The 138,925-nt window shown below is 40.6% G+C and overlaps 2 protein-coding genes across 5 annotated transcripts; both read right to left on the minus strand.

Moving 5' to 3' along the window:
* Positions 1-15,699: 15,699 nt before the first annotated feature.
* On the minus strand, positions 15,700-25,680 carry NEK2 (NIMA related kinase 2). The gene is made up of 9 exons (XM_083827786.1): positions 25,512-25,680; positions 25,171-25,388; positions 24,213-24,450; positions 23,423-23,505; positions 23,064-23,190; positions 22,196-22,415; positions 21,157-21,211; positions 21,004-21,074; positions 15,700-18,495 (listed from the first exon to the last, which is right to left on the minus strand). The coding sequence occupies exons 1-9, from the start codon at positions 25,605-25,607 to the stop codon at positions 18,269-18,271; spliced, it is 1,335 nt and encodes a 444-aa protein (XP_083683912.1). The 5' UTR covers positions 25,608-25,680; the 3' UTR covers positions 15,700-18,268.
* A 25,064-nt stretch (positions 25,681-50,744) lies between these two features.
* Positions 50,745-118,602, minus strand: LPGAT1 (lysophosphatidylglycerol acyltransferase 1). Of its 4 annotated transcripts, none has more exons than XM_083827790.1 (9): positions 117,731-117,870; positions 116,571-116,791; positions 113,662-113,799; positions 91,760-91,878; positions 85,506-85,601; positions 81,889-82,162; positions 74,102-74,228; positions 60,715-60,821; positions 50,745-56,529 (listed from the first exon to the last, which is right to left on the minus strand). In XM_083827790.1, exons 2-9 carry the CDS (start codon positions 116,611-116,613, stop codon positions 56,378-56,380), a joined length of 1,056 nt encoding a protein of 351 aa, XP_083683916.1. In that variant the 5' UTR covers positions 116,614-116,791; positions 117,731-117,870; the 3' UTR covers positions 50,745-56,377. The 4 variants fall into 4 exon arrangements, with proteins under 4 accessions (XP_083683916.1, XP_083683917.1, XP_083683919.1 ...); XM_083827793.1 differs by lacking the exons at positions 113,662-113,799; positions 116,571-116,791 and adding exons at positions 118,292-118,438; positions 118,536-118,602 and having other exon boundaries at positions 51,770-56,529; positions 117,731-117,989; XM_083827791.1 differs by lacking the exons at positions 116,571-116,791; positions 117,731-117,870 and adding an exon at positions 115,881-115,899.
* Positions 118,603-138,925: the final 20,323 nt, after the last annotated feature.

Here is a 138,925-nt window from a genome sequence, read left to right on the forward strand (position 1 = left end):
GGTTGGGGTTTTTTTTTAGGCTTCCAGGCATTGTGACTAACCCAATTCTTCTCTCGGCTCTGCTTCCGGTCCACACATGTGGAATGAACAGTTTCCAAATCTGCTTGCTTACTGAAAATGCCCCGTGTCGTGAGGGGAGAAGTAACTCTGAATCTCCGGCGTGCAGCTACACACCACCCCAGATCTGGGTGACAAGATAGGAGAAAGCTAGAAAGACAGCTGCTGCTTGTTGCCTGGTCTTGGGCAAAATTTTGTGCACTGGGTGCTGGCGAACTCTCAAAGTCTGCTCTAAGCGCTGTGGGAAGATTTAGGACTTTGGTTGGGAGATTCACTATTACTCACATGTTTGCTGAGTAAATAAAGTCACTGCTTTTTCCTTTGAATCTCTGTGCGAGTTTGCATGCGGAGAGAGGTCAGCCACAGAAGGCTCTTCGTCGCTACATGTCTTTCCACTTGGAAATGACTGTCTGTAGGCCTCCAGTGCGGTCACATATTACAGAGCACACGGCCTCCTTTTAACACCTAACTTGTTCCCTTTCTGTGCAGTCATCAGACCTGTCTGCTTTTAATAAGGGCTTGTGGGACTCTGACAAACATGACTCCATCTGTCTGTTCCACTTCAAGGCTGTCAGTGTTCATTGTAGGCTGCGTTTCTTGCAGGCAGTGTGTCTCTGTTAACTGTCCTTACAAGGTTTCTTCAAATTAGATCCGGTCAGCAGCACCAAAGAGAACAAAAGCGTTCACTGCCCAGTTACCTGTACTGCCAAGCTGATCTTCTGTAATGAAAAACGATACAAATGAAAAGCAAGTATTACTGTTCACGCAGCTCTGTGTCAAAATCACTATTGCATCCTGATGCAGGAAATCAGCTTTATCATGGAGTGGACTTAAACATGTGTTTGCAGTTAATTAAAAGGCCTTCTTTGAATAGAAGCAAGTTCAGCATGTGCTTAAATGCTTTCACTTGTGGTCTGTGAAGAAAGTCTATAAGCTGTAATTGGCCTAAAGATAGGAGATGAAGAGCATCTTACTCTGTAAAGAGATTTCCTCTTCCAGTTGGTTCCTGTGGCTGCAAAATCTGGGCCCTTTATAAGTCAGCAGCAGAATTCCAGACAAGTTGAGGGGTCAGGATAACATTCTTTATACTTCTTCTGAACCTTGTAGAGCAGATGAAAAAAAAAATAATTTCCCTTTTGATTTTTTTTCTCTCTAATAAAGAAAATGGTTTTAAAATGTGCCTCTTATGTTCAGTTTTGACCTTTCCTTTGTATGTTGGTTGTTTTGCTTTCTTGCTGTCAGTCCATTTATTTGATCCAATAGCATTTGGCAGCCTGCAGCTGCATCATAATTTCTGCCACGATTAACTGCACAGCCGATCTATAACTGGTTTTAATCAACATGCATTTTTCAATGGACTTGAGAGCATTTCCTGACTGGTTTGGTTATCACTCGCTCTGCTTATGGTACAATTAGTATTTTCTTAAAATTCACAGGTAAGCAGATAAAATTCTTGCTCTAATCAGCTGTGAACAGACATTGTGGTTTTAGAGCTAATAACTTATTCAACCAATGTTCAAGTGTACCCTACTAGAAAAATCATCACTATATTAATCATTAAAGGAAAAAAAAAAAAAGCCAGGAAAAAATGTGGCGTTATTCACTTTTCCACACAATGCAGCTTCCCACTGGAAAGATAAGTAATAATGATTCAACAGGGATGGGAAAATTCTGTAAATATAGAATTCATCAAATGAAAAAAAAAAAGTCTTTACACCTTTCAGTAACATTTTTTATTATTATTGAAATAAATTATCCTTCATATGACGTTTGAAATCATATTTGTTAAGCTCTGCCTTTTATTATTTTTAGAAAGAACATAAGTTCTCTAGCTGTAATCTAAGCATTATCTGAATCTAAATATTCTTAATTAATCTAATCAAAGTATTTGTTATTGATACAAATATTCTTGTTTCTAACATTTACACACGTCATAGTCTCACAAGTGGCTGGAGGCCCGGCACACTCATCTCAGCTCTTTGTTGTTTGGAACAACTGTGGGACAGAGTATCTATTATATGCTCTGAAGCTCACTTTCAGAAGAGATCCTCTTGGACCTCCAGCCAATGCACTCAGACTGTGGTGGTTAAACTTTGGAGCCGCCTGTCACATTCAGGTTTAGGACCCCAAGGTGCTGGGCACCCAGCATTCCCCCACGACAGCTGGCAGAGGCGCAAGCTGCATATACAAGAAATGCAACCGCACTCCTAGGCGGCTGACTGTGGAATGTGTCTAACCTAAAAAACAGGTTTGGGAAATTTTGCTCTTTAGGCTCCTGTCGTGGGCATCACATTGGTGGTGGTTTTATTTATTTGTTTGTTTGTTTGTTTATTGGATAAGTGCAGTTTTCTCTCCCTTTCTGCAGTTGCTATGTGAGGACCAAGTGACAGGTGGGGGGTGGAGGCTGATCGCTCACGTCAGGTGGTAACTCCAGCATTCCTACACTGGTGTCATTAACAGCCTACTTCTGGGACACCCCTCTTGTCAGCAATGCTAGTGAAGCCAGGTGGTTTTGAACTCCAACGCTCATTTTCCTCCGTACTGGGACTTGCACCCTTCAGGCAGAGAATCAATGGGTATTTACTGAGCACAGACGCTGAGAGAGATGTGCACTTATCACTGTTGTGCTGCTTCCAGCAGCTGCCTGTCCCACCTACCTACAAAGTCTGTCAGTGACTACACAAAGTTTTCTGGCATTAAAATTGGTCATTTGGGGGCAGGAGTTTCCACTGTTGCTATAGGATGCTGGATTTCATTGATGTAGGACTTTTAAAAGTTGCTTGCAGGAAGAAAGACACTCAGGTCCCTCCAGATAAGTCCTGAGAAGTCCCTACAAGACGAGTGAATATTGTAGGGAAATCATAAATGTGCATGTTCTGGCACCTGAAAAGTCATTTCAAAACTAGTTCAACAAGTGCAATTTTGAATCATGTGAGACTGCAAAACACCTCCGTGTAGTGCTACGAAAGAAGAAATGCCCTATGGTGGCACGTTTTGCCCTAACAAATGGAGTCATGTTGGTACACCTCCACATCTCCTGGGAGCCCGGTGACATCAAGGGCACACCATGCAAATATTTTATTTCAGTCCCAGGGACTGAACTAGCCAATGTCAGAACTTCGTACAGGAACAGTATTGGCTCAGAAGAGGAAAATCCCCAGGCAAATTGGAATGAAAGCCATCACGCTGGCTTTGTGTACAGAGTTTAAAGGATGGTTCCTGGAAGGGCCATGAGCACAGGATGTGGCACATCGTATCGTTTCTGCTCTGCGAGACCAGCCTGCCAAGCAGCCTGGTGGCACAGGAGTTGCAGGGCGTGCTCGGGCACGGGGACCCCTGTGAAACACTCACAGGCTCCCGCTCTGACCCAGCACCAACAGGTCTGATCTTGAGGGCGGCCTCAGGCTCATCCTCGGCAGGCAACCCAGGTTCACCTGGTGTTTCCAGTCAGCTCGTCTACCCACCCAGCTCTGCTGCACTTGGTGCCACAACACACATCAGGTCAGAACTGCATCCAGCCGTCTTGATGACACAGGTTTTTTCATGTAAAGTCTTTTAAGCAGCTGGGATCTTCATTTTACCATTTATATTTTAGATATTAATCGTATCAGCTTGAGAAGGACAAATTTCCCTTTATTACACAATGGATATATCCATGGAAAATCATCATTTATTTTGCCACTCAAAGTGATTTTGTAATAATTCCTTTCCCTTCCCCATTTAGGTCTGTAGTTGCTGTGGATAGCTGTTCCTCAGCCACTAAACAAGCTCATGACAAAGACTGTCCTTTCTAAGCTGCAGATATTTAGAAAGGTGCCATTTTAGCAAATGGTGTCAAATGATCAATGCCTTCTGCTAAAAGCAAGCCTGCGAACACTATAAACGTTCTGTGCAGGTAACCATTTCAGGACCTGTTTGAAAAGCAGCTTTGTCCAGAGCAAAAGTGACATTTTGTCAGTCCTGATCATTTTAAATTTCTCCTCTCCAGAGCCAATGTGATTTGGAACATGCTGCGAACCTGACTCTGAGACCTTCTGGACACTGCTCCTCTCTTCAGGCATGAAAAGTGGCCTTCACTTAAGGAGGGAGACATGAAGGTTTGTGCTTGTAGGTCTCATCACCTCTTTTCTTTCCAAGGACCAGTTGTATTTGATGTTTGTCAAATCATATCCCAAGACAGTGAGCATAAGCATGTTGACTTCATATTCTGTAACTCAATCTATTAATACTTGTAACTGCCTTTCATGGAGGCCATTTTGTGGTCAGCTTAAGCCAGTCTAATTAAAAGCTGGTGCCAAAAAGGGCAGTCATATTTCCACACCGGAAATTTCATTCCTGTCCCCAACTAGGCCTCAGATCTAGCAGTTGCTAGATGCCCCACGAGGGGCACCAGCTCTGCCTGGTAGTGCAACCAACACCCAGTTCTTTTTCTTCAGTATGAGTTTTCAGCCAGTTCAGCAAGTTAATCCTATTTACCAAGGGCTGCAGGATTGCTAGAGCTGACACATAGGACAATGTGATTAGGGCAGGGAAAAGTGTGTGACCATAAACTAGCAACAGCCTGTAGCTGTTTATGCTGATCGTGAAACCACAGTTCCAAATGGACAGTAAGGGAGGGATTCATGCCTGGGAATCGGTAGCTGACACACAAACATCTTCAGATCACGAGTCTCCCTGTAGACTCAGTGGAGATCTAATCAGCTTTGTCAGCGGAGCCTACAGTGTGATTTATCTCCTCCTAGAGTTGTATGTACTTGATGAGATGAATCCCACCCTCAGAGCACCCATTTCTGTCCATGACTATAAAGAAAGCCTGGTATGAAGAGCTCAGAGATGAAGTCAACAGCTAATGAGGTGACTCCTGCCCCCAAGTGTTAGTTCTGCCTATTGTAAGGGAATCTGTTTATTTATTTATTTATTTATTATTTGTACACTAAAATGTGAGTTAGGTGAATTCTTTAATGACCCAAACTGAATAATGTCAGAACGAAGAGTAGTACCTGGTGGCACTTCCTGCTAATATTGATGCTCATACCAACATACTAGAAATGTGATGTTCAAAGCTGTGTCTCCGAGCCAAAATTCACACGCATAGAGGAAGTATTTAGATATGGTCAGTCCTGGGTAGCCAACAGTTCCCTCAGAAGCAAACAAGAGTGGTGGCAACTTTTGGAAAGCACGACATTTATGTAGGTGATTAAGCATGGAAGATCCTCACTTCAGGCACTTTTCTAAAATGTTCTTCTAAATTTCTTACAAGCTAATTCTGTACAGTTCATTACAAATGGCTATTCACATAAAGCAACTGTGAATATTGCTTCTTGAAAGCCTTATTTGTGTTGACCTGCTTAGTACCTACCCAGATGTTTCTGTCATAATGTTTGGGAAAACCAAGTTCACATCAGCATGGGTAGATGAAATGATGTGCCACAGTATTCACAGAGCCAATGGAAGGAACCCATTTCTATCGCTGCTGAGGTGGCAAAACAAATATTAAATACAGCAGTTACTGAAGCTGTCCTAGGAAGGGCTCGTCCATCAAGTTTCCAAGTAATCTTTTCACAAAGTATCTGCTCCATCTCCCTTATTGACTAACAGTGTATATCATCTAGTTAGTTAACAGTGGGGTAAAGGTCTTTTTCCTGCTGTATGTCAAGCTCTTGTGCAAAAAAAACTACTGTTAAACTCCATATAACCTTAGAATTGTCCACTGTTCCAACTGAACTGGAGTTCTAGGAATATGCTTATTCATTTTGTTATTAGTCACATATGATGGACATACTTTGTGCCTTTGATAATTAGATAAGCCAAAGCCTATCTCTTTCTTGGAAATTTCCCCGTAGGAAGATATTCTCCATGTAAAAAAGGGAATAATAAAAAAAGCAAAATATATACTTATTTGATGAGCACCATCACAACATCCCACTGTTGTTAATGCACTGGTATTTGCCGTTTATACCACTATACTGATATAAAATCACTATAAGTACTATCAATATGCACATATATCAACACCAGTGTTAAAAATCAATGAATGAGTAGGTCTTTGTCTATCTGGTATTCAGAGCTTCTATGCTTGTTAATAATGAGAGCCAACAACTTTATGTCTAATCCTAAATGGGAAGAACGTTTCCCACTTGATCTTTTGGATTTCTGTAGGCTTGACAGTAGCCTACAAGCACACAGAAAGGCAACTGATAGCGTTCGCATGTTCATGTTTCCCCAAGGAGTTGCAACAGGCTGACCTGACACGGTCCTCCGTGGGAGGTGAGCACAGCTGTGAATTGCCCTCCGGGACACTCCATGTAGGTGAACATGGAATCAGGTGTGTACATGCATGGCCCCTCCCGAAATGTTCAGTACGGCAGCACGCGGGCAGCACGTAGGTTAGGAAATGTTAGAGGAGGGAGAGGAGGAGCTGCTTGATCGCTGTCATTACAGTTCACCCCGGTCGTATGTAATGGTTTCCTGGCATTGACTCTGGCCTGATCTAGCGATTGCAGCAACTGGGTCACTTTTGCAGCACTACATGGCCCAGCAGCTCCTGCTGGGACATATAGCTTGGCGAAGTCTTCTTGTTGAGGTGACTCATCCTAGACCCACATACCGTACTGTCCTCCTGACCTTCGTAGTCTCTCTCTCACCTGCTGTAGCTGTGTCACACAGCCTGCTTGTGCTGCTTGGTTTGGTAACACGGGTCCGTGCAGGCAGGCCATACAGGCAGCCAAAACTCAACAGTTTGCATGCTACCAAATACAGTCTCTGTGGATCCCACATCATGTTCAGACTATCTAAAACCTCCTCGGGGCTGTCCAAAAGGCAGGACAGACCACAGCCAGCGAAGGGGGCTGAATGACTGTGCCATTCTCAGCTCCAGCCAGGTGCTGCAGCCTTCAGTACCCCTTGCCCCAGGCAGAGCACAGCCACTGGCCACAGAGCTTAAAGCTCGGCTCAGTCATCCTGTGACTGACGTGCTGCAGCATAACGCCAGACTTGGAGGCAGCTCAGCTTCATGTTTCTGTATTATCTGCTCCACCCAGCACGGGAACCTTGCATGGGTCCGTCCCTCTGGGCCAGCAGGATAGCACAGACGCATGGAGACCCTCCTGCCTGCAGCAAGCTGACTAGCAGGAGCAGCAGCACTCAGACCAGCTCCTTGACCTCAGGCTCACTCCTGTGCAGCTGTTTGTCTGGGATAGATGGAGCCTGTAGGGGGGAATGGTCACCTCCAGCTTTTTCTTTCAAGACTCTGCCTGTGCAGCCTTTGGGTGTGCCTGAGTGCCATTATCTGCAAAGACTGCATGCAGCCTGCTGAAGCCACCAAGATGGCAAAGCAGCTAATAATTAAACCTGCTTTTTCGGTTTTACTGCTGGAGAAATGCTTCTACAGCAAAGCGCTAAGGAGAATACAATACTCCTTTACATCAAGAGATTATTCAGATGCCCAAGGTAAATACTGGCCTGCATTTAGCATGCTAATGTCTGTGCTGCTATCTATTTCTCCTGACGGTTTCAGCAAGACCAGTGAGTTCCTCAGCCTTCTTAAAAATTCTCGGGACTGCTGCTTTTGAAGTGAAATGGGAAAATAGTTGCGTTTCCAAGATGGTTTAGAACCTTAGAACAAATCTTAGTTTGTGAAATTTCAGATGATCACAATTGTAACATAAAGTGTACACAGGCGTCTGTTTGCACACAGTCTTACAAATATGGTCATCTTCCTGCTGAGTGTTGGTTAGAGGTAAAGAGCAAGGATTCCTGGTGTCCAAAGACTTGGGAAAACACTGTTGGCTGCCTGGTGCTGGAGACTAGAATAGTGGTCAAAGTGTGCCATCTGGGGCTTCACTTGTCCCAGTTAAAAAAAAAAAAAAAAAAGGCGTCTGAAAAATATAAAGAAAATGGCACAAGCAGACAAGGCGGAGCAAAGGCAGCAAGAGGAAAAAAAAATCAAAAGCAAGTAACAGGCAGAGTTGCCTCCTTCTGCCAGCCTCACCTGATTTTTGGATGGTGGGGCAGTTTCTGCAGGTTTCTCTTTAGCTAAATTGGCTTATTAATAAGACATTATTATTTGTATTAGACATAAGGGTGTCACTTAATGAAAACATTCTTCTTCAGCAAGTAATAAAACACTTTCTCAGTTTAAAGTCTGTCCTCAAGTGTTTTTGCTGGATGGGCGTTAAACTCATGTGGCTTTATTCCACTGAATCATCCCCAGGGAGAGCAGCAGTGAGGGTTGGTGGGGGAAAAGGATTGGAAACAAATAAACATTCTAAATCAAAAAGGCAGGCCTTTATATGCAACCCAGGCCAGAACTGAATCAATGATTCCCCTGGGGCCAGGATTCCTCCTGCATTTACAATCGAAGGACAAGCCTTATAATCTTCCCCTAGGCTTTGTAAACTTCAGCAACTTTCCTTGGTTTGCAAACCTCTTGGTTCATCAGTGTCCGATATGGGGCAGATGTCTGCCAGAGCTGTGAGCACCCACACTTTCACACATCTGGTATCACCCAGACCTTAAAACTTAAAAGAGTTGCCAGCCAGGGAAAGAGGGAAATACTCAGCATTTATCTGGATAGTGGGATAGTTTTTAGTTGGATATATTTTGCCAAAAAGAAAGGACAGGTTTCTTTGGGAAAGAAAGACATGCCTTTCACAGATGCTCTAAAGAGTGAGGAAGAAAAACATGTAATCTCAAAGAAAAGTTCTGAAGTTACTGCTCAAAGGCTCATCCTTAGGAGCTGTAGCATTGAAGTAACCTTAAAGCCTGACTCAGAGAATCTCACATCAAAGACTACTGCCTGAACTGTGTAGTACCTTTCTGAAATCCAGCCAGCAGTGGTAAGAAGGTTTCAGGTCATGGGGAAGCCGTCTCATTCCCCAGTACATCCAGCCCTGCAGTCTGGCTGTCCCCTGGCTGCCAGTGTGTTCTGGCAAGAGCAGCAACAATCACTCACATCCAGATGGTGGGAATGTTTCAGGAGTGGATAAATAAAACATTAACAATCACAGAATCATAGAATATCCTGAGTTGGAAGGGACCCACAAGGATCATCAAGTTCAACTCGTGGCTCCGCACAGGACCACCCAAAAATCAGACCCTGTGTCTGAGAGCGTTGTCCAAATGCTTCCCATGCTATGGCAGCTCGGTGCCGTGACCACTTTCCCGGGGGGCTTGTCCCAGTGCCCGAGCACCCTCTGGGTGCAGACCCTTCCCCTAACCCCCAGCCTGACCCTCCCCTGTCCCAGCTCCATGCCGTTCCCTCGGGTCCTGTCGCTGTCCCCAGAGAGCAGAGCTCAGCGCCTGCCCCTCCGCTCCCCTCGTGAGGGAGCTGCAGGCCGCCATGAGGCCTCCCCTCAGCCTGCTCTGCTCTGGGCTGAACAAACCAACAGACCTCAGCCTCTCCTCATGCATCTTCCCCTCCTGACCCTTCACCATCTTCATGGCCATCCCTCCTTTGGATGCTCTCTAACAGTTTCATGTCCTTTTTATACTGTAGTGCCCAAACCTGCACACAGTACTTCAGGTAAGGCCGCAGCAGCGCAGAGCAGAGCAGGACAATCCCTTCCCCAGCCAGCTAGCAATGCCAGGCTTGGTGTACCCCAGGATACGGTTGGCCCTTTTGGCTGCCAGGGCACACCGCTGGCTCATATTCAACTTGCCATTGACCAAAACCCCCAGATCCCTTTCTGTGGTGCAGCTCTCCAGCCTCTCATCCCCCAGTCTGTATGTGCAGCCAGGTAACAGGATTCAGTGCTAGAGAACACCTCTGAAGTAACACGCTGCAAAGAGATGGCCTTAAAACAACTAAAGGGATCAGTGGACTTTTTGGCCCCAATGATTCTTGGTCAATTTTGTGAAAAATTCTCCCCAAAACCCATAGAAGAAGAAGAGATTGTGAAATGGTCATGAGAATTCTCCTTTAGAACATGCACCTTGCAAAAGCAGTTACATGGAAATCCTTTGCTTCCTACAACGCTTATGTAGGGTTAATGTTTCTACCACCCCAGACATAAGACAATGAAACCCCAAGGAGCTGTAAATAAACTACTGTTGTTTAAACAGCCACTCCTGCTCCCATGCCAAAGGAGGATTAGCTCAGACAAAATAAAAAGAGGGGAAAGGATACCAAATATTATTATCATTTGATACCTTCTCAGTAATCAGTGTAAAATTACCTAAGACTATCCTCCCTCTTTTTTGAAGTAACCACTTTCTAAAACAAATAAGCAAAAGTGACACAAATCTGAGGAACCTTGATGAGAAGACAGAGCACTGAGTGCATGTGGTGACGGTCTCACCCTGTTAATTCAGAGTGAATTCCCCTCCTGTGAAGGTAGGAAGTCAGGCTACTGGGCTGTCAACCCAAAGACTGGTATTAAATTAATTAAGAAAATTAGAAGGGTGGATGTTGCTATAGAGGGATTTCCAGTTTACCTAGTAGCCCACATTGGTAAGTTATGAATGACCCAGTAGCTGCGTAAAGACAACATATTAGCATGTTTTTTTTTTCCTACTAGCAACATGCTTAAAACAGAACAAAAACCTTACTGACAGGTGACGGAAGTCCCAAATATAAGATTCCCTAGAATAACTGACAGGTTGAGAATTGTCTGTTGTTCTTTTCATACTTTTTTTTTTTTATTTATCAAGTGCAGGAAAGTACCTCAGCAGTAGCCAGGGGTCTTAAAGGTGTTACATGCAGTTAGGGGCAGGTGGTGATAACACTGCATACATGTCATGTTTCTCAGCACTGCTGAGGGTGAAACATGACAGGATGATTTAGAGCATGATAAGGAGTTGCCCTGGCATTAAAAAAGTGAGCAGCTACCATTCTTCCAGGGCTGAGTCACCAGGAAGAATGAGGCTGTAAACTGGGGAAGAGGCTAATTGTTTTGTGTTTGGCTAGTCAAAAGAAGAGTAGAAGACAGGTCTGTGTTTGCATATGATGAAAGCTGTCCTTACCACTGCAAAGATTTGGTTTTATTCAGTTTTTCTTGTTGATGCTTCTGATTTTCTATAAGGGAACAATTGGTGATTTCACTGTAGGATCACTAAAAATATTTGTTCACAGCCTGGTACTGTGGGATACTGGATTAGGACTAAAGCTGGCAGTGTCTTTGGCAGTATACGTTTATATGATAATAACAATAATAAACCCATGCAGAACATACACGGTTTTTCCCCAACTTTGTACCAATGCCAATTGGTTACATATGAGATAACTTTACATGTCCAGTAACTCCAAAGTTCTGAACAGTTAAATAGCATTATTCAGTATGTACTATTCTCAAAATACTTCACCATGGCCTAGGAATTGCTTCAGTCCCCACCAAATTAAGGTGAAATTTTTTTAAGAAAGTTGTCTGTTTGCCCAAGCTGAAGATGTGGAGAAACATCTTGGTAAGCAGGACTTTAGAAACAGTTCCCATTTCAGACAGGGAGTTTTGCATGCAACTGAGGCACTGCAGATATGGCAGGCCACTTGCAAATGCTGCAAAACATTGTGATAACGCTTAGAATCGACCCTTGTAGCAAGTGCTACTTCACTTCCAGAAAATGGCCTTGCAGCTGGAATCCAAACCGTCAAAAATGGAATTTAAAAAAAGCAAGTGACCATTAGAACATCTGGTCAACTTAAGCCAAGCTTCTAGGGTTTTATATAAGAAGTTCCCGCAGAGCCAGATTTGAAAACAAAACTCATGGTTATTGCCTGGCACGAACCCAAGGCTGAGTTCCTTGGCTGGGCTCTGCTGTTCAGTTGAGCTCATTCCCTGGAGCACAAGCAGAGGACCAGGCTTCCAAGACCATGATTAACCCACCGCTTCTTGCCAACACTTAACTGTTTTGTTTGCACCCGCAGCCATGCCAGCAGCATGTGCAAATTAGCAGCAGCTACAAGACTAGTCTGCTGTGGATTCCTTTAGTCTGAACGTGAGACAGCAAAATGAACAGGGAAAGAGGTTAAAAACATGCACAAGTGAAGGCTGTGGTTGTTCATACACAAATTCCCTTCCAAGCTTCTGAAGTAAGGTTTTCAGGGCTCTGCCCGGACAAATTCCCTGAACTTAGGCAATGCAGGGTCTCGTTTTCAGTACCTTAGTTAAGATCAGTAACTAGAAAAAAATTTTCCATGCCCTTTTGCTTTTTGATAATGGAGGTCCATTGAACATGGTTTTGCACAGAGGTGAAGTTCCCCTGTTTCCGGTTTCATTTTTGAGGCATCAAGCCCTGAGTCAGGAATTTAGCTTTGAAGAAGAGTGGGAAATTTAAAGTAGGGAGCTTTACTTGTTGCATCTTCTGCAGAGACTGAGCGACACATTCTTGGCTGCTCGCCTGTATTCACCACGCTGTTGATCTGTGCCCAACACATGGCTGAGGGTGACTGAAGGAAAATAGGTGAAAAGTGACCTTATGTATGAGGGTGAGGCCCCAGCCTGCCTTACAGGCAGACAGATCCCTTTGAGCACATCACACAACTGTTTTCTGAACACACTGGTCTCTCTGGAAACTAACCTAATGGTGAGAAGGTTTTCCTAGCTTTCAGTTCACCTGGGGAGAGAAATTCAAAATGTGCCCTAAAGGTAAGTCTGTAATAATTCTTACAGAACTAGGTTATTTTTTCCAATCAACCAAATACTTCCTTGATTATATCATTTTCTTTAATGCTAATGCTTCCTCCTGCTTTTAGTTGCAACCACAAAGTACTTACAATCCAGTTCACGCTAATTACGTGGATCATTGCCATAGGAGGTATTTGCTTCACCTCCCAGGAAATCATTATCTGTCATGATCTGCCATTTGCCCTGATGGCTTTGTTTATGTTATCATCCAAGTCTCAGAAAGTCTATATTATCTTTCCCTAGTGGCAACTAAAGATTGATTAGCAGTAGTCAGGAAAGACTTTAAATGGCAATTAGTGCTCAAGTTGGTCCGTGACTTTAACACTGGTGTTTGTCAGGCAGGATTTTCTAAACTTCCTGGATGACCTAAATAGGCACCTAGCTCTGGGGTCACTGGAATATTCCCCGATGGTCTGCGAAGAGCTGAGAGGTCAGGTATATAATATTGCTTCTATTTGCAATTGGATGATAAAATGCATTATGAGCAGGAAAAAAATATGCATTCACTGTTCCCTAAATACTACATACAACTCCAGAGAGGTCTGTAGTGCCCCAGCTTGCCAGAGGGCTATTGATGTGACTTCTTGTCAAGGAAAGTCCGATTTGGTGGAAGCCAAGATTAAGAGCTCTACCTAAAGTGGCTTGTCTTCACTGCTGTTGAATAAGATGGATGCATCGTTCCTGCTGTGCCCGTGGCAATGCACGTTGTCCACGTATCGCAGACAAGAGTAAGTATTTACAGACATCTAATGCTAATGAAGTTGAAGTCCAGCCAAGGTTTCACTGAATTTGAAGGGAAGTTTGTCATCTGCTTTACTGGGCTTCTGTTGTGTCCTTGGGACTTAGACTGATACATACGTGCAAAAAATTGTCTTATGCATAAGCTTGCTTCTGTTGACCTTACAAGAGCAGGACCTGCTGAAAGAGCTGATTAATCAGTAAAAAAGTTTTTAGCAGCTATCTTTGCAAATGAAAAGTTTTTCAGATTAGTATGAATAATTGAAAAAATTACTAGCTCTAGCCAAATATTCAAGCACCTGTTAAGTTCCTGCCATATTCCTCAGAAATCTGCATGTTGCATGTTTTATGACAAAAAAATGCATGTGGAGGTTGGTAGTAGAAACTGCATTGTTTAGTAATTATCAGTCGCTGCATGTCACAGCCTAGCCACAGTTTCAGCTGCCAAGTGAAATAGACATCATGCATTGAGACCAATAACATAGATATTTATAATTCTCGGTAGAAAACAATGCAGTAATAACTGGGCCCATGAATTACCTCTGCTCAAACCAGGTGAAGCAGCAAGAAGTCATACATCAGTCACGATAGGAACCAGTCAAAAAATGAAAGTTAATTAGTGAGATTTTTTCATAAATACCTTATGTTTCTTACCCAGAAAGAGCTTACATTAAAAAATAAGACAATTTGTAGCTAGATAATGCTAGGTACCTCTGTGACCTTTCTTCTCCTTTTGTATCATAAAACTGACTCATATCATTGGCAGCAACTTGAGTTATGTACTTTCATTTTGACAGAGTAAAAATGCATGTTGTATAAGTCACTAAATGACCGCAGATTTCTGTATCTCGGACCTAATAATTGAGCGTGGGTGCAGCCTGAAAGTGAGATCCAAATGGCAGGAGTCCATTTTGCAGAATATAGAGGATTTTTCTTCCGATAAAACTTCATCCTTTCATGGCAGCTAAGCCTCAGAAGTGCACTTTGCCTTCAAAGGAAGATGTCAGATAAAGGCGTCGCTGCCTCAAGTATAGTCACTTCCCAGTATTGCTGATCTAGCTGAAAGCAAGATTAAATGACAAAGCACTATAACATGTGGCACAACACTATCAGTCTGTGGAGCCTTTTAAAGTTGTAAAGACTAATATTTAACTTTCAGCTAACTTCTAAAGTAAATATACAAATAAAACTCACTTCTTATATCTGAGGTGGATTATATTATATGTAGCCTTAATTATGCCAAAGTCTTCCCCGGCTTTATGGTTATCAGGATTCTTCTGGCTTCACGAGTTACACAAGGGAAGAACAGGACACAGACATAGCCCGAAGGCTGTCGCTGTACCATCACTAGGTCCGACTGTATTTTGGATTATGATTGCTATGCTTACTGGGAAATAGACATTGTCCTTATCAGCACAGCAAGTGCACACAGACACTAAGATGATGAACAGCATAAGTGAGAGCAACCTCTCTTTTTTGGACAAAGAGAACTTGCAGCAGGGAGCTTCTGCTCTGCACGTTTTTGTGCTTGTGGGAAACTGCAGATGGACTCTTGCAGTGAGCACCTGTGAACCAGTTTGTGTCATTATTAGGATCAGATTGCCTCCTCCTGGCTTATTTGCTGAGTAAAGGTAAAAATGTGAATTTTCCTGGTGAAAAGTATTTTGTAATTAGTTGTTACAGAGGATTTATCCTTCCTTCTATTCAATGATACAGAACAGATTAAAGGACTTTGTGATATTTATGTTTAGGAATAGGATTGATGGTCTTCTACTTTTAAACCTGATTTCCTTTAAAAATCTGCCAGAAGTGCAGACCTGTACGAGATCCCAGCGCTGTCTCTGAGCTCCCCCCTGTGACAAGCCTGTTACAGATGGAACCTAAGGCACAGGGCAGGGTCTTGAGCAAGGTCTCACACAAAGGCTGAAGACGAGGGATCTGGTCCACATTTTTCCAAAAGTGATGCAACTTTCCTTCTAATCTATCTGAGCCAAAGTGTGTTCCATGCACAGAAACCTTCTGTAACTTCAGAGGTGACGCTTGTATATCCTTCGAGTGCCCACAACTCTAGACATTTCTAACATTCCTGGTACTAATATTAAACAGTAGCGAGTATCTCACAACATCCAACAGTGAACACTGTTATCATCAATCTGTATGCCATGCAAGAGGAAGGTTTAGCTGTACTGTCTATATATGTACAAATTCACCCTTACTCTTAGGAGATGAGTATACCCCTCAGCATGATGGCAATGTTTGGCAAGCAGTATATAAGCAATCTCTATTCCCATACACATTCTATTTATTTCCTTGTACGTATTTGGAAACCTGAATGTGACTCCCATGCATGCTATGGGAAAAACAATTATGCGTTTGTAGAAAAATGTAAATTTCAGTATTCCAAAGGAAAAATCCCAAGACATAATGAAGACAATCCGCAGGATGTCTTCCCCTACGTTCGACATACGCTGGTAAGAAGCTCTTATTCCAAAAAAGAAACTCCAGAAAGACTACATTTGTCATACTAGAACAATAATACTTCAAGAGGACATTGTTGGTAAGGCATCTCAAGTAGCTCAATGCTACAGATGTATCTTAAGCTAAGTTCTCATTTATTTCTGCCAACATGATTGATAGTTTGCACACACTGTAGCATTTTCTATACATAATAGTGTAATTGTTAACTAGGATTTTGATTCAACTATTTTTATAAAACACGCATAAAGATGCAAAATGGCAAATTACAGATAATTACAATTAAATGCACCAGCAAGTACAAAAGCAACTGTAACCTAAAAAACCCATCCTGCAGCAACGCACTTATGATTTTCTGAAACAAAACAGGCAGAAACATATTTCAACCAGATTTTGTGTTAATGAATGTATCAATAGGCTACAGGAGAGTCCCGTCGATTAAAGGGCAACAGTGCCATCTTGAGGTCAGTAGAGAACCAAGTAAGAAGGGAAGGTGCAGGTATTAATTACTCTGAAGGTATTTGACTTTTAAATGCAGAAATTATTTACATATGGTCCACGAGAAAAAAATAATAATATCAAGACTTTTTATTAGTTTGATCTTGTTAAAATCAAAGCATTTTATCAGCCATTTCACAATACAGTCTTTCCTGAATCACAAATTATTCATTTACTTTCTTGGTTGCTTGGTTTCCTCCTTTGGCTAATTGGTACCTGTATTCTGCAGATGACAAAGCTTACATCAACAATGCTCGCATCCCACATTTTTTCAGGTTAGAAGAATATTACCACATATTCTACCCTCTGCTGTTGTATGGGCTACACAATAAAGATCCACATGAAGGCCAGAAGAACTGCATTGCAGATTTTCTGGTTGAGGCACAGGACAGAAAAATCTGAGTATACAGACATGTTAAGGAAGTAGGGATTCAGCCTCCAAATATGTGTAAGATTCTTAAAGCAATATTTAAGAATGCAAAAGGAAAGTTGCGCTGGGCCACATGGCACAGCTACTTTGGCTATACACACCTGACAGATACTTCCCACCACACCTAGTGCTAGGTTGTGACCACCAGAGTACTGGTAGTTTTAGACTAGGAAACAAAATGATTATCTTTTAATTCTTTTAAGCAAAGGTAGCAAAAACAGTAAACACTTTGCAACTAGATACCATAAGCTCTGCTGGGTTCTTGAGGCCTTGCTGGAGCAGAACTATTGTTTGGTGATACTAATATCAGCAAATATGCCAAAATATTTTTTTTCCAAATTAGATTCTTTTCCATATAGAAGACATTTAGAATAATACCTCTTTATATAAGATTCATGGCCCAAGAAGAAAACAAGTGTTTTAAAGATCAGCTGTTTTCTGTGAATGCTTTATAGCACTTCTACCTAGAAATAATAAATCTTTGTATGCAATATATTACAGACATTGCAGTTCCAAAGGATTTATTTTGAATCTTGACGCAGAGTTCATTCATGAAACTTACAGCACCCTATGCAACACCCACTCTAGAAAAGAACAGTGAGAGCTAAGAGGGAAGCTTCTAGAAGAAAGCTTCTAGAAAATACAGACTTGCTATTCCAAGTAGAATTGCCCCTCCCCGAAACACAGGTGCTAATACCCTGGATGGAGTCCTGTCCAGGACAGCAGAGCCAGGGGATCAGTCTACGTCTCAGTTTCAAGACAAACTGGTGATACTATACCCCAAAGCGAGTCTTTTAGGAGCTGACAAAAAGCCCTGCAGCTGTCCAGGCAGCAAGGACGATAAACTCATCACTTATGCTAAGCTGACAATCATTTGTCAAAGACATTAAACTAGAAGTAGCCTGCTTTGATAGGTCACCTAGTTAGTAAGAGGAAATACAAAAATCTTTTTGCTCTTTTGAGAGTTAAAAAAATATTTACAAGCAGATAAAAAGCCACTACTTTTCCACATATACAAAATACCAATACTTTTATCAAGTATTGTACATTATGTACAGCATCATTTTAACCTAGAGACTGTGAATCTCTGTATTTTTTTCAGCTGAATGTTTTTTACACCAGATCTGTAAAAATCTGTTTTATTATATTCATTATTTACTTTTTTTCAGAGATGTATGGTAAACAAAGAAAAACAAAAGTTTGTTTTTTTTTAAGTAATACAATTCAGCTGGGTATCAAACTACTTATTTTTGTAACATAATCTCTTATGTCCTTATTATGTCTACTATGTCTAGACTTACTATGTCTACCCATAGTAGACTAAAAGAATTCGTATAAGGACCGTTAAACTCTATTTTCAGTAGGTTCCAGCTTAAAAGAAGGCATAAATATCTTCCTAAATGTTTAATCAACTCCAAAAAGATAAATACCATATACCTATGTTACAGTTTCAGCGCATGCCCAAGATTTGCCTGCTCTTCAGTTGATAGTTTTTTTCCAGTTCACACAGTGCTTGAGCACGCAGATTTGCAGCATACAGGCGTCTTTTGAGATCCGCGCATTTCCCTTTGGGAAGGGGGTAGTTTTCCACATTAGCAGGAGGCATAGCATTCTCTTCGCTTCCACCGAAGTGGACTTTCTTCTTGGTTGTAGAAAGGGGGAACAGAAGCTCATTGTCTTAAGAAACAAACAAACAAAAACTGAATTAGTGCATCTCAGCATTTATTGCTTAACTGATGTCCTTTAAACCTGTCACCCATTTTGCTGCCTACCTATGGATTTCAATGATCTAACTGAATACGCTTCAGTTCATAGCAAGAGTTCTTTCCCATTTTTGGAGAAACATTTGAAAGCAAAGTTTTAAAATCATTGTGGTAAAAGGATATATACCACTGCAGCTTCTAGAGAGTATCTAAGGAAATATTACTACTTGAGACAAGAAGAAAAACACTGAGTTTCTCCTGCAGGAGAAAAAATAGGCAGTAACAATCCAGTTCAAAAGGGAAATGTAGAATTAAACTCTCAGCTACTTAAAAACCTTCTCTCTCCTTCATAGCAGGGGCAACCCCAAGTTGCCTGTGGTGGTCCTTCTGTCCTACCCACAATGTTCCAACCCTTATCCTATTAAGTCAGTGGTGTACAAACTAGGCTCCAACTCAATGAACGTGTTCAGGTGCATCAATAATTAACAAGCTGCTTTCACTGCAGCCTTCAAAACAGGAATTTTCATAGTATAGCTGTGCCTCACCCACACAATAGCCGCGATCAAGAGGCAGTTTGGTATTTTCAGTGACTTACTGTACAAAAACTACCATCAAACAATATCGTAACAGCTGAGCTGTCTCTCAAAAGAGCCAACTTTATACGACTTATCTTGAATAAGAAATACAGAAGAAGACCTTATTAGCAGTCCAACTGTCCTCATCATAACTCTGCTGAAACCCTAATTCTCAGTTTGTTAGGCTAGAGCAAGGAGGCAATAAGCACAGAAAGGTGAAAAGGATCAAACTGAAAAGGCCAGTGAATGTTTCAAAGCAGTGTAATTTCATACCAGTAAGTGATACATTTTTTAAACATTAAAACATCTCCCGGGAAGCTGAAAAATCTCTGCAGAAATCGGGGAGTGTCTAGGACATGGTCATAGAAACTTGGATTTTTGGTATTCCTTTTTACTGTGAAGTGAACCACACAACTGACTGAGGAAGAAATTAGGCATATGGGTGAGAAAGATGGTAACATTAGAGCAACTAAAGATAAAAGTAGCAAGTGATCTTGATAACATATTTCAAGAACACTTAACACCATCTGTGTCAGGACTAGAGGCATTTTAGAAATAGTATTACAAGAATATTGTGGAACGAACTAGAAGATTAGCAAATATTGATACAGAAGTGTTTAATCAAATGATCTACAGCTTAGAACATAGCAAGAGCTGGTCACTCTTTTATGTTCACTTTTCTGCATTATCTATCTAGACACATTAGTTACTCAAAGTGGCTTTGCTCCTCTTAAAAAATTCATGTACTTTGTGAAGATCAAAATATAGTATGAAGGAGTTAGGGATCAGAAGAGAACAGAAGCATGTGCTGCAGCTTGTTTAGCTTCAGTCATCCACTACTAGAGGCAGCAACAGAAAGCCCAAGACAAATTTATTTAATGTTGTGTTCTTTAACATATCAAATAGAGAGGGGCGGAATTGTCAAAGTAGACAGGTGTGTTAGAGATGCTCAGGTACCACTAACTTCCAGGGATATTTTACTTGTGTTCTTTCCTGCCATGTATAAACACTCCATGGGGGGGACAAAAAAAAAGTTTTTGTTTGTAGTGGTGACAGTAACATATGTTTATTTCACTTTATTTCTGACCAAAACTAAATGAATAGATGTTTTGCTACATGTTAAGTGTGTTCACCTTTCACTGTTCTAGAATTACTACCAAAACACAGCCATTTAATACCCCCTCTGTCTTACTTTTCCTTTCTCCTAGGGAAAGCAAGAGTATTTAGTCATCTATACTGTTAAAGATATCTAAGTTGCAACGAACAGTAGATACTACCTCTCTTATTATAGAGAGGACTTCAATGTTACCAAGGCCAAAGTGAGCATCAAATACTCATGAGCTAGTAAAACAGACTGGACTCGAGGTAGTCAAGTACTGTAGCACCTTTTCAAAGCTATTCTTGGTTCTTGTGAATTAAACTGAAGTAAGTGAATAGCATTTTGTATTCTTCAGAGCTTACATGATGCTTTGATCACAGTTGGGGGGCTGGTAACAAATATTAGTCCCCCCTTTGAGGACTTCAGAAGTTGAACTAAAGCTGAAGTGATTAAGAACGTAAAAATTTATTAACTAAATCAATGTCTGTGAGAAATCAGCTAAAATAAGTACAGCTCTGAGGAAGTTTAGATTACAAGTCAATACTTTGGTATTTCATCATAAAAAAATAGTTTTAAAAGAAAAAAATTGCAGTGCTGACAGTGGTAACTCATACTCATGAGCAAACATCGTTCATCAAGTCCTTCTGTACAGTAGGAAGTCAGAAGTCTCTTCCCAGCCATGCAGAGATAACCGGGGTTTGTACTGCTACACTGGGACTAGGTACAGGACGCTGGGCACCACAGGCATTCTTCTGGTCATACCAGCCTATGTTTATCAGTGCAACTGGCTTCTCGTATACTTGCATACCTGGACCATCTGCAGAAGCTAATGTCCTCTGCTGTTTGTAGAGATTGTAGTTCCTCATCAAGTTCTCAGCTCTGTTTTGAAAAAAATAAGTTTAAGCTTTTTGTTGTAAGATTAGAAACTCTACGATCTAGGCAATTATAGGTTAGTAGATACCTAGCAAGTTTGTCCTCTGCCAGTCTCTCTCGAACACAGAGTTCTCGTTCTCTCTCTGGAAGTAGAAATATGGCAGCATGTAGTGTTAGAATGTAAGTGTTAAAGGGATTATGCATGATGGATTTTCTTGCAGAAAAATACAGTGGTAACAGCCTGCCAAATGCACCAATGTTTCTACTCCTGTGGTTCTAAACAAAGCAGCGTAGCTGCTGTGTGGACACAAGCTTTAACGGAACATTAATAAAGCACTGGACAAGAGCTCCAAAATGCTAGTCTTTTAAAAAAAGTCTGCCACACCTACAACAATGAAGCTGTAGAAGCTTTCTACTCTGCACATTATATCATGGCACACATGACACCAGGTCTGAATAATCACTTAGATGCCAGCTAACAAGTCAGCTATGACTGAACACCATGTTTTACAGCAGCAGCTGTTATTCAGGCTCAGAAAGCTGAACATACATAGTTAAAAGCCTGTTTTCAAAGCCTACTGCATACGCAAAGTAGTATTTTATCTAGTCAAGATAAGTGACTAGATGAAACAGCCATCTGTGTTGTTTCACAGGTAAGCTACCTGTAGGGTACAGCTGCTATAGAAGCAGCTAACCATTCATTCAGGTATATTTTATATTGCTCCAACATTATGCTCACCTTAGGCTATACATTAAGGTAGCTAATGTTAATGTACACAGAGTAGGTGAAAAGCAACCTACACTGCACAGTGCAGGGCAGTATATTCAGACTTTTTCTGCATACTTTGCAGATTATTGCTCATTTTTAATAATCTTCACAGACCAGACTTCCATTTCTGAACTGTCACCTACATCCTAGTAACTGAAACCCAGAACAAACTAGTATTGGTGATCAAGTCCAAGCATTTTTGTTTTAGCCTTTAGAGTTCTACTAGCAACAACAGGAATATGACAGCCTAGGGCACTAAGATGAGGGGTTTGAAAATAGTCAACCTTCTCTTCCTCAGCACTTAATCTTTTCAATCAGAATCCTATTGCCACCCCCTTCCCAAAGGGAAATATCATACGCTCCAAACGTTGCTCTCTGTCTTTAATGGCTTGCTCTCTTTCTTTTAATTGTTGCTCCTTCAGTTTCAGCTCATTCACTGGAGCATCTAGATGCTGCAGCCTCTCTGGCTCCCCGGATCTCCGGCCTCTTTTATCAGAGTTTTTTTTAAGCTCTTCTGTCACCAAGTCTGCTATCAAGGGGTGCTGCAGAATATCTTCAACAGAAGGTCGGCAATAATCCTAGAGGAAAGAAATTACCAACACGTCACTTCTACAGCCAACAAACATTATGGCCAGGGATTCCCTAGCAAGAGCCACCTCAGGTGGGAACCAGCTATGTGCCATACAGTGAAAGAAAAACTCAGAGCATGGTGGGAGCAGCCTGCAGAGGCCAGAAGATTCTGGCGCCAACACTCTGCATCTCCCACTGTAACTTAAGTCCTAAAGGATACACGCCTGTTAGAGACTCAGGTTGTTGTCACAGCTTTGTTGTCCCATGCAAAGGTCTTTTCAACACCCCCATCCCACTTGTGTGGGGCAAGCTATACATTAGCCATATAAAACACAAATGAAGACAAAACCTCTTCAAAGTTCCAAACACACTGGGAACCATTTTAACCCCAAAGTTAGACTACAAAATTCCACATTGGCCAGTACTGAGACACCATTTCATATCTTATTATGATGGCGTAATGCTTGAGTTGCTTCTTTTATTTATTTAAGTGGCCTGAAAGCACCATTTCCCCCACTTCCCCATGCAAATGATATTGCTGGTGAAAAGACGATGGCATCACTACTTCAGATCAGTTTGTTCCGTAATTTAAAAGGAAAACTAGTACTTCAGTACTAGTTCATATCATGGGTGGAAAAATAATAGTTGGTTCTTACCTTTAAATTCAGCATCTCTTTGAGAAGTTCATTCAACTGCTCTGAGTAACGATATGGTATTCGTCTAAATTTTCCTTCCCTTATCTTCTCTGCCAACTCCTTTTGGTTGTAAGCTCTAAATGGAGGCCTAAAGAAGAGTATTTTTCTTGAAGTCTCCCACTAGTTTTACAGGATTTATTTTCATTAAAATGTCAGACTAAGAAAAAAGCAGCAAGATTAGTTACCTCATGTCAAGACCAATAGAAATAAAAATCTTAGGACGGGTCTTTGAAACCTTTAAGCTTTCATTTATACAAAATGTAATCGCTTACACATTAAAAGTTACTCTTCTACATTTATTACCATGCTACTATACTTACGAGAGAGCACATAACTCATACAGGAGACATCCTAGAGACCAGATGTCAGATTTTTCATTGTATGACATGTGGTTCATTTGTTCCTAGAGAGAGAGAACAATCTTTAATATTAGAGACATTGTTCTCATATTGCAAGATCAGCTGCTGTTTGAACCTGAATTAAACCATTGGTTGCTGGGGGTACTTTTAAGGTTCTTTCTTAATTAACCTCCACAGGTATCTTACTAGTAAGGTCTTAACACATGATAGCAATGCCACGCTACAGAAGCCTGAAGTGTTGCACCAGTTTTCAACTGATAAAACCCCACATTTCAGGCAACATTAATCTTCCCCCTGCCAAAAGGCACTATCAGTGGAAACACATTCTTGTTCATTTCTAATACAAATTAGAATCTTACTCTCAGTGTGTAATTTAATAACTTCTTTACCTTGACATTGTGAAACAGAACTCTCTAGCTTCTCTGTTCCTTTTACAGAAAGATACTCCAACATAATTACTTTACATCTATAATATTCCAAGCACGTAAAACTTATACAGTGAAAAGTAACCTTGATTAGAAGGTAGTAATGGTGTGAGGAAGAAAAGGAGATGAAGGTATCTGCAGGCTAACCATCTGCAAAATAACCTTGTCTCCAGAACATACACACACTTTATCAAAGAGTCACCTGCATTTAAGACTAGCAACCCTTAATTAAATCCTCCTAGGTATTAATGGACTGAGACCAACGCTGCAGAAAACAGTTCTTAGAGGGACAAAAGGGAAGATAAGGCACAGAAGAGAGGTCTTACCGGAGACATATAATACGGAGTTCCAACAAATGTTTTGGCAAAGCTGGTGTCATGGTGCAATATTCTAGCCAGTCCAAAATCTCCAAGTTTAACATTCTGCTTGCTATCTAGGAAGACATTTGCTGGTTTTAGGTCACGATGCACAGTGACTGCACCGTCACTCCGTCTATGACATTCCTTCAAGGCCAACGTCAATTGAGTCAACACTCGGAGAACAAAGCTTTCTTCCAAGTAATGCCTGAAAGACAAAAACATTTAACGAATGCTAATAGATGCTTTATAGCATGCACCAACTTCAGTAGTTGCTGCCAGTCTTAGTCCTATATTTTAAAAAGTTACTAATTTTATAACTCACTGAATCAAGCTCATCATCTTTAAAGATAAGCTATCAGAAGACATCTACATGTGTTATTTTAAGAGCAGAAATTGAAAAAAACATGTTGTAAGGTGTAGATTTTTGTTGTCCACATAATATTCCCTTCCTCCCTCAAAGGGTCTAACAGGTATGCAGCATTTCCATTACTAATAACACAAATATCAAATTGTAATTGACAAGTTGAGAGCTAAGACACCTGATTTTCAATATAGCCCTCCTTAAATGAAAGCACCAATTCGGTTCATACAGCTCCAACGCCACCTTGGACTGCTCTCACAGAGCAACACATGCAGCACCATGTACTTATTCGATCTAAGACTGTGAAGATTAACATTATACTTCAGAAGCAGAGTTTTTATCCTTTGGACAGAGAAGCATCCGATCAGCTGGTGCATCCTTTAGCAGATCTCTCAGCAGCGTTTCACACAACGCTTTGCACATTTCAGAGCAGTTGCTGGGTCCAGAGGGCTGGACTCAGAGGCACAAGTTCAGAGACACATTTCACTTTAACCTCGCTCTTTTGACTGCCCAAGATGCCTCACGCTACGCAGCCCCAAATTGCCCCAGAGATACTTCACATGCCTTTCCTTCGTGCAGCGGGCGATGAGGCTGGCCAGGTCCCCGCCGTCGCAGTACTCCATGACGATGTACAGCGTCGTGCTGCTCCTGTCGATGATGCGGTCGTGGTAGCGGACGATGTTGGGGTGCCTCAGCTCACGGAGCAGGTTCACCTCCGAAACGAGCATCTGCTTCTCCGCCTCCGTCATGGAGCCGTAGTCCAGCTCCTTCCACACCAGGATCTACAAGGGGACGGACACCAGCGCTGAGCTCACCCAGCCCCAACCCGACCTCGCTGAGGAGGAGCCCCCAAAACCCTCCGCCGCCCCCACCACGACGATAACGACGCCCGCCGCCCGCCTCACCTTGCCGTCGGCCTTGCGCCGCACCTTGCGGCACTTGCCGTAGGAGCCGGCGCCGATGGTGAGCAGCACCTCATAGTCCTCGGGCCGCCCGGGCATGGCGCTAATGGCGGCCGCGCCCAAAATGGCGGCCTCGCCGCCACCACCAGCTGCCCGCAGCCCCCCGCCCCGACGCCGTTTGAACGCGCCGCCCCGCCCTCCCATTGGCCGAGCGGCCCCGCCCTGCCGGGGATCCCCGCTTTCCATTGGCTGTCGCGGTAAACAGCGCCCGCCCACTAACGGCCGTTGCAACCGCCGGGAGGCGGCGCGCGGCAGCCATGGCGAGAGCCGCAGCGGGGCCGGCCTGAGGGGGGCGGCCTGAGGTGGGGCGTTACAGACACCACGCTCTTTAAAACGATAGGAAAGCGTTCTGGAAAATAATCCTCCGAGACCAGCGGGGAAAAATGATTCTTCAAGAAATCTTTGTTAAAAACTCCACAAAAGTGACAGTTAAACCATATGAGAACAGCTGTCCTACCACAGACAAACAGCTTCTGAAAATAAACCGAAGGGTGCAAAGGCTCAAATGTAAATTTGACAGCAGGAATGTGTAGGTCCATATCCCAATGTTGAACCAGTAATTATTATGAGTATTATTCTTAAATTACATTGTATAACACTACAGTACACTGAATAGCATTACAGAGATTTTAAGTATGTGATGTATGATTTAGCATCATTTAGGATAATTTTGGAGTGATACTGGAGTCCGGTTCTGGATTCAGTTTAATTTAATCTCTCTTAATTGTGTGGAAATGGCTATGACTGAAGCAGGAACTCCTTCAGCAAGGAATGGTAACACACTTGTATAGTTCCTGAATCAAGTACAAAAATGAACAGTTTTAAGACTTTAAAAATGGTTTGGGGGGCATAGATGTCATGCTCTCACTGAACATTTATGAAATATTCTTATATTCTGAAGGGTTAGAAAAAATTAAGCCTTTATGTTAATCATCAGAAAGCACAAAAGCTCCTGTTTTTTCATTATAAGAATTCTATAACTTTCGATCTGTAGATGCCTACTCATTACAGGAAAAAATGAACAATTGAGTATAAAGACATATATAGTATATAATTATGTTGTTAATGAGTAACAGGGTACTCTAAATAGTTCATTTTTATCACTACTTTTAATTATTACCTTAAAAGAAAATTCCCATATACAGTATTAGCTTCGTAAATAAATTATGGCATTATGCAATAAAAATGACACAAATTGCAGTATGCATTATGCAGGCTGTAAGCTTCATTTCTGGTTTCAAGTCTCTCTCTGTTTCAAACTTCTGTACTTTTAAATTAGCAAAAGGTCATCATGCATCCCCACTGGTATCAATGGGAGCCTTTCTATTTATATTCCAAAAGAAACAGAGTAGATTTTGAATACTGCATTTCGTCTAGGCTCTGTCTTAAAAGTTTCTTTAGAAACGTTGGTTTGAATAATAGAAATGTCAAAAGGTCATGCTCCAAAAACCAGTAGCACAGTCATTTTTGTTCTGATTATACTTATTTTTAAGAGCTTGATAAAGTGAGAAAAACGCATTTCTAAAAATTAGTATTAAAATTTCCAGTAGGTGCCCAATTTTCTTTTTCTTTCTCATTCTTACCATATAAGAGAACCCAGAGTCCAAAGATTCCAAAAATATATTTCAAGTTTGAAGTGGAGACCACTTTTGTCGGGTGTTGTATTTTCAACTCTGATCTCTAATTCAGAAGCAACTCTTAGATTTCTAGTCCTGAAAATACATGTCCTGACTTCAGGTCTTTGAAAGCTACAAAACATTTTTTATAATCTATTTTATCTATTTTTAATATTGCTTGTAATATTTTATTCTATTTTTTTTAACATCAATTTTCACCAATTGTTTCCTAAAACTTGGTAAAAAAATAAAATTCTTCTATAGTTCATTGCCAAATTTTGGTAATTTTTGTGGTATCTGCCATTTTTGCTATAAGGGGTACCATTTTCCTTATTCCAGGGCCTAGTTACCTGACAAAGTATTAAACACCGAAGATAGATAATATGGTAGACAAAGTTCTATTTCTCTTAGATGTTTTCTCTTTTGTGCATGGAAATAAGTAACATAAATGGCTAACACTTGCTGTGGGAGTCCAACTGAGTATATTTATACAGACTGATAGCAAAAATAAAGTATTCTAAAATACAGTAGGAAGTTAAATTATTTTTGTGGCAAATTTTTGTTAGCCACTCAGAGAAAACTGCATGGAAGTAGAGGTTCAGAAACAGAAAACATGTCCAACTGGAAAAGTACTCAAAATAAACACAGACAGAGTTTTCTAATGAAAAATAAATGCACTTTGTAAAAAATAATTACAAAAATATCTGAAGAAAATGTTGTCTTTTCTCTTCAAGACTCATGAAATCATATTCCAGGATCTCAGAAATACATCGAAGCCTACCAGCAAAAAGGAGGAATTGAGTACATGGCATTAGCAAGGTAAGCGATTTTAAAGAATTCCTTTAAATGACAAAAAGAGAAATTATAAAAATTGGAGTGACTGAGACATTGGTGTGTTATTTTAGTTCATTTTCACCACATAAGTAGATTGTTTTTTATTTGATTAGCAAACGTGTGTTTGTTTGGTTGTTTTTTCTTCCAAATTTTCTCATTCGGTCTCATGAACACAAATTTTACATCTACCAAGGCTTATAATACACAGATTTTATCATCAAAATTCACATCTACAACTAAAACAAAACCAAATCATAAAAATGCTGGGATATTACATCATAGCACTTTTCTCCTTTTAGAAACACCCCAGTGTGGAAAACCTTCTGTATCTAAACAGATGACTGGGTAAGCAAAGATTAATGAAGCATCCAGAACTGTTTATTTGATTTCAAACAAACAAAAAAAAAAACGACACACATTCAGAAACAGTTTTCTAGAATAATTTAATGTAGTGAAACAAAGTTCAGTATAATCACTATCAACTTTGAGATGTAATAATGCTTTCCATGGAAATATTCCAGTTTCCTGGAAATTCCAGTTTAATGCTTTCTGGAATATTCCAGTTTACAGTACTTAGAATTGGAGAATTTTAGATGGTTACACCTTTGTCAGACATCCACATTCAACAAACTTACATATGAAAGATGAGGATAATAGCTCCATAATAATAGAAAAATTCCAATATATTTATTCATGGCATGTGATTAAATGTCAGAAAAAAAAGTACCACAGTAAAATTTCCTAGTATTTTTCCTCTACTGGTTTGAAGGGGGAAACAAAGAACATGTTCATTGATGAAATTCTGCACAACACAGCTGTGGATAGGGCTGAAAGGAACAAAATTTAGAAGCATCAATTATAGAGCTTAAGTACAGTCTACATTTCATTTTTTGTAATGTTAGGATTCAATGCCAGCTTAGACTCCAAAAGAAATACATGCAGCAAGCAAGCTTCAATAGAGGAGTTTGTTGCAGCACACCTTTACAGTTTTGTAAAACAAACTTTTAAAATCAGGAAAAACATAAAAACACATGAAATAAATACAAATTCAGCAGCAAGTTAAGTTTCTGCATGTAGCACAAAAAAAAAGAAAAAGCTAACTGTGGGAATTAATGAGGAAGAGACTGAAGAAAATAAAAATACATTTTTGCATTCAGAGAGGGCAGCATGTAAATTCTACTAACTCCAGATTTGCTTTATGTGTTTCTTAAATTCTGTAAGGGAATATTTAAATACATGGCTGGACATTTTGAAAGTATATAATTACCTAGCTCTGAGTCTTGAAGTGAAACTAACAGCCCTATCTGCTATATGTGTCTCCATGTATATGCTGATAGCATTCATTTACTTCATCAACAGAAGGTGCTTGAATTGATCTTTAAGAGTACTATTTAAATTGAGTAAGACACCAATTTTTTGAGGTGTTTTGAGATGTTTTTTTGAACTTTAAATGTGAAATTCCTGAGTAACATCAAACCCTGAACTCATCAAAATCTGAAGAACTGGAATTGTCTCCAAGCAAAAAAAATATTATGGCAATTTCTGATGTCTTTTCTGGTCTCTCTTGCTAACTCATCTCTACAGAAATAGACAGGTTTATAATTTATGCCTCAATTTCTTCTCTTTTGAAAGAGAAGTAGTATAGTAACCTTCCAGATTGACATTTATAGGTAGTATACATTAAAATGTTTGACAAAAATGCTTTAAATAAAAGAATAAGTGAGTATTTTGCTGATCAGAGCTGCACATTTTTATTTTTAAATAAAATAAACTATTTTAGGGCTTATTATGTGTAACAGTCTGTCTCAAATATTTTTTCCATTTATTTATTGTAGTCCCTTCAGACATACTGGGAGAAATGTTTTCAAGTAAAGCCATCACCAGGTTTGCATGCACTGCACCATTGTTGTCACAGATGGTTTTGTTGCCAGGCCACTCATTATTTCTCTAATCTCCATGATTATGGACCCATGCTATCCACAAAAACAATATTATTTCCTCTACCTTCTGTCTCCTGTAGGAGAAAAAGGCTCAGGAATCACATTAGATGTTAAAGCAAAATCACAAATAGTGACAGCAAAATTTCTTCCACATTTTCTCTGAGGTCTTTGCACCTGGGCAATGTCATGCAGTTCAGACCTGTTCTGTATGGATCCAGCACCTTTCTGTACACTCAGGAGGTAGTAAGGCAGTAAGGTAGTGTGGAGCTGCCAAATATCTCCTGCCTCACGAGTCACCATGCCTGGAAAGACAGGCAGCAAAGCCTTCAAATGGAAGGCTTTATGTAATTTGGAACTCTTGTTAATGACACAACGGCTTCTGCAAAGTCTTGATATCTCAGCTTTTAGGCTTGGAGGACAGCCAAACCCTGTCCAGCTTCATTCACACCTCACATTTCTTTGGCTGAAGCATGCACCGACTGACCAAACTTTTAAAACTGACTGAGAGCAGAGACTGAGCGTACTACCCCTATTCTATTCTACTTAGGTAAAGGCAGAGTTTAATCCTCAGCAGCCCTACATTTGCTTATTTAGTAGCAAAAGGAGAAGGAGAAAAGTTTAGTTATCTATTACAAGTAAATACCTGTTTCGGAGATATTTTGTAGCATATACCAAAGGAATCAATTTCTCTAACATAATGATCTCAAATTAGAATGCCTAGTCTTATTCAGGCACTGCCCATAACATGCATTCAGATGTTGTAATGTTACAGGTTACGTTAGATAGATGGGCTAGAGACTGCATTTGCCATTATGCAAGATCCACAAACAGTTGTAGCAGTGGCACAGGTAACAGCTGCCCCTTTTGGGACTCTTGGCAGTACATGTACATGTACATGACATACTGTAGGCACATGTAGAAGCAAGCAGAAACCCCGAAACAATCATTTGCTTTCAGGAGACAAATAAACTGTTGTGCCAAGAATACCAGTTATGCCTGATTTAATTGACTTAAGGAAAATAGGCCATGTGGTTGGAGCAGAGGATGAGGAGACAGAAATTTTTGGTAGAAGACATATTCTGGTACCCTATGGTACAGAACTCCCTGGAGTCACTAAGTTCAAATTACTAGAAACAAGTTGCCTGATTTTAAAGAGGAAAGAATTGAATTTTGGTGCAGCTGTACCCCTGTAACACCCATCACCTTACAGGAATCCCTTTTGTTGTTGTTGTTGTTTTTCCCAATGACGATATCAAAAAAAGATTTTAAAAACAAGAAAGTCCACATACAACCACCTGGAGTGGCATTTTCCACTGTAAAAGTTCAGAAAATGCTGTTTACTTTGCACACAACTGATTTTTATTTATTTATTTATTTTTGTCTGGTTCCCTATGGAAATGGAACTGAACCGATCATCTCACATATATGTTTCTATTAGTCGCTATCCCTTCCCCATGAAGTTATTCCTAAAGATACTACATTCCTACAAGTTCCAAGAAAATAACTCAAAAAAATAAAGGAGAAACATCCTAAAGAGCTCAACTATATTATTAAACCAGAGAATCCACGTGGATGATGATGGTGATGATGATGATGAATGTGTTTATACTAATATTGACTGGCTTGGGGGAAAATATTTGACTAATGTGTGTACCCTGGACACCAGAGAGTGTAACTATGAGCTATCCACAGGAAAGTAAGCTTCCTTTCTACTTAACTATATATATTTTTTTGATCTGTCATGTATTATTCTGAAACCAAATTGAAACCCAGTCCTACTTATGTTACAGTAAGGTGATTACAGTGAATAAGTGCTTTCATGTGGAGAAAATGCCTGGTACTTACAAGCTCTTTAGACTAATGGAGAAAGGCATAATATGAACTGATTTTTGGAGACGAAGTCAGACAAATTAGAGGAAAAAGAACAGATTTTTAGCCAAGAGAGTAAGTAACCTTCAGAGCAGACAGCTAAGGCAAGCAGAGATTCTCTTTTTTTTTTAAGTTTACAGATCAAGACAATGCCTTTTTTTGAAAGACAAACTTTAACCATATGCAGATTATTAAGCTCTATCCGTAACAATCAGCGTGAAATCTTCTATTCAGGTAGTCAGACCAGATGAGAGCATGTTTCCTTCTTGCTTAAATTTTATGCTGCAAGCAAGGGGTACGCAGTCAGGCTTGCAGAAGAGGCCCACTCTCATCAGCGGAAATAGCAAAAGGAAAATAACATGTCTGAATATAAAAACATACAAGTATAAAGTGATTTCTTTCTTTAAAGAAGCCCTTTTGTTAAGTCAGGGGCCCATCTATTTTAGATGCCTTTAGGTTATTTGGCACCTCACAACTGCAGTTTAGCAAATTTTGATTTCATGCTCAAATAAGTTTAAATATTTTCATCTGTCCTCATTTGAAACAATCAGCAAATAGAGTGGTGAGGCCTAAGCCGTAAAGAGCAAGGTGGCTGCCTTACTTTTTTCCCTCACAATTCTTAAGCCTCATTACTGTAGGAAGCTTCCAGGAAGAGACTTAATAAGATTAAGATGACCTCTTGCCTAGGGAGCACCAAGTTTAATTGTAATATCTGAGCAGAAGTCATTATGGAAAAGACAGACATAATACATACAGATTAACTGGGAAAAAAAAAAAAACAGGAAGACAGCTACTGCAGGACTGATGTGGCCGATGCTGACATGAAATCTTCTTCTATTCTTCAGATTTTGCTCATAGAGAAGGAAGAAATGGGAAGGAATGATTCAAACAGAAGTATATGCATTTCTTGCCCAATCAAAAATGTGGCTGCTTTCAGTGGCTGTTGGTCGGGCTGTTTCCTAAAACCAGCACAGTCCCTTAATGCGGGATTCCCCAGTACAATATAGTGGGCTTTTCTGTACCTCAGCCATGCTCCTGAATGCCATTCTGCAGCAACAACCTGATTTATCCTCTCAGAGTCTACACTGATTTGTTGCCTAGGTGTACATTAAGCTGACTGCAGAGAAGATGTCTGAGGCCAGTGCTGGGAAGTCAGGCTGAGAACACAGTCTTCCTTCAGTGAGAGAGCTAAGGACACCTATGACCATAGGTGGGAGAACGTTTGCAGTTTTGATATGGCCACAGGCATCAAGCAGGCTCAGCGCTAAGGTCGTAGCGCTGTGACTCATGCCACCCACCGCACCTTGGCAATCAGTGAGACTTAGCCGCTGGTAGCAAGCGTCAGAAGTTCAAGGTTAATTTTCCAAGTGGAAGAGAAAAAAACAGGTCACAATTTTCCAGGTCAATGAAGCTGTTCCTGTCATGTTCAGAGGAGAGTTATCTTGGCACTCGGCAAATCCAATAACAGAAAATGTCGAAATCTACCTGGACGTGTCTTGCACTACGGGGGGAACCTGCTGCATGAAATCAGGGCTGATATCACTTTCTGGGGGATTGCCTGTTCGATACAATTATTTGTTCTCAGCCCCGTGACAGAGCAGAAGGGGAAAAAAAGACCCACTGCATCTCAAGGTAGCTTTGTGTCTATATAAAAAATACCTACAGTCATAGACTCCTGGAAAGGCTGGACCACAAGGTCAGAGTTTAGAGGCAGCTCAGAGTGTTTAAGTAAAAAGGGTAATAGGGATATATTGACTATGACTGGCAGGTGGTTGTACCTTATCTGTCTGCGCATGGAGTGGGCCCTCAAGCAAAGCAAGGACACCTATAACAAGAGCAGAACTGTGTAAAGAGGCTAAATACGTCAGGAATGGCTATGTGAATTTTGGAGCTAGGACCAGCTCCCAAACCAACTTTGGTCCTTGTCATTTGTTGCTTAATGTTTGAGAACATTATCTCAGAATCATGTCAGGTTGTACTATCACATGCTAAAGCCATTGCTAAGGATTACTGGGAAAAAAAAAATGGCTCAGCAGTGCTCAGCTCCCACTCCAGACACTTGGCCAAGGCTTTAACGTTGTCTCAAAGCTCAGTGATCATTTTTGGGGACGAACTCCTCCATCTCCCAAGACACATGAGAGCTGATGGAATGACTTGCCAACCTGAAAGCCTCTGAGCTGTAAAAGATGCTGGCTACCTAGTATTTTTTGGTGGGCGGCAGGCTCCAAGCTTCTGAAAGGCCCAACTGCCTAAAAAACCTCTGCTGGATGGCAGGCTTTTGGAGGCAGAGCAACAGTAACCCGTTCATTGTTTTAGGACACCTTAATGTTCAGAAACCTCTCATCCTTCAATCTGACAGTCATCTTGCCAACCTGCTAATGGGGTTACAGGGAAGGCAATAGCCTCGGATATGTTGAGGTACAAGAGAAAGTCTCCTCTGACCACTGCTAATCAGACCCTAGGTTCTCATGCTGAAGTTATACATACTTTTTTTCCCTCCACAGATACCCAATACTGAAACCATACTTATCTTTCATGACAACTGCCCGATCATACATCCAATTATTTGGGATAGTTTGGGATACTTTGGCATGCCCACACGGTACCTGGCCTCCTCCTTACGCTGTTGGCATGCATTGCAGCAGTAAATGGGAGGGTTGTGTGGCTAAGCTTTTAAATGTGGTAGTGTTTGGGCACTGAAAGGTAGCAAAAAGGTGCCATCTGCAGGCTCAGACCTATGTAACACCTCCCAGAGGACTCGGAGGAACCACAGGTCCTCCACGGGCAGCCTGCTGTGTGTGCCAGGATGCCTTGGGCGCTGCTCTCAGCTGCTGGGCACGCTCAGGTGTTGCCGCTCCGTGGGGCTGACTGACTGGTCCTGAACCCAGGAACACTCCTGGGTAGGAACGGTGTCAAAAGTCAGCTTGGTAGGAGCTACGGTTATTGCTTGTTACAACCTGAGCTCTTTCCTACAAGACACTGCACATACCACATTACAACAGAAGGTAATTCTGTAGTTGTTCACAGCAGCACACATCGAGTAGCTTGCGCAAGACACCTGAGAGGTTTCTGTTCCTAGGGTCATATTTTCTGACATACTTAATGCACAGCACGGTTTTAAACGGTCCTTTTAAAAATAAATAAATAAAGGAGAGAGAGCTGTCCCTGTCTTTTGGAGGAATTTATTCTCATTTAAGAAATCTCAGTGCTGGAAAAATTTCTGAAGCATTTCTTCCATCGGGACTGTTTTGTGACCTGGCAGAGTCCCTTTAAATGCTGGTAGTAATTCTTCTTTGCCCTTTCAGTCTGTCACCTACAAAACAGTCATCAACAACCACAGCTACCTATCGGCTGTTACAGAACCATCTGTGCAGCCTTTGATCATGCACTTTTTTTTTTTCTTCCAGATTGTTATCATCTTCTGGAAACTAAGAATGGGACAAAATGTTGCAGCACTCTTACACAGTAGGGTGATATGTTGTTGGTTGCTACAGTATAAAATAAACAGTTTAGGGTAGCAGCTGCTGACACCTCAGGCAGCCCAGAAACCCCAGGTCTGCAAAACTAAGATGATAACAATTGTTGTAGAACACAACAAACAAATATTTAAGGCCACTGAGACTTTCTCGGAATGTGAAATCCGATTTCTATGATACTTCATTCAGTTTTGGAGTGGCCAAAACTCAGAATCTGATAATATTTTTGTTTCAATTTTGGTGATTTTAGTGTCGTCTCAAACTCAGCCTGAACCCTGGGAGATCTGAAATCAAAATCTAAATTGGAATGTAATTTGGGGGTCATGTTGATCTGTAATTTCCATCTCTTTTTCTACTTGAAAACAGAAAGAAAACTTTACTTGTACCTGTATTGTTGGCTACAACTTGTTTCAAAGAACCTGATTACAATTGCCTATTATCACTAAAAAGGAAGAATAGACATCATGTGCTCTGAAATCCAAAATTCAAGAGCAGCCACACAGGTTACTGAGGATTTAAATCAGAAAAACAGGGGAATTATGTAGAAAATTGATGCAGAGTTTCAGTAAAAAAAAATAAGCAACCCTGATGCAGGTTTGCAATGCTAGCTAAAAATAACATAACATTTTGTGGTCAAACGCACATTTAGTTGATTAGATCATTTGATTCACAGAATATTAGTTTGAATAAAAACAGGGCTCCAGAGCTTATTCCCTTCTTGTCCTCGGGGACATGCCTACATGGTGTAATCCCAGAGAAGACAGTGGCTTTGCCTGGGTCCCCGGGGCATGGTGCTCATCCCTTACCACACATGAGAGCATGAAGTCCCTTACTGTCTGCCAGCTTGAGAATCTGCTAATTCAATTTCTCAGCGTCTTCCAACTTGTTCTCTCTCATCTTTTAAGTCCTGAGCGTTCAGGCAGTTAATGTGTTCTCTGCTAGAGGTGATTATTATATTAATTAGTCATACTCCAAAGCTTTATACGGAATAGACTGGAGCACTTAACAGCCAAAAGTTATAATGCCACCTCTTAGAATCATTTCAAAGTGACCCCGCAAACAAGATCTTCGCAAAAGCTGCTCACCACAGAAGTGATTCTCCCTCTGGCCACAGGGAGCCACACAGCCACCATTACGAATCCAGGGGAGAAGGCAAGGGAGAGAGCAAAATCCCTGGTCTCTAACTCCCTGCCAGGAGTTACAGGGGTTGCTCTGCCCTTGAGGTGACTGTACGGGTTGCACCTGGGCTTCTGTTAGCTGTTTTCTCGCCAGCTCCTGCTGAGAGTCTCGCACTGTTTTTAGCCAGGCGTATAGAATGCATATGTAGGAAACTACTTGTATCTACTTGCAGGCAAACGGGGTAATTAGTGCAGCCTGTCATCATAATTTCTATGTTTGTTTTTGACTGCAATGTTCAGGTCACTTTGCAAGATGTAGGATGACTGTTAATCTCTGAAGCCTTAAGCAACATCATGAGGTGCTTGACCCCACAGAATAATCCAGTTTTTGTGTAATCACCCCAAGGTGTGTGACTCAAACATTTAATTGTCTCAGTACAGTACAAATTCCACACCAGCAGCAGCACCATAGACCAGAAGGCCTAATCGTTATCTCACAATCCATACATCTAAATAATTCTGGTATTAGTGTACAGGTCCAGTAGCATTCAGCTTTCTAGTGCTTTCTGCACAAGACTATCACAGGAAGCTCATTCAGCACCATCAGCCTCTTTACCAAGACCCCTAACTGGCTTTTAGAGACAGAACTTGCAGTGCACTTTCTTGTTTTCTTCTTTAAAATGTTGCCACCAAATTTCAATTTGGTAAACTGAAGGATTCAAGAAGAGGGAGGAGAAAGCTTAAAAGAACCAGCAACTTGATAGAGCAGCATCCAGGGATCAAACTGATTAAGGTAGACCACAGAGGGATCAGTTTTCCTTATTTATTTTCTTTTCAGCATGTGATCATCTTTTCATTTCTCCAAATGTATGTACAGTATGAAGGTAGAAACAAATCTCTTTGGTGATTTTAATTCTAGCTAGGCATCTGATTAGATGTTCTTTCATTTACTGAGATACTTAACAGTCATTCTTGTTCAATCTCATTTATCAGAGCAACTGAGCAGTTGCCTAGATTTTATCTAAGAGTTTAAAGATTGAGGTAGTTATCTTGGATGAAAGGGGCTGCTGCACTGAGATTCTTACTGTGCTGGATTAGAAAGGGAGTGGTGATAGTGTCATAGACTTGCCTGAGGCCACAAGACAAGCTATTTGTTGAGTGAGAAATCGAGCTTGATTATCCTGAATTAATTCAGTCTGTTGTCCCATCTACCAGCTCATTTCTGATCTCAAGTCAAAGTATATCTGCTTGAAGGTGCCTATTTGGTCTGTAAATGTTAAGTCTCAGTCTAAATGTAGTCACAACTGTAAATGTCCCCAGCTTTGTCCGAGAGCTTATAATTCCTAAATAAAAAGCAGCTTCTATTTCTTTGTTCTATATATGTAGTAGAGATAAGTGTATGGAGCAAGGACTGCTCGTCAGAGGACTTTAAAAACACTCTTTGACCAAATGCTATTTGACATTTCCTTTGCCACTCTGCAAGGCTCCTCAGAGGGCTTAGCTACTGTTATTTTTGCCAAGGAAGCAAAGACATCATTTCATTTCCCTCAAGCTAAACAGTGTATGATGTGCAGCAATTCAGAATTAATTTGACAGTAATGGAGACGGCAACTATTACTGTGAGGTATCTCTGCTCTGAACATTGCCATCCCGTCCTCATTTCACCCCCGCCCCCCACGTTTTGGTGTTACAAGAAGTTGCTGAACAGCAGGCAGGCCCATGGACAAGGCACACTCATGTACGCTGCTCTGTCTTGGCAGAGCAGCAGCTTTGGCCTTGACGGCCTCTGTGTACAGGAGTCCTCAAGTCCCACAGAAGTGCAGCTCTCACTTGCAGGAAGAGAACTGTCACAATAACACACACAGGTCCACGGGATGTAGCAATTCCTTCTAAACAGGAGGCTGGCGTAGAGTTAGAACAATTTTGGTCAGTTGGGATTTTTAGAGAACATATGGCCCAACACCTTGCTCAACTCGTAGGAAATCAAAGGCTGTTTTCATCAAGAAACAGTTAGGAAGACTTTCTGTTTTCTAGCTGGCTCTTTTTCCACTACCAGTGCCCAAAGCAAACTGACGATGAAAGGATGCATTCTGTGTACACGGCTAAGAAAAACAGGACATGTTAAATTTAAAATACACACAACTCCTTTCTTTCTAACACTGGTATCAATGCAGAATGAACAGCACTGAGGCCAATATAGTTATAAAAGCAGATACTACTGGCTACAGTCCCACAATACACAGCATCAGGGGATCCTCTCTTTATTGATTTGATTTATTAACGTACACACTGTAATTTAGGCCTTGCAATGTTGAGAATGAGGGCAAAGTCCTGAAATAATGAATGGCCTAGGGTGAAGAAAACCGATCTGTATTCTCTTTATATTCTCCTCAAAACTGCCTGACTTCCCTTTGTCATCTCTCCCCTTTCTAAAAAGAAATGGAATTTCAACCTACCTTGTCTGAGCTTGGGTCCTGCCAGGCTAGATACCTGTACTCAGCAGAGATTTATTTCACCCACTCTTGTACAAATGCCCACAGAAAGTGTCGCACAGAGCTGCTCTAGGCTCACTGCCAGGTTCCCAGATGTGGCCTCTCCCTGATCCCAACCTGACTTAATCATTTTGCAACCTTCCCGTGTAGATGCAAGCTAAAGACTGTTGCTGAAGCTGGTCGCTGAAGAAACCCAAACATGGCAAGAATACGAAGATGTGGGAGGACAGGCATTACGTGCAAGGGAGAGGCAGGTGAAAGGGTTGGGGAGGGTTGGGAATAGGGCTCAGTCCAATCTGTTCCCAACTCAGCACCCCAAGAGTCTCCCATTCATGCTCACAAAATACTTTGGGGCTATTCATATTTTTACACACAGCACGGACAGGTTCCTGTCCAGCTGATGAAAGGCATTTCCTTAGTTTTTAACATCTTCACAACTGAATTTGTAAAATCAAAACTTAATGTTGTACTAAGGTATTAACATGAAGTCTCAGCTCTGTTCAAGTCAACAGGTGCCTCATCTCTATCTTCACTCTGAATAGCTAGATTAGTACTATTTTAGCAACTAGCCCTGTGATGATAAAATAAGTGCATCATTTATAAAAACCACTTTAAGTCATATAAGTGAAAAACTTCAGAAAACAAGACCATTTCAAGGGGTTTCCATAAACTTAACTTCTACAAGAATGACAGAATCACCTGGTTGGTCCAACAAGCAACATACTTGCTACTTCCAGGTAGCAAATTATTTCAGTGGATTAAAACCAGAACACACTCATCTTCAGATAGTAAGTGAATAAGCCTTTTCCTTCCTTTAAACAAGGACAACAGGAAGGTCAGTTATCTACATGCTGCTGTTGAAAATGGTGAGGTTGTTTTTTACTGAAACCCTCCCTGCTGGTGTTCCTGTGTGGACGCAGTGGCTGTGAGTCACTTCTGTAACTCTGGAATGAAATGAGCACTGCTACAAACTTCACAGGAGACAGGTAATGATCAAAATTTTGATCTTTTGATGGGTTGCAGTGTAGAAAAGTAGGATGCTTTCATTATCAACATTCTCATGCATTTATTCTGTGATAATTTATTGCATAAACCAAGAATTATTCCTCAAAGAAATGTAGAAAACAAACTCTTTCAAGCTGTTGTATGAGCAATGAACGCTGGGCTCCTACAGATTTTTCTTTCTTGCCTGAACGCTGTTTCCCACCACATAATAGTAGCTCTGCTGCATGTTCCCCTGAGATGCCCACTGGGCACAGGAGGCACATGCTGCAATTACTGTGCAGCCACCCACATATTGGCCAGCTGACCAAATTCTTTGAAATGCATGTATTCTACCTGTATTTTGTTTTGTTTTCTTATGGGACTCACTAAAATGGTGAGCCTGTCCTCCATGCAGCTATCAAATTTTCAATGAAAATCCCTCTTAGGATCACACTTGAGATTTCTACCTGATTTAAATGTAGCTGAGTATGGCCAATAGGCCTGAACGCTATGGGGCAGGGTAACAACAGATGGACCAACCACAAAGATCATATTCCCTTAGGAAACTGGGGATGCTTCTCCCATCCCTAATGCATGGGATGGAAATGCAATATTGACTCCCAGAAAACCTTCTGTTTTATGGCAATTAAATGTAATACAATACTCTAAAGGCATATTGATGTTTTAAAGGTAATTTTCCTATACTGCCATGACAAAGCTGAATCCTTTTTATGTCCTAGATAAACATTTAATAATTACATATCTTAATTTGATAATTCCAGATTTGAAAACCTTTTGGGTTTGGGATAATCCAATATTCCTATAGCATATTTCACTGTAAATCGCTAATATGACTGAGTGGATGGACAGCATAATTTTGCCTATAAGTTTTATAAATAAAAATGTCACATACAGATAAGGTGCTTTTCTAATGCCTTGTAAATGTATTCAGCCTAATTTTAGAGCTGTCCTTTGTTACAGTTGAATCCAGATATTCAGTCTTAAAATGAGTTTCCCATTAAGTCACAGTCTGATCAAAAAAAAAGTAGGTAGAAGAGAAAGCCTGGTTTTTGGCCCAACTAACTGCAGACAATCCAAATACAGTCATTTTAATGCATCTCAGTGTTTATGAGAATGACAGCATACTGCACTTGTGCTTACAATGTTAGCATCGACGTGAAGGTCATAGGTAAGTTCAGTTTTGTTCTCTGACGTTGACCCCCAGTCCTATTAACAGCATTTTAACACCAAGAATATGCTTTTGCTTAAGCTAACAGGGAGACCCAAGACAGCTGTATGTAGTCCAAAAGAGAGTGGTGTTACTGTGAAAGTGCCTTAACAATAAATATGTTGATTAGCTCAAATCAACATCAGTCAATGTATAAATGTTCGTGGAGGTTAAGTAAGTGACAGGTTAGTGTGTGTGACTGGCTGTGACCAGTAACTCAGCTCAGAAACACAAGGGTAAGGGTATAATTTAAGCTGAGGTTAGACTTTTCTCATGAGCTTTTGTACTCATTTCTCTCTCTTACATTAATGCATCTATTAAAAATTACCTTTCTATGACTTCCTTATCTGTTCAGCTTAGACATACCCTGCAGCACAGTTCCTTGAAGCCCCATTCTTGCCTGCTATACACCGTGTCGAAGAATCTAAAAATGGATTCTGAACTTTCTGTACATCATTGCAACTACAAGGATATGACTCAGGCAAGATTGTAGGAAGAGGCAGTATCTTTTATTACTTGATCTAGTAAAATACATTTGTAAAATACATTTCTTCTCCCAATAGTCTTTTCCTAATGTCTTTAATAGAAAAATATACCGTACAGTCATTATGTGATTCCTAATTAACAAGAACTGGCTCCAAATTGTTCTGCTTAAGATGTATTGGCCTGCACTGCACTAAGCTGAAATCTTTCATTCAGTAACTTTAGTAACAGCATGACCATTTGCTGTCTGCTTCTCAGAGGTACAGATCACTGAATTCTGCGCTGTTGCCATGAAATCAATCAATCCTGTCACCTGCTGGATCATTCTGCCAGCTTAGTCAGTTCCCTGAAAAGGTTTCATTTCTGAAATGGAAAATTCAGGTGAAGATTGCTGCTTTAGCTGTCTGTGATTAAACTACTTGTAAAAAAATAGCAGTGTCCTCCAGTATTTGTGTTTTGCACAGAAGGCATTCCTGAGGATGTTTCCAAACAGAAAAGAAATACCTTTCTGAAAAGATGTGGTTTTGCAAAATTCCTCCTTATTTCTAGGGAGAAATCTGCCTCTATGTAGGGAACATTAGACAGTATTCAAGAAGATAAAAAGGTTAAACATTAAAAAAAAAGACTTGGAAATAAAAAAAAAAAAATCCTCTCCCATTCTCTCATGAAGGTATTTCATGGGTATACCATAAGTATCCAGAACATACCTAGATCAATATTGCAATATTAGTACTGGGGTGCTGCAATGGTAGTTAAAGCACAAAAACATGTAATGTTTAGTGAGCCTGAGGTATCGTTGTCCAGAAGACCTGGGGACACAGTGTACGGGGACATGGGACGTGCAACATGGAGAGAGGAGGCCCAGAAGACATCCTACAGAGTGTAGGGCCCCATTTTAATCCTCACCTGAAATGGTGTCCTTAGTCCTGCGTTTCTGAGGTGAAAGGCATGTTGGTCACATCCCAGGAGAAATGCCGACCTGTTACCTAACCTCTGCAGCTTCACTTCAGCCAGAATCACGGATTCTGCTGTTTAATCTCTCCACAAGCTAGCTCTGAAAATTGTGCTGGCAGGAAGCAATCGGTTGGTTTGAGTGGACATAAATTTTTTGTCAGTATTATTCAGCGCAGAAAATGAAAGCACAGTGAGGCAAAGTCAGTTGGTAGGCCAGAGGGGTATGGCCTCTAAATCTCTCCCAATGACAGTCCAAAGGCTTTGTGTATTGCTTTACATATTTGAAACAGTCTCCAAGATTTCACTGTCAAAATCTATAGTATTCTGATGAATTAGGCCTTTCCTCCCACGGTCCCCCACCTTCAAATTTTTGCCCCCTCTCTCTCTCTCTCTCACTCTCTCTCTCTCTCGCTCTCTCTCTCTCTCTCTCTCTCTCTCTCTCTCTGAAGGTATACTAAATATGCTTTGAGGTTTCAGATAAATTTGGAACGTTTTTATTTATAATTTTAATTAGTAGACATCAGAGGACCTGACCCCTTTTATAATAACTGGAAGGGTTGAATAATTGAGGTCAGAGTAGTCAAGGTCAAAATATGTTGCTTAATGTACGTCTTACAATTATCTAGTACTGACTTTATAACGTCACAGATGTTAAACTACAAAATGTTCAGAACTCAAAGATCTATTTTTTTCTCTATAAAGAAATTAAACTTTTTAAAATTTTTTTTAACTGAAAATTATTAACATCATAGTGACATAACACTTCATGTGGTTGCAGTACATCTGCTCCTGTTTAGGTCTATTCACATGAGCAATAATACTTAGGATAAAGCTGCTTCTGTCTTTAATACAGGATCTGTTATGCCATGAGAGGTTCAATGCCTGCAACAAGCACAATTACATAACGGTGCTTCATCCACAGTATCTACTGGTATGCATTAGTCAACAAGAGGCATGCACTCATAGGAATCAATGTTCCTCTTAACATCGTGCATCAGAGAGATGAACAGACAGACACCCCCATGAAAATGGGTCCAAGGAGCAGGTGACATGTCTTAAGACAATTTAAGACATTTTTTCTCATTCCCTCTGAAAGCAAGAACGAGAACATCTCTGTTTCCTTATGCTGTTTTCAAATGTTAATATATAGAACAGGCTATTATACCATTATAAAAGCTCTTAAATCATGGTGTTACTTCTGCAGTGATAAATGCAGGAAAGAAGAAGGAGAAACTGGTCTGCCTGCAGTCCTGTTCAGTAGCACTGGTTCCAGCAAAGATGTACTACTGACAGCAATATAGCTAGTGCGGCTGGGGACTTACCAGAAACAGCTTAAGATATGTTTCAGAGCAGAAGATGAGTACTTACACATGCTTGAGCCAATCTAACTAAACCACTGCATGCTTGTACATAATTATTTCTACAAAGCTGTTTCCTATCTCTTACATTCAAATTAGCTGCTTCAGTCAAGTAATTATTTTTCTTCAGATTTGTGGAAAGAACAAGCTAGAAGTAAGGTGCTTCTATCAGAAAAGGGTAAAAGGCAGCAAGAGACAAATTGTACTACGAACACTATAGGCCCCCTAGCAAGGAACAGTTCAAAAGAGGGCAGGGCAGAACATTAAATTTGCTTCTGAATGGGCCACAAACCTGATAAAAGTGAATATTGAGTACTTGTCCCATAACCTTGTTAACCACATCAGTGAGCACTCCAGACCCCTGTCCTGTAGTCTGCTTAGATTTTCTTCTCTGCACTTTTCTTCTGCTGATTTTTGGCACAATTCTACCAGTGTCAGTGGCGATGGGAGCACAGGTATGAACAAGACTACTGGCATTTTAATTGTCGTGTGGCCAAGACCTGAGCAGAGTTAGGTGAAAAAGTGGTTAAACCATCATATCAAGGTGTTGTTTCATGAGCCCACCTGGATTTAATCAGGACGCCAGAGGAAGTTCCCTCCAGCTCTGTGGGTGGTAACCTCTTCCACCAGTGTGGTTAGATCTGGCAAGTGTCATCAGTCAGCTCCTGCTGCCTTCGTTCTCAGCCTGGTGTATTCACACCAACTGAAATCAGGGCCTGTTTGAGTCCACAAGCACACTTACTGCTGTCTCTTAGTCTAGTCCTATGTAACAACCATCATCACAATAACAGGACGTATCTTCAGTCCTGATTCTGGAAGATATGGGTGTTAAAGGATTTCAGATGAACAACATTTAGCCCTCTCACAAAAGCACAACGCTGCTATTGTGACTATAGTTAGTTTAACAAGAATCATAATTAAGGTCAATGCAACCTGAAGCATGATAGGACACATTACAAGGAGCCAGAAATGAACTCCAAGTCATAGCACAACCTATTCAATTGTCATGTGTAACAACAGGAGCCTTATTGTATGGGCTTGTTCTAATTCACTTTGAGCCTGTAGTCTGTCAAACTGCTATGTGGTGCTGCCTTAGAGCATTCTTTAATTAGTACCATGTACAGTAATTGCAATGCAATTGAATAACTTACAGACTGAGCATCCTTACAACATTATTTACAACTATGAGCTGTCTCTAAAGAATCGCTGAAGAAGCTAAAGCATTAAGCTGATACCCCTTTTGCTAGATTGTGATGTGCACGAAAGACTGGACTGTTGAAAAGCAGCAATTCTCTACAGTTCCTTTTTTTTTTTTTTAGTACTTTTAGCCTTCTTTACCTTCTATAGGAGGTAATGCAGCAATTAGAAGGAACAAGTATATCTGTTAGCAAAATGTATTTTCTTTTTCCTCCTGACTTGCAGATGCTGAAGCATTTTAAAAATAATCTTGCACTAAATTTCCTAGGTAGGCACCACACTGCATTTTGTCATCATAATATGTACTTCCAATACCAAGTAAGGGTTATTGCTATAACCTCAAGGTTTCCTACTACTCATACAGTGCTGCAAAGCAAAGAATTTTTTGCTTCTGCAGTTTTGTTCATTTAGCTGTGGCTCTCGCCTTTCTTAGTATACAGCTTATTTCTGACTCATCTTCTGAGCTTACAAAATACAAGATAAAAATAGGTTATTGTTCCATCTAAATTCCCATAATCCTTGTACGCATTAAAAATAAAGTCATGTAACTGTTCTTAGTCAGGATTGCACTAATCAGTGCAATTGGCACTTCTGACCTTGTGATATCTACCCTTAATACACTCAGGTTTGCTGTGCTGCCTGAACTACCGTACGCAGCATATATAATACCTCCTTACACAACAAAGTGCTAGAGAGAGACATGCAAGCCAGAAAACAAGTGTCAATAACTTTTTGCATAGTAATAAGAATTTTTTTCCACATTTTCACTCTTTGGCTTAGCTGAATATTTTGGATTTATTTTCATATAGTAAATTAAATGGCCACATAAAAATCAGAGACCAAATTTCATAGATGCTTTAGAGAGCCAGGACTATTGCTCAGTCAGTGACCGATTTAGGTTATTCAGGGTAGCTGCGCATTGGTTTCTATAAACATCAGCTCGTGCCTCAAAGATTTCAGGGGGATGCAAGCAGAAGCTTAGAATTAACCTTGAGCGGTTTGTTAAAGTTTTTGTTGTTGTTGTTGTTGTTGTTTTTTACATAGACAAAGATTAGGATGAAGGAAGTAAATTCTCTTAAATTCTCTGACTGCTTAAAAACTACCTTATGGAACCATTTTATCTTTTTAGAATTCTTCCTTATGCAAGGAAGCTAAATGTGTATTTCTGTGCAGGGGATAAAGAACCGTTGGCAGTAGTCTATTAGTAGCTAGTAGTAGCTGCTAACGTATTTACTGTTTGATTTATATATGTTTCACTGGAGTCAGGATATCGCTAATGGTAAATCCATTAATAAATCTAACCTTGCCATCAAGATGTATTTAAATTAATATTTAAATGAATTACACTGACAGGACGATCAGTTCTCTGAATGTTATAATAACAAGCAGAAGGAGGTTAACTGTGCAGGTGATAAAGCTACAAGAATGAGAGCAGAAGTTTAAATAGTTGGCTCAGAGTAATCCCAGTCATTGTAGACTTGACAGAGGTATATAAACCTAGAAAAGGTAAACAGAAAAAAAAAACAAATTGGGGATTTTTTTATTTTTTAAACTGCTCATTAACACAAGAGGGAAGGAATAACCAATGCAAAGACAGAACACTTAGATCTAATGAAGCTTTTTATGAAACACAGTGGACTCTTGAAAGAGCCTGTAAGTGGCCTGCAGGACTCATTAACCTCCCCAAGCACAAAAATGTATCAGGACTACAAAACAGAACAGACAGTGAGGAGGCAAACTAAAAAGAAAACAAAATTGGGATATAAATTCCAGTGGGCCAGGACACAAGCCAGCTTCTAATGGAAAGGTTAGGAAGAAAAATCCTATATATAGCAAGGTTATTTGACACTTGTCCACTCCAGGGATCCTTACAATTTTCCCTGAGGCACCAGCACTGACTATTCCTGGTGAGCAGATAATGGCTCAGGCATATCTGGGGGCTGATTCACCGTGCAGCTGCTATGAGCTGTGTTTACATAATGAATGAAGGCATTACAATAGTGCCAATATGAAAAATCATTGAAAAGCCTGAAAAAAGTAGTATTTTTTTTGCTATTTGTTGCTATCTCCTGCAGGATCAGAGTCATTGTAAGCCTGTTGTGTTGAGAATTTGTCCAGAGAAGCTGTGGATGCCCCATCCCTGGAGGTGTCCGAGGCCAGGTTGGATGAGCCCCTGGGCAACCTGATCTAGTGGGAGGTGTCCCTGCCCATGGCAGGGGGTTGGAACTGGATGGGCTTTAAAGTCCCTTCCAACCCAAACCATTCTGTGATCCTATGAATTTAAAAGCCTTAAAAGAGAATTGGTAATCTAGTTACAAGCAAAATAGTAAGTTCCATAGACTTTCAGACCAAAAACTAATCATGATAACATCTAGTCTAGTAATCTGCATAATGTAGGTCACAACCTCCTGGTGTAGTAATTAGGGTAAACAGTACCTACTCCTATTTCAGCTCTGTAGTAAAATATTTAAGTTGACAGTTTTAACTTCAAGACTGAGGAACCGAATACATACCTGTCAGGATAGCTTCTTCCGCACAGAACTGCTGCACCTTATGGCTTTTCTTCTCAGACTATGTAGTCCATGAGTGAAAGTACCTACAGAGGACTTGTACATAATACAATTTTATTTTACTTTCCATGGGATAAAATAAACAGGCTAGACTTCGTTCTTCCACTAACTTTTTCCAGATTACCTTCGTAGCTTTAACTAGCTGTCTGGGGTCTGTTTTGGATTTTGGTACAATTTCATTTCAGCTTCTTGGAGGGAAAAAAAGCCAAAATGTATTCAATGACTAATGCTAAACTCCACCTTGGACAACTGAACTTGTGCATGTGCCACATGGCTATAGGTGTCACAGGCAACCTTCGGAGACTGTCCTCCCGTGCGTGTTCTTCTGTCCACTTAGCAAATACCTACTTGTCTACAAAACGTACTACTTTTCTCAAGGTTAAATAACTATAGTGTAAACACAAAGCACATACCAAACCTCATTAGTATTACTGGAAGGCAATGGTTGGAGAAACAAAATCCACCTGCTTCAAGTGACACAGGAATCAATACTCAGTATTGGAATAAGCAGAAGTAGGAGAACATTTATTTGCCAGAGATTAATCCAGCACTGGTTAATCCATGTTGTTTCAGCAACTATTACTGCAGACTTGTGGGCAATAAATAGAACTTAGTTGTAAGCAATGACTCTACTGGCCTATTAAAATAATATTAATATTTTGTCATCAGTTTTGACTACAAAACTTCCTGGAAAAACAGCCCCACCCTAATTATAGCCTATGAGGTTCAACTCTGAAGTCTCTGAATTTGTACTTGTCAAGTGTAGACCCCATAATTCACTGGTTGTGGTGTAACAGAGCAGAGCACTGCACGTACAACAATGTTCCACTTTTTATTTTTTATTTTTTAACCAGTTGTCAGGGAGGATTTGGTCAAAATAGCGGACAAATAAAACCAAATCCCAGAGCCAACAATTCTGTTCCACAAGTTTAAGTTTGCCGCAGTGAAGTTGTCTCATCCAGTGGAAAGCACTCTTTTCTTTTTCAGAGGATGCACAACTCCATGACCATGTGCACTTCAAGCCACAAGTGCAGAGAGACAGTCCCAGTCTGCTAGGTATGGGTTTCTCCACTTCAGGTGCTTGCTGACAAGCACAATCCCCACGTGTCAGCTTAAGAGAAACACAGAGATGAAGGAACACAACAGCAGCAGGAAAAACAAAAACAAACAAAACACAAACAAAACCAAAACCCACCAAACCCAACGAAACAACCAAAAAATACAACAACTACGTGAATACAACCAACCAACAGCTTCAGCGTTCTCAAGGGTATAAAAAGCCTGTAGGGAAAAGAAAACCCAGCGACTTCACCTTAGAGAACAGTAGTGGCAGGTTTGGGGTTTCCCAGTGCTGCTGTACCTATCACCCTCACCTCGCTAAAGGAGATGTGTGCAAGGAGAGGGAACCAGGTCAGCTGTCTGGATACGGTGGTGGGAGGTGAGGATGTGACAGACGGGAGTTAGGCAGCAGCGTTTACACCGTCGCGTCTGAATCTGAAGTTTCAGCCTCTAACCTCGTTTGATAGAGTCTCCTGAAGGGGGAGCCAGTGGATGAAGAGGAATGAGTGATTCTTCCTTAAAACCAAGACTGGGGCAAAAGGAAAGAAAACTTCAGAAGGCCCCAGGGTGTGGCAAGCAGACAAGTTAGAGAGCCACTGTTCAGAGCAGGGAGCATGCAGTTTCAGCAAAGAGACAGCTGCAAGGAACAGCGAGCATCCCGAGGAGGAGGAGACAAATTTTCTAAGGGAGTGGGCAGCATGTTTTATCTCAAGTCAGCCTGCCAGCCATACCTAGTCCAGAAAGGAAAACAGATAGGGCAGAAAAAAAGGTTTATTAACTTTTCTGTTCTGTCTTGCTTTTGAGTCAATATTCAACATACGGTCCCATTAATGCCATAGACAGAAATCCTACCGCGCTCTGCTGCTACTTGGCCTATCTACATAAAGAGCCAAGTCTGCCCTTTTATTTATATTTATTTACAATGGAAACTTGCATTCAGTCATTGGTTGCCAATGTCTCCATTCTTTCTGCTGTCACTGCCTCCTGGGATGACTCCTCTTCCTGATGAACTCTTCCACGATCTCTCGTGGCTAGACATATAACCTTCCTTTTGCCTCTGTTACGATGCTTACTGTCAAACACACATTTTACAAAGTGATTTGGACTACTCAATGACTTATCCTCATAAACAACAAATTGATAGAATAAAAAATGTTCATTTAATCTCATTTATGAAGATATATTGTATATCACTGATCTGCAGAGAATTATACTAGTTAACTGCAAACCGAAAATTTCTCTTCAAAATGCAGTCTTTTATCAAACCAGCCACTTAACTCAGTACAAAACCAGTCTGACACTTGAAAGGACAACCAAAGAGAACTTTTCCTTATTCCCCAGAGAATCTAAGGATGCATTGAAAATGTAGGTATTAATGAAGTCTATCTATACAAAGAAATTAATATAAACTTTTTATTTATTTATTTATTGCCAGAAAACGGAGATACTGTGATCGCAAAATTTAAAAAAAAATAATAAAGTGACTACAGATGTAACACACCTGACCACCTCAGCTGCCCGTTTTTACCCACAGGGCACACTGCTGTACCCCACGAGCATCACTCTACAGCCAGAGCTGTTACTGCACCCTCTGTGTAAGAAGGTGGCTGCTTTTAAATCGGCTGGAAAGGTGCGCGCACACTCTGCATGCCAGACAGGCTAAGTGCGCCATTTCACAGGAGCCAAAGCTCTCAGAGAGGATGGAAGGGAAGGAGAGAGGCAGGAAGGGAAGGAGGGAGAAAAGCACCTGGAAGTGGAAGCTAATTGCAGCAATTCCCCTTTGCTGTGAACTGGCAAGCCTCTGAATACATTCCACATGGTGATTTTATTTTAGGATCAGCAAGAGATGTTTCTTTGTACACAGGCGTACGCGCATGTGACATGACATTCACATACCTTTTTATTTGCTGCCTCAGCTGAAATTAAGAATATTTTCAAAAACAAAACAAGCAAAAACCCGCATGACAGTTACCAGAAAAGTAAAAATACAAGATAGAGTCCTGAGAGATAAAAATTTATTTATATCTGATCAGCATGTCATGATATGGTCACAACTCATACAGCTGACATTCTCATAGCCAAAAGAAGGATTTTTTATGTTTTTTAAAAATACATTTTTCCTTCCAGCAGGAAAGATTTTTAAAACATTTCATACTAGGCAGGAATTAAAAACAATGGCTTTTTCAATATGACAACACAGCTGGTAAGCAGTGGATCTCCCACCAGTGCCTTATATTTAGATTTCAAATTTTCCCTCCCCGATTCCCCCCACCCCTCACAAAAAACACCACACAGGAAAACAGGACGAAACCCAGAAGGGAAACAAAGAGGTAGACATAACTACAACCACTGCGCAGTTTTGCGAGATGCCTTACTGTGCTCCAAGGAGTTCCTTTTCTTGGTACTCTGAGAGCTATCCTTAGCGAGCTGTCCCAGGTCACAGAACGAAGGGTGCTGTCCCGCTCTATATTGCTTTGCCTAGCTGAACTTGTTTAAAAGCAGGCTGCTCTGTTAAAAAAAAAATAGATGCATCTACAAAACAATTACAGCCTTGCTCACAAAAAGGTTGGATTCGTTTCTTTCTTGGATGGCAGCAGTCCAGGGATGAAGGGGGCCCAGGTCCTGCTGTTGGTGCTGCCTGAACTCTCACAGACTTCGAGGGGAATCATTGCCACGCAGTGCCCTGCGCAGAAACTCTGCAGTCTTGGTGCCGGAGAAGTTTCCAGCAGGTGCTTGAGCAGGCAAGGACAGCAGAAGCTGCTTCTGCCCTACTGCTCCGCTCCTCCCCTTAAACCACTTCTGGCACAGAAGGATTTCTCTGTATCCTTCCTGAGAGCTCTACAAGCAACATTATCACTTAAATTAACACTCAGGCTGTATGGTGAACTAAAGTGTTATCCTACTATTTGTAGTGCTCATGGCAAGCACAATGGAGACTGTGCATCTATTAGATACAACCACAATAAATACAACCCTCAAACAAAATCATTTCCGCTGTTAAGGATTAGAAGCACATGAAATAATCTTGAAAAAAAATCAACTTTATTTTGCGACACACAAAAAATGGGAAAAAACACCTAATAATCTCTGTGGAGAAATGCTTCTTCTGGTATTCTACATTTGTGAAAGACATCTTGGCTGCTGGAAAGACTTGGTAAAAAATGCAATGAAATAAATTCAGTAAAATAAATACAAACACAACCATCCCTTTGCAGAATCACAGAGACTCACTAGAGGCTTCTGCATCCATTTTATCATACAGAACAAAATGCAAGTAACACAGGAGGGAAGGAGAAAATTGGAGGCTAAAATAAATGGTATCAAGAAAACTAATTGTTATCATACAAAACAAACAATATTGTAGAGTAACTTTAAAGGAACTAACTTTAACAGGACAGTTGCTCAGTGTATGATTACTTCATTATCCAATGATAAAAGATTTAGCTTTAAAATGTATAGAATTCTTTTAAAGACTTGGTTTGTATCACAGCCAAGTAGTCTACAGTTTTTACACAGAAAAAATAAAGTTGCTCAGAACTGTTCATAATGTATGCAGACTTTTAAAATCAGAGTATGGTTTCAATTTTGCTCTTCCAATTGTCTTTTCTTAAAAAAAAAAAGTGTAAAAGCTATCATATATGCAATTTTGCAAAATAACCCTTTATTTCATATGGCTCCATTATTTCCAAACAATACAGTACCCCAGATGTATAATTACTTTGTGTGATTGTATCAGATCAACAACCGAACCTCCAGCTGACTATCACAGAACGCACCCATTCCCAGACTCATGATTTGGAAATCCCAGTTTTAAGTACCTTTGGTCCCAACATTTTATGACAAGGCAAAGTGGAGCAGTTGAATCCTGTCACACACAGTGATCGGTATATCTGTATTAACTTGTACAAACAAGTGAAAAAGTTAACAGCACTTTATGGCAATGTCAGACAGGAAAAAAACAACAATTACATCATTTGCAAAACAACTGAATAATGAACAGTACCACAGTGGTTGCTGGATTCTTAATGCAGTAAGATGCATCTTATTTTTGATGCTGAGCATGTAAGAGGGAGAAGGAAGCTTTTAGTTTTCTGGTGAGCAAGGTAAATTGCAATCTTTCTTCTCAAAATCTGATGAGAGCAACTTAAAAAAAAAAGTCCCTCCTGCAAGAGACATTGTTGAAATACTTGCTACAACCATACATAAAATACAAGAGAATCTGTAAGGAAGGTACACTCAAAGGGCACTGAAATAAAAACACTGCTCTTTTTGAAGGGGCAGATATTCTTCATATAACGTGATTCAAAGAGCTAAACTATTAGGACTTGCATTGTTTCACTTTTAACCTGTTTATGAAAAATTAAACATAGAAACTTACAAATGTTGTGTGCAACCCCAGCAGAGAAACGTCTTTATTCACAATAAACTTAACTATCTTCTTGCTTGTGCGCGCAACAATTATTTCTCTTTACCTTTCTCATCCTGTCACTTTATACATTCTTCCATAATATTTCTCCTAATACAAATTCAAAGATACAGTAATTAACCATTTTGTGATCAACTGTACGGTTCATTAACATCACTTTTATAAAATGCATCGCGAGCTCTTCAGAAGAGGAAACCCACGGATGCTGCAGCAAAATGCTCGCTACAACTCCACCACCAGCCAACTCCCAGCAGGCAGAACCGAACTGCAACCAACAGGAATTTATGTTCTACAAACCAGCCTGCTAAGCTCCAGTCTTCACCAGCATGGTATTTTTAGCACAGAATCTCTCAGATATTGTATACATTTTATGTTTTTCCCTTAATAGAACAACTTCTCTGTAACAAAGTAGCATCCAAATTCGTGCTGGGAGGGTGCTTTGGGTTTTGTTAACAACAGTTTCATTCCACTGTCATCTACAGTGACTCAGCCGCAGAGAGAGACAACATCAGGCTCTCTTCACATTTTCCAGTGCAGGCAGGAAAAGAAGCCTAGGACCTAACACTATGTACTCACCCTATCAAAACAACAATCAGTGCTTGCAAACAAATGTCTTGCAATAGTAAGAAGTATAAAGGAACTAACTGAAAATGCACAGGACCAGATAAATCAAAGGATTATCTGAAACATTATTGCGCATTACTAATTTCTTCAGGCAGCATGTGAACGCTCACTATTGACTGTAATCCACTGGAAGAAAAAAAAAAACAACAACAAAAAACTGCATTTGAAAAAACAGTATGATCTTACATGGAGTTTACTGGGTCTATAAAGAACCTCCTGATGCAAGTTACTGCTGTGCAATCTGCTTATATAAACTTCCCTTTTTATATCACTCTAGTCCGTCCTAGCTCAAAATAAAACCAGCTGTATCATGGGCATCTCTGCGGTTCTGATCAAACCACCTGGTGGAGGACAGAAATAATTAGCTCACCATCTGCATTTTGCAGTTTTGAGAGTCTACTTATGCCCACGTGCTGCAGACATAACCACTTACACAGTAATGGCACCGGCTGCCTCAGCACCTGCCTGTAAAACGGCAGATTAAATACATTCATTTTGCCAGCTGTACTTTAGCAAGAGCAACAGGAAAAAAAAAGTATACTCCCAAGTCTGCCTCCCTCTTCAGGGCTTTTTAACTCTTTTTAAGTGGATTTTATGTTACACTAGAATTCAGGTGTGTGACTGGGTGTAAATAGGTGGGATTTAGAGACACCTTAAATAAAATATTAAGCTGTAGGCAAACACTGTCCTTTGTCTTTCAGCTAGAGGTACTTTTAAGTCCATGAGGGGACTCTGGGTTCAGGGAAACTTACTATGGTCTAGCATTTTGCAACCATCCTAGTTTTTTGCAACTAGGATAAAACTACTGCTTTTGGGGAGAGATAAGAGGTGGCATATTTGACAAGATTTGACAATCTTTCAATTAAACCAGGAGAATCAGCATTGCCTCATTTTAGTATGCTCTTCGCTCCCCTCTTCCTGACCCCCAGAGGAAACACTTTAAATTTTATTATTTATTTATTTATTTAAATTCAGCACACCACCTACTGATTCCTGTAGCAGGAGAGAGAGAGAGAAGGGGGGGGATCAATATTGCTGATTCAGAGCCAAAACTACTGAGGGCTTACTATGTTCTCAGTAAAATTAGAGTATGAAGTTCTGGCTATCCTGCTAGTATTTAGAGAGATTAATTTTATTTTAGGAACAGCTCTTTCAAATCTGTGTATAATCACATAAACACAATGCCAACTAGACCTGCCAGAAGTAAGCCCGTACATCATAGACACCTTTTCAGAAGTATCCTGTATTACACATCTGAAAACGGGACTGGAACTTCTGTTCCAGCTTGCCTTTAAATTCAACTCATTCTTCCACCGTGATTTCTAGCACACTGGTGAGCTAATTAGTACTGCCCTCCATGTAGTTACTCAGAATATTTTGCGTACCTTTTGTTTTTGCAGTAGTATCTTTTTATAATTTATGACAGCTATTATACCTATTTTTTTTTCTTTTTAAGAAACTAGTTTTCCTTCTATTATTCCTTAGCAAAACATTAAGATGGTTGGCATTGAATTATTTAAACTCTCCCACAAGTATATTTAGCACTGTTGCAACTAGCAGGGAGAAAAAGGCCTCTAGAAACCACTCAAAGGTCACCTTGGTGGGACCGCAGTATACAAAATACAAAGGTGGCTAAAAATCACCAGCAGCACCAGCAGACCTTCAGAAACAGCTAGAATTGCTCTGGCTTCCAATGCGTGACAGATAAAGCTTTCTCCTGCTCCCTAAGATGTGTGTCTTTCCTTCACTGTATTTTCACCTTTAAAAGTGCATTTTGAAAAGTGATAATGATCAATGGGATGCATTCTGAACACAACGGGGAAACAGACCAAGTGACTTTAAGACTTTAATATTCTCCAAGTTTCCTCCTAATACGAGATACTGGTAGCACACAGAATTCGGACGGCTGATGGTAAAACCACAGCAGGGATGGGCTGATTCATCACATGTGGGTAACTTTTAATCACATTATGATGCTGCAATGCTTTTTTTGAGGACTGATTCCTCACAAAGCACACCTGACGCTGAACCTTGCTTGGGTCCTGGTTTTAGATCAACGTGTCTAATACAACAGCTGCTGACTGGGTAGCCTCAAAGTTACCGCCATCAGCTCCGCAGAGTATCTCAGACTCCAGCACAATGAGCTGCAATAAAGTACAAGTTTGTGCAAATGAGGAATCTCTACCACACCAATGCTGTACACACTACTGAAGAGACAAGTTGCTGAATTTTCTGAGCTCTAACTACAATGCCAAGAAATACTTGCGGTGACAGTTTTCTTGTCGCAGACATTCTTCTACGGTGGTTGTACGATTGCACCTTTTGTCCAAATGCTGAATTTGCTTAAGTGTGGGTGAGAGTATACACTTTTTAAAAATACAGACAATTCTTAAAATAATACATCATCAGGTCACTATGTTACTGATCTTCACTTTCAGTGGAGTTTAAAATTTCCCCAGAGAGAGGTAAGAGTCCATCCAGTATTTTCCTTTACTCTTGTATATTCACATTTGCACATACAATATGATATTCATTTGCAAGAGCCTGGATTCCCACTGTGTCCTCAGGTCCCATTCGACTTTTAAAATAGGCAATGATAAAAATACTGTAAGATGCAGTACCACATACCGCCTGACAAAAATGCAAGTGATTGTATGCCAACTAGCCACAGATTACTGAGGGTCATCGCCCGAGAAACAGCTTTTGTTTGACCCTGCAGTGGAGGGAAAGCTCCTGAAAAAGAAAAGAACACACAGGTAATGCTTTCACAGCAGGAATGACAGGCTTAATGCATTAGTCTTTACCATTGCTACCCGACCCACAACAATGTATTGGTTAGTTTTGTATTATGCTGTACATTTTCAAAATAATCTCCACTATTACCAGTCATCTTCAAGAAAATAAGTTTTATTATTAAGAGTAACATGCATTTCATTTGGATATAAACTTAAACTTTCCTTAAAAGCAACCATCTTGACAGTATTCAACCTCTGCAAGGAGATCTGACTGACAACTAAAGTCTTCTGGGTTATTTTTATAGTTGCATTAGTGTCCATATGATCAAACTGAATGGATGCTGCATAAAGCTTCACAGCTGTTTGGTAATGATCTGGTATACTGTGAGCAACTAATCTCTCAAATTTCCTCTTGAATATGAAGATATACACAAAACCACATATATATATAATATGTATATATACTTTTTTTTCCCCTTACAATAATTTTTATATGTTGTTTGAACATTCATTAGCCAGTCAGGTCACATAGACTAAGGAAGTGCTCTGATTTGCTACTCTGTTTTCTAGAAATAACTTTTGAGATGTCTGTTTGTATGAGAAAGATTGGCAGGAGTTACAGCTGACAATTTAAAAATACATTTTTCCCTATTTTGACTTTTTATGACTTACAACACTAAACTGTGTCCAAATACACCAGAACTTTATGATCATAAGCACACTGTTTGCATATATTTACTTCTGTATATTAAATTATTTGTGTTACATGTTGCTGAGATGCACAAAACCTAGATGATATGAACCACTTTTTTTTGGTTAATTATTTACAGTGGATACAAAAACTAAATATACTAGATGAAGACGTTCTTGCTACAGCATTATAGAGTCCCAGCTACTCAGAGAAGAACAAGAGATGAATGATTCAAACAGAACAGATACAGCATCGTCAATTTTGAATCTTAGAAACCACACAATTTGGGCAATTAGATACCATCAGTAACTTATCTCTGTGCTTCACATTTGCAATCATTGGAGGAATGGCAATCAAGTACTTAAGACAAAGCTTTTCTTTTTGTATGAATGATCTCACATTTAAAAAAATCTTGATGAGTCCCATCCTCCTCTCATTGACACATATTTTCACACATGGGCAGATTTGCCACACCGTTTATTCACCAGTAATTCTCACTGCTGATCTCTTATTTGCCCACTCTACACTACATTTCTTCTTCCATGGCTCATCTGTTTTTCTGTACCAACACTGACCTTTGGTTTAAATAACTCCTTGCTCCTCAGACCTGACAGCAACTGCCTCTTCCCCTTCCTCCTCTCCCAAGCCAACTTGTGTCTTACAGGGAAAACGATCCTTCACTTTGCTAGACGAGCACTTTCAGTTGTCCTTCCCAGAAACAACTCCTCCTTCCCCTCTGTCATCTTAGCACCTATTACCTTCCCCTCTTCCCGGTTCAACTCATGTTTCTTGACAGATCTATATGCAGAATTTCCAGATGAGGTTTCAGATCTGGTACAGTGGAAAAAGTATTTCTGTACCACTACTGAAAATACCCTCCTGCTGCCCTGTAGGATGACATTGCTTACTTTTTTTAGTTACATCAGATCAGTTGGCTTATGATCAGAATGAACAAGGAGTGTGATGTCTTCAGTATACAATTATTCGTTTCCAGTGTTTTTTGTTTTAAAACTAGTCTCCAAGTGCTAAGTAATCCCATTTGTGTAACTGCTTTATTCAAGGTTATCCCACTCAAGAGAAATCATGCAATTGCCAATATAAGTTTTCCATTAACTGCTAGGAATATTTGTGTTGTTCACACCTACAGACATTTACTGTAAATAGTTTTAATTTCATAAATGAAATTTGTAAAATGTACCTATAAGAAAGAATGGGACAGAATGAAGAATTCATCTTCAAATTTTAAGACTTTTCTTTTAAAGACATCAAATATTACAGGTTTTCCCTAGATCAATTGAAGTCCTTACTAGTTAGCAATACTGCAAAAAGGGAAAAAGTGTTTTAGGCACAGATTCTTCTTCTTCCCAAATAAAAATACTCCAAAAGAATGTATTCCTATTGATGATAAGAGATTATATATTATATATTTATATATAATTATATATTATATATACCAGTAACAAGCTCTTGACATTTCAAGTAGCCTTAAATGTTACTCGGGCTTAAAACAAATAGTTCACCAAATAAAAATATTTTAATTTCATAATTAAAGTTACTACCTGAAGTAAACCTTACGAACTCAGACAAGTTCTCAAGCAGCATGTATTACAAAGTCAAAATGCTGCCACATCCCCACGTCTTAAAAATGCACTAACTTGAGACAATGCAACGCGCCCCTAAAAAAGCCTAAAAAGCAAGTTGCCGGGCAGCTTCAGGGATTCCCTTCATATTAGTCCTTGGGACTGGTGGGGTTTTCCAAAAACTGCAATAGCACGTTTGCAGTAAACCACGACAACAAAAGCAAATGCAAGTAAGTTCTCAACTGGCTTAATTAGTAGTAACTTTAAATTATGCTAATTTATGCCTAATAAGGTTCTGTGTCATAGCATTTACATTTATAGCGCCTTATTAATTCATGCTCATTACCCAGTAAATTACAACCAATCATCCTATTTTTGAAGCACATTCCAAGGAGTATGTCTGATTATATTCATTATACTGTTTGAAATTCTGGTCTAGTTAGGTTTTTAGGCATGACCATGTTATTGGAATAGTATTCGTGAAATAATGTCTCAATAACAACAATTCCTTACATCCTATTGACTATACTTTTAGGCAGATTCACAAAGTTATTTGTCTAATATATGCATCTGGATGCAAGTTACACAGCAGAGTCTGACTTTGGCTATCAATTCTGGTTGAATGACAGCAGTATTTCATACAGCACAGTACAACGCTGGGTTGCTAACGAATTCAATTAAGCAATCATTTTAAGCAGTAGAATTGATAAATTAAGCACTCAAAATGGAATCAAAACAGTTATTGCAGTAAATCATCTAACAGAAGTAACATCTTTGATTAGTCACTCTGGAATATTAAACTCAGTTGATTCAACAGACTGTATTTTTCCTCAGCAGTTGTTGTAATCACTAAGGGATTTATTTTTCTTCAAAAACACATTGCATTATTTCATCTGGAGTCTTTCTACTCAGTCTGTTTGACAAACTTCCTTTCCTGTATGTTTAAACAAAACTGTATTTTTTACTCTCTGGAATTTCTTTTTTAGTGTAATAAGTTCCTCTGGTCTGTGCTCTGAAAGCACGCCCACAGCCATTAACTGGATGGAAAAAAAAAAAAAAGAGCCTTGGGGAAACACCTCCCCAGTTAAGCATTTACCTGGTATTTTAAATCACATTATTTGCCAGTATCCCTTCAGTAATGTTATTAATGGCCCAAATCTATTTAGATCTCTCTGATCTATTAACACTGAAAGTATGTTATGATAGAAGTGACCCAGAGTATGTCATGGCAAGGAGACCAGTGCTCACAGCAGAGGGCTGCAGGCAGACAAGGACTCCAAAGGCATTATGCTTTATTGTTCTTACAGATCCTTCCAATCAGAGCATCTTTCTGTTCAACTTAGCTGGAAACAGAAGAGAGCTACGATTTTGGATTACGCCTACAGACTACCTTGGCCATTTTTTTTCTGTTTGTACAAGTGCCTGAGGAAGATGCTATATAAGGTAACTACGATAAAACAAAACCTGCCTCACATAAGAGCTTTATTTATTCTCTTTTTTTCAAGAACTTGCTCATTTTTAAACCCTGAAGATTTTATATCCCCTCCAAACTTAAACTCTGAATACTTTTTACGGGTGCACGTAGACATTCACTACCTCTTTGAATCTTGTTAAATTATTCCCCTTTGGCAGCAAGTTTCCCAGCTGAACTATATGTTACTGATGAAACAAGGGGATTTCCTTAGCTCTGTTTCAATTGTGACAGCTTCCAAATGCTACCCAATGATAATCACAGCCAGGCAAACTGTTTTCTACATCACTTCTTAGCATACATTCTTTTGCCACATAAAAAGTGTTAGTATCTATTTATTTGTATTGTATTGATGTGAAAAACATATACTTCTTAAATCATTTTGAGATCCTTATAAAAAAAGACATAAAGCACAATTCTCTTAGCTAGACACCGTCCTACCTGTTTCATAGAAATGTGTCAGGAGATCCTCCTTTTCAATGAATCGTTGATATAGCCAGTGTGTAAGAGCTTCAGGCTCTGCAGGTACGTCTTTAATTGGAAAAATCCTACCAAAGAAAAAACATAATTCATTCTCTCTGTTTCACAGACCACAAGTATTAAGAATACAAAACAAAACTACCAGCCCGATGCACACAGAAGACATAGGCATTATTAGCTTCTATCAAATACAATAGTACAGCATTTGAGAGAAGCTAATAAGTTGTGGTTTTATTTTTAATGGAAAAATACCACACTGTATTACCATCCTTAAAAGAAATTACCAATCAAGAAGCAATGACATTCATTCACTGAAACCATCAAATACAAAATACTGAGAAAGTTCAACCACAATTTTGAAGAACCAGTTATTTTAAAAGCCCAAGGGAAGAATTACGTACTAGGCTATTTAGAAAAATCAGATGTCCATGACAGAATTCACTAAGATATATACAGAGAGAAACCCCCAAAACACCCCACCATACCTCAGTGGATTTTTTTCAAAGTAAAATTTCAAGTCTTACGGTAAGTGTGAAATTTCCTCAGTGGAGTGAGTGCCTTTTGATATATACAAGAGGCTATATATCTGCTGTGGTTCACAGGGAAGCCAACAAAAGAGATCTGCGTATAAGGCTAGCCTGAAAAATTTACACTCAGAAATGTAAGACCTTTACTGTAGGTCTCTCTTCTCAGGTGAGCTCCCATTTACCTTGTCATCTATGCTATGGGTTTTTGTTTATTTGTTTGTTTTTAAACATAGTCTTACTGATTATACTGAAAAGAATTTGCAGTGATAATTTTATCACATGGGAAGCGTCTGAGCAGATACTGGCAGACTACAGAAATAAGGGACACGTCTGAAGAATGCTTTTGTTGCTGTTCCTGTTTTCAACATCCTGGCTTTGTTGCTAAGTCGTTTGTACCTCCTCCTTTCATAGTTCTACACATGACAAAATAAGCTATATGTGGAAAAGAAAAGAAGCAAAAAAATGATCTAATGAATGAATAAAAACCAATGGTGCTTTGGTAGATAGAGAAGACTTCAATATAAAGAAGTGAACAATTTTATTTACTCACTATGGCGTCAGTGTTAACTCAGATAGTTCTGTAGCCTTTGTAGCAGCTCTACCTGCACCTTTCTCAAAGCACAGAGTTCTTTGTACCAAAAGTCTTTGTCCAGAGTACAAGACAGTTGGTAGTGTAGTAAGCTCAAGTCCTTAGCATGCACATTAAGAAAATGAAAAAGACAGGTAGTAAAGAACTATCTCATCTTGAAGCCCAGATGCTATACCACAGATCAATATTAAATGGTATTGCATGTAAAGTCGAGTGAAAACACACTGATGGACCGTTTCTATTGAGGGTTTAACATTAAGGCTGACTGACTCCCTGTCCACAAACACAACAAAGTTGCCAAGCACTATTTTTACGCTCTTCTGCCTATCTGGTGTGAAGAGATAAAAGGACTCAGCAACTGAATATTGTGTTTCACAGTATATTTTTGAAGGACAGATGCTTGCTGACGCAAGTTTGAAGATGGTTCAGAACTAACAGAATGCGTGCGTGGGCTCAGGACAGAAGTCTAGGATTACCTGGCTTCACATGCATTTTCCACTGTAAGCTGCAGGCATTCTTCACCTCCACTTGTCAGTTACTGAATGGACCGACTACTCAATGACCTAATCAAGCCTGATGTTTTTCCAAGAATGTACTCACTAGTCTGAAAACATTATCACAAGAGCTAACAAGATATTCATTAGAAACTACTTATCAGCTGGCACTGTAATGGAGTAGTGAAGTAGCATAAAGGATGCTAATATTTTGAGAGACTAATGGAATGCAACATAGCAGTTTCATGCCTGAATCCATTCAGGTTCTTGTATGAATCAATACGGTATCAGAATACTCCAATCTCCCAAACTTCTACTCAAACTTTTAAAGAGGCAATCACAGTCACACCCTTTTTGAATGAATATTAATTTCAATGAATATTAATGTAGAGTGGAAAACAACTGGTTTCCCAATAATGCTACATTGACTGTCACGTTATCAATGATAACTGATAGTGTATTTAGAAGTACGTTCAAACAGTTTTAGATTATCTAGGTTTGTATTTTACATGCAGAGTATGAACTTAATTAGAGATGAAATGTTTAAAAGAATCCTTAAACACTGGAAACTACACTCACTGCCACTATCCTCATTCTCTGCTCATCAGACGGCTAAAAGGAGATTGGGTCCAGGAAAGGCAACCGAGAAGCCTGATGTTACAGAACTCTACAGAGACAATCCAAAACCAAAGGATGAAAGCACCACACTGACTGGAACAGGTTCATCACCAGGCATCAGCTGCGAGGTCTGCCAGCTCTGCTGTTCAAAGATTCTGGGAACAGTTTTGTCTTTTCAATGATACACAAACGCTGGTCAACGTGGTCACAGCCTAAGCATCAGCTTGGCTCCAACCCACTGCTGTGCTTCCAGCATCAGGAATGCCAAGAAAGGAGGAACTCCTCAAGAAAATAAAATGTATCGACATACAGAACTGTGCTGACAGGGAACAGTGGGTCAATACTTAGTATCTGACACCTCTGGAGTCTCTCGGGCACCTGAATCCTGCTAGTTTTTGAGCAACACTGGCCTCATCCTGCATGAAAATACAAACATCTCATTCCTGATGTGGCAAACACAGAAATTAATAGCACCAGGTAAGATGACTTGACCAGGAAAGTCAAGCAGAATGGAAATTCTTTCATTTCTTATCAAGGGCACTGCTGCTTCAGTACCATCAGGGGTGGTGGCAAACCCCAGTAATGACCGTGCTGCCACTGGCTGTGACCTGAGGCACTGGAAGCGGCAATGGCAGCAAGGCCGCACCGTGATGGAAGGCTGCGAGGCCTGTCTTCTCCTTCCACCATTAACAAGTCAGTAATTACATCCATGATGAAGACTAGAACAAACATTTTGTACGTCCTTCTCTCTCAGCATACAAAGAGGTGTGTACACATACAGACTCCTACATGTGTAACTCCCTCACCCATGAAACATGAACCGAAGAAAGCAGCTTCAGTTCTCTTCTTGCCGGAACTCTGGAGAGATCCTCACTTCAGCTCAGGCACAATTTCATTCTATAAAGTTTTCAGAATACTTCCCAGACTGAACAAGGAAAAGTATTTATTTTAGCATTTTTCTTTGAGATTCAGCAAACAGAAAAGCTTTTTTCCATTTGCGAGACTGCAAGTGAAACCAACGGTCATAAAGCTTTCACCAGACATACAGCAAGAGAGCAATGCATATTTGGGCAAATAAATAAGTGATCCTCTTTCAGAATATCAGATAAACAATAAAACGTTTTCAAGAACTGGTTCAACACAACCATCTGAACCAGTCGGTTTCTTGAGGTAACATCTGAGGCACCGGCCCAGCAGCCTCTCCACAGCACCTGCGGGCCTGCACCCTGAGGCAGCGTTAGAGCTGGCATCCAACCGCCCAGCCCCACAGCTGGAAGCAGAGCACACTGCGCTTGTCCCTCTGCAGGGATTTCCCCGGCTCTCCCCAAAGTCAGGGACTGCCTGGTTGTAACAAGCCTGGAAGAGGGGAGGGTATTTTGTAAGTGACGCTGTGAGCGGATGTTTTTTCTGGTTTCCAAAACACACAACAGCTAATCAGCCTCATCTTGTTAGCACTACCGTGATAAACAACAACCTACACTCTTCTTGCTGCGTGCAGCATTGTTTTCTCAAAGCCCTGTGGCATTACATGTGCGCATTCACAAGCCTACCACAAAAATTGTTTTGCCACCAATTATAAAGCATTAATATTGCCCTCACAAGGACCAAACATACTCTGGAAGAGCCCCAGCCCACCACATGTGAACATTTTGCTCTTCATACCTCATTGTCAGTTACTGTAACTTCAGTCCCAAAGTTAACAAAAGAATGGCTCACAGGGAAGCTGGGGCCATCCACTTCTGAAGCGCTGAAAAAAAATTGTATTTTACTGTCCTTGGGTTTAGTTTTAATAAAGGAAACTTACTCTGAGTGCCTACCTCATCTGACTGCCGCACTTCAAGCTCGTGATGAAGCATGTGCAGCAGTACACGTAACGAAATGAATGCTAGAACTCTTGCTAGATTCCTCCCTACCCTGTGACGCAGAAGCAAAGGATACGTAAGTACAGAATTATTTTTAGTCAGTTTAATCTGCATTCTTCTGTTCCTCACATCTAAAATGATCCATGCAACAAGAACACAAGACTCGAAAGGTGGCTGTCCCACATTTGAACACATGCCCCTCGGAAGTGACTCCATACCCTTCAGAAGTGACTCCTTCATCCCAAGCAGCAGCCTACGAGCAGTGCTCTCACCTGCCACGACACTGCACAGCGCCTGCAGCCATGCCAAGCCTCCGTCCCCTCCAGATGGGAAGGGGTTTGCTTTCAGTCACAGAGGAAAGAGTAAAACCAAAGAGAAGTCAGAAGCCCACCTTGAACTGACAGATTTATCACTAACGCCAGCAGTATCTGCACGTGCCAATAGATATATGAAGACTGCAAACCAACTAAAACAATTAATTTGGTATTTTTACACCTGGAGAGGCGGAAGAGCAAGAGGAATTTTGTGGAAAAAGAACTAGCCAGAATACCTTTGTAAAACTGTGCAGTAGAGAAAGGAATGGCAAAGCACAGGAAGACAGAACGAGGATAATTATCTTAAAATCTACAACTGCAGAACAATTTAAATGATACACTTCAAGATACATTACACCTCCTCTTTTCTCAAAAGCTAACAAATAATTTTCAGAAATGTGGCATTCTCAGGAACAATTAATCCTTTTAAACAGCCCTTATTGGAGAAACCACCGCTAATTCTGTATGAAAATTCTGAAGTTCATAGATACCACCTGTAAGTACTAATCGCCTTTCATCCTCTGTCCTATCCTGAATTCTTTATTACCCCCTCCTCTTTCTACATCTTATTTGCCATTCCAATGACTCTTTAAATAAACTCAGCATGATGGAGGTCATTGGTAGATCTCAGGCACATCCAGAAATAAGTTACTTGCATAAAAAAAGCATATTAAAATGTATTGCCGCACTGGATGCCCTTCAGAGACGCTTCTGCAAAACTCATTCAGCAGCCACAAAATATTCCATTTTATTTATAGCTAAGAGTCTAGTTTATTTTAATAAATCTGTATTCACGCAGACACAGAAAACAAACTTCCTCAGTAGCTAGAAGCTTGCTTCAAAAGCAGCACGGGGCAAAAACTGGTATGACGAAGGAAGGTGACACAGTTCTTATCTGCACTGTGGCAGCGGGATGGCTGAGGTAGCTTCATAAAATGTGGTCCTTCCGTGCAGCACAGCCACGGCTCTCCTCTCAGCTGTGGAGGGGGCTATGGCTCGCTCTGACTTCCGGGGCTCTACACTACCCTCAGTACTGCCCAAAGCAAACCGGGGACATGATTGTACGCGGAGGCGAAGTTTAGTGCAAAACAAACCTTACAACACCAAGCCATTCCTAACTGAGTGGAGTCTAGATGTCAAAAAAACTTCACAGACAGGTTGTTTCGTTTTTTGTTGTTGTTTTTTTGTTTGTTTGTTTGTTTTAACTAAATCAATTTTAAACTCCTGGGTTTTGACAGCAAACGGCAGCACTAGGGAAATCTTTCTGTTAAAGTCAGAGACCAGCTGAGAAATGCCAAGCCAGACTGAAGAGTGACTGGTGTAAAAATAAAAATAAAATCTCCCCCCAAACAACAAAACCCAGCTCAGTGTGGATGAAAAGCAGAAGCTGAGGAGGGTTGCCAGTATGCTGTCTTGTTACACAGACACCAAATCACTCAACTTATTTCTACAGAGTGTAAATGTCATGAGTCTGGATTTACGTTTAATGCACATCACACAGGATGACCCCTGCACAAAGCTAAACTACTCTGAGGGGTAGACCAACCTTTCTGACAGATCTTACAGCGATTCCTCTAGCTAAAGATACCCTGCACCTCCTAGCATGTAACCTTTTCTTTCGCTTAGTGCTCTAACAGACAGCCACCCTAATTTCCCCCCAAAACACCGGCACCGTTTGACCTGGACAAAGTTAATTGGATATTCTCCTTGCTTCTTATGTTTCTGAGAGCAAAAATGGTTTTTCAGCACTTTCCAGAGAGTTTTGAGGAAAGTCTGTGAGGGTCAAAAATTTATTCTATAGTTCAAAGGGTAAGCTTTCACACCTCTGTGTTTTGAAGAATGTGAAATTTGGTAATTGCCCATTTTTCCAAGAAAGTTCTTTTAAAATCTTGAGGAAAAGTGAGGCCATAGCTGAGCCTAAACATGAGCTTCTGAAAACCATGTGATTTGTACAGAAAATGTTATTTTGAAAAGCAAGCTTTAACTCACCTATCAAAACTGAGCTTTCAACCAAAAATGATTGCTGGATTAAACTGAACTCTCTCTGACATTTCCATCAGCAAAAAAAAAACCTTCTAAAAATGAAAAAATAAGGCTGGTCACTGTGTCCTCTACACTCCTCCTGCTGCTCTCTAAGTAGGATGAAAGAAACAATCCTGCATTAAAAGGACAGGCTGTGAGAAAAGGAAAACATCAGATTTGGAAGACAGTATGGCAGAGACAGATTGTGACCAAGGGGGATGGCAGGGAGGTCTGGCTGAACGACTGAAACAAAGGAGGCTCTGCAATCTCTTCCTCTACTTCAGAGCAAGGAAGTAGCACAGAAAATGAACAGCAGCAGTGGAAAAAAGCTACATCTCTCTCTGGATTGCTTTAAACAAAGAAAAAGCATTTTCAAGTCCCCAGTCTCCTTTCTTACATTAGAGATTGCATCTGGTGAAATTACTGTTTACTTTTTCCAAATACTTTTTTTTAAAAATGATTTTTTCTAGACCTAGAACTCAGTTCAAACAACAGAAGATGAGAAACTGGTGTGCTAAAGCGCAGGCTGACACAGACCTTCCTCTCTCCCCAGTCATTTAAAATAACCTCCCTAAAAAATATTTTAAATGTAAACTCCCAAAGCATTCAAAATTAGGAAAAGTAATGAGCAAAATTTCATTGTATCAAACAAAGTAAAAAGGTGGGTAACAACAATCCAGACATATTCTATACACATTTCATGGCAATTTCAGAGATCTCCTGTGTCAGCCCCCCCCCCCCCCCAACAGAAACAATCCTGACATTTCCATTGTTTTAGGAATTATATGAAAAGATAAAACTCACTTTCCTTCAGTATCTCCTTTTGCAAACTGAGTCTGTTTCAAAAAGTTAACAAAGAAACGTACTAATCTTTTTCAAAGGGACATCTCAGGTCTTAATGGAGCATAGGACCTTTCAGACTTCAGTCACTGGTTTGATACTTGCCCATGCAGCTGGGGACCAGCAGTAGTTAATGTTCAGTGGTTCTCAGAATTAAGAATCACTGAGGAACCATCACAGATTTATGATCTGCAAAATAAGCAGCTGTGCTCCACGCTGACAGCCCCAGACACTCCGGTTGTTCTGTTAGAGTAATATTTTGGTTTCCATGCAGAAGACAAATTGGAAGAAGCTCATGTTTCCAGGTCAAGACATGCAGCTTAACCAGCATACAAGGTTTTGTGTTTTTTTTTTCCACCACAGAACCATTCCTGATTAAGATCTGACAAGGCAATGGAATCAAGTCATCGCTGTACGTTTGGACATGTGAGGACACTACCTGGGAGGCTCTAAAGAGAGTTTTCCATTGGTCATGCTGATAACTTCAAAAATAAGCTCTAAGAAATTGCTGTCAGTCCGCTGGGCTTCAATTATCTGGCTTCCCATTGCTGGAGAAGGTTTGATCAAGTGCCAGCTGAGCTGTAAGGTTTTCTTTCCCACCAGTAACTCTCAGGGAGAGAACAGTTGTTCCTTACTCTTCCCTACCCGACACCCTGTTTCCCAAGCTCATACTCCATCTTTACAGGTTCTTAGTGGTACCAGCAACCTGGTTCAAACCATCAGTACATGATTTGAAATTATTAAAACCCTGAAGGTGTCCATGACATCGCAGCATTCTGTTAAAAAATAACCCTTGATGAGTAAAGCCAGGTGATCTAGGAAAAAAAAAAAAAAAAGAAAGAAAGAAGCACTTGCTGTAATGCCCTGAATGGAATCCAACAGAAAATGTCTGTGTAAGCAACAGAAAAAGATGATGCAACATGAGTGAACTCATGCACACACAAAATTCAATTGCTCTCTGCCAATGCTGCCATGGATAAACATGGATACATTTATCCACATAAATGTTAAATATATATTTAAAGCTACATGGAAATATCTAAAAATAAATTTGATTATCATAAACACTGAAGGCGAAAATTCACTGCGCTCATTCCAAACCACAGCTCTAGTCCCAGATACTTTAGTTCTTCACATCTCTTTCATAGATGATATGGTAAGCCTGAAAAAAAGGACAGCAAAATGGTATGACAGTTCTGGTATAGAATTCTTCTGGGTAGTCAAAGAGATGAGAAGAGCTGCAGAAGGACCTGACAATAGTTACAGACCAAATTCAAATACCAGTACGTGCAAGGCAATGAACACCAGGGAAGGAACAAGCACGAGCAGCTACACGCGCACAGACAGCCCCAGGCTCCGAGATGAGCTGTTCTTGCTAAGTGATCCCAAAATCACTGTGGGGAATTGGGGACATCGGTCATCTCCCAAACTGGTTACAGCAGAACCAGGAAAGGCACAAAGATAACCTGAGAGGTTTTTGGGGTAGGGAGACACCAAATGCATGAAGACTTGTCAGGCTGGAAGGGGCACAGCAAGGCAGGATATGAGACAGCGCTGCAAAGCCATGGGTCGGTCGCAGAGCGAGTGATTCATCCGTAACTGGCAGGACACGGGAAACAGGGTGCACCCGCTGAAGTCATCGGTGGAAAGTTTAATGCAAAAGGGAAGCAACTCCCTACTGCCACCCTCCAGAACAATTACATGTAGTAAATCCCACGGGATGTTGTAAAAGTCTAAAGTGTAAGCAGTTTAAAAAGGGTATCAGACAAGTCCATAGAATCACAGAATGATTTGGGTTGGACGGGACCTTAAGGATCAATTTGTTCCAACCCCCTGCCATGGGCAGGGACACCTCCCACCAGACCAGGCTGCCCAAAGCCCCGTCCAGCCTGGCCTTTTACAGCCACCAAGCATCGACGTGCAGAGGGATCTCGCACGGTTTCCCTCCCCACGCTCTTGTTGCTGCCATCTGCTCCCAGAGATCTGCAGGAGTCGCTGTCCTGGGTGTAACTGCAGCTCTTATGGTCCAGAGGACACGTACCTCAAGCTGGCATGCCAACCAAGAACGACCCCGACTGGAAAGTCAGCCACAGCACCAGGCAGAACCAAGACCCTCCATTCTCATTTTAGAGGCATGGTACACAGCGCTCAGCCTCAGAGATGTGCTGCTGCCGTAGTTTCCATTTGGGGGATACTTCAAAAAGTTTTATAGGGTCAGTCACGAGAACTAGAAGTTATTTTTAAAAATTAAACCAAGAGGCCCTGCCCTCCAAATCAGTGACTTTGACCCTCTGGAAAAAACAAACCCACATGCAGCAATAAACAATTTCTTACAGTTTTAAAAATTTTAGTATTACAAGCACTGTAATGTTCAAGTTCAGTACAAGGAAGGTAACAACATCTTTATGCTCATGTTAAAAATTATGTTTTCAATGTACATGTTTGGAAGCAGGAAGTTAATTCAACCGCAGATTTATTCTTTTTTAAAGAAAAAAACTTTAAGTAGTCTTGGAAATCTCTTTAGTGAAATTCTAAATACATTCAACTTGCAATTATCCCAGAGATCTGAGGGAGTACTAAGATGACCTGAATAAGGCATATTAGGTAAATGATGTCCTATACAAATTATAAGCACATTCACCTTCGAGAAACCTGAAGGCAGATTTCTATAAAAAGCAGGAACAGATTTAAACATGGCTGTAGAAAAGAACTCCAGTGAGCATCCTGTACTGTGCTTCACACAAGGTCATTCCCAGTTAAAATACCATCTAAGGGGACCCACATAAGGAGATCTGAAACCTTACTGCAAGAGGCCAGAAGCTTAGTAAACAGCAAAAGGGAATTAAGACAAAACCACACAATTTTGTGATCCAAATGTGATCAACTTATTTGACATAGCAAGAGCATTAAAATATTCCTGCAGATTTCAGACTTGCAATTAAATGCAAATCAAAACCAAACAGCAGTTAGGAAAATAAGAATAAAATATCTTTGGGGTTGCGTGTATGTTTTTCTCCCTGTAGCTGCAGCTTTCACATCACCTGCTGCAGAATATTTTAAGTGGTAATCAGTCAGATCTACTCGCTTGAAGAAAAAAATCCCTAGACTAGAAAAAAACAGTACATTGCCTCTATTATGAGTTTCTGATAGCTATGTCGAGATACAGCTTCCCCAGATGCACACCAGCCAAGCTCCTGAAAGCAGGAGCTGGGGTGACTTCTTGCCCTCATTACCAGATTTTAACTCTTCTGGAGAGAAAATCATCTTGGTACTATCTGTAACAGGACAGTGAATTACTTCTCTTCCAAAAAGATTCAATGTGTACAGTGATTAAAAGCAAAAAGTGCACTAAACAAAACTGCAGGGTGAATTTTAAAAAAGTAATCCACTGGGAGATCAAAGAGCTCTGTGGGAGAAGCATCTTCCTCTCATCCCCAAGATACACTGTGTGCTGGTACTTGCACTCCTAATGAGGACAGGTAGTCTTTGGATTGCTGGTGGTTTCACAATATGCAGGCAGGCTGCTTTATATATCATTACCCAAATGCGTAATTTAAGTATCATACTTTTACGAAACATCAGCGATAGGATTACTTTATTTGCTTTGACAATGGTTACTAGCAAATGCTTAAGGGAAGTTGATAAGAAGAAGAGTGGTCTCATCTTAGATGGACCTGATCTTTGATGTACGAGCATCAGCTGTTTTATTTTATTTTAGGATGAAGAGGAGCCCCAGCCTAGTACACTCTATAACAAACTAGACCTAAATTGTTCTGCAAGGCCTTCTTCTTGCTAGAGAGCAGCAGACTTCCAAACCAGGAATCTATTGTAAAAGCACATAATGACTCACTGAACTTAAAGGGCACAATCAATATAGAAGATTTCTGTTATCTTTATTTTCTTTAGTTTGTTCTACTTCCAAGTATGTAGCAAACACGAGTTTCTTTTTTTTACTGAATCACACAACTGCACTGTTGAAATTACCAAGCAGAAGCAGAGAGCTGGAATACGTGACATTCAAAAGACTGTTTTTTATAAAGAAGTGAGAAATGATAAATCCTTTCTGGTCATGGAAAGGTAGCATTTTTTTATTTTATTTTTTTCAGAAACAGTGCCATCCTCCTTGATCAAGGTCTCCTACTCTGTCAAAGCTGCTCCCAACACTAAGGAGCAAGGCAGCCTCAGGTTTCCCTTAGACAGCTGCAAGTTGCTTTTCCCAGGTGATAAAGCCTGTAGCACTGCTGTGAAAAAAGTTCCCATATTATCACCCCCAGACTCTGTGTAGGGCCTACGCAAAACAAGGATTTCTCTGGAAAAAAATGACCTCTTCAGCTGGTGGTTGAACTCCTGAGTGTATGGGGTGGGAATAGGGAGACGCTTGAGAGGGAGCGTTGCAGGAGCTAGAAGTAACAGTAAAGGAAGAAAGTGTCTGTCAGCTACTTCCTAGGGCACCAATCACTAAAAAATGCCTAAGAACATCCAGAAAATGATGGTGGGGAATAATATTGATCAAGACCAGCACCACTAACATAAAAACAACTAAACATGCAACCACCAGACATATCAGAAATACTAATTAAAGTATTTGTGCTTGAGGCCTCACACCCTTTTCCTGACCCAAGAACTCTATTATATATACACATGCATTTGCAGCACGAGAAGAAATACAGCAGAGTTTAATAGATCATGAAGTACTATTAATATGCCCCAAATAAGATTTTTTCAAGAAATTTAATCTTTAATCAAGTTCTTACCCCAAGAGTATGCATGATGACAACTTCCTAGCAACCAAGGTAATTATTTCTCAGCCAGCATTCACTTACAACATCACTGGCATCTTCATACCAATGAGTGATACACAGCCCAGGAGATACACCCTGCCTTAATGAAATACCCTTGCTTGCTTCATTGATTAAAGAAGAAAACGTTTGTATGCCAAAATTTGGTTTTACCCACGTCCAGGGACAAAGACCTCTTAAAAAAAAAAAAAACTCCAAGAAAATATTTAATTTCTGAGCAGTCAATATCAAATCCAATCAATTGTGGGCAGATGAAAAACAAGTGAAAGCAAAGCAAGTAACAGCTGTGTTACAACAATCAGGTATGTGGTGCTGCTTTTTCTTTTTTAATCAACTTCCTAGAAGCAGTTTAGATCTGCATATTTATGTGTTTTAACTCTGTGCATCCAGATGTAGATATATAAAAAGACAGAACCACAAAGCAGATGGTTATATATATATATATATATGCACAACTTCTCTCTCCATTAGTGTAGGCCCTGAGACAAAGAACTGCTGAGGATTAAGATTTTAAATGGTAACCCATTCTAAGTTTCAATTAGATTTGCTATTGCAAGAATATTTCTCTGCTCAACAATTAAGAGCATGCTTTTTGCAAAAAAAGCTGAAATTTGTCAGAAAGTTAAATTCTATACATAGTAATCTTTCAGAAGCCCTATTATTTAAAAACAAAGTGATTTTTTTTGTCTGTTGTTATTATAGGAAAAAGAAAAACACTAAGCTGGGTTTAGCATCAACTTAACACTGAAGTGGAAAAGATGACATAGCCTTCAAATATACTCTGCAAAACTACGTTAAATCATTAGGCATTAGTCAAAAATTTCACAGAATCACAGAGTAGTTTGGGTTGGAACCACCCAGTTCCAACCCCCCTGCCATGGGCAGGGACACCTCCCACTAGACCAGGCTGCCCAAAGCCCCATCCAGCCTGGCCTTGAGCACCTCCTGTGCCTGTGCCTCACCACCCTCTGAGTAAAGAATTTCTTCCTTATATATAATCTAAATCTACCCTTTTTTAGTTTAAAACCATAACTCCTTGTCCTAACAACTCTAACATGCTAAGCCATAGAATGGTCACTGAACTTTTCAAAAGAAAATCGTTAAATAATGAGTTGCCTACCTGTGTGAGACTCACATATACACAAGACATTGCTATTGATTTCCCATATCCTGAAACATGCTGCTAGTAACTTCTGAGTAATTTTTATATATATATATATATATATATATATATATACACACACACTTTAATTCAATGTGCGACTAGAAGGTTTATTTCCTACCTGTAATGTACATGTGTAACTGTTGGTTGCCGGTAGCCAAGAATCCAGGTTTGGATGTCTATAGGTTCACCTTTGGGATACGCAATGGTTGTATCTATCACCCACTGGAGGCCTTTTGATTTGCTCTCTAGGAGTAAAAAGAAATGCTGTATTAAAATTAATCAGAAAGTGCATGACACTGATTTGATAGTTATTCCATTTTTAGATTACTTTAGGAGTTATGAAGCTCAAATATAGCTTAAAAATTTGAAAACATAAGACAGCCAAAAATCAAATCTAGATTTCATTTCAGAGCACAGACATACTCTTTACAAACTCTGGCAAGACCAACATTTTACGACAGAGCAACTCCAGTTTTTGAGTATAGTCATATACCACCTTGGCCCAAATCTTAGGTGCTTCCCCCCATTCCACAAAAGGAAAACTTCAAAAAACAAAGATCCAATTTTCTTTGCACTTTAAGGACATTTACAGATGGGCCTTTGTAAGAACTCTCAGCACCTATTTCATTTGCAGCTCGCTGATGAAGGAATAGCCAATAGCCAAGCAGATCCCTTTGGGCAACCCACCTCACTGCCGGAGTAAGGCAAGGAGATAAAGCTGATTTGTGTCATAAAATACAGTTGGATTTTCAAAGTTTTTTTGGTTGGTTGTTTAAATAAAAAAAAAAAAAAAAAAAGCCCTTACTGGTTCTTAAAAATCTGAGGATAAAGCAGAAAAATTGGTCACTTTTTGTGTGAAAGACAGGAAAGCAATGAAGAGGAAAAGATGGTCGGTTTTCACAATGGAGATTCCATCCACAAGGTCTCTGGAAGGCGGACAGCAGGGCATGCTCTTACGCTTCTCACCATATACAGAAAATGAAAAAGGGTCAAAGGAGGTGAACATGCTTGCTGTGAAAATTATTCAGCGGAGTCATATCTAAACCTCAATGTAAGTTACTACCAGCAATAGTCAAGAACAGGTAGCAGCTTAGCCAAGCCCTCTCTCTGCTCTTGCTTCAGCCCATCTGGCCCATCTTCAGTCCCCAGGTTCACCAAGGGGGAGAGCAGCAGACCTGGAAAGCGAGCCAAGAAGGGGCACACTGCCAGATGGCACTTTTGATATGAGTTTGTCAATTTTATTTCCACTCCGTGGGAACTGCAGTTGTCTTGTGTCTGAGGTCATGTCACATTTGGGCTAGTAGAGTAACAGCATACAGTTACATCATAGCCAGCAGTATATCTCACAGAATTTTAAAAGGTGTCTGTTATAAATAACCACCTGTTGGCAAAAGTAAGAGGTGTTACATCTTAGTACCACGTTCAAGACTCTTCAAGCCTGCAACTGAGATACTTAAATATGATAGAGGTTGAGACAAAAAACAGTCAGCATGAAGACAGTGAAAGACTGTTCACCAACCTTTCCAATACAAGTATAGGTAGAGGTACTCAAACTGAAGCCAAGAGAGAAAGGTTTCGAGACAGAGGAGAACGATTCTTCATGCAAAGGGAAATAAAACCACAGGGAACTCCTTGCCAAAGGATGCTAAGGATGCCAAGACTGGGTTTCATGAGGAAACTGGACATGTACAAGGGAAATGTCCATTGGAGGAATAAATAAATAAGCAGAAACCCCCACCTGGCTCACGAAACGTGCCACACTGAAAATAATCATAAACTAGGAGAATGTAAGGGAGAAGTGTGACGGGAGGAGTGTGATGTGTATTTGCTCTGTTCATACTTTTCCTCTGGTATGCATTTGGAACCACAGAGAAGATTTGGGGTTAGACAAATGTCTGGTCTTGTCCAAAATTGCCACCCAAATTTTACTGAGGAGCTACCGCAGACATGAAGAAATCTGCAATGCAGTCTGAGGCGCACTCTGAAAGCCACACCAACTAGAACATACCTGACTGACTCACAGGTTTCCACCTGCATTTCATTTAATTTGTACTTAATTTAATTAAGTGTGTGAAGACATTTACAGCAACCCTATCACATCTATCTGTCATCTTAAAAAAGCACCTAATGTTGTCGCGGTGTCTACCTGTACCACTTCATTACCATTGCAAATGCACTACCTGCGTGGGGCGAGACGGTGTTTCATACCATTTAGTTCATGAATGCAGCCTGCAGTGTTCCAAAATCTGACAACGTGCAAGCTACTCAGGTCAAGCTGAAATATCCACAGTGTCACCTTCTGGAAATACTGTATTTCAAAATGCTGACAGACACGTGAAATGAGAACACAAGGCTCCAGGCCTGCCAGGATCATGACAGAGTGCTTGTCAAGGCGCTCTCAAGAAAAGCACTAAGTGCAGAGCCCTTCATTTTAGAAGTAGCAATGTATTAGAGAAAAGCCAATATGAAATTAATAGTAAATCCACATGAGTATTCATTTAGAAATGGATTTTGAAATAAGGCCATTCGATTTATTATTTTCCCAGATGTAAAGTGGGAATGGACAAAGACAAGTAAATTGTCTGAGTAAGCAACAAAGATCATTAATTGTAATTAAAAAGCGCCAGATAAATATGGGCACATTATCTTATTATTTACAGTAAAATGTTTTAAAATCATTTATTAAATATTTAGCTAGAATTTCAAACTGTTCTTTCAGTGGATAATGCTTCAAACTTCATTATGGGAAGACTGCTGCAGTCCTCCTCATTGATGATTTCTTACCTTCTGCTTTTGTGGGGCAGATTTGTGCGTTGATTCCTCAGATCAGCTCCAACCCCTTCTAGGGCAGCGTGGGGAGAAAGACCTGCCTCTGGCAGTCCACCAGGAACCCCAAGTTAAAGAAAAAAAAGTTCTAAAGGCAACTTCACCCTCTATAGGCCTTCCTTTGAGCAACTAGGTCTTGGTGCAGCTACCTCCACAGGCAATTACAAAAGCACCATCAAATCAAAACCAGACATCTTTCTGCATACTCTAGTTTAAAATAAGCCTTATATAATCGTCCAAGATCTCATGCTGACAAAAAAAAAAAAAGCGCCAAAGTCACCAAGGATTTTTTAAAAATTAATTGTGAAATAAATCTTACTGTCCTTTTTGAGGGGTTATATTGTGCTGTGTCCTATGAGGCATGCTTATTTTTAAAGCCACGAAGCTCTAGCAGATCCTGATGGACAACTGCACACAACACAAGGGGGTAGGACCTCCACATCTCCGAGGATGCTGCTTTCAGGTGTAAGGAGACCTTTGAAGAAGCAGAAACTCAGAAGAGGCTACTACGAAAGTTATAATATGGTGCGAATCTCAGGTCTGGTATTTGTAACAGAAAAAGGGGGCATCAAGTATACCTGTTCAAGAACTCCTCTTGCCAGGTTTGGCTTGGCCAACGCAGGTACAGATGTTTCTGGCAGCTAAACCCTCTTGAACATTCTACCTCCGCTAAAAGACACCCTCATCCTTCATTTCTAGCACCTGCTGAAAGACTGAGCAGCCTGGCTGCCAGAGACTTCAGCAGCAGGAACAGCTGCAGAGGCCAAATTTAAGCTGATCTCTCCAAGGACTAGTTTTTCCTGTCCTCAGCATCGGACTGCTTGCCACTTTCAGCCCAGGTGGATGATTTTAATTTCTCAAATTGCCTCAAAATGCCAGCAGTCCGATTCTTTTTAAACTGTACATAAACGTTCACAACAGGCCTGCGGGGATCTGTCCTACACAGCTGTACTCAAACCACATGGTAAAAATATACCTCAGTATCAATGGTACTCACTTGCCTTGTGAGTGCTAAGACATGCACACGTGCACAAAGACAAGACTGAGCAATCAGAGGTTACGGCAGTTTTCTGATCTAGACAAAAATCAAAATAAAACAAAGTCTCCTACTTTTTTTTTTTTTGAATCACCAGCAGAGATAAATCTTCATAACTATTTTGTCTTATTTTTTGTCTAACTCTGCATTCAGCAATGGTACGTTGTTTTTTATTTAGTTCAGGCAGATTCTTCAAGACAGTCAGTGCTCTCTCATTTTCTGTGGTGCTCACACAGCAGACACTTGACCATCTCCAATTGGAAATTTACTTAGGCTCAGAGCTTCTGAGCCTCAGAGCTTCTCATTGTCCCCTCCATTTATTCCCTGGTGTTACTCCCACCCAATGCTGCCATCCAGGTTTGACTAGGAGCAGGACTCTTCAAAGCCACCAGCAGACCATCAGTAGTCACCACTGAGAAAAAGAATAAGCTATAAAGGGAGGCTTAGCTGGAAACCTTGCCTCCAGCCAAGCTCTGGAACACTGTCAAATTGCACTTGGAATAGGAAAGAAATCATCAACCGACAGTGAACCTGGGGACTCCAGCTTCCACTTGTGAAAGAAAATATTTGCTAGCATTCACTAGGATTCAGGTGTGGCTTCCTGAACAGCTTACGCTGCTCTACATGTAGCCAAAAGAGGCCCACTGCCTCCCCTGCAACACATTCTGGCCTGCCCTCACCCTCTACTTGTCCTCTTGTGATCAGCTGTAGCACTGACCTCAAAACCAACTCCTTCCTCGAAGATTAGCGCTCAGACGGAACATCTTACTCATCATCCCAAGATCTCTCTGCAAGAAATCACCTGGGAACAAAACCAGAAGCCCCCTTTCCAGGATTAAAACAAACAGCCAAGACCACCTTCCCACATGTTATTCAAGTCACATTCCACCACAAAAAGTGAATCAAAACGTGAGCTAAAAAAAACAAGTCCAGAGTCCAGCTCTGCAGAAAGGAAAATTGAACTTCTCCGAGAAAAAGCAACAAAACTGAGTGTGTGCTACCTCTGAAAATAGTCAGGTAACATTTTAATATGGCTGTGACCAAGCTCATAGCACCCTCTTATCAGACAGAAATTACTGCACAGTAAAAAAAAAAAAACAAAAAAAAAGGAAAAAAAAATGTACTAGAGCACAGCTGATCAAAAATAAGCTCTGTAATGCATATCTTCAGTCAGCAACTGCTCCAAACCCCTTTGAATTGCCAACTGTTCCTTCTTAAGAGTTGGATCTACATACAACTCAACCAAAGAACAACAACAAAAAAAAACAGACTAGTTGATTTTTGCCAGAAGATTTGGCTAGTTCTTGCAAAGAGAACTCTCAAACTTTCAAGACTATCAATTCTTTCCAACTCAGGAAACACTTTACTTGCAACTGTGGCCTAAGTGCCCTGTAAAAAGAAAAAAAAAAAAAAAAGGGAAAAAAAACACCAAAGAAAAACAGCCCAACCATCAGTCCCCACAGGGTTAGGGTGATGATGGACAGATACCAAGTATTTTTATGCTGTCCTGTTTCTATTCTGCACTAACACCCAGGAAACTCAACAGGAAAGGGATATTATTTTTGATCAGAAGGAGTTAATGTATAAAGCACTTTAACAAAAATCAGGTGAGGGGGGAGATGAACTCTAATCATTATTAATAAAACTCGGAAGTAACAAAAAGATTGGGAGAATGATAAATAACGGAGCAGAAAGCTTACTATAATAAGTTGAATAACTTGGGAACCCAGGACAGTGGAACACCAGGGACACTGTTAAATAACACAGTGCAGAGAACACGAACAAGTAGTGCAGAGGAAAAATGTTTTCACTGAACAGTAAAATTCAAATGCGATGCTACTAAAACAAAAAAGTCACTTCCCAAGCAAGGGAGTGCTGTAAGGAAGGACAAAGTTTACGCACAATTTCTATGCAAGGCACTGGTGAAAACAAAACCGTACACGCAGCTAGTTCTGGCATCCACAACTCAATGATGGTAAACCAAAGAAGATACACCCAAGTTTGATTTCACTGAGATAGGTTTCTTAAAGTGGTTAAAAAAGGGAAAAATAAAACAGATAAAAAGGAAAGATGACCACTAACCTGTTACACTTTAAAATTGTATAAGCTTGCAATGTTTTATTTCCTTCAGCTGAACAAATATTCCTCAATTTTCTCAAGTGGCAAGAGTAAAGTAAAAGCATTTGGAAGGCAGGAGATTTAAAGCAAGAGTCTTCCATGCAAGGTATAGATCAAGAACTAAACTTTCATACATTTCTGGAAGAGAAATTTTACAATGGTAAATTTTACCATGGTAAAAACATTTTGGTGAGCTTAAGAGAGGAGAGGACTTAAAATAAATAGCTCGGTTTCACGTGTCAAATATTACTGTTTCCTAGCCTACAAAATTTATTTTTACTTCTCTTTTCCTTCCCTTTTATTATGTTTTCATGTCCAGTGCTCTTTTACTCTGAAAGAATAATAGCTAAAACCAAATATTTCTCTCCTATTTTTCCCCAATTCTGTCTTTTCAGAAGGATGGGTAGATGTACTTCTATTATATTTCTGAGATGAGTCATTTATTTTGTTACCCAACTAAGTCAACTGTTATCAGATATCCATTTCTCAAGGGTCTGAATCATGCCACTCAGACAAACAAACAAAAACTAGCAGAGCTTGATGTTCAGAGAAGTTGCACTCTAAGATAGAAATCTGAGATCATGAAAACAAAGTGTGTTTGGTTCCCTTCCAGCACCAGAAGACCTGCAATTCGTTTGGGGAACTTACTTTTCATACTGTTCTGCCTTTGAGAGAAGAAGAAATGGAACAGGCTGAACTTTTCCTTCTTCTCATTTTTTAGAACCTAGAATTTTCTAAGAAAATTAAGGCTTTCTTGAGTCCTTCTTTTCTAAACGTAGCCTGAAAGGAAACATTCTAATGCATTTCACAGCTTGATTTCAGTTCATTTAAAATATTCCTTCCACTCCTGCAAGAGCATCATCTCCATTCATTTCCAATGTTGACAAAAGTAACTTTGAAACTAAAAATCTGGAAGTAATTTCTGTGTGAGGCTTCCTCTTAACCCTGAAATTTGAACTTCAGCACAGAAAAAAAATGTTATCTGTGAATGTGGCTTCACTAGGTTGTGTATTTGGTTCCAAATGAGTAAAACTGCTAAATGATTATAATAATTTTGGTATGGAAATACCAGCACCACCCACCAATAAGAGAACAACACAAATCCCCTATCCATTGTAAGTAAAAGAAATCCACAACTAGGTTAAATAGGATCCAACTCCACTGTCTGAAAGTGCCAAGAAGTTCATTTTTAAAACTGAGAGACTAAAAGCACCAAGTCCCGTAACTACAGGCATTATTTATATCCCAGCTGTACTCTCCCCTACAGCCCAGGCATCCCAGAACAATAATGCTGCAGGAATAGTCTTGATCCCTCATAACTCTTCCAATACAAGAGACCCAAACCAATCTTTCAAGTCCTGTCAGTGACAGCACAACTCCCAGTAACAAAAGGACAGTCATCATAAAAATCTGGAGAGAATAAAGGAAACTGAACTCAACAGAAAATAGTTCAAGAAGAATGAAATACACAGCACTGGATGCAAAATTACTTTTAAAGCCAGAAATAAAGACTTAAACGTAGCTTATTCCATATTCCAGAAATACTTTTACTGCAGTTCCATAGTACTGTAAAGCAGCATAAAACATTGGTTTTGCAGAAAGGAGCTGCCCCACCTCCTCGCCCCTGCCAGGTGCTCATTCCAGTATCTGCTCTGCCCATCACGTGTGCTGAGACAAGCATTCATGCAGTCACAGTGCAGACTAAATCAAATTAAAATTAAGGTTTTCTTTTTCTTTTTGTCTCAACATCAAAAATAGAGAAAATAAAAGCAAATATGAAAACATTTATATAAATGAGCGTGCATTATGGGTGTATTTGATGTGTAGACAGACCAACTCAATATACATAAAAGGTTTTGCTTAACAATGCAAACATCTTGGACATTCAATTTGCTTTTTATCCCCAAGAGTTAAGTGATCTTTACCTTTTATCACAGCGTCTCTACCTGCAGGAGTTCCGTTTTCTTGCGGAGCAACAAGCGTTTTCAGGATTACTTGTGTTGCCCCAAGTCTTGGCAGGGTGACATGTTTAAGAAATGGCAAATTGTTTTTCTTGGCAAATGCCTGGCTTGTTTCCCTCCTTTTCCTAAGAAAGCCACCCTCTGGAAATAAAACAATCCATTTCCGATTACGGCTCCTGTAATATTTTTCTAGATGCTCCTGGAGTAACACAAGCTGCTGGTCACGGTGTGCTTTTCCCTATAAGAATAAAACATTGCCTGAATAAAATGAATGCTTAAAAGAGACAACATCAGACCAATAATTAATACATTTCAAAGATTTCTCTCCCCTTTCAGAGACTCAAACAAGCCTCTGTGAGGCATAAAACAATATACTTCTCAGAGTACCCACTGGTGCTTCACAAACAGGCTGAAAAAATAATCTTTGCTAGCAAGGATGAAACTCCCTATTTGGTGACTTCTCTGCAGGAGTCATGTCTGGACGGTGAATGAGCACTCCACCTAACAGGGGGATGTCATCACAGAGTTTCTTATTGAACTCCTCAAGCTGAAACTACTGAACTGAATTCTGCAATACAGCCTGGGGGTCAAGCTGTGTTTCTGAGGTTCACGTAGCACCAGTAATTTCTACTAGCCGAACACTAACTTTCCTTGCATCATCTTCCACACACCTCTTCCCTTCAGCCCCAGCCGGGACGAGAGCTGCACGGGCACCAGAAGCCACTGCCGGACCTCACGGCCAGGCCCAGGTTCCCCACCCCAGCAGAACGGCGGATTTCTCCCCAAACCGGGCCGCTTGGTGCTTCCCCTCAGCTGAAATCAGCACCCTGACGGGCACACTTAGGGACTGGATCTCTTCCATACCACATACGAAAGGAAAAAAGCCTCATTTGAAAAATGAAAGGCTGGGCTGCAATGTTTACAGGTTTTCTTCCTCTAGGAGAAACTGTTGAGTGGGAAGCATTTTTTGCTTTGCGTAAACTTCAAAAAAAAAAAAAAAAAGCCCACAGCAATGAAAGTGAGAGACAGCCTAGCCAACTAGATGTATGACACCAACTCCTAGTTTGATAATTAGCTGTATATGGACTATAGCCAGGTGATAATTAAACCCAAAGGACCAAGGGTAGGGAAAAAGACTCATTAATTTCTCCTCTTTAACATATTAGGACAACTTTTTCCACTTAAGACAGTAAAATTTGTCTTTAATTACTGCAGAAATATCTACATCATCTTCAACAACAATCTTGCCTCTTCCCACCTCCACACAAAGCAAGAGCAAGCCACCCAAATTTTCACAGGCATGAATTTACATGAATTAGCATTTTAAGGGTTCTCTAAGTTCAAGGTATTGTCACAAACCTTCCACTGTACTTTTTTTTTTTTTTTCCCCTGGCAGGAAGAGGGAAGTAGTGGTGTTAAGTGGAAAACAAGAAGAAACAGTATTTTATTAAATACAAGTTTTGTGAAAGTCTGTATCCTAAATTTTAAAATCTCACCACTGCAATTATTTCAAACTTACCTCATGAAAAGGAAGGGAAATGCTCTGCCTGCTCATATTAATGCAATTAAAGAGCAATATAAGAGTTCCTCAGTTAAAACGGTCTTTTGACACCAGACCACAGGGCTCCAGGATAGCACAGTACTTAAGAAAAGAGCAGTGAACAATGAACTGTATGCAAGTTAAATATCAGAACTTTCCAAAACCTAAACATACCTGGCAAATACGACAGGTGGATAACTGAAATTTAGCAAACACTGGCAGGTTTAAGATGTGGCTGTAATTAAGGTGAAAAGCAACCATAACAGCTAGTGGAACACTGAAGAACCCTGGAGGATAAATGCACTTATACTACCAAGCACAAAGAGAAAGTAAGTCATACAGACACAGGAGAAACTCCTTAATACAACCAGTTCTGGAAAGTCATGTCTACTTGATCAGCATCAGAGGGAACAGGCTCAGCTTTCTTTCCTTTAGAGGAAAGAAAACAGGTAGCAGCAAAGCACTGACAAATTCTTTAGGGTGCCATGCTATTTGCTTCATCAATACGGCAAGTTACTGACTGTCTCCGTTACCTGTCAATTTCTCAATGGGAGAAGAGAAAGCACCATTCTCCTTCTAGTACACGCCAAAAGCATTCCTAAAACTGCCATTGTTGCTGCTCATGAAAGTGAGGCTAACGTACCTTTTTAACCAAATCGGTTATATTGCACCATCATCAAATTGCTTATTATTTCTGTAAAATAATGTCTTAGCTCATCCAAATATTAGTAGGGCCTTTCTACAGTTAGGTAAAAGATCATTACTCTCTCACTCTAAGCATGTCTGCTACGCCCATTGATAAGAAGCTACCAAACGACTCAGAAACATTTTATTTTCAGTATGTTTGTATGTAGACTTAGGATGATATTTTGTTTTTGATGTTGCAGACCTCAGTCACTTGAAGAGGAATGTGGAAAACTATTTTTTGCAGCTCAGTAATAGTTCAGCTTTGTAACTGGAATTGCAACAACACATTCAGAAATTATAATTAACAAACTGACAGCCACGTGTACCTCAAAATGTGTATTTTGTGAATTTTAACCACTGAAATATATTATGAAGTATCAAACCTGTTCTTTTCAATACTCTCACAGTACACTGTCGTGTATCTCAAGACCTTAGCATTATTATCTAATTTTGCCTGATGTTTTCTAAACAGGACTCTGGTTTTAGTTAAAATCTCACTGTAGATGTTTATCGCTGTATTTCTTTCTGAGTAAATTAGCTTATCCTCCTCTGTAAATGCAAAATACTTGGATTTTCTCTGGTTGCTGACAGAACTCAAGTCCAGACAAAAATAAAGAGGAAAGAAACGTGTATGCTAGATACTACAGTTCATAGCACCAGATCCATACTTATCACTGTACTGTTACGTTTCTACTTTTACAGTGTAGTTTTATCAACACCTAACAAACTCCCCCAAAAAGAACAAAAACAAAACAAAAGCCCAGGGAAAAAAAATAAATAAAGAAAAATAGTAAATCATTTTTTCACTTATTAACATTTAGGATGCTGGGCCCAACACATTCTTTCCTGATGCTCAAATACTAATTGATCCTCAAGAATCCATTCACTGCTATTAATGCAGGTCCACCACTGCCTTAAACTGGTACCGTGTCACTGTCAGAAGGAATGGTCCTGCCTTTCTCTATCTGAAATGCTGACAGTCAGAGCAGTGAATTAACCAGGCTGACTGCACAGCTTCAAGGTCACTAAGGAAAGAAGAGAGAGGACCATAATGGGCAGTCAAAAGTGGAGAGACAAAGAGGACTACCCACGTACTTTGCTTGTCCAGCTCTCACAAAAGACTCATCATAATCAAGTCCTGTAGACATTCACGTCTATGCAAGTAAGAAAATAAGCTTTAAAATAACAAATTTCAGAATATACTGAATTAACTCTACCAAAATACAAACACATTTCAACATAGTTATTCCATCCTGCAAAGCAGCCTTGGAGGACTTGCACAAGTAAGTCCTGTAACACCAAAACATCCCAAATATACGGATAAATCAAAGCACTGTTACATGTTTCCATTTACCTGTCTTATAAAGAAGTCTCCATGGATTAGAGACACAATGCCAAAGTTTGTATACTTAAAAATATGATCCATCAGCCACATCATCTGACGGACAACCTGAAAAGTTAAAAAAAAAAAAAAAGGCTTAGTAAATATAACGTGTAGAGACTTATGCATATACCAGTCACCCTCATAACAGCAATAAAACTAGCAAACATATGGAATAAAGTCCTTTTGCATCAAAGTATAAAGCTACACAAATGCTATGCTTCTCCCTCAAGAACAGAATCAAATACAGACTGCCTTTTTGCAACATAACATACAGTTGTACTCCATTAGCTTTATGCTACAGTCATTTCTACTCAGTCTTTTTGCACAGGAGGTATAATGCTTCTTATTGACATACCATCACAATTTTAAGTCATCTGCAAACTAAAACCATTTCTGGTGTCTGTTAAAGGTCACAAACCAACACAGGTTTGTGTTTGAAATCTCCAAGTGTTTTATATCTACCACAAAAATGTTTCCTTACATTTTTTGTACTTGATTATTTCGGGGTGAGATCACTTTGTTCTCCTGTTTCTGACGCGCACATGCTCCCCACATGCTCACTACAATCTCTGAACAGTGGCGTTCACTGAGACCTATGCACAGCCCTCATACCATTATGGATTTCTCTCGTGGCAGAGCAGCCACATGCGTCCCTGAGAATTTCATTAAGTCATGCTCCTTGTCCTGGCCAAGCAGCGTGGTGAGAAAGCAGAAACAGAGTGGAGCCATTAAATTCCCCCTGACCATCACTTCTGTAGGACAGCGAAAGCAGATACTACATGTGCTCAGTCCTCAGAGATTTAAAATAAGAGAATTATTCCAGAAGTAGATAACAGAAGGCAAAAGCTTCTGCTCCCAAGGTCCTTCCCCACTATAGCTCGTATATGTACATATATGTATACGTACATATATATGTACGTATATTTTAAGAGGAGTAGGAGTTGGCTCTCCAACACTAGAAGATCCAATGTCTCATCCATGCTGTCAATGATACGTTAGGCTAGCTGCCTTCTACTCTTTCCTGTGTTAGAAGGCTGCACAGACTGCTCCAAGTTCAGCGAAACTCAGTCATGTAACATAATACTCTTCCATTTATTACAATCCAAAAAGTATGGAGAACCACTGTAATTCTCTGACGGTCCAAAGATCATGTTTTGTGGGAATTTTGTTTCGCGAAAAGAAAAATAAAAAGCTTGGTAATTTGCAGTACCTGTCTAGAATTGCATGCATCAGTAAGTCTTCCTTCCAAATAAATCTAATCCTCTCTTGGAGTGTTCTGATTACCTATTCTCCCTTTTGACCACAGAAGCTATAAATGAATCCTAGGTTATATATTTGGAGAAAGCTAACTGTTACATACCCTGCTTCTTTTACTTATCCTTAAACAACTGCGGCCAGATGCTTAGCAAAGTGGAATTTTTACACACTTAGGAGAACATAACTGCCAAAGAACATTTAAGATGTTTTATTGCCTTATACATATACCTGATACCTCAGCTAAATCTAAATGTCACAGAATGCATTAAGAACACTGTAACTTTTCTGGGTTTTTCGTATCAGCAAACTTTCTATTCGAAGATTTTGAATAACGCTAGAGCACCGGTTTCTGGACTTTCTAGCATCACTGGAAGTGGAAGGGGAAACCACGTCTGAGAGAAAAGGACAGCTCTGAAAGACATGAAACACTTTGCTCTAGAAGCAAGCATCCATTTCTTTTCTATGACATGCTAGTATCCTCTCCTGTCTGCCAGTGACATTTCTTACTAGATGTTAAATATGTAACGGAACAATGAGGGATAAAAAACAAAATTAGTTCCTGGATACAACTGCCCACTTGAGACTAATATAGGTGAAACATTTTTTTATTGTTTTTTTTTTCAGAGCTTCTCATTCTCTTCATTTCAGTAAAAGAGAAAGCCTTAGGGAAGTAAAAAAGAAATAAAAGGTGTGCCCTAAGGGCAAGAATACAAAACACAGCATTACTGAGAGGTGTTACTGCTCTTCAAGGCAGCATAATACCACCTCTTCATGTCCATGCACCAGCCTAGAGAAGACATGTTGTAGAGAACTGCATCCTTTGTCATCATCAAGTTAAAAATACTGCTCAAATTCCACTGACGATGCTTTGGTCTGCAGCAGCACCCACATGACCCTCAGCATTCATCTATTACTTTGGCTTTTTTACAAATATTTTTCTATTCTATCAAGTAGAAGCTAAGCCAACATAATCTGCTTGGCCAGAGGAGATAAACAAGCATAATAATCTACTTCCCTGAAAAGAAACAGTTTGGGTCTTTTGAGGAGTCAGCCTTGGTCCCCAGATGTACTGGGGCAATCCAAGAGGAAGAATTCCCGCCCAGCAATGCTGGGGCTTCCCTCCTCCCAAACCACTTTTTGTGGCTGTGTGCCAGCTGGGCATTTAGATCACAAATTCAGACGACTGTAGTTTTATCTTGAAGGTTGATCATTGATCTGCAGGGTCTGAAGTCCCCATCTCACCATGTTTTAGGTGACACAAGAGTTTCTAACTACCATCCCTGGACTTCCTCAGTCTTGCTGAGAAGGAGTGATGCCACTGTGTCAAAGACTGGTGTAACTCAAGTTTTAAGTAGGACAAAACATACATACTGCTGCCAAGTGGGCTACAGAAAGGCAAATCTCAGAGCTCGGTGATTACAAATCTGCCTGTAGGCCTGTGTAGGTGTACTATAAAGTACAAAAAGGAAATATAAATAATTTATGTATGTTAATTGATGAATACACACAAGCACATAAAATCAAAAAGGGGGAGTCAAGAGGGTAAAACACAATCATCTTGTTTGCAATCAGAAAGCAAACTAGATTAATGGGTATTCCTTCTGTTCTGCTACTAAGGGCAGAGCAGAGCAAACTGCAGGATAATGGTGGTGGTTCTTTCTTTTAGTGTCCTCAGGAACAAAACAACACATATCACGTAAGTCTCTAATCACACGTATTTCAAGTAGGTTAAGCAAAGACACTCAACATTTTTGAATGCAGGCTCACAGGTGCTCATGAACAGAGAGTTTTTGGATGCTGTTTCAGGTCCTTTTTTCTACACCAGTCCCACTTAAGCGAAGTTCAGGATGCAGAAAATAGTTTTTAATGAGTTAATAGGAAATGTAGGTGTCTCCTATTCACAGGCCCATTTTCATTTCACCCTGCTTAGATTTCATAACAAAGCAACCTGAGTAGACTGACTTTCATTTTTAAAGCACCTGTCCATAACAACAATGAAAGCCAGGTATGCATGTCTTGAAATTTGTACTACAACAGCTGCAAGCTGCATTTTTTTTTTCCTCTCCATTGTACTGTTTCTGTTTTTAATGAAAAAAGTAATCAAATTTATCAGTCCTAACCCAGCCAGAATGCAGTAATAGCAGTATTTTAATCTACTTCTTTAACACAGGCATTAAAGATTATGAGACCTCAACCAACTTACTAAGAGTTTGTTTAAACACTTTCATAAATTGGAACAAATTTCTTGAGCTATATAAAAAGTGTAATAAGGTCATGTCTGATTCAGCAGAAACCTTGCTCTCTGTGACTTGTCTTATGGCATTAGTCAAACAACACCAGACCAGCCCTTCCATTAAAGCATAACTTTTTGCTAAGTTCCACTTCACTAATAAAAGATTAAGTTTTCTTTATCCACCTAAGTTAATCTGAAAGAGAATAAATGTCTTAACAAATGCATTTTAACTTAGTGTTTGATAAGATTAAGTCTGCTTAAAACAGATAAGATATGCTATCATCTGTATATAAGAATTTATAGAACACTAGGAAAAAAAAGTCACAGTTCCTGACCTGGCCCTTAGGAAATCTATCTTCAAGCTAGAAGAAAATTTTTGTATTCTACTTTGCTACACAGAAAAACAGAACTTAGTCTTAAATTGAATACTTCTGACTTCTTAAATTAACAATTAAAAAGGCAGCAGCAAATGGATACATGGTTGTTGCTTAAATCTGGTTTCAGTCCATATTGCCTTGCAAAGGACAATAAAGAAAAACACTTTGGACCGCCACAGGAGGAAGCTCTTCCTAGTTCTGCCACTGCCTTATCACTGAGAGGCCACCTTTGGTACGTTATTTTACTTCTCTATACACTCTTCTGTGTGAGATGGAAATGAGCCTTTCACTTTCACAAATACTTTGAGCTGAAAAGTGTCTCCCAAGTGGTAAGAAGTGTTTAGGAACTAACACAACTTAACCGTTGTAATAAAGGCGATTCTTGGAAATTACTATCTTGTTACTTACAGACAAATATCAGAGTTACAAAAGACTCCACGTTAAGTTTAAACTCTATTTAAAAAGAAAAAAAAAACTGCCTCATTTAAATAGCAGTTTATTATATAATGATTTCTTTTGGAAAGGTTTTCCCCTCTCTCCCCCAGTGGTTTCACATTCTCTCAAAGAGAAGAGAATTCTCCTGGTCAGAAATATGAAGCATGCTATTTAAAAGTGCCTGATTCAGCAAGTTCTATCAAGGATAAACTATCTTGATCTTTCTCATTATTTTTAGCCAGTTGTACCACTCATGCAATATTTTAAGAATGTGTTGAAGTTTGTACTTATTTTTTTTATTAGCTAAAAAAATATTAAAGCCACTCTAGGCTCTGGACATGTATATTCCAAGAGCAACAACAGCAACTCTAAGGGAAAAATGCTGATTTTTAAGGCTGTTTTGCTCTTCTAAAAACCCACAAACCTAATATTCTCCACAGTGAAGGTTATTTGCCACCTCAACACCGTCCTCCATTTTTAGGATCTTCTGCACTCACTGAAACTTGCTCTGTCCTAAACTGAAGCTTTTTAGCTAAGGAGTCAAATAGGATAAACATGGCTTAAATTATACATATGGATGCGCACACTAGGAAACACACATGAGTCAACGAACCTCTGTGATATTTAAAGCACATGAGACTTCTATAGTCAAGATTATATGATATACACATCCATAGGACTGTATCTTCACAGTCACATCTTGATCACAAAAGACTGTCCTATGCATAATTTTGATGAGTACTATGACAGAATAAATGTTTCCCTTCATTTGGGTATAGTACAGAATACCATACAAGCCTAACTTCCTCAATTCCCAAAGGTATTAAAAGCAACTAAAAGTACTTCTAGAACATTTTCTTCTCTAGGTTATAGTAGAAAGGAAGAAGTAATTCTCTTTCTTCAGCCTTGAGTGGCATTTTCATACTTTCCAATTCAAATCTTTGAGGGGGTTTGTTTTTCTTTTGTCTTTTAAATCGGCTCTGCTGGCATAAGTAACATCTGGGAAAAATTCTACAAAAAATGTTAAATGACTGGTAGAGATATAGTGGATACATTATCTATATTAATGTACACTAAGAAAAACAGTGTCAGTTACAAGCTGTGCAAAGAGCAGCTGTGTTTTTTTTTTCCCTTGTTTCCCCACAGTATGAGGGCATGAAAACCAACAACACTAAGACAGACACAGCTGATGGAGCTTTTCAACCTGCCAGGTATGTCCCTCACCATTTGTACCCTAATCATACTTACCCTTTTCCCTTATTTCCTCATTGATTTAATTTTCAATTTAGATCCATTACTCTAGTTTCTAGCGCTACACTCTTAGACGTGAATTTTCTGAACAGCAATGTGTGAAGTGACTGACATTAATTGCACTTCTCACCGAGAAATGCTTAAGAGTCTGTGAAATAAGAGCTTAAGCAATTTTGACCTTAGCTAGCCTGGATGTGCTGTCCTATGCGAGTCACGTCCACTTTCTGAACTCCAACCAAAATCCCATACAGACCTTGCTTCTGACTTCATGAGGAAAATTCTACACTGGAATAAAGTCATAGCCAAGAAGCTGTGTTGGTTTGAACAAAGTTGGTATGAATTGCAGAAGGACATGTGGTGAGAGGAAAGAGTGGAGGACATGATTACCTGCAAGGATATCTGCTTCCCTCTACGTTAACCTAGACCTGCACACTGAGTCAGCTTGTACCTGACATTCCCTAAAGGCAACGTTTATGGTCTAAAAACCTGCTCCAAGGTAATGTTACATTAAATGAAATCTAAACAAAAAGCTTCCTATATTCAGAGCCTTGGGATTATTTGATGGATTAACAGACAAAAGAAAGTAAGTCATCAGCACCGCACACAGCCACATGCACACCCAAGGTTACAACTTGCAAACAGAAGCTACCCGTTCCCCAGTTGTAGCCTACCGTGCCTTTATCCTGAAGGCACATCATCAGAGTGCAGACATCCCCTGTTGCTTGATGGTTCACCAGCACCATGGCTTCATCTTCCGATACTGCTTTAACATCATCACCCCATTCCACTACTATTGAAAAAGAAAAATAAAAGGTAAACTTTGTAATGACCACATTGCTAATTTCACTATAAACAAAAAAAAGACCTCCACACCCAAACACTTATAACAAGGAAAACCTACATGCTACATGTCAATTTAAATTGGCACATAGCATAAGATGTGCTATATTAGCAAGACCGTTTCTCCAAGCAAAGGGTATCCAGCTTAGTTTTAAATTGCATGCATAGAATAAGAACAAAACAAAAATACTCTATCAGGACATATGCAGAGATTGATCTTTTTGTCATTACACCATTCTATATCTAGGGTCTCAAAATTACGTAAGGTTTTGACCCAGCTTTCAAATTCAACCATCTTGCCTCATTAGATTTATTTTTTTAATCATGTTGTAAAAAAAAGCTTTTTTTTATTGTTTTTTTTTTTTAAAAAAAAAAAAACTTGGCAAGTTTGCTGCATTTCTACATGTACAACTATTAAGCTACTCGGGTAAAAGAAAAAAAAAACTTTAGTTGGAACATTCTGTTTAAAACACTACATTAAACAAACTCAGTAATTCAAATCAAGTTAGCTGTAAGCAAGAAAGTGGGTTCAGAAAATGAGCTGCTCAGATGACAAACTATTAGGTCACTGTTTTGTAGACCAGAGACCAGATACTCCAGTGGCAAGAATGACATCAGGAGGAAGCCACAGCTGTTGATCATCCAGCATCTATACTCACTAACAAAACTATGCTGAGGTGAGGAGGAGGAGTTAAAATCACTAGTTGCATCATTACAGAGAAAATAAATAGAGAGTAGAAGGCCTCCTGCAGAAGAACACAGGATGGAAAACAAAAACGCCTGCCATAAATCAAAGACCAGCATGCACCTAATGCTCTTACTGGGGCAAAGAGACCACAGAGCAGAGTCTGACCCTCGTCAACAAAAGAGATGGTTACTGCAGCTCGAGGGGAAGGGGAAGGATGGAAAGGCTGAGCAGTTCTATGAAGCTCAAAAGGAAAAGTAAGATGCATTGCCCATGCACGTAGGACATGAGTATTTTTCTGTATTCGTTCAGGACCTCAAGTGGTTCTCACTGGCTATTATCTCCATTTCTGACCTCAAAGGCGATATGTCAGCTCCACTACTGGATCTTTAGGACCGTTAAGAAAGGTTTTGTTAACAGGTCTCCTGGCAGCAACCAGCCCTCCCTGCAGGACAAGTCAAGGGTTATACTTGTGCTGTGTTCCCAGCTGTAGTTTAACTGAGGAGAAACCCATAGGCTACGCACTGAAGGCAAGGAGCAATAACCCGTGCATAGCTTCCCTGTCCTCGCAGAAATCCGATTAGCATCATATATTTGAAACTTGCTGCTTATTTTCCATCAGCTCCAAAAGCAGTATGATCTGAGACTTAAGCACAAAGTAAAATAAAAAAATAAAATAAAACACTCTACTTGGTCACAAGTAGAGGGAATCAGACTACAAATACAGAGAGGGGAAGCCTGGTCATCCCATAATGCCCGACCTTCCTTCTTCTCCCTGGCAAACTAAGCACAGGTCCTTCCTAATTCTTCTCAATGTGAACTTTGAAGATCATCTTTGTTCCTCCTCCTTGATTACAAGCAAATTCCCTCCGATGTCCTCTCTAACTCCATGGAAGGTACGGAACACCTGAATGCCGCAATCTTAGCTGATGAGGCAGGTGCACGGTCAAGTATTTCACATTCCTGGGCATGGCAGTACCCAACAATGCAAAAAAGTCAGACGAAAGAAAAACCGTCTTAAAGGAAATGTATCAAGCCCACTTTGGAATTATTACTTCAGCAACTTTACTAAGGAGCCAATACACAAATAGTCATACTTAACTGTAGCTTTCCAACAAAAACTGAAGTACTAAAGCACCAAAAACTAAGCACTAAATACATTGAGCATTTGCAAAATAAGGTGGCTCACAAATGTCTAATTATTACCAAATAAAACCATTTTACTTCTAGATCTGTCATTGGGGGTGGGGGAATCTTTACCAAAGAGACTTCCTTGGAATACATCAGTTTATATTATTAATCACTTCTACCACAGAACAGTTTAAAAAAAGCAATTGAAAAAGAAACTATTTTTAATCTTGGAATGCGTTTCACAGATCCAGCTTTCTGAAGGATTAAAGTAAAGTTCATAACAAAGTCATGAGAAGTAACACACAACTGAAAACAACTGAAGAGGAGAACTTATAAAGCTTGTTTTGCCAAAAAAAAAAAAATATATATATATATATACACATAAAAGAGTAACATACTAGGCAAAGACTAAGAGGTGACCTTGACATTTTCAGATAGGTCCCAGTCAAGTGAAAACAGGGAAAAATAAGCTTCTGCTGCTGCCTAGAGTATTTTACCTGTTCTTGTTAGATATAATATGGGGCAAACACTCAACCAGCTCACTATGCACTAACGAGTTTCAGCAGAGATGTAGTACCAAGGTGAGTTCTGTGGCAAGGTTAACAAAAGTTTCATTTAATCCTTTAGTTGACAGACAAAATGAATTGAGTAAATCAAGTGGTAAGACTAATAGCTCAACCTCTGCAGCTCAGCTGACAGGTAGTAAGTTATTAAATCACAGTGATTCAGCTGTACATCCCCTAGCTTCTTTTCCCTCTGTCATTTCTCCTCAGGCAACCTGACTGTCTCTTGTGCTTAATATCATTTTATGGTCAATTGATTGAGCTGATTATCAAGGAGAAAAGAAGCAGTTTGTACGAGCCCTTCACATAGCATTTCTGGATGGGAAACAGAACAGCAAACCACAAAAGTGTGCAGAAGAACCATTGTCATTACCACATTTTTTTAAAGAAGAAAAAAAAAAAGCCATCTAGCTTAAATTCACAGTGCCCTTTAAACTCAGTGGAGGAATAAATGTCCCTCTCAGACTTTCCCACTGCTCTCAAGTTTTCAAAATGAGCATTTTTCTTTCAGAAATACTTGTGCCATCACATTCCTCCATTCCAATTGGAAACACTCAAATCAAAGCCTCAGATGCATGGCAGCAGAACGAGGAACAGTGCTTTGCTCCACTGTAACAAGACAAAAACAGTTCAAAGACAAATATTTGTTGCTCAGGGTGCCCGAAAACCAGCAAGCATTCCTCCACAACTTGCTTGTATTGCCAGGACACATTTTATAACGATACCAGCTCTGTGTCTACAGCCCTGTAACAAATTTCTGTAAATGTGGTGTAACATAGTGAAATAATATAAAGAGAGGGAGGAGCAGGAAATCAGTTTAACCTGGTAATTTGAAGCCATGGTAAATTCAGTACTGAACAAATCTAGTAATCCTGATGAGTAATGAAATCTTTTACCAGCAGGAGCGACACAAAAATGGCTTAGCTGTAAGAGAGACTTCATTTGCGACTTAGTTTTGTAAGCAAAAGGTTTCTCCAGGAAAGGATGAAGACACAGCATGCAACTGCAAGTAAATGCAAGACAGAAAGACTTTTCCTTCCAAGTCCAAGATGTACACAAGTCTCTAAAACCAAGAAAATATTTCATAAAATGAGCTGCAAGCTGAGCTTTTTATGATCTAATTCTTGCAAAGCTTACAGAAGAAAATAAAAGCAATAAAAGATTTTTTTTTTCACATTGTAACTCAACTATTGCACATCTAAATGCAGCTATGGAGAGCTGTCAGAAGACTTGGCTGCTTTGTAATCATGTCCTTAACATAACTGCATGCATGTAAGTGATGCTATGAATAAATATTCAAGCACTCTAATTGCAGCATGTCATTAGGCTGTGCAAATCACTACTCAGCTAGCTAGCAATTCAGCAGGTTTATGTCGTACTTCAGAACATACCTGGCAAGAATGACAGCCTAGTATTCTGCACGTTGTCTACAGGTGAAGCAGTCCTTTGATTTGCATAGCAATTAATATGAACAACTTCACTTTGCACACTGCACTTTAAAACGTCAAAAGTGTTTAAGATTTTCTATCCCTGCCTCTTCATTATAGTTAATAGTTGCACTACAGTGTGTGCAGTAAGAACCAGCATTAATTTTATTGGCAAATTAATGACTTAAGTTCGAGTGAACACTTGGGCTTCTTATTAAGAAATCACATTGGGTTTCAACTTCTTTCTCCACAGAGTTGGAAAGCAGAAAAAGGAAAACCTCCTTCCAGAAATTTCAACAGCCATTAGGAAATGTGAAGGAACCAGACGCAATTCTCTTACCAGCATCATCCAAATCTGAAAGCTCCCACATTAATTCCATAAATAAAAAACATGAAAAGACCAATGCTTATGGCAAGGTCAGGGAAACTCTAAGTGTCCTAATTGCATTATTAAAAACCCAAACGCCATAAACACTTCTTTATCAGCGAGTGTAATGATAGGACAAGGGGTAACAGCTTTAAACTAAAACAGGGTAGATTTAAGGTTATATATTTGGAAGAGATTCTTTACTGTGAGGGCGGTGAGGCACTGGCACAGGCTGCCCAGAGAAGCTGTGGATGCCCCATCCCTGGAGGTGCTCAAGGCCAGGCTGGATGGGGCTTTGGGCAGCCTGGTCTGGTGGGAGGTGTCCCTGCCCATGGCGTGGGTTGGAACTGGGTGGGCTTTAAGGTCCCTTCCAACCCAAACAATTCTGTGATTCTATGATAGAACAGTTAGATATATCATCTGAACATTATGATATACATAAATGTGTAATTGATTTGGGTATCCACTTTATTTACCTTCTAGATTTTCTTACACACAGTATTCACAACCTTCTCCACAAATCAGAGAAGCTAAGAACTTCTTACTCCAGAACTCCCCACCCCGTGGTTTATTTTTCTTCCGATCACCTGTAATCACATACATCCATGAAGCAAGACTTCAAGAAAAACAATTCAAAGAAGCTGCAGGTTGGCAACGCTTAGAACTGAACAGTACCAACTTTTGTGGTTTTTGCAAAGCTTTAGTCACAAACAAATGGCGTTATTAATGGACAGTCTCCTTTGCTTCTTCAAAAGTCACCCTGCTTTCAAAAATAAGGGACCTTATTATCATCTGCTCAGTAGTAATTGTAACTCATGACAACCGGGTTTCTACATTTTAAACATCCTTCCTCATGCTCCAGCATTTGTATTTGGCAAGCTTTTTACTTTACTGTTGTTCACAAATGTCCAGTCAAAGCATGTTTCAGCTAGAGTTGTCAAAGTCATTTGTATCTCCTTTACAGATGGGATTCCTTGATAGCTGGCATTAAGAAATTGCACTCCTGGCCCCGTTAAAAAAAAAAAAAAAAAAAAAAAGTGGATAAAGACATGCTAAGGGTGTTTTTTTTTCCACTTCCTTAACTAAAAGGCTAAAGGCATTTGTCTCTGCAAATTGATATACCTGCCTATGGTAGAAGAAAGAAAACCAACAATGGACTAAGCAAATTAGCACACAATTAGTTTTGTTTTATTTTTAAATAAATATTTTAGGGTTAGAAGGCATTTTAAAACCTCTATATAAAATCAGACACATAATATAGGAAAGAGGAAAAAAGCTCTTCCTACCCTACCCTTTCTTTTCCAGATTCACTTTTACTGCCAAGACCACCTTCGTATATTGTCTATGTACACACAAGGCACACAGTAGATTAATAAAAGTACTATCCAGAAAAGGAAGGAAAGGATGTGCATACGACATCAGATATCATTAAACTCAGCTTCACTCATTATCTTGTTTTTCTTATTAAAGAATGTGTCTTTACTAACAAAAGTATTTTAAATATTAATGTCATTACAATACATACACCTTAAGGTTGTAAAAATAGTTTCAAACAAGATTTTGATACCCAAAAAAAAGTGTCTTTTACAGCTAACTCAATTCAGGCCTCCACTGAGAAATTTTTCTTATTTCCCCTCAAGAAAAACACTTATCAGAGAGAAGCAAGAGAAGAACAAGCTGGGGAAGAGAAACCCACAAATAAAAGGAGCCTGTTGTACAGCTTGTGTTAATATACTGAGTCGGGCTCTTAGACGTCCCAGTCACCACCGTAATTTTCCTGTAGCAAACTATTTCACGCTCCTCCACATTTCCCTTTAGGAGCATTTCCTTTTGCTTTCAGTTCCATTCTTTTCAGCTTCTACCTTTTAGGACTGAAATTTACAAACTGCTGCTTTGTGGAGAAGAGGACTGGTGGCCACAATATTTATGCTGTAAGTCCATCCGTCCTCTTATTGCAATTAACTGTTAATAAGAGGTGGTAAAAACAAGTGACAATTAGAACAGAGATGCCCTGTCTTGTATCTCACGAACCCAAGAACCATCCTTTTCCTAAAGCACAGCAGTTCCATTTGGAAAGAGCCCCTGGTGATGACTACTTTTGAGCATTGACTTCATTTTCCTGGAATGCACATTCAAGACCTCATGGGCACAGTTTTCTTGAGTTCTGTAATTCACTGGCACAAGAGATGATGTTTGCGGCTGAAGAGAGGGCTCATTCTTCCCACGTGTGACTGAGAATCAATAGAAATGAAACCTTAGCTCATCTTCAGTGAAGCGAAATCTTTCACTGACTTCAGTACAGACAGCATCATTCCAAGAGCTGCTTCTCTTCGTAATTACACAAGGCAATCAGTTAGCACGGTAAGAGAACTTGTAAAGTCAAATTCTGTCAGGACAGATGAGCTGTGCGGCTCCAGATGCTTAAGGCATAGTTCCAACGTATCACCCGTCTTACGAGGATGCATCTTTCACTCGACATACCCTCCGTACTTGCTGGAGGTCTCCAAAAGCAAGTTACACCTCCTTACACCACTCCCACAACTCTGCTTGAACTACAAGGCACTGAAGCCCTACTACTTCTCCTTCTGACCACAGAAACTGGAACCCTGGTCGTATACAGCGGTTACCACTTCCAAGTGGAGGCAGAAGATGGTCAGTGCTCACAGCCTCGCCATCCACATTCCCCTGCGCAACTTGCACACTGCCGTTGATGTCGGTTTTCAGGGCTATGCTGGTAACAAACCGCAGCAGCCGAGAAGCAATTCGGCTGCCTGCTTTGCTGCCTCTATTATTAGAAAAGCAACTCCAAGACTGAAGAATGGGATGGAGCGCTGAAATCCTTTTGAAGTACCTCGAAGCTCATGAGTCAGACCACTTGCAGACAGAGCCAGCTGTACAGCACGTTCCTCCCCAGTGACAGATAAAATGCATTAAACATTAACTACCCAGAGGAACATCAATGCATTCGTGAAATAATATAATATCTTAAAGCCCTAATACCTAACATATTGCAGATGATACAGTGGCCAGAAGAATCATTATTTGTTTAAAGCCTAGAACAACAAGAAGAAAAACAATGGGCCACTGTCCCAATTTTTTCTTGCTGTGGAAGAATAATTTTTCATAATTTTAAACACATGAAATGAAACACCAGAACAACAAGTAAAGGTTATAAAGGCAAACTGAAAAAAAAAAAAAACAACTAGGCCAGAATATTAAAAGAATCACAAGGAGTTTCAAAGGACAGACAAAAAATGATTTAATTAGAAGCACATGACTCAGATCCTTCTAAGACCTTGGTGACAAACAGTAAATACACTACAGATGAACAGCTATCGCTTCAGTTCATATTTAAAGCTGACAGTAACATGCTGATCATTCCTAGTTATATTGTGGAAAAGAAACAATTCATGTTCAAAAATGTGGATTTTTAACATTATCAAAGACACACAATTTATGGGACTGCCTTTGAGATTACTGTAAACCAAAAGGAGAAACGTAGGCTAGCTAAAGATGGCTTTTGCTTTTTGCTGGCTAAATATTTGAAGGATGGCCAACAAGCTGTAACACCATAATGATGGAAGTAAAGAAGCATATTTATGTAACACAAACACCAAAGAGGCTCTGAATAGATGGACCTCCGTTAAGTTCTTAAACTGACAGGAACTGACTTAAAAGACAGGATTTGCAGTTTACCAAGACTATACAATGTTACATATCAAAAAAGAAACCTGCCACAAGTCGCAGGGCCCACAAGACTGCTTGTATGGAAAAAATGTTGTTTGGAAAAATGTTGGTCCATGTGTTCTTTTGCTTCCCAGAAAGATATTAAGGATATGAAAATTTTAAACAAAAAACAAGACATAGGAGGTTTTTCTACCAGTTTGCACTTTGTATCTTTCAACTCCACAGCACAGACCACGATGGGAACACCACAGTCAATCCCTTAACTCAGGATATCTTCATACACATTTCCAACTGCTGCATGAGCTGGAGAACTTGCTCCCTCCTGGATTCTCGTCAGAATAATTCAGAGGCAGGCCCCCTGTACACACAATCTCAAAAGAACGTGAAATAAAAAAGAAGGAAGGGGGAAGTGTCGTTTACAACACAGAAAAGGGATATGGCACTCTGAAATTCAGTATGATGACACTAGGACTTGAGCTTTAGGATGGAAAGTTGCAGCAGAAAGAATCATCACATCCAGCACAAAGTCCAGCTGGAGGCCCGTGACCAGAGGTGCACGCTATGGGTCAGTACCAGCACAGGCACGGCTCAACATCTCCGTCAGCAACCCGAACGACAGGACAGAGAGCACCTTCTGCAAGTTTGCTGCAAGCCTGCAGACAACGCAGAGCCGGGAGGAGCGGCTGATACGCCAGATGGCTGTGCTGCCATTCGGGGGGATCTGGGCAGGCTGGAGAAATAAACCAGCAGGAAATTCACCGTGTTCAACAGGGGGAAATGCCAAGCCCTACACCTGGGGAACAGCTTTGCAGAAAAAGGCCTGGTGTCCTGGCAGACAAGCTGACCCTGAGCCAGAAGGGTCCTCCCCTCAGCACTGGGGAGGCCACACCTGGAGTACCGGGCCCAGTTCATCCTGCAGCAGGAACAGCCTTTAGTCACAAAGCACATTTCAAATAAGAACTGGCACGGTTGTTCTGTCTTATTGCTGACACTACTGCTGCAGAACTGCAAAGATGTAAATGCATTTGAAGGACAGTTCAACTCTCACTGATGTAAGATGCAGAATATGATTCACCTGGCACCACCAGACCAAGGCAAAAAGTGGGGTCAGTAAGCAACAACACTATCTTGAGGCAGCAATGCATTTTGGCCACAACAAGACATTGTGTTCACTGTTGTAATATCTTCAGATAGTTATCCAAAGATGAAGAACTTCAGATCTTCATCTGTATCTTTATCTATATTACAAAATATGGCAAAACAAGCTACTTCACTGAGACTGTTTTGTCTGCATGTCAAACACTAAGCAAGCAGGCAGTTACATCTGAATTAAGCATTTTTTACTTACTCAAATACCAAGACAATCACATTACTACTTAACATTCAGATTTAGCCATCTACCACCTACTTAAACACAAGACTTAAAGATTAGAGTAGTAGTAAGCAAACAAAAAAGCACGCACATATTCTTCTGCACTGTAAAATGGGAGGGCCTCAATTATTTCCCCTATTCTTTTTCCATCGTCCCTTATTTTCCCTGTTAGGCAAGTTGCAATGGCTTTCTTTTGCTTCCCAAATATTAGAGCAGTATAACGTGAGCATCTGTGCTGGAAATTAAAAGGAAAAAAAAGGGGGTGGGGGGGGGGACAGCACTATCAGAGGTATCAAGAAGATGGGATGACAGCAGCACCAGCTGAACCAAAATGAATCCTTATGGAACTGTGCTCTGCTAGGCTGAAGTCCCATCAACCCAACATACAGAGCATAACCTGCACAAGCCACCCAAGTTGCTAGGAGTTACTTTAAAAACAATAAATCCTTGCTATAAATGTGTGTAAGCATGTGCCACACACACTGCAGAACCGCTGTTTAGGCAGGGATAGGGCGACAGCTGTTTGGTTTGCTGTTTGTTTAGGGAAAGCAGATTTTAAAGAAAATAAAAATTATTTTCTAAGAGAGCGCCTTGAGAGCACGCCCTCTGTCACAACTAAACTACTGCATCATTACAATAACCTGAGCTGTCTTTGCAGTCAACTGCTACACGGCTGAATCTACCCAGGGGCATTATCACAAACTACAATGCTATTACTACAGTTTCCTTTTGAGTCACTGGCAATGGTATGCATTACTAATTTGATGCTGTTGCTTGTCTTTCCAGATGTGAAATTCCCTGTGAGGCCAGAGCAGAGTCATTCATAAGGTACTTCATTTCCATCAGCTGTTAAGGTGGCTCCACCAGCACAGCTACTGTACCAGTAAGTGTAGGCAATGCCAGGGGTTCATGGCCTTAACTGAAGGGACACTTCTCAGAGCGTGTAATCAGCACCAAAACTCAGTGCATCCAAACCAACCATGTGAAAAATGCCTTCAGGGAAATGGCGTGTGCAAAGCAAATGACTTGTGAAATATCAGTCCTGTTTCCTCCAGAGAGACAGCTACCTTCTTAAAAGCAGGGGGGTGGCTGAAACCTGCTTCACAGCCTCAACTGTTAAATCCAAGGATATTGATTAAGAGAAAGAGAAGAAAGCCAACTAGCTGGCCTAGTGCAAGCTGGCTAAAGCAAATAATCAACAGGCCATCCTGCAGGACCGCAGCACTCCCATGGTTTCCATCCAACTGTCTGGCTGCTTACGCAGACTTGTGCAATGCAATGCCACTGGATTTGCCGTGAGGAATCAGAAATTCTCCCTATCACAGAAACAGTCTGCATTGCACAGTCCAGAAAAACACAAATACTGGGGAAACTGGACAAAGATTCCACTGGAAAAAAATGCAGCCACAAGACAGAAGCAGCCTTCAAACAAGCAGTTGGAGAAGAACTGCAATTCTGCTTCAAGAAGAAAAAAAAAAGAAAAAGAAAAAGGACAATAGCAGAGTCCAGTGGCTATAAATAAAGAATAATCTACCATCATTAATAGGAAGGTAGGCAGATGTCACCAGCAGGTTTAATCAGTTTTTCTTTTTTCCCCATACTGGCACATAAAAGCAAGTGCTCACATCAAAGTGGCTCCAAGAGCAGAGTAAGGGAGAAGGCCTGTGGCAATCAGAAGGGGTGGCTGCAGCTCGTGCACGGCAGTTATTCCATTAGCTCCACTGAGATAACGCTACGCAGCGTGCCCAATAGTTAAGGCTGCTATTAATCAAGGGTAATCTGCAGCACGTTCAGAGGTATACATCTCATAGAGGATTTTTTGCTTTTAAAGCAGACAGATTCGAGGCCTTACTGCTTGTTGACAGCAGACCCAGAAGATCTGACGAAGGAACTTGTTATAAAGAGTTTAAGTATGTTCTGTGGTGACAGCTGCACAGCCCAAAACGAACACCTGATAAAAGCAGCACGAAGTTTTCATGGTTATTTAGGAGGGAGCAAGCTCTGTTACAGCAAAGCTTATCATAAACTGCTGCTCAGGGTGGTTTTTCGTTGGTGGTAGTTTGCTTAAATGACAAGTGAGGTATTTGGAAAGGCTCAATGCTAGGCATACAGAAGTTTATGGCACCACTTAGTCCAGGCTTCCGTGTCAGGCCAGTTGAAAACATGCCTTCAAACTGCAGGTAACTGGTGGTTTACAGCAATGAACACGCTCAGGAAGAGATGGCTAACTGTTCTCCTCTCAAAACGTGCAGATTGCAAGCATCCTGTATCGTTTCAAGGAATCCAGAACAACTAGAAACTTTTCAGATGTTTTTTCTCCCAAAGAAATAACTTGATACACCCAGAAATCTTACAACAAATATCCCAATACGGTGGAATACCAGCTCTTTCTTGGGACAGCGTAAGACCTCAGCAGAAGGTAGTTATGCACACACGAGGACCTCGAGAGGCTAGCCAGCGATGGGAAGACATGAGGTGGAAACCTCATTTCCATTCTTCACTGCAAGTTTTAAAACACTGTATATTTGGGGACTGTAGGCTTTTCAGAGCACTATGAGAGTCTCCTTCAGGTACGACACACACAGAATGCGCAGTCCAGCACCACTTTTCTGCAAAGAGGGAGAGCAATTTCTCACAGGAAATCAATAAAGCACATTATTCTAGCGTGCTTCTACTGTAGCTGGAGAGCTCGCTAATGGAGGGCTTTCTGGTACCCATGAAATGCTCTGAAGCACCTTGAGGTTTATCAAATACAAAACCCAGAAAACTCTCAACAGGGCTGGAAGCGAACAAGCATTACTTTTTCTTAAATAAGATGTTGAGCTTGCCTAAAACTCCAAGTAAAAGCGTGCATTCATCCCTTTATATCAAATCTAGTTAAACAGCATGGTGAAAAGGTGTGATCAAACCCTGAGCAAGTGTTGGACTCTAAGACTGTTCCCCCAGGACTGGGAGCAGGCAAGTGTTACAGACAAGACTGTACGTCCCAAGAAAAGCTGCCAGAGCAACTACAGCTAAGAATTGAGACTGCACTTCTTGAAAGATTTGCTAAGTGGGGGTTGTTGATGGTGGAAACACCACCAGAATTAAACAGCTGAGCAAGTAAATGTTTTCCAAGTGTTTAAACCCAACTGGGCTCAGAGAACCATGATTTTGCATATATTCTCTGAATAAGTCAGCTTGATTCAAAAATATGAGACTGTTGACTTTTCCTCCAAACAGAAGCAAACTACATGACTTTACTTACTGGATGAAGGTTCAAGTCAAGAAAACCAACGATACTATTACGGGGAATCAAGATTCTAAAGGTTGTACGATCACTCCTGCAACGCAGCTCTCCTTCAGCTTACCTAAATCAACTTCAGTTAGCTTGCAGTTACCTCTTTGGATTCTTCATGTCTCTGCAGGTCCAGACGGAGGGCTATGAAGATGATCAGAGGGCTGGAGCACCTCTGCTGTGAAGAAAGGCTGAGAGAGCTGGGGGGTGTTTAACTTGGAGGAGGCTCTGGGGAGACCTTATAGCAGCCTTCCAGTGTTCAAAGAGGCCAGAGAAGAAGGACAGGCTTTTTACAAGGGCATGTAGTGATAGGGCAAGAGGTGATTGTTTTAAACAAAAAAAAAAAGGGGGAGATTTAGGTTAGCTATTCAGAAGAAATTCTTCACTCAGAGGGTGGTGAGACCCTGGCACAGGCTGCCCAGAGAAGCTGTGGATGCCCCATCCCTGGAGGTGCTCAAGGCCAGGCTGGATGGGGCTTTGGGCAGCCTGGTCTGGTGGGAGGTGTCCTGCACATGGCAGGGGGGGTTTTACAGTTCCTTCCAGCTCAAACCACTCTGTGATTCTATGTTACTGCAAAGTGCTGTTGATGCTGTCTTGTTATACAACTGACCTTTTTCAGCCCAGCTTATGTTGGAGTATATATAAAAAAAAATGCAGAATGCATTCAGAACACCCTTTACTTTTTAGATTATCTCTGTTAAAAGGCCTACATGGGAAAGGCAAAAGGCCACTCTGTGCATTTATTTACTGTCCCCCTGCAGTCAACTCAGAACCAAGGAGTTTGTCTCCCCTTGAAGGGCACTGACCATTTCAAGCTCCTCAACTCAGTTGACTCCAGACAGAAAAAGAACAAATCTGTGTGCCTGAATGATCGTAAGAACAGAAATACATATTCACACAATGTATTTTGAGATTGCAGAAGTAGCATAATCTCAAAATCAATATCCACAGACTGTAAAATTGGGTGCTAATCAAGCAGCTGCAGCATTATTCTTTCCTCCCCCCACACATCTTTTTTTTTTTTGCCATCCTCCAGGTGTTAAAATGGGTTAAGATCACCAGAAAACATAACGAAGTCATTGAACATTTTCAGGTTGCAGTGTGGAGGGCAAAACTTAACAATGAAAGGCGTGCAAAGAATCAAGAAATAACTGGATACAGATGCAAGGAAGCACAAGGACAAACCTTTAAGGTTTGGAAGGCTTTTGGAAGCCTTAAATGTTTGCACTATTGGGTTTCAAGGGCTTTATTAAACTTTTCACCCATGCTACAAACAGTCTAAAACAAAGAAGTTAGAACATGAACAAGAACTACAAACATTTCCCCCTGGGCTTTTGAGATACTATGCTCGTTCTTTCAATGAATGGATTTTACAAAGGCCCAGGGAAATAAGATATTCTGTTACCACAAATGTAATAAAAGTAAACTAATCATAAAACAATAAGAAGTTAATGATACAGATTAACATAACATCAAATTCCTATATTCAGTTCTATGTTTATGCAAGGCCCACTGTTAAGAACAAAAGGCCACAAATAGCTTTGAGAAGCACGCTGGAAAGTATATATAAGTCATTTTAGTTGGAAACTTACGCTAGTACTTTTGCTGGCACGATGCAGCAAATGATCCAAGTTAAACATGTAAACATATTTAAATTTACCCCATATTATCCTATAGCAGTTCAGCGACTCTTAAGAAATAAGCGTGTAGCCACGCTTCAGGTTGCCAGTAAGCAGAAGTCCATTACCATAAAATCAGAAGAGACGCTGTGGCGCTCTCAGGCTGTCACAAATGAAGTGATTAGAAGGAAAGGCAGCCTCACTCTCATTATTCTAGCTGATGGACCTCAAAGCAGCAGCAAAAAGTGTACTGTTCCTAATTTTTAAAAATGTTTAGCTCTCTGGCATCTGTTAGTATTACAAAACAAATAATCCTCTTATACCTGCTAACTGCAAAAAATACCTTGGATTTGCAGGTGAGTCTTACCAGGAGTTTCAGTAGTACTTTTTATAGTCTCCAACAAACTTATTCCAACACTCTGAATAGCTGGCTCTAATATCTACCCTTCGTTCTCAGCACACAGACTAATATTCAATGTACCTTTCAAAGAAATACCCAATAAATCCCAATTTTGAAGTATGTCGCTGCAATGACAGTAATTGAGGCTTCTCTTCATATCTCTCTTCTTACTCCTAAGTAAATAAATAAAAAAATCCACATGTCTCAGATCAGAAAGTTCTTCTAAACGTTGGGAACACATGCTAAAAATGACAGCAGACAAATGTTGTGTGGGAAAAAAAAAAAGAACAAACTTCCAAATACATCAATTAAAACCAGTACTTCACTGTAGAGCAGCTTCTCTGGAGAGCACAAGTAAAGGGATCGAACAACAAAGTTGTGAAAGAGACCGTAAAAACAGGCTTCTCAATTTCAAACACAGCAAACGTGCCACAAATACAAACAGACATTGCAAATCTCAACATTCCACTTTACAATTAAATGATTAATGTGAACACTCCTAAGGCCGTGTTTATCAACAGTACTTGATAGGTAACTTGTCATATCCTGTGGCTACAAGCATCTTTACTTACTCAGGAAGCACATGCTGCAAGTTTCACAAATTACTCTTTCCTCTGACAAATGATCAAAAATGTTGGCAAAAAAGTGGGCAAAAATAAGTTTATTCAGCCACAAAAGTCTAGCACTTGCACGGTGTAAGAGTTTGGTCAATACATTCAAACATCAAACTCTACCTATCCAACTAAACCCTCCACGATTTGCTCAAAGAAACCCTGCCTCGAAACAAACCTAGTGAGCAACCAGACATTGCTTTTGCATCAGAAAAGGGTGGTAATGGGACTGAAAAAGGAAGGAGTGTGCCACCTGGAATAGCTTGTTCCTTACCGCCAGCCACCCAAATTAGCCTGCCTTTGGTGACGCACTGTGACACCACTCGTGGTTAGATGAACTCAGCACTGCAATTTAGTTCTTAAGTTTCAGTAGGCTGTTAAAATATGTGCAAAGAATGGGAGCAATAATGGGGAAAAAAAGATAAAAAGGTACTTCAATGTTTTCTCTCATGGAAGTGCTTCTTTCAGCCTACAAAAGTCTCGTTAAACTTCAAAGCCCAAGGTGGGCATCAGATGATCCTTTAAATATATCCAAGGCAACAGAACTATCTGGATAAAGACTTTGCTGTTGTACCACTCCCTTCCCATATTATTGGGTTAGGAGACCAAAGTGCTAGATTTGGTGACACAAATAGAGATCTCCAATACCGCAAATACTCCTCCATTAGTTTTTCATGTAATCCAATGCATGCAAGAGGCTTAACAGACATTCACATTAACCATACCTTCATCTGAAAACCCTTTTACAAATGTAAACTAAACGTCTTGTGTTTGGTGTATGGTGTATCAGCACATACACAGGCTATGGTTATATTTGTTTCCAAGTAAAAGCTGTTGCTAGGAGGAACAAAAACTGAATTTGATGCCAGAGGCAAGCGCAGGAAATAAAAATGGGTACGTTATCCAAATGAAACGAATGCATTTGGAAAGAAAGCTGGCAGCTACCAGACCTGGAGTTTTGCCAGGCCATCTATATGTATTTATGCATATCAAAACAGACCAGACAGGTACAAATTTCAAGAGGTCACCTTACTAATGCGGTGCCTTCACGCATGCTGCGTGACGGTACAGAGCCCTGCTTGACAGATCGTCACGCTGCTCACCGCCCACACGGTTGCTCCCTCCCAGGTCTCTTCAAACACTCTCAAATGCACCTCAAGCCTCATGTTTCCACGTAACCCTGGGTCAGATTTCTGACTGACTTCCTCTGGCTCTGCCCTGCCTGCGGTAATCGAAGCATCAACTGCTCTGCCTCAAGAGCTGCAGTTGGGCTGACGTCCTTCACGCCTTCCTTTTAGAGATGCTATGCCAACTCCTTTATATATATGTATATACACAAAGTGAGTAGAAAGTCTTAAACCCACAATTCTTTTACCACCTTATTCTTTTCCTTATATTAACACTAAACAGCCACCCATGTATACCTTTGGGATCTAAAAGGCCATGATAAACGAGGTGAACTAAACATCTTCCAGAGGAAAGGACGCTGCATCTGACGCCATCTGCCGCTGCCAGATTAACGAGTTGTTCTGGAAGCTGCAGAAGTAACAAAGCCTCGTTTCCCAAAGATTTGTTGCCTAACCTCCTTTCCCACAATGTGCTGGACAAGATATGCCAGCGGTGGGACAAACCCAGAAGCACCTATGCACTAGCTGGCAGTGCAGCTGATGTCCCGCGAGATAGACGATGGCCAAATTCCGCCTGCTCTGCCCTCAGCTGAGGCACTGGCTCGGGTCTCTCTCTTCTCTGCTCAGCTGCCAGTTTTCACAAAACTCCCGAGAACATCATTCTCTCTGAACCATCTGGTCAACTGCAGACAAATTTGTGAGGAGGCAAATCAGAAATGTGGGAAGGATAACAAAAAGAAGAGCTGTTAAACAAGGGGCTTAATCCCAAAAGGAAACTATACTACAAACACTAAAAACATTTATCTACATGTATGATAAATTAACCAAGTCACCAAATTACATCAAAAAGGTGTTCAATGGCCTATCCCAAATACCACATTCAAACATAACTGATGCTTATACTAACCAAAAATACATATTCTGAAGGTTGGTGGTTGTTTTTTCCCCCCGTTCTGGCAAGCAAGCACAGACGCAACAGACATTCACAGAAACTGCACATGCTTGGAATGTCAGGATGCTAGAAAACAAATGAAACTAAATAAACAGGATGACCAAAAAAAAGACACAGTCAGTCAAAATCCTCCCTTTTGCCACCAAAAAAACACACCCCCACAAGCATTATGTTATTGTCCTACCGATTCAACTTTCCAGAACCCACGTCCTCTCAGACAGCAGCACGCTGGCCCTGGCTTGCAGAACACTTTCTACTTTTAGTTCTACATAAGTGAGAAGCAGTAATAAAGCTGTTAATCCTTCCTCTCCTCCTTTACTTATATTACAAAAGTAGTGACACTCTAAACTAGCTTAAACTATTAGATCCCTTACACAGGGACAATTCCTTTTAGAAGGTTTTGAGATCATATTGTATGACACCACCTAGCCTGCGAAGTAAATATTTGTGAAAAGCCATAAGGAAAATAAAACCCAAAAAATCGGCACTGCTGACTTATTAAATCTTAAAAGATTTAAATTTATTACCTTCCAATGATATTTAAAGTCCCCTTCTTTTTTACATACAGGTGGGGAGATTGCATCTCTTCTACGTTATTCTCCCCAGGAAAAAGAACCATAAAGTTGTCTAGTTCAGTTCTGATTCAAGTTTAGCCGTGAATGAAATGGTTCTCATTTGATTTCAGCTTGCGTTAATGAAACTGTTGACCCTCATAGAGCCCCTTCTTAATTCTCAAATAGCTTTAAAATAACTGAGACAAGAACAGCAAAGCGTGAAGCTAGTACTTTTATTAAAATATGTAGAGAACAAGGAGAATAATAACACAACGTGCAGTCATGCATTGAGCCAAAATTTTCCCTAAGCTCTCCATCGTGATACTGACCTCTTTCCTAAGTTGCTACTTTGCTTAAATGTTCATTATTTTGGACTGTTCAACACTGAACAACTTCTGCAATTTGTTGGCTATTCATATAGCTTAGCTACTTTCAAAGTTCTTTACAATTGTCTCTGCAGCTGACAAACTCAAACAGCCAAGTATACAAAACTTCCGAGGAACCCCACTGCTAAGCTTTCATTAAAACGAACACTGGCCTTTTTATTCCCTAATCAACCCGTTCTCAGTTCATGATAGCCCCTCGATCTCGCCCTATGTTTGATTTTCTTCTCTAAAGCAACTTTGCAAAAGGCACTTTTACAGCCCAAATAACAATAATCGCTTCACAAGACAGCAGAAGGAGGTGAAGAAGTTCACCTCAGTGACACCTCCACCACATACTGGAGCCCTGTCCAGCACAGGACTGCTCTCTCGAACTGGGGCCACGTGCAGTAGTTCAACGACTACAGCAAAGCTGGCTGTGCCACTGAAAGATGCAGTTCCTCTTTGCCTTTGCTGTCTGCTCCCATCTTCTTTCGCCCCACCTGTACAGTGAACTGGTTTAGGGACCTGGTGGGGTTTGTCCGTCAGTACTCCAGCGAGAAAGGCGGTGGGGAGTTTTTAGTGTGGCTCAGGGCCGTGATGCAGATCACCACACAATCATTGCAGTACTTGGCGATAACACTGACGCAGTGGTGCAACCCTGAGACTGAAAGCCTGGGACCGGCCTTCTTCAGGGGCACTCCCTGCTCGAAATGCTTGTGGGGAGAAAAGATACAGCCTTGTATGCAAAATCCCTCACTGGTGTCATGGAGCATTTTTAGGAATGCAAACATGTTGGTCTTATTTATTTCGGTAATTGCACATACGAATGGATGGACTATTATCTCCAGTGTGGCAACTGCAAGAGCAGTGCAATTACGTGCCTACGCAATCCTGCATTTGACGTGTCATCTTAAGCATTAGTTTATATTCCGCTGTAATAAACACAAGCAGATTACATATCTTGGAGCTGTATTTTGGCTCAGTTCACGCCGGAAAGTTACACCGCTAAGCTTATATTCCATAAAGGATTTACTAACTGCCCTGTCTAATTAAGGTTGCACAACTCTTCAATTTTTAAAGTCCTGTTTTCAACGGCTTAAAACCTTGCCAAACTAACCTTTGGCAAGGCTTCTCCGTCCCTCACACACCCAACAGAGAAAGGGAAAGTAATACATCTATTCGTTTGAGCTGCATTCTAAAAAAGTAATTTCTCAGAACAAAATGACAGAGAAAAATAGGTTTTATTCCTGTCATACAATTGTTTTCTCTAGTTTTCTTGAAAAGCTCTAAGATTTTATTTTATTTTTTTGCTTTAATGCAGTTATACTAAACACACGTGAGAAGGAGAAATCACATCTCTGGCATCAAGGCATTATCCCTGACATATTCCAAATCCCCCTTCACACACGCTGCAGAGAATTGGCGCATAAAGAGTTCAATGCCCTAAGATTCTGTTCCTCCTCCAAACCAGAGCTGGACAAAACCTTTCCTACAATTACTTCACGTGGTTCCTAAAACCCTACCATCAAGGAAAAAAAAAAAAAAAAAAAAAAGAAGGTACAGAGAATGGAGAGACATCTCTCAGGTATTCTTAGTCATATCCTTCCAGGCATTTAACCAGCAATGAAGGGAGAAGTAAGATGACTAGCATGAATAGATACACTAAAAACAATGTCAGGCCCAGAACTAGGAGGGATGAAAACATGTCCTAAAAATAGAAATCTTGGCCGTAAGCAGGAATGGAACTCCAGTTCAGAAGCATTCCACAGGCATTCCCAGAGTAAGTAATTTCCCCTTCACACCTTTCTGTACGAGTACTCCTCAATAACTCCAGTCTTACTTTCCTTAGGTCTACCTGACAGATTTGGTATGCTTGCAACATACTGTTTTATCCAGATCAGGTGAAATGCAGGAGCATAGACTAACCCACCTTCAAAAAGAGGAAGCAAATAGCAACAAACAACACAAATACTGCTAGCAAAAAAATAACAGCATGTGCTTGTGCTTTAAGTTCTGTGCCAGCAGGCAGTAGCTTTCTAAAAATAAAATTTTGAGAGCATTTCAATAGCTAATCTTTCAGAATGACCACTTATAGTTAAATGATACAATAGGAAAATAAAAGATGAGCATTACTGCTTTTGACACGCTGCTGACACTAGATGAAGTACAAAGCAAGAAATATGGCAAAGCCCGTGTTGCAAAAAGGCGAGATGGGAATTTCCTGGTGTGATTTTAGATGTGATTAAAATAGGTCAAGGGTCACTACATAGCACCCTTTACAAACACACACATCCCTTGCACAAAGAAGGGGACAGTGAGTTCACTGTACTGCTCCCCGCCTCTTACGCAAAGACACAATGAGCCTTTGCTCTGAGGCCGCAGCAGAACCAGCTCCAATGTCCCTCACTCATTCAACTCCGACCTTTCCTTATCAAGGCAGCTCACTAGTTACACACAAACTTCCTCTTACAACATAAATTCAAAGATCCCAGCTTGTTCTAACCCTAGCCTACGCAGAAGTTAGACACATCGGGGAGAGCTGCACTCAAGTCAGGGAAGAAGCCCAACGTCGGTCTCTGCCTGGTACGTTGCTTTCCAAATCCATCGAGGCACATCAGGTATCGTCGCACATTCAGACAAAACCACAAAGCAAGAACAATCTTTTCTTCATTTCCACAACTCAAAAACATGACTATTTCCCCCAGCCGACTGCGCAGTCCTCGCAGTGGTGAACAATCCCCAAATATTACCAATTAGAAATCATACTGCAGGAACAAAGTGGGGTAGAAGACAATGGCAGGGCTCAATGCATAGATATGTCTCCTGAAATAACACCCCCTGCCTTATTTGGTGCCAAAAACGTACTTTTATCTCATCTGCTGTTTTCCAACTCGTGTTGCACTTCCTGCCTGACGAGAGGGGCCCTCGCCATGCCAAGCGGCGCTGACAGCACGCTTGGCCTGTGCCAGTGAAATGTTATCAGAACCCCACCTGGGTCTTACCAAAACATTCTCATTTGTAAAGGGTTTAAGGAGTTGAGTCTGTTGACTGATGAAACAAAGAATGCTTTGAATTAGGAAAAAAATGAAAAGGGTGATTGCTGAACAAGTTATACAGAAGAAGTCAAATACTGGTCACTACTTGATTTTACGTGTCTTACAATAGATCTCAAATTACTTGAGGGGAGAGACAACTGAAAACCCAAATCTCAATTTTACTCTTGTTGGCTGAATAATCAAAAGGGAGGAGACAAAAATTCTCCTCATTTGACAAAAACAGAATATTCTTAGATACTACTTAAATGTCCTTGCCAGCTGGTACAGAACGGTAACAGGCAATGCCATTTGATTAGTTCAGCTTTTTACCTGCATCACGATACCAGCAAGCATCCTCACGCCACTAAGATGCTTTCTGCATGGTGGCCGAGGTTTATCACTCTTCCTTTCACCAACCTGTCCAACTTTATCGAGAGACTTTGTGTGTGCTGGCAAGAGGCTGAAACGGAAGGTAGCACCGAGTTACCCTCTACCTTCTTCACCGCTGGAGTACAAAATGCTGCAAGCACAACTCTGATGCAAAGCCCCTCCGAGACTGACCCCATGCGACGTGCCTCTCCCCTGGGGCCCTGAGAGGCAGAAGCACTGCTGCAGACGGAGGACACTCGCCCATCGCCAGCTCCTCGTCGCCACGGGTAAGGGCGAGGCACACGGTGCTACTCCCCGAGCAGGACTGAGCTGAGCAGAGAGGAATGAAGCATGAGATCAGCATCACGATTATCAAGACTGCTGATGACTATCGTGGAGACTTATAATTGCAATTCTGCAACAGCAATATCACCGGCTAATGATAAGTGCTGCATAGATGGCAGGAGAAGACAAGAAAACAGTGCATCTAAGCATTTTTAAGCCAAGCGAGGTTTAATTCTCCCAGCCCCAACTATTTTTAGAGATTTGATTAGACACAGGGATATTAAACTTAACTCAGTAGTAGCTACTGACCCGAAGAAGTTCCAATTTAGAAGATGGCTGCTTTAAAAGGAGTTTTGTAGGTGAGCAGGAACTCATCAGAAATTCACCTCTGCAGATATGCTCCATCTCCCTCCCATTACATCTGCTGTACTATTTAGGGGCTTCTGTTCTACTTGTATGTTAAATGACAAATTATAGCATAGAAGAAAGGTACTTGCCAACAAAAGATCAAGCATTCTCAAGTTCACTTTCTTTCAGGCTGCGTCTTCCAACAAATGCAGGAAAAATATTGAGAAGTGTTACTCAAAGGTGCCTTTCAAACCACCCTAATACGCAGATTCTGAGTGCCCTAACTGAACTGCTCCTGCAAGGGCAATACATTTATACAAAAAGCCTTCAAAAAATGGCTTACAAGAGTTCCAAGAAGGTCTTTCTGAAAACAGCTAAAAATCAAATAACACCGTTAGGTATCTGAACATTCTTCATAAGAAGATACTCAGTTTTCCCTTTCTTAAATACTATAAAGTTCATGGGAACAACATATCATCCTCTGCCCTTGAAAAATCAAAGTTCCAAGTTCTCTCTCATATTTTCAACTTAAAAGGAAAAATTAGGGAAAGCAGAAGGATCTTGACAACCTCTCTTCCCATTCCTTTCCCTATTTTGCTTGTCCAGTTATCCACTACCTCTTTACGTAAGATCAAGTGCATTGGCAAACAGAGACACCTACGTTTATCAAAAAGCACAGATTAGAGACACAGATCATGCACTTTTCTCTAACAAATCCTCTGGGATCCTAGCACAAAAGCACAGGTTTATGCGGGGGTGGGGAGGAGAAGGGCAGACCTAGTTCATGAGTTTTCCTCAGCTGTTCCAGCGTGATTCAATAAAGTGTACCGACAATTATGCAACAAGAGCAAAGCCCAGAAGGAAAAACTAACACTCGCCATATTTTCTTCATTTGGTGTTGAGCTGTCTCCTACATATTACATACAAACTTACATGGGGGATTAAAAAAAAAAAAAGTCTGCCCTGAATCTAGCTTGCAGGCTGAGTTTAAGTCCCTAATTATAGTTTAATGTCACTTCTTACTCAACAGATGACCCAAGCCTGGAAGGGGAAAAAATAAGTAAAAAATAAAAATAGAAACACACCTACAACGCAAGCAAAACATAACATTACCTCCAATTAAAAGACAGGTAAACTTATTTAGCTGGCAACCCTCTGAACTGAGAGGAAAAAAAAAAAAATCCAACTCACCAACCACTCCACCACACCAAAAAAAGAAAAATCCTTAATCTTCTGGATGAACCCATACATACCTATGATCTTCTGTTTACTTTCACGAAGATGGAATATATTGCAGCTTATCTTTGGCTTAGTCTTGGAATTGAAAACAGAAAAGTTCTAGAGCGATGTCTCTTTCAGATACACCACTGTAAGTCTTAGGCACCAGCTCTAATAAAGTAGTATTTCAGTCCTGAATTAATGTATGTCATACTGTATATGAAGAAGGGACCACAGCAACAACCTTTTATAAATCTACCCATCTGGAAACAGACGCACAAATTTACCCCGTCTACATGTACTGCAGCCAGAAAGGTATCCTGTCCTTTCCAGGTCTGTTCTGGGTGTGGTACCGAACACTGATGAGGGTAAAGGAAGGAAGGACAAAGAAACAAGCTATTTTTGCTATTTTGTAGCTTTCAGCATAAAACATGTTCATGTCTTCATACCAAATAAGAAAATATATTCAAACTGAGACTTTGTACTAGCGCTTGCTTAAAATCCTCCCCAAGTCAAAAGCCATGCTTTATAGTGAGAAGCGAAGAGAAGGGCCTCCTTACCCATACATCATCCCAGCAAACACTTCTGTGTAGCTGTTTGTAAATGATACGTCACATAAACATACTAGGACATTTCAAGACTGCAAAACAAAGGATTTCAAATCGTCAAGATACAGCAGCAACACCAATGAACAGATGCTTCAGGAAGTCTCTAGGATATGCAGATCATGCTAAGACCACTTTCCAAGCAATAGGCAAAAGAAACCACACAGTTCTGCAGTCAGCAGTAAAACTGTCCCAAAGAAACTGCCTTCAAAATTGACAACCGTATCGTCATGGGACAACGGCTTGAATTTTAACTAGCATGTTCAATATACGCAGCGTATCCTCAGGGTCGTATGCTGTATGAGTTTAACGTTCCCATTATGCCCATGAACTTTCCCATTTCCAATTAATAATAATACACACAACACCTTGAAAATTAACCCTCCCTTCCGGAAGGACTTTTTGCTTAAAGGCATAAAGCAGACTTTTAAAAATGTACCTGCCACTGCAAATACTATGTGGACTTCTTTTAATGAGCAAATATAAACATATAAAAAGATTTTTAAAACAGCATATCTGGAAAAGCTTGAGCTGTACCAGGCAAGGCAATTTCGAAGCAGTGCAACGCTGCGACAGTTCTAGCCCGACAGACCAGAATCTAGCTTGCTGCTGCCACCATCTCCTTAAGAAGAACTGGAAGCTCACCTAGAGTATCCACAGAAACTTTGTGCATCTCGGAAAGGCACATGACAGGGTACCAAAAGGCATATTATCACAGAGGCTTCAGCTCTTGTAGCCTAACAAAAAGCGCTCCGTCTGGGTCAATACTGACATTCTGACTAATCGGGAGTCTGACCAGACTCCAGAGCTGTGTGTTGCCATTCCTTTTTTTCCTTGTTTACATGGACAAGACCTGCGGATGCAGCCTGGGCAGAAGAGAGGGAAAGAATTTTAGGAGGGCTGTTCATATTTTGCACTCAGTAGATTCATTTCCTCCCCTTTCCAAGGTCTAAGCACATACAAAGATCTGACGGCTGTTTTCTTGCAGAAAGTGCAGTAGCCAGGATGAAAATCAGTGTATTCAAGGACAAGACTAGAGCTTTCCTTAATATTTCAGTTCAGTCCTTCATCTTGATCAGCCTATGAATACTAACAAGTAAAAATAAGTTCAATAATCACTGCAAAGCAAGCATGCAGAGGGGGGGAAAAAACCTACAGGTTCTGTAATTAGCTTTGCTAACAGTAAATGAAGAGCCATATAATCAAGAAACACCAGGCATCGCTATTTCTGTGAAAAAGGTTGCTTCTGTTTCCCTCCGTTCTCAGGCAGCAGAGAAGACAGTTGCTGTTTCAAGGACCAGAAGACCTATTCTTTTGAGATGACCTTCATGCCAAACTTCTTAGCTTTGTGTCCTGACAGTTTTAAGTGGAGATGATTTAGAGATGCATGCACTTTACAAAGGAAGTTTGTTCACACTCAGAGTTTGGCTCTAGCAGCTATATTCACAGTACAAATCAACACTGTTTTGAATAGACGTGCCTCTTTCATGTAATACTAAACCAAACCGATCAAGACACATAATGCCAAAAAGCATTGTTTCTGATAACACAAAGTATTGATTGAGAAACTCTATTGTTTAACGCACAATAAATTTGTAACTACGGTTTAAAAAACATTTTGGTACGCTCAGCATCTCTGTGCAGAAATACAATGCATCCGTATACGGCACCTGAAAGAGAAACACCCCCCCATGCCCACTATGTTTAGCTATTCCCCTGCACACCCCCACACTAAAACATCTGCGTTATCATACTTGTCGACAGCTTAATATTCGTACATTGTGTAGTTAATAAGATGTGCTTACCTGTGTATCCTGCCCACCAGCCCCAGGAAGCCACCATAGCTAAAAGCCATTTAAATAACACTCCTTCGATATACCAGAAGAGCTTACTATCCAACACTCGGAGCGGCTGCAGCACAATTAAATACAAGACGTAGGACGGGATAGCAACCAGGTTATTGGCGACCATAAAAGCGAACCTGAGGAGTGCTTTCAGCAAGGTATAGCCCACCCGCTGGGCCTGCTCGAAAGTCACGGCCATCCTCTTCACAGCGGGACCGTCCTGGGGGAGAGGAAAGAGGGGGCACAGGTGAAGGCTCCGGGCAGGGCCGGGGCAGCGGGAGGCTCCTCGCCGCCCGGCCACCCCCGCTGCCAGGGGCAGCTCCCCAGCTCCGCCCGGCGGCGGCAGCCTCCCCGCCGCCCTCCCCGCCTCCCTCCCCGCCGGGGCCGGGACCCCGGCCCCCGGCCGCCCTCCATCTTCCCCCCCCCCGCTCCCCGCGAAGGTCACGGGCGGCCTCTCCCTGCCCTGCCCGGCCCGGCCCGGCGCTGCCGAGCGGAGCCGGGCCCCGCCGGCGGCGGCCTCACCTCCGGCAGGGCGGCGGGGCGGCGGCGGAAGCGGCGGCGGGGCTGGGGGAGCTGGGCCCGGTGGCGGTGGCGGCAGTCCCGGCCGGCGGCTGGCGGCGGCTCATGGAGCCGGAGGCGGCGGGCTCGGCCGCGGCAGCGCCGCTCAGCCTGCGGGGAGAGAGAGAGGGAGAGGGAGAGACAGGGGGCGGGCGGCGGGGAGGCGGGAGCGGCGGGCCGGGCGGGCAGGCGCAGACCGCGGGATCACCTCGGTTCTCCCGAGCCGGGCCTCGGCACCCGCGCCCGCTCCTGCCCGTGCCGGTGCTGCCCTCGCCGGCCCCGCGCGGCCGGGCACGGGGAGCCCCCTGCACCTGTTGGGGGCGGGCGGGCGCCGCTCGGCCCCCGGCCCCCCGGCCCGCGGCCCCCCGAGGGAGGGGAAGGGGTTTCGCGAGCCCTGGCAGCGGGTTTAGGTACGGGGGAGTGAGGGAAAGGGGGCCGGTGTGGGAGACGGGAGCCTGCACCTCACGGTCTGGCTTGGCAGGGCTCGGTGCCATCGGTCCTGCCAAGGACAGCAGCAACGCGGTGTGTTCTGCTGGCTCTACATACATAGGCGCACAGGGCGTGCGTCGTATTGATCAAAATCTCCAGCTTTTTCTCTCATCCGTCCCCTGCTTCCTCTAGGAAAGCGCCGCAGCCGTCCCCAGGGGCCGTCACAGCAACAGCGGGCCCAAGACCCTGCTCCCCACCAGGGCAGGCTCTGCAGGCCGGGCCCCAGCGCTGGAGACTCCGCAGCACCCTCCTCACAAACTGTTCCATGCAAAAGGAGGAGTGTTGCCTTCCACGAAACAGGAGCGTCCCTTGCTGCAATCCTCTGTCCTTTCACTGTGCACGTCTGGCAAAAAATCTGCTGCCGTCTCCCACTGGTGCGCTCCTTCAGCCATCTCCAGACTGACCAGGCCCAGTTTCCTCAGCTTAGTTCAAACATTGTGATGCTTCAGCTGAGCTGAATGGTTTGTGCACGTAATTTTAACTTGGCTTGATTCTCAGGGAACAGACACAGACTGGAATAAATAAATAAATAAATAAATGTACCTCAAGAAGGAGATGTGCTAGAACATCTTTTGCACTGAAAAATAAAATTTTCAAACGGTAATATTTAGACTGAAAAACATATCGCTTTCACATAAAAACCATACTATGTGTAATGCTAGTCCACCGTTTCCCAGACACCGAGTCTTCAGAGATGACTGTACCATCAATGAAATTAAATCCAAACCTCCACTCCAGGGAGAAAACAAAGTTGTTATTGCAGATAAATCTCATTTCAGAATTTTAAAACACAAACAACCAAATAATGCCATCATGTTCTATTCGAGCAAAACAAAACAAAATTGCTGACCTTCTTGACAAAAAGGACGAGTCTTGCATAAGCGGTTCCAACTCTGGGTGTTTTGCTATGTTGTTTTTATTACTAGGTTAAATCTGACAGTGCACTCAGTAATCATTATGGAGTCAACTTCAGCTGTTCTGAAGTGTTATCAACTTCCGTAGGACTTGGGTTTTTTTCTTTTTTATCACATGCAAACAACTCAGAGCATATACTTGAGCTTACTCTCAGCAAAATTTCAGTCCAAACTCCTAAAGACAAAGGACAACTGTTAGGTAATAATTACAGTTACGTTTTAATTTTTACATCTCAACAGCAAAATGAAGCCTTGTTTGTATATTATTCCAAAATAAAAATGAATTGTAATTCATGTTTTTCATATAAAATGTGGTTGCTCTTTTTATTCTGTTTTATTCACTGCACAATTTGTAATAAAATCCTGATATATGATGCTTCAAAATGAGAGAGTCCGCAGAATTTATGTTAGACAACTAACCAATTAGGTAATTTATACAGCTGAAAGGAATTGCACATGGGGAAGCAGGCATACAAAGCATTCTTTGTCAGCACGACGGCCTTAAAGCTTAGGAAGCTGTGGTTTAACATTTTGCTGAAAGAGCTAGTAGCAAAGACCCACCCTTAGTCCTCATTTCCTGGCCTTCATGTGGGCAACCCATGTTGTAGGAAGCTCACTCAAGGAAACAGCCCTTACAGATCCCGAGGTGCCTGTCATCCAGTCTGGGGCTCTGAAGAAACTTTCCTGTTATAAAGTAACACCTTTGTGCATGTATGTGCCATTACTGTAAATAAAAAAGGGAAAAGAAAAAAAAACAACTAAGCAGCAGTGAACTTTTTTCATTTGGTTGATAACTGTTAACGCTGAAGCTCTGCAGTTTCACAACAGGCTTGTTGTGGTTTTTCTTTCTTCTTTTTCTTGTTTTAAATTCAATTCCTCGAGGCAATTCCTCATAATTTCTAAGAGATTGTGAGTTTTCTTAATGTGTAATTTGTCATTTAAAAAGGAGTAAAGATTAATATAAGCAACTCTTGATTTGTGGCCTTTTTAACCATTTCTCTACAGTTTACACATTTTTCAACTAAACAACTCACTGTAACTATGGCTTCTCAGCCCAGCAGACGATACTGACAAAGATGTCGATACTGATCACTGGAAAAACATGTTTTAATGTGCTTATTAACTGTTAGAAATATACAGATACCGACACTGGTAATATTAGGTGGTTAAATGATGTCAGGCATAGCTGGAGCAGATAATTCACTACTGGAAGTGTCTCCCACAACCGCCAAGAAAACCTACGGACAAAAAAAAGAGAAAAAGGTTAGCCTTATTCCTGCCTATAAGAAGGAAAAAACATGTTGTTATGGCAGTGGGAGTGTTATACAGTAATAAACAAACACATCTGTTACACTCAGAGAGTTATGTTAAGAAGTTACCCCAACCAGCCTATAAATGACCGCAGGCAAGCTGCACAGCCTGCAAGGTTCTGAATTCACCAGGCTGGGTTTAATCACGGTATCTGGCTACAAGATGCAAGTCAGATTTTACTCATTAACCCCTTGAGAGACTTTTGCAGAAGATAACGTGTTTTTGGTTTTGTTTTTTTTGTCCCTGGGTACCCTTCAAGAAGTCCCTGGCCGCCATGATTCTCGCACGCTACCATTCGAGGGCAGGCATTTGCATTGCAACGTTGCCGTCACGTTAGAGCTGCCTCCAAGCATAGCTGCGAGGAGAGAATGCACTGCAGACGTTCAGGCAGGCCGCATGTCACAGAGGCATAATGAAATCCAGGTTCAAAGCTGTAAACACCAAATAGACTTAAAGATGTGTTTCTGGAATTCAAAAACAGAAAGTTTTGGAATGCTTTTGAACCTCCGTCCAGGTCCAAGGCTGGGAAATAAAAAGCTGCTCCTTTGTCTTGACCAGATTCAATCAGTTCTCCCTGCTTGCTTTTCTTGTAGCAAACTGAAGTCACAGATGCCATATGGCCTGAGAAAAAAGCCTTAGGAATAGGCATTCATGTGCAGATGACACTAAAACCAAAATTGCCTTTAAAAAAATCATGAAGGCCTGTCATACAGGCAACAGAGACAAGGGAACAGCCTGAGAAATCTCAGAAATTCCGCAGAGCAGGAAACGACTACTGTTTCCCACCTCCCAGAGCAAATTACTACTTGAAAAAAGAAGTATAAATTTTATTGAAAAAGTAGCATGAGTGAAGATAAAAGTAGACAAAACTGACATTGAGGAACTACAAAGATGGAAGCGTGTGCAGAGTGCAGACGGCTGGAAGATGCCCAACACAAAATAGGGCATATGCTCAAGGCAGCATAATTCCAGAAAGCATCTCAAGTGAACTGAGTAGTTGATATTGGATTTTGGAAAAATAAAAGTTTAAAGAAACACCAAGAACCTTGCAATTATGTTTTCCATGTGCTGCAGTAAAGAAAGAAAGCAGTGAAAAGAAACAGAAAAAAAAATGAAAAAAAAAAACTGTGGGCCTGAAAGGGAGAGAGTTAAATTTGCAGCCTCCAATTCTAAGGTGCTTTACAGGGTGTACAATACCCTGGTTTGGAGGGTTTTCATACTGCCATCCTCAGAACATTGAACATTTCATTTCTTTTCCACAATATCTGTTAAACCTTCCATAGTATTCTCCAACACTCACTGCCATTCCGGTCTCTGTAAAAGAGGTAAAACCACCGCTGTGCTCCAAGTCAATTCTTAAAGGGCAGTCTGTTGCTCCACCTCTACAAGCTGCACCTCAGGGGGAATGGGGGAAATTATGCTTGTTAAAGTCCCTTGATCTTCAGTGGCAAGAGGGTCTTACGTCCTTTCTCTTACTGATCCAGTGGTAAGGCCACCCTTTTTAAAAGCCCCACTTTCAATTATCTTTTAAGATGCACGAGTTCCTTTTGAAGACTCGCACACAAAATGAAAACAAAACAGAACGGCCGTTTTCCTTTTCTGATTTTTCCCCAGGAAGTAAATACCACCAGCCTATCTGCAAATAAAAGCAGCTTTCACTGAAAGGTCATCTTCTCCTAGGGGCGTCTCTGCCTAGGGACAGTTCAGGGTAATACGAAGGAGCCACTAAAATGGAGTAAATTGTGCCAATGGCTTTAGTACCTGTTACATCCCTCAAGATGAGCCAAGCTGCAGGCATGCCTGCCTTGCCAGCTCCTACAGTTCTATCATACAGCATGGTCATTTTTGCTCGTTTCTCCAATATTTTAAGCTCTTGGATGAGAGCCTAAGTTTTTTCGCATTAAAAAATTATAGGCCTCAGAGAAAATGTGTCACAAGGGTGTCCAAAATTTCAGGCTTATGATAAATGCACACTTTTTTCCCCCCCTCTCTACTATCTTGAGTTTACATCAGACCTCAGACAGTGTTCTGACAAGACTGCAGGCTGCCAAGTTAAGGCCTTAAGTTGTTCTAGGGGCATTTGTATTTTTTCTGGAGAAAGTGGCAAAGAAGACTTCCTGGTTTTAAACAAACCATATAAAACCACAACTAAATAGCCCAAAGAAATCAAAAGGCTATCGCTAGGATGTGAGAGACTGAAAAACAGAAGGCATTCCTTTAGAGTACATAGAAATGGTGGTCACATATCAATGTCATGTTGCTTGAGTTTAAATATATATATTATATATATTAATCATGATTCACTAAATATTAGGCAAAACTGAACATTACATATGTCTTTGAGTTGATAGTTTCTTCCAATATTTTTGTAAGCTTAAATGAATTCAAGAAAACATTTTATAACTGGGTACATTGCATCTGTAATTTTACTTCAGGGAATTTCATATAGTTAGGCACAGACAGAACAACTTCTGGATCCAGCGAGGAAACATCCCTTCACTTCCCATTCAAGTGTGATGCTTAAAATTCTGTCCAACATAAAGTAAAAATTAAAATTCTACCCACGGCTTCTGAGGAGAACAAGAGGAGCCACAGCCAAGGAGGCCATCTGACATGGAAGACACAGCTACGCTAAACGAGTACAAGTACAAATTATCAAGTGTGCTACTAGGGAAAAGAGAGGACCACTCACATCTATTGCTGGCTCTGGCTACAATCCCATCATTCTGTCTAGCGAGTCCTGCAGCAAAAGGGATTTTCTTTATGCAGTGAGAAATCTCAAGAGCAAGGATACAACACTCCCTGCCCTGCACTGCTGATTGGACTCATCTGTTGGATCACCACTGCTCCAAGCAGTTGAGCAACTCGGACCTGAGGCAACAAATGGTATTCCTCCTGTTGATCATACCTGTTCCTGATCCTGTTGATCAGAGTTGGGCACTCTCTACAGGAATGTGTTTTAGTCTCGCCTGAGAGATAATTCTTGTTTATCATGTGTTTACCGATAGTTTCCTGAGGCCAAGGCTGTGCCAAAGTAGATTTGATGAGTACAAACACATAGAAAATGATAGTTTGTAAATTTCTTTAGGTGGAGGTAATGTTCTAAAATTTAGAAGTGCTCAGTTATTTAGGATTTTTCTTTTTTTTTTTTTTTTTTAACAAACAAGCAAAAAAGGGTTTTGGTCACATTACCTTTGTATTACAAAAACAGGTGTGATAACCAACACCCGTACTACTTTTACTACGAAGAATCTAACAAGACTAACTGTAAGCTACAGAGGGGGCCCAAGCCACATGACGCTTCAGTGAAGGCTACCCTGGTCTCCTAAAAGGGTTTGGGTAGATTCACATCTGAATGTACGTACTGTTTCTATAGCATAGCAAGATCAAACCCAAACACTTTCAAGAAGTTTGGCATGAAAAGTTTTGCATGAGAACAGCACACTTGTCTTTGTTCATGTCCTTTACCATTTGTGAAAAAGGTGAAAAAAAAATAAATGAATCACATTTGAACAATTTGCCACTTAGTTAAGAATAGCAGAACATGAAGCAGATGTAATCATCCCTCTCTTCTATCAGCCATATGTAAATTTCATAATTTTCCACTTAAGAGCAGCTTGTTAGCCTTTACAGCAGTGCCACTCAGATTTTCCATCTCAATATTTTACATAAAATATGTAGAACACCTTCAGAATATTTTTTGTTGGTTTTGGTCTAGCGTTAGCCTCTTGTTGCATCTACATGTTCTGTAACTCAAGGAGATCTGATAAGATTACTTGTAACCTGTTTCACAGTTGCCAAATCAGTATCTCCTTTTAAAAAAAAGGAGAGGTTAGCACTCAAAAAAAGTTAGGTTTTAGACAGCTAAACCATTCAACAGATGCTTCAATCTCCTCCAAGAAGCACAAGTTAACTTAAAGTTCTCACTTCTGGCTACAATTTTCATAAAGGTATAAGATGAGCAAGAACTTAGTATTAACCATAGAGGGATAATGCCTTGAGTCTCAGATTTGTGCCTTTGCTTCCACAAAGTACACGTTGTGATGCGACTCTCAACATTGCAGTAAGCATACATATGGGAAGAAAATGGTTGGTTGTACTATTACAGTGCCACCTCATACAACACTAGATTTCTCCGTACACCAACATCCATCACCACGAGCTGAATTATTCAGATGTTTTGAGGTGTTTAATTTCTCATTAAAACTAAACTGAAGACTTTGACTGAGACTACTTATTAAGGATGGATAACAGATACACCACTATGCAACCAGATGGTCAGTGAGGAACACTTTAATTTGTTACTGTAGATACTGTGTTTCTGCCATACTGTGTTTGTCAGTCAATGGGTGGCTTAAGTAAAGAGCAATGCTAGGTTTGCATCTCAGTTACACGGGCATTTTTCATCTTTTGACACTACCATCACCAAGGAAAGTTTGAGCTGATGGTTTTTCTTGGTGGTGTGTTTTGTTTTTGCTTGTTTGTTTTGTTTTTTTGAAAGAAAGGAGCTCTAAAGTTACACTTAACCACTTACTGAATCTTTAACCTCTGTACTGTCTTGGTTATGAAATTGTTTATTCACGACAAACTGATTTAGTTCAATCTTATCTACAGAATCATATTACTTCAGGCAATTTTGATATGCTGATTACGTATAAATTTACACTTTGCAAGATTTTTATAATCCCATAGTGCTTGCTTATCCGGTCATTGTATAAATGGAAAACTGAAGCCAGCCTGTCTTCAGGCAGATGGAACTCCTCTACCACTTACTAGCTATTATCGTACTGCTTTGCGATTAGCCATTTTGAAAACATGTAGTGAAAAATGGGAAGTTGTCTGCACTGAATTAATCTCAAATATTTTTGTCCATCTGTACTGGCAGATTGTGCATTGCACTGCATGGCCCTGACTGTAAAGATCACATGCTGTGAGGTCAGTCACCAGATTAAGCTCCTGTTTTCTTAAAAACCCATTCAAGTTCAGTTCAAGTCAACATTTACCAGACTGACTGACTTGTTTTTTGGTAAACTCTTATCAACATCCGGTCAATGTTTGTAGATCAAACCGCAAATACAAGAGAACTGTATATAAATACCTACCCCCAATGGATAGCTTATTATAAAATTAAAGAGGTTTTCTAACCACTTCATCCTTCCTATGTTTGTTGGATTACCTTATCATTAAAATTAATACTGATGTTCCAGAAAAGTGTTACTTTTCTAGTTGAAAAAGAAAGTAGAGTCCAATACAACAATGACAGCCACCTTTGCAGGGGAGTGAGTATATTTGTTCATGTGAATTCCAGTGGCTTCAAACAACTCCGTGCAAAGTGCAAAGATCCATCCCAATTGAGCTGACTGAAGCACTGGGGACAAAATGATCAGGCCTGATCCAAGGTCCACTGAGCATTTCTAGGAAGTAGGTGTTGTAGAATAAATACCATCAGTGAAATTTGGTCAGGACTGGGGTCTAGAGAGAAATAAAAACAAAACTCAACTTCCCTCTCCCGGTTTAGCACAAATTAGCACAGCATTCAAGCCTTTTGTCTTATGGTGCCATATACAGATGTGCAACTCTTTCGCTTAGCTTCCTCAAGACCATGTTTGACTTGGTTGCCGAGTTAGGGTAATGATAAATATGTCTATGCTGCAAGCCAGTTACACAGTTTTTGCACAACAAGCTGAAGCTGACTGAAGAAATAGCCCTGCACTGGGAAATCCAAAAGAAGAAGTCGCATCATGATTTGCATCTAAGCTACATTCACCCACACCCTCTGCAGTCTCACTACCTGATTGTTGCATGGCTAAAAAACAGTATCGCTGCCTTTTTGCTGAATTTAGTAGAATACTGTTGTCTGTTGCTAACAGCAATTAATCATTTCCTTGGAAAAGTTCAGTTACAGCTGCTGTTGGCATTAGTTAATCAGTAATCATTAATTAAGTCAGACTATTAACACTATTAGTTAAGCATTAAAAAATAACCTTTTTCTCTTCAGGCTTTAAGATGCAGGAGGTTGAATTCCAGAAAATCCTCACGCATCTAAGTTGTCTTTTCACATTAAGCTTATTGATCTAATCTAGGGACAGACCCAATGTGAATCAGAGGAGGACAAAGGGAGGAGGCTATGTTACAACTGTCGCATTGTACGACTGGCATCACCACCAAATCCAAGCTAGGCCACTTTTTCCTGATTTAGACTAACCAGCAGCAAAGGCTTATGCAACAGTCATCAGATGAAGAATTTTAATCTAAAGATGAAAGTAATGCTTTTATATACTTCTTACTACAGGACTCCAAGACTACTTTCCTCAAGTCTGTGCCACACAACAAACATGTCTATAATGGGCAAATACTTCATATTTCATGCCATAGAGTAAAGTGCTGCCCAAAAGGTCTGCAGGTTGGCATGTGCAATAAATGCTGGAAATTGTTCTTCCTAAAATACCACAATTGTTTCTCATCGGTGCTATTGATGCCTTTCAACTTAATAAAATGTTATAAAATCCATTACACCATTGTTAACTGTGGCTAAGAAAAGCAGTCCTAATGGCACGGGTGAATCCAGCCAGACCACGGGGGATTACATAGCTTGATTTGATCAGCCTAAAGCTCATAACAAAAAGGCAAAGGGAAACAAAGATTTCAAAATGATTGAGATACAGCCATAATGCTACTTTTGCTTAGATTTATTCACTCATCATATTTTATGAGGAAAAAAAAAAGATGAATGAACAGAAAAACCACACTCCAAATGAAAGACTTTTCCTACACAAAACAGATGCAAGGGGAAAAGAAAAATGCTTTTCTAGCATTTGCTAAACAGTTATCCCTTATTCCCATATCTGCCCTCAATACTCCCTGTTTCTCTGAGCTGCTCTGGACACACTTTTTTAACCCCACATGGCTAATCTAGCCTAAAAACAGTGTTTTATACCTACTGTCTCAAATACCACACTTTCGCTAGGGTCCCAGCTCTCACCTCTCAGCACTCTCGAGCCCCAAGAATTAAAAGGGAAGCTGGGCCCAAAAGAGCCCAGAGAAGGAGGAAGCAGAAGATCACATCCTGGGCCAAGAGCATACTTGAGTAGGACATCGTATCTGTGGTGCACTTACCCCAGGACACTCACCAGGTAGTTCAGATGAGGATACAACCCCAGCTTTGAGGTGAAATGTGTGCATATATATGTCATATATATAAATGAAACTATGAGACTAATAAATGAGAAGTCTGGTTATTGGTATAACTCAAGTCTTTCTGCTTGCTTCCACTAATAATTGTCAAGACTGAAAACAGCAGTGAAAGCCACTATAATTAGATTTTGTGGGGGAGGAGAACAGGAAACAGGCTAATGTGTTGAGGCTCTGAAAAATTATCAAACAAAATGTGCCTTGTGTTAATGCTGAGTGGTAAAATTATACATCACAGCAAATGCAGTATCATAGAACCGTAACTGCTTATCACAATGAGCTGCGAGAACTTTGTACTGACTTAATTGAGGTCAAGATTTAATTGCATGTCTTTTAGATAACATTTCTAAATAGCAGCATCTATCTAAAGGGAAGACATTAATTCAAACCTTTTAGGCCAAAAAGCTACAGAGAAGCTGAAAGTTCCAGTCAGGGCAGGAACATGAAAAAAGTATGAAGATATCTTGCCATAAAATGTGTCTTCATGGGCAAACGGTAAGTAAGGATCAAACCAGCACTATGCTGGGGGAGCAGGAAGATTCAGAAGAGGGTAGGCCTGGGTATTTAACATACTATTCAATGTTCTCTTCTCTGTACTTGTGTCTTCCAGGAGACTGTTGCCTCCAGAAAGCAGCCTGGCATCCTCTTTCCCATTATTGATACTCAGGGGGCACTGGAGTTAGACCCTTGTTGAAGCCAACTGCTAGAGAGAAACATAAAAATAAAATCCAGCAGTTGAAGAACAAATTGTACTGGGTTTGTTACAGCTCGCTCGTGTTCTCTAGCGTGAGCAGTGGAGAACTAAGTTGGTGCCTGCTTGGCTGTGGGGAGCTCACCCTGGGACAGCGCAGTCAGGAGCAACCCTGCCTAGAGAAGTGTCTTGGGCACAGGGATCTGCAGGAGCACCTACCATGTGTCATAATCTGCCTCTTTTCCTGAAGGCAGGGAGGAATGGAAGCTGAGGTTTTAACACCTTGCAGTCCCACATCAGTCGGTGCTGTCTCAGGCTGAGGTGGAGGCCAGCAATTTGGGGTATGCAAACTATTGCACATTCCAGCCCCGGTAACATACACTTACTGTGGTCACTCCTCTCCCCAAGTGGAGGGAGCACTGGAGTTGTTACATACCTTAGATATTGATCACTTCTCCACTAAGGATGGAGCAGGAAAGGGTCACATGGAGGAAAAACTTAAAAAAAAAAAAGGGGGGGGGGGGGGAGGAAAAGAAACAACTCATTAGCTGAGGCCACAACAGCATTCCCTGGGCTCTGCTCGGTTAGATGGCAGGGGCAGCAGCTAGGACTGCAAGCAAGCAGAAGGTACACATGTCCCAGTCTATGGCAAGGAAGGCTCACATTCCAGCTGAGGAAATGCAGTCACATCTCTGCTATTCGTTATGCTGCCAACTGCCTTAACACTCGCTCCTGGCCACTGCATTTTCTCAGTGAAGAGCGAACAAGGAAGAAGGCAGCCATTGACGCAGCCTGGTCAGGTAGATGTAAAGCAGCGAGGGTGATCTCCACCTGGTAACCCACCACACAAGTGCACATTATTTCCCTCCTCCCTCTGCTCTTCCTTCTCTCTGACAAAATCTGAAATATCACAATTTTTGCAAAGATAATTTGAGAATGACAGAAGGAAGCACTAGGTAGGTATATTTGAATGACCATGTGCATACCACTACTTGACTTTACGAACAATACGTAAAGATGAAAATACTGACTTGCTCAACCACTACTTGACTTTACGAACAATACGTAAAGATGAAAATACTGACTTGCTCACGCTGTCTCTGGTCACTGCCTTTATAAAACAGGTAATAAAAGAAATATCCATACAAAATATGAAATGTCCATACAGAATATAAAATACTAAATACAATGGATTAACATTCTATTCTGATAGGAAAGCATCGAGTGTTGTAGAAAAGAAATATATTGTAGTCAAAGGGTGTCTGTCTCCCGTATTATCACCGCTTTTCAGTAGAATCTCTAATAACCATTTCTTTCTAGGTCTCTGTGTCCTTGTTCACAGCACTCTTCATCCTGTGAGCTATGTTGCTGAGATCCTACCAAGCCTGTAACAGCTGATCTGGTTCACGTTTAATTTCACTTGAATGGTTATAAAAATCCTGCAGGGTTTCTAACAAAGGTCACCACAGTGTATACAAATGAGCAGCTCTTTGTATGCTTTCATCATGCAAGACAAACAATATGAATTGCCAATTAAAAACAGTTAATGTGAACCTAGGTATTATATATGAGCCAAAGAAGCCTTTTATATAATCTGATCCCAGCTAGTCAGTAACTTCATTATGCAGGGAAACATGAGCTGGAATACTCAGATTTTTCTGGCTAGTCTACAGTTTCACATATACAGACATTTGCATGCACTCTGTTCTGGGCTAAGTCCACTCAAGTACACTGTTATTCTGCAAACAGAATTCAACAGAGCTGCCGACATAAACACAAAAATCAAAATATGAATTAATGCTACAATGATATCGGTCATTTAAAAAAAAAAAAAAAAGGCAAGAGCAAGTAGACTCCAGAAATTTCTACCAGATAGATTAAAACAGGTGATTATAAACAAGATTCTAGTTTTAGCAATTTAGAAGTGCTTAAAAATTCAAACTGTATTCCTGATTCTAATTCCTGTTGCATTGGAGTTGATCATCAACTACACTTCAATTCCAAATGAGAATCTGAGAAGGATCTCAAGGTAGTCAAGTGTTGAGGGGGTGGGGGGATAAGGTGTTAACAGTTTATTTAGCAAATACAATCAAATATCTTATATTAATGAAACTCAACTGATTGAAAACTTATTTATCTTTTATCTTTGCTATTACAGAAGTATAAGCTTGTCTGGTCTCTTATCTTCCACATCATCCCTCTTCAGAGTAGCAGTTGCTTGCATGAACACAAATACTTCAAAGGCTTAAACTCTCGAAGAAAAGGTAGAAAGCTTTCAGGCATCTCCAACATATTTTAACAGAAGAAATGCCCACTCAACTGTAGCTCCTTCTACTCCTAGGTAGTCAAAATAATAAAGAAAGAATCTAAATAATGACAGTATTAATCACAAGTAGCATTCTTTGCAATGATTGGATTCTTTCTCTGCCAGTCTGGATAACACAGGTAAATATTTCACTGTGTCAGGTTATATGTCCTGCCAGGTTTGTAACTGAAGTGGCCTGGAAGTTTTAATATTTTAGAGTGGCACAAATGAGTCATAGTCTTGACTGCCTCTGTTGAGCATAAATTGTGTCTTACCTTGTCTTAACAGAAGTCCAATATAGAACTATAGCAAAGAGTTTGTGTCCTGTGTTGACCCTACTATAGTGTTAACAGGATTTGTCCTATATTCAAGGAAACTTTTGTCTATGCTCTATTGAGAAATCTGATTCCTGTGAGTTTCTTGTAAATCCATCTAGACTGAGTAACTTGAGTTGCTAAATCACTGGCAAACAAGTTATGTATTGGGCAGCATATCTGTGGATTGCTGGTCTCGTTGGACGAGGTTCTTCTCATCTTTGTCCTTGTGTAATTTCCAGACATCAATTTTTCATTATCAACAACACAATTAGTGCTCAGAAGTGGTACAAATGAATCAGTGCACAACCAGCTAAACTGCTATGAATAACAATGGCTCTGTAGTTTCCTTAGAAAACTGGACAAAATCTTTCCTTGAAGGTGAAGGACAAAGCAAGTTGGATTTTTATTCCCAGTGATATCAATATTTGAAAACTCCAGTTTACTAAGTACATATCATTCATTTACTGTAATCATTTCCATGAACACGATCAGAGAGCACTCAGTTTTTGCCTCACACAAAAGGTGGAGATGAGGCAATAGGTGATAATTGCAGTGATACATTTTTAAATTGCTAACTTCCTTCTGATCAACTTTTGTCAATTTACAAATCTCACTCACACAAGTGCCTCCCACCTCTTGCCCGAACTTCCTTTTACACAATTTTGAGTGGAAGACACTTGGCTTGTTATTTGCTATTCTGCTATTCCTTTACTCCTTGAATGGCCAAATATGTCAGGCACAACCCTGTAAGAGGGGGCATTTGAAGGCCAAATCAAAGTTAATTGAATTAACAATGTTGTCAGAAGGATAGATTTTATTGTACATTTGATTGGTGGCATTTGTTCCTTTTTTGTTTTTAAAGCCACACATCCTGGAGTCAAGTACTAAAAATAAAAAGGAGGAATGAGATTATGTAAATCATTATTTACGGCCATCATGAGCGTGGAGAAGCAGCTCAGTGTAAAAGCTCAAGAGATTAAAAATTGAATAATTTCTGAAAATTTATTCAGATTGCGTAGCAGAGTATTTGAGGTTGCCAATGCCAGCCTCTCCCTGGGCTGCCTTGCAGCCCCTGGAAGCAACCCGAGATTCACAGCAGGAAGCAGACCCAGGCTCCCCGCAGTTTCTCCTATCAAAGAGCATTCTCATAAGTAAGCGGTTGGACATCGGTGAGGTGAATCAGGAGACGTACTTCGCATCACTGATAAACAGCGGCTGCCCTGACAGTAGATTATTAGCCCTTAAATGCTGTTATTAGCCATGACGATAAGGGGATTGCCCAGAAAGCACAAAGCCCAAGAGGAGCCGAAAGGCATGGCCCAGGTGATTGGGCAGACATCACAGAGGGCTCTCCCATCTGTCTTGTCACAGCAAGTGCTCGCTGTGTTTATACTACAGAATGGGCTCCACTGGAAACAGATTTCAAATTACCATATCCCTCTTGGTAAGCTGTATTCTGGTACGGCAGTGTTTACATATATGCATAAATGTAGTCAGTGAGTCATCGGCACTCTCATCTGCCATTTAGTACATTCGTAGCATGAAAGGAGAGACCTGGACACGAGTACCTGGCCTAACACTGTCTTTTTTTGAGAAAGGTTTTCCTTAAGAATTAAAAAAAAAAAAAAAAAAAAGGAAATTTAATCCCCCCAACTCTGAAGAACAAAGCATTAGGAGTAAACTCAATTCTCTCTCTCTCTTTTCTTTTTAAAGTGGGAACACCAACACACAGTAGCTAAGTGCTTTACTTGTGGTCAGGCAGAAATATCAGGAAGGCAACTAATCCAACAGCTTTCAAGCTACCCTCATGTTTCACCTGTCCCCCCCCCCCACTCTCCAAAAAAATAAAAATCAAGGAGTACCTTCTTGTTTTTAACCTAGTGTACATATGCTTACAGAAATACAGATTTCTTTAGGGAAGAGATTGTGTGGGCTGTACCACCCAGATGCACCCAGAATTTCTCTTCTCGTGAATTTGTACCCAACTCACAAAGACCTTGTCCACATTACCACGCAAACCCTTCCCAAAGCCTAGCCCTGGAAGGGTTCCACACCTCTCTCTCAGAAGACCCTCAGGTGAATCTTTCCCTCTGGAAAGATAAAATGCATGTCAATTCTTTATTGGTGATATATGTTAGAGGAAATAAAATGAACTTGCTGTATTGGTCTGTACATCATAGTCAGGATCAATCTACACTGCTCATGAAAAACACGTGCCAGGATGACAGCTTCACTGAATGAGTTGCAACAATTAGCATTATTAATTACAATAGCTTTTGTTCTTCCTTCATGAAATGATGCAAAGAGACGTTCTGACGAGGTCAGACAACATTTTTTGGTGAATTATTAGAACTCCTGGAACTTCCTATTTGTCTGAGGTGGGTGATGAGCTCTGATACATCACAACCCATGTTGCTTTTTCACTTTACTCAGCAAGACAATGGCACAGTTTGGGCACAGTTGTTTGCATAGACCTGTTTCTGAAAATACGTACACACAAAACTAATTCCTGTGGATTTAAGATTAAGTGACAAAAGCCAGACTCCAGCTAAAATTTTACTGTGTTCACATAACACCAGTATAACTAAAAAAAAAAACGTGAAATCAGAACCTTAACGTCTGCACAATTTAGGATTTTTATTAAACTATGCAAGTCAGGCAGCTGTCATTGCTCACGACTGTTAGCATACATATTGCTGGCAAACTGGGACATTTTCAGTACATCTCACTCACTCCAGAGCAAAGACTGACATCTCAGCGCAGAGCTGGCCTTATCGATCACTCCACAGAGGGCACTTCTTCCCTTCTGCCCTGCATTTGGGTGAGGACTTGCAGCACCAGGGAAGGCCAGACAGCTGGCTGGTGACTACTGCAGTGAAGTGAACTCTGCCCTCCAACTGGTCATGCAGAAATGCCACAGTTCAGATGTCTCCAAACAGATTGTTCCCTCCAGACTTGTGTTAAATACAGAAACACACCGCAGATGCACAGTCAGTCCAGCAGTTGATTATTACTTCTCAGATACACCGTATTTCTCTCCCAGCACCCTCCTGGTACTGGCTCCGATCAATTTGCTGCAGTCAGCCAAGACAGACCTGCTGATTCAGCTGAAAAAACACCCTAGCAAAATGAAAGCTTTAACTAGATAAACTTATTACCTGATGTAAAGAACGAAGATGGAAGCAGGAACAAGAAGCAGAGGGAGCCTGCTTGAGCAACAACACGCAGCTAGACAGCCTGAAGTCAAGTGTGAAACTGTACCCTGAAGGCTCACCCATCACCTTTGGCAGAGGCCAGCCATTCACATACCTTTCAGTTTATATTTACCAGTCTCTACTAGTTCAACTGCTACTCATTGGTTTTGCCCTGTAGTTAAAAGCTGTGCATTAAGCACCGACACTTATTGATTTCAATTTAACCGCGTATCTAAATTTAGTACTGCTAGGGAGCAGGGAACAGACCTATAAGACAGAGTATCAGCAAGTGAAATACCTAAACTATCGAGAAATAAATTTGAAATCACCCAATCCAAACCTTTATCTTCTCTGGAGATATTTAGTCATCACTGATACCCATTAAAAACTCCACAAAATGGCTTTTATTAGTCAGATTTTTGAAAGACTTCATCAGTCTCAAATCTAAGGGAATATGGTTAAAAAAAAAATCAAAAAAAATCAAAGGACTGTGACATGGCTATAGCCTGTTTTATTTCTATGCAATGGAAGTAATACAGCATCTCTTGGACTGCTGTACTAGGTCAACTGTTTCATTACTGACAAAAGGGAAAAAAAACAACAACAACACACCTTTTTACTACAGTTAAGCATCCAGCAGACTCAAGAGCTTAAGTGACCTCCATGGGCTCTTTCTAGCCCAAGAAAGATTTCCTCTTGAAGTTCAGTGACCCCCTTCTTACCTTGTCTGAGATCCTTGGATGGAGAGGTTGAGGTTAACTGGAAGTTCCATTAACAACGTGTCCTTAAATTGGACAGCATTAGAGATGGGCAAGCAAGAGGTAGATCAAGACCTTATCCTAAAAGCAAATAAGCACACCAGGGAGGTACGCCCTATTTCTCAGCACTAAGCTGACAAGCAGCAGAGTAAGGCAACTTTCTGGAAGTAGGCAGGTACAGCAACAGGGATGGCTGACTCGAGACAGCTCCCTGAAATACACGCAGTCTGTGACTTCAGCGGTGAGTTTGAGCAGTAGCTGTTTGTTTGTCAGGGAGATGTCCCTGGGAGCACAAAAGAACATAAGCTATCCAGGGTCACTGCTAAGACAGATAACTTCCCTGCAACAGAAAACAGCACCTGGCTTTCAAATTCACATAGACAGAAGGTAACTGCAACACTGCGTAACATATCTTGTAAGAAAAGCAACGTAACACTTGTTTTCCACTTGCTTTCAAGAAGTGCTTTGGTCTCTATCACTCTCTATGCCTTGGAGATTAATAGGACAAGGATTTGGATAAGTCTCCTCTGGCTTAGCATCCAAGCTTGTGTCCTTGGAGGCATCTCTGTGGGTGAAGCAAGAGCAACTCTAATAGTGCTGGATGCTGGGTTACAGCAGTCAAGTACAGAGAACTACCAGTTCTCAACCCAGAACTGCTTTGTGAGCTGGCAGGGCTCCTAAATCCACTCCTTCCTCGCTCCCTTACTTCTCCTACCCCCCTGCTGGGCTTGAACAATGCAGATACCTGACTACACCTGCGCTGCCACAAACGGAACAGTGTTGTAAGAAGATGCTGCTGAGAACCAAAAGGGCACGTGTATAAATATGCTGACCAAGGAGACAACAAAGCACCATAAGCCAGCAGAAAGAAGACAGAAAAAAAAAAATACAGCTATTCCAAAGGCAAAATGCTTCCATACCAAGGTATCATTCCCTCCATGCACACATACATATACCCACTTATACATACGCACACCTGTGCACATTTTCTTTTCAGGATGTACAAGGCAGCATATCACATGCCTTTAAGAAGCTGCTAAACTTCAAGACTACTGCTGAAACAAGTTGTCAACTAGGAGAGAAATGTGCTTAATAGGCAGAGCTAAGAAAAAAATAATATATAGACTTCAAGTTATTCTTGACAATTTTTCCAGCTGAAGGTACCTTCTGAGGACAAAACCAAAAAACAGTTTTTTCCTTTAGTCATTCCAGGTATTACACTAATCCTCCTGGCCCAATCCAGCTTGAAAGACAACAGATTTCACAAGATTACTACTACATCCTCTTGCGTTTCATATATACCTATTCCGCACCTCACCCCCCAAACCACTAATTACAGATTAACTATTTAAATCTACACATATTTCTAGTTTATTTAGCAAGAACAGACCTTGTCTGAAAACCTTAGGTGACAATTAATAGTCACGGTAGCCAGGTGTAGTAATACATCTGGTTCCATGTGCAGGACACCTCCCACCAGACCAGGCTGCCCAAACCCCATCCAGCCTGGCCTTGAGCACCTCCAGGGATGGGGCATCCACAGCTCCTCTGGGCAGCCTGGGCCAGTGCCTCACCGCACTATGAGTAAAGAATTTCTTCGTAATGTCCAATCTAAATCTACCCCTTTTTAGTTTAAAGCTGTTACCCCTTGCCCTATCGCTACATGTCCTTATAAAAAGTCTCTCCCTGTCTTTCTAGAAGCAGCCCCCCTTTAGGCACAGGAAGGCCGCTGGAAGGTTTCTCCGGAGCCTTCTCTTCTCCAGGCTGAACAACCCCAACTCCCTCAGCCTGCCTTCATAGGAGAGGTGCTCCAGCCCCTTGGTCATCCTTGTGGTCCACCTCTGGACTTGTTCCAACAGGTCCCTGTCCTTCTTGTGCTGGCGGCCCCAGAGCTGAATGCAGCACTCCAGGTGGGGTCTCACAAGAGCAGAGGGGGAGAATCCCCTCCCTCGCCCTGCTGGCCATGCTGCTTTTGATGAAGCACAGACACGGTTGGCTTTCTGGGCTGCAAGCACACGCTGCCAGTTCACGTTCCTTGTTTTGCACCCTCCCTTCAGGCACTTATATACACAACATTCCTGGCTGGGGCATTCAGCATAGAGCTCTAGAGCTACTGTACTTTCTATACATATTTATAGCCCACAAATGTTCATACTAACATCATTTAAAAGAGATGTTAAGAATACAATGCAATTCTTTCAGATCTTACCCATTCCTTTTATATATAAAACTAAATTTGTGGTATCAGTAAAGAAATTCACTTTAAAATTTATGTCTATATTTAAAGGACCATTAAACTTGCTTCTAGACCTGCCCAACTCCTGTACAGTTTCAGAGGATTTAAATCCAAGATATACATATACTTATTATCAAATTAAAACAAACAAACAAAAAAAACACCTTAGCTAAATTAAGGCATTTCAGTCCTCAGGTAAAATGAGTGCTTATTCAAGGAGAAAGCAAAGGGAAGTCCAAGATGCGAATTTCAGGGAAACATTTATGAAAAACACTCAAGTGATCTTGGCAAATTAAACTCTGGAGAAAGTCATAATTTTAAATGGGAAAAACTCCTTTCCTACCTCTTGTTAAGGATCCACATTGGCTTGAGCAAGAGATTGGCTGGGCATCTAGAAATGCCACTTTCTGATATGCCTGAACACAGGTTCGCAAGGATGTGTTTTCTCCAGCTTTAAGAGATTTTCTCCACGTCTGAGAAAGTCTGGTTACATCATCCCTGGGGAAGTCAGCTTAAATTCTAGCCCCTGATTACTATTGGCTTAATGCAGGACTGCATGTATTATGAATGTTTCCAAACTCATCTGAGTTTGATAATCAGCTCCACCCTTCCCCATCCCAAGAATTTATCAAAGCTAGATGAAAGTGTATCTTAATTATAAAGACTAAATAATGACATAGCTAGCATTTGCCTGCATAAGCTTTTCAGTTTGAACTCTTAGCAGCAGGCTCAAGACCAACGACTAGCCACTGAATATTTTCCTACTTTTGCCAGTGAGCAGGAGACCTGAATCATCTGCCATTATTAGTGTGCAGTACCCATAGTGATCAAGTTACTGCTTTGTTTATTGAGAAACGTTACGGAGATTTAACTTGGGCCCATATCACAGAAATACTTCATAGAAGATGTGTGACAAAGGATCAAGTACAGGCACCAGAAACAGGAGTCAAGCAAGATAACCTCTCTATTTCTATTAATAGTAAAGGATCACATTTACCCTTGATAGTTTCAACAGCTTTCTGTACATTGCTGCAGCTCTAACACCCTTCCTCACTTCTTGTCGGGTATTTTGAGTCATTAATTTCTATGAAAAAATTTGGTTGCTGTTTGCCAAGCGTATTACACCCTGCGTTAGGAATAAAAATACATATTTAAAAACAAAAACACAGCCAAAATCAACCTCAGTATAAAA

The sequence above is a fragment of the Anser anser genome (assembly GCF_964211835.1).
Source record: "Anser anser genome assembly, chromosome: 3".
Classification (NCBI taxonomy): Eukaryota; Metazoa; Chordata; class Aves; order Anseriformes; family Anatidae; genus Anser; species Anser anser.

Excerpts from the sequence above, each read along its gene's own strand:
- NEK2 (XM_083827786.1), bottom strand. The coding sequence starts at position 25,607 with ATGCCCGGGCGGCCCGAGGACTATGAGGTGCTGCTCACCATCGGCGCC. Across the intron at positions 22,416-23,063 it reads AAGAGATGCTGAATTTAAAG|GATTATTGCCGACCTTCTGT; the intron begins GTAAGAACCAAC and ends TCTTTCCTCTAG. Across the intron at positions 21,075-21,156 it reads GCAGAGGACAAACTTGCTAG|AGCTGAGAACTTGATGAGGA; the intron begins GTATCTACTAAC and ends TTTTCAAAACAG.
- LPGAT1 (XM_083827793.1), bottom strand. The coding sequence starts at position 117,968 with ATGGCCGTGACTTTCGAGCAGGCCCAGCGGGTGGGCTATACCTTGCTG. Across the intron at positions 91,879-117,730 it reads CTGGTGGGCAGGATACACAG|TAGTGGAATGGGGTGATGAT; the intron begins GTAAGCACATCT and ends CTTTTTCAATAG. Across the intron at positions 82,163-85,505 it reads GAGACTTCTTTATAAGACAG|GGAAAAGCACACCGTGACCA; the intron begins GTAAATGGAAAC and ends TTATTCTTATAG.